General features: G+C 41.8%; 2 protein-coding genes, 2 long non-coding RNA genes and 3 pseudogenes across 7 annotated transcripts; 5 read left to right on the top strand and 2 right to left on the bottom strand.

The window, feature by feature from the left end:
- Positions 1 to 23,247: 23,247 nt before the first annotated feature.
- On the top strand, positions 23,248 to 40,996 carry LOC147354441 (uncharacterized). Its single transcript, XR_015146408.1, has 3 exons — positions 23,248 to 23,643; positions 25,237 to 25,390; positions 40,733 to 40,996. It is a non-coding gene; the product is annotated as an uncharacterized LOC147354441 (long non-coding RNA).
- Positions 36,451 to 37,626, bottom strand: LOC147354442 (glutaredoxin-1 pseudogene; annotated as a pseudogene).
- A 3,221-nt stretch (positions 40,997 to 44,217) lies between the features above and the next one.
- On the top strand, positions 44,218 to 45,532 carry LOC147354443 (zinc finger protein 677-like). The gene is made up of 2 exons (XM_086355142.1): positions 44,218 to 44,237; positions 45,220 to 45,532. Exons 1-2 carry the CDS (start codon positions 44,223 to 44,225, stop codon positions 45,481 to 45,483), a joined length of 279 nt encoding a protein of 92 aa, XP_086211268.1. The 5' UTR covers positions 44,218 to 44,222; the 3' UTR covers positions 45,484 to 45,532.
- Positions 45,533 to 65,544: 20,012 nt separating this feature from the next.
- Positions 65,545 to 65,828, top strand: LOC147354444 (bolA-like protein 3 pseudogene; annotated as a pseudogene).
- Positions 65,829 to 68,810: 2,982 nt separating this feature from the next.
- Positions 68,811 to 69,922, top strand: LOC147354445 (uncharacterized). Its single transcript, XR_015146409.1, has 2 exons — positions 68,811 to 69,100; positions 69,884 to 69,922. It is a non-coding gene; the product is annotated as an uncharacterized LOC147354445 (long non-coding RNA).
- Positions 69,923 to 75,516: 5,594 nt separating this feature from the next.
- On the top strand, positions 75,517 to 112,094 carry LOC147354446 (uncharacterized). Of its 4 annotated transcripts, none has more exons than XM_086354081.1 (7): positions 75,517 to 75,583; positions 76,139 to 76,444; positions 78,056 to 78,114; positions 88,398 to 88,469; positions 89,747 to 89,829; positions 101,202 to 101,328; positions 108,878 to 112,094. In XM_086354081.1, the coding sequence occupies exons 5-7, from the start codon at positions 89,815 to 89,817 to the stop codon at positions 111,457 to 111,459; spliced, it is 2,724 nt and encodes a 907-aa protein (XP_086210207.1). In that variant the 5' UTR covers positions 75,517 to 75,583; positions 76,139 to 76,444; positions 78,056 to 78,114; positions 88,398 to 88,469; positions 89,747 to 89,814; the 3' UTR covers positions 111,460 to 112,094. The 4 variants fall into 4 exon arrangements, with proteins under 4 accessions (XP_086210207.1, XP_086210208.1, XP_086210206.1 ...); XM_086354082.1 differs by lacking the exon at positions 76,139 to 76,444 and adding an exon at positions 79,849 to 79,930; XM_086354080.1 differs by lacking the exon at positions 76,139 to 76,444.
- LOC147354447 (ATP synthase F(0) complex subunit C2, mitochondrial pseudogene) lies at positions 99,969 to 100,366 on the bottom strand (annotated as a pseudogene).
- Positions 112,095 to 144,179: the final 32,085 nt, after the last annotated feature.

The following is a 144,179-nucleotide window of genomic DNA, read 5'->3' on the forward strand; positions in this document are numbered from 1 at the left end:
TTTCTGAGTTACTGGCTTTGCAGTCTCGAATCTCTGAGGCTGATGGATTCTCTGCTTTTCCTGTTTTTGAGAAGCTGAGCGCCGAAGAATTGATGCTTTTGAACTGTGTTGGAGAAGACTTTTGAGAGTCCCTTGGACTGCAAGGAGATCCAACCCATCCATTCTGAAGATCAGCCCTGGGATTTCTTTGGAAGGAATGATGCTGAAGCTGAAACTCCAGTACTTTGGCCACCTCATGCAAAGAGTTGACTCATTGCAAAAGACTCTGATGCTGGGAGGGATTGGGGGCAGGAGGAAAAGGGGATGACAGAGGATGAGATGGCTGGATGGCATCACTGACTCGATGGATGTGAGTCTGGGTGAACTCCGGGAGTTGGTGATGGACAAGGAGCCTGGCGTGCTGCAATTCATGGTGTCGCAAAGAGTCAGACACGACTGAGCGACTTAACTGAACTGAACACCCAAGGGCAAATAATACCTCAATAGGAAGGCATTGATTTTTCTCACATGGAACAAATGAAAAAGTCTGTAACTATGTATGGCCCTCATTCGCCTTTTACTAAGGAACTTTTAAATGCTATGGCATCTTCTATTGGAAAATTTTAAACTTATGATTGGCAACTTTTGATAAGGGCTCCTCCTAAACCAGGAGAATATCTTCAGTCGACAATGGGGCTTCAGAGTGTGGCCCAATATCATGCCAATTCTAATGCTCAAGCAGGTACCCCCTAAAACCAAATTACTTTTGAAATGTTAACCAGTATAGGGCAATGTGATGCTATAGAAGCTCAAATACAAAGCCCTCCTTGCTGGAGAAGGGAATGGAAACCCACTCCAGTACTCTTGCCTGGAAAATCCTATGGACAGAGGAGCCTGGTAGGCTACAGTCCATGGGGTCGCAAAGAGTTGGACACAACTGAGTGACTTCACTTCACTTTGGTGGAAAACCATCTTGACTGTAATAACTGTAGTCATCTGGTTCTTGCTGTTTGCTTTTATATCTGTAACTATATAATGAACTTTGTATCTAAGTGGCTTAGGCATTTAAATTACAAGTGATTGTTCATGCTCCTGCAGTTTCCACTGCCTCCTCTAGCTATTACTCAGGGCCCCTGGATCAGAGATCCTCAATAAGAGGATAAGGAGAATATGTTGCCTCAACAATTTAGGGTCTATGCCCCTTTCCATCAGGAAGAAGTTACAGAACGATATCTCCACCCTTTTCCCTGGCAACAATATTCTCCTAAAAGCAGGAGGAAATGAAAGAGTTAAAGCTTAGGCAGGCAGTCCAAGGCCCTGTAAGGAGGAGACAAACATTCTCATTCATGCTTTCCTTAAACCTTGTGCAACAATGTATCTTGCCAGAGAACTGATCTTTCTTTAGGTCCAGAACTAATGATTACACAACAGAATGTCTTAGTCATGGAAATGCTTTTCTTAGGCTCTATCTTAATGATTATAATTGCAACAAATCTTGCCTGGGAAGCTATATCTCAAGACTTGTACCCCTGCTTACACAGCAACAGTATATCTTGCATAGAGACATTGTCTGGAACCTGTTCTCCCTGGCTAATCTTGTACCAAAGTTATCTCAGCATGTATGTCTTGAGAAAGGGCCTAATAGACTTCTTACAACGTTGAGGTATTATTTTTATCTGTTCTCAGCAACTAGTTGAGAAGTATATAAGGTCCCACTTAAACTAATGAGGTGGATACTCTTTCTACCCCCACAAACCGTCTGCCTTTTACTTAACCTATCTAGTTTGACTTCTAAAGGAATTACTGTTCACCCTGTGAAGAAAGCTGAGTGCTGAAGAATTGATACTTTTGAACTGTGGTGTTGGAGAAGACTCTTGAGAGTCCCTTGGACTGCAAGGAGATCCAACCAGTCCATTCTGAAGGAGATCAGCCCTGGGAGTTGTTTGGAGGGAATGATGCTGAAGCAGAAACTCCAGTACTTTGGCCACCTCATGCGAAGAGCTGACTCATTGCAAAAGACTCTGATGCTGGGAGGGAGTGGGGGCAGGAGGAGAAGGGGACGACAGAGGATGAGATGGCTGGATGGCATCACTGACTCGATGGACCTGAGTCTGAGTGAACTGCGGGAGTTGGTGATGGACAGGGAGGCCTGGTGCGCTGCAATTCATGGGGTTGCAAAGAGTCGGACATGACTGAGCGACTGAACTGAACTGAACTGGTATAATTGATTCAGATGATAAGGGAGAAATTCAAATTATGATGTCATCCCCGATACTATGGCAGTTCAAAAAGGGGGACAAAGTTGCCCAACTACTTCTTTTACCTTACATGTCTATTAACTCCTCTATTGGCATCTGGACAGGTGGATTTGGCAGTACAGATCAAAAACAATCCTTATGGATGTCAATAGTATCTGAATATGCACGACCAAATATAAATATCAAAATTAATGGCAAAAGATTTTCTGATCTTGATACTGGATCCGACTTTACTATTATTTCTAAACATTTATGGCCCAAATCTTGGCCTATACAGAGAATTTCTTGCCCAATTGTAGGAGTTTCTCAAACCAAAGTACAGGAGGTTTATTAAAGTGTCCAAATATATCCATATGAGGGACCAAAAGGCCAGCCTGCAACATTATGACCTTATGTGATAGATACACTCCTCAATTTAATATGAAGAGATTTACTTCTGCAGTGGCAAACTCAAATATATATTCCACATTTTTCTTAGGGGCTACTGCTCACTTAACGATCAATGCAATTATTAAAATTACTTGGAAGAATGATGAGTCTATCTGGACAGAGCAATGGCCCCTCACAAAAGAGAAATTGGAGGCTACTAAAGAGCTTATCAATACACAATTGTTATCAAAGCACATTGAGGAATCTTATTCCCCTTGGCATTCTCCCATTTTTGTAATAAAGAAATCTGGCAAATGGCATCTCTAAACAGATCTTAGAAAAATTAATACACCTATGAAACATGGGTGCATTGCAACCAGGAATTCCATCACCTGCCACTATCCCTCAAAACTGGCATATTGTTATTATAGATTTACAAGATTGCTTTTTTACTATACCTTTACACCCTCTAGACCCAGAGAGATTTGCTTTCTCTCTTCCTTATCCTAATCATATCGGGCCTAATAAACGACATCAGTGGACTGTATTGCCTCAAGGAATGATGAATTCTCCCACCACGTGTCATTTGTAGTCAAAGCCCTTGAACCTGTGAGAAAACAATTTCCTAACTTTCTTGTTATTCATTATATGGATGATATATTGTTTTCAGCTCCATCTGTATTAGAAACTCAACAAATGTTTGGCATAGCTCAACAATGCTTGAAAGACACTGGATTAAGCATTGCTCCTGAAAACATTCAAACCTCTACTGCTTACCATTACTTAGGATCTGTTGTTAATAGACAACGTATTACTCCCCAACTAACACAGATTCATGTTGACAAATTATCAACCTTGAATGATTTTCAAAAACTTTTAGGCGATATAAACTGGATTAGGCCCACTTTAGGCATTGCAAATGATCAACTGACTAATGTATTGAATACTTTGAAAGGAGATCCCTATTTAAATAGCCCTTGTTTAATACAAAATAAATTGCAGAAACAGTTGTGACTCATTAGACTTGAATTACCTCTCGAGTTGTTTATACTCCCTTCTCTCCATTCCCCCACGGGACTTCTTGCCCAACAAGAACACCCGGTAGAATGGATCTATACCCATTTTAGAGGGACAAGGTCACTTACGGCCTATCTTGATTTGATCGCTCTAATAATTATCAATGGGAGAAATAGAACTAAGACTCTAGTTGGCTCCGATCCTCATAAAATTGTAATTAATAAATCTCAATTTGAGAATGCACTACAAATGTCTACCAATTTCCAAATAGCCTTTCTGGAATATTTTAAAGATATTTCGTTTCATTATCCTTCTAACAAACTCTGGAATTTCTTCGAAAATACTGAATTTATTATCTCTTGCATTGTCACATTACAACATATACCTCAAGCTGATGTTTTCTATATAGATGGGACTAAAACACCAAAGCCTCATTCTGGTCTGTCAAAGAATATAAAGTCTTTTATACTAAATTTCATTCTGCTCAACAAAACGAATTATATACTCTTATTTAAGTTATTCACCTACATCCTTACCCTATTAATATAGTCTCTGACTCCTTATATTCAGTTTTTATATTAGGATAACCTCTATTATAAATTCCAATCCACCTATTATTCAACAACTTTTTCTCGAACTACAGTCTCTTATTAGGGACTGGACTTCCCGCATTTATATTACCCATATTCGAACACATTCCTGCCTTCCCGGCCCTATGACTCATGGTAATGAACAAGCCAATAAACTTGTTTCTTTTGCTGCTCCCGAGGAGCAACATTCTCTATTGTACAATAATGCTGGCTCCTTAAACCAAATTTAGAAACTTCCGTACTGCCACGCTAAAGAAATCATTAATAATTGCTCTACTTGTAGACCCCTACATCTTCGACCCATTGCACAGGATGTTAATCCTCGAGGATTACAACCCAATGAATTATGGCAAGTGGATGCAACTCATTGTCCTGAACTTTCTCCATCTTCTTTCCTACATGTCTGTATCGACACAAATTCTTTTATACGGGCCACCACTCTTCGAGGTGAGGCTACATGGCACGTTATAACCCACCCATTAGATTGTTTTGCAATAATGGGAACTTCCAACTCTATAAAAACAGACAGACAATGGCCCTGCCTATACTTCTAGGCAATTCAAACAATTTTTACAACCTTTTTCTATTAAACATATTACAGGCATTCCTTACGATCCACAAGCACAGGGCATAGTTGAACGAGCACATCAAACACTGAAACTGCAAATTAAAAAAGGGGGGGAATACACAGGAACATTTCTATCTTCCTTATCCAGAACAGATTTTACTAGATCTCAACACTATATACTCTCTAATCCTATAACTATTGTTAATACAGCTTTATTTGTTTTAAATTTTTTAAACTTACCACAAGGAGCTATCTTGACACGAGCAGAAAAACATTTCAAGGAATTAAAGGATACCTCTCTTCCTTTGCCCATTTGGTATCAAGACGGGCTAACTAAGCAATGGAAATCTGGGAAATTAATCTTACAGGTAAAGGAGTATGCTTGTATTTCTCCAGATGTATCCAACGAACTCAGTTGGCTTCCTCTTTGGAAGATCCGCCCCAGGGGAGTGTCCAGTGTTCAAAATAAAGACCAAAAAAGAAAACCGCGGGAGGAAAATATTCCAGTACAGGTCATGGCGGCTCTAAAAATCTTCAAGAAGCACTGCCCTCGATGTCATCGACCTCATGATCTCCCTACTTGCGGACAAATAAAAACCCTTACTAATCAAGCTGAGAATCTGGTTTCTCAATAGGGAATGTCTTGGAATCCAGAAAATATTTTTGTTGCTTTGCTTGCTTTTGCTTCCTCTGCTCAAGCTGAATTAATTAATCATACCTACTGGGCCTATTGGAGAAGGCACTGGCGACCCACTCCAGTACTCTTGCCTGGAAAATCCCATGGATGGAGGAGCCTGGTAGGCTGCAGTCCATGGGGTCACACAGAGTCGGACACGACTGACCTGACTTAGTAGCAGCAGCAGCAGCAAATGGGCCTATATACCCAACCCCCCTTTACTGCAGGTTGTAGAATTGACAGATAAAGGACCAATCATATCCACCAATGACTCAGTACATATGCCTCCTCGTTGGAGCTTGGAGGGGCCCTTTCATCCTGAGGAAGAAGGGAGAATAATTAATATTTTTCTAGCGTATGAAGTCCTTTGTGTCTGCATGGGTCCAGCAGAATTATGCATTAACATTAGCCGACAAACATGGGCTTTTGTTCTGCCTCCAAAGAAGAACTTTGGACATTGCTTGGACTGTTTATTGCCCTTTCTTTCTATGAGAACCATATCAACACTACTGAAACTCTAAGCAAAGGTCAAAAATCATTATGCAAAGTGTTTACATAAAAGAACTTTAAATATACTCCTGTTCATATATATGAATATACAGATGTCAAGCTAAATCAGGGAAATTAATGTTTGTGGCCAATTACACCATTGTTGATTGGGGAACCCATGGTATGTGGTTGTCTAACTGTTCAGATGATATTAATAGCACTGTATGTGACTATGCTACTCAAGTAGCATGCTGCTGCTGCTGCTGCTGCTAAGTCGCTTCAGTCGTGTCCGACTCTGTGCGACCCCATAGACGGCAGCCCACCAGGCTCCGCCGTCCCTGGGATTCTCCAGGCAAGAACACTGGAGTGGGTTGCCATTTCCTTCTCCATTTAAGTAGCATAGAAGGTTACTAATACTATGATGGAACATAACCATGACAAAGGACTTCTTGGCTGACTTGATGGTGAAATGGCACCCCTTCACCTCGAATCGTGCTCAATAAACGGATTGGGCCTGAACAATGGGACATCTGGAAAGTTGCCACAAGTACCGAAGAACTTGGAACTTGGACTGGATATTTCATAGGAACCAGCTGTAGTCATAGTAACTATTCCTTTCGTTATAATCATTCATATTTCATACAAACTTCTGTTCTCCTTCCTTTTGTTATAGCTATAGGGAACTTGCAGTTTAATAAGACTTTATGTTCTGTGACTTGTATAGATTGCAAATTGTATACTTGTCTTAATTCCTATGTTTCTTTGAAAAACGAATCCCTTTTGATTCTTCAATCTCGACGTAAACTATGGTTGCCAGTAGATCTCCAATGACCCTGGGAAGAGGGTCCCATGGCAGGACTTGCCTCCTGGTTACTTACTAAATTACTTTGATGATCTAAACGATTCACTGGATGGTTAATTCTTGGAATTTGGGGATTAATAGCCATTTGCACTACTGCCGCTGTCGGAGGCATTGCTTTACAAACCTCAGTTCAAACACACAACTTTATTCAAAATGTGACCAAAGATGCTCACACTATGTGGACCACTCAGGTGCCAGCAGCCGGCATGAGAAGCTCCACCCATGGCAAAGGTCATGAGGAAGGAGGCTTGGCATACGCAAAGGTGGGATCGAGCCTCAGGAGTCCCCCTGGATATTCTCCAGCATCTACCCCCAAAAACCAGAGCCTGCCTACTTTATTGCTTTGTGCTCTCACCTCTGACTTTACGGGGGCTGTCCCCCACCACCATCTCGCTCTCTCTGATAAAGAGTTAACATACAGCTCCAGTTAAGTTCCTGGGCATTAGGAGTGTTTAAATCCAACCCCCTTAGATAGCTCTTTAACTCACCTGACAAGTTTACTGGGACTCCTACAGCTCTGCATACGATTGTTTACAGTCTCCCAGCCTTGAGAGGCACAGGAAGCTGAAGATATTCAAATAGCTTAGAGCCTCTCAGAGAGTTAGAAACTGTCAGAATAAAACTAGTAAAAGATTTCATTGATGAGCCAATGCTTGCTGCCAAGTTTCCACATCCCCTGTATTGTATCCTTGAATGTGTATTAATTAATATAGTTGGTAGGTAGGAAAAATAAGTAGTGGCCTTGGTGTTAGCAACTTTAGACCCTTAAGGTAATAAATTCTTTCCTTTGTTGTAAACCCACTGCACCTCTGCCCTATAGGAATGCAACTTTATCTAACACCTTCGGAGGATGGTGCCAAACCTTAAAATAATTACTCTTAGAGAAAATAAGTCTTACTGTTGACAAACCTTTGTCAAGAGTCATAAAATGTTAATAGGCCTTCTGGCCAGAAGATGATGTAAATCACCTAAACCATTTGTATAAGATAAATTTGCAGGAAAGAAACCCTGGTTTTGATAAGGATCAAAGACTGCTGACTTCGCATGATTTCACGCCCCCTATTATCCTTTATATACAACTTATGGTATAAAAGCCCCTGTTGAATATAAAGCTACAGGCCTTGCTCACTGAAGCTTGTTTTCCCCTTGTCATTCTTTCTTGTTTCCTTTTCCTCCTTTTCTCTTCTGTTCTTCCTTCATGCCAAAATAATTTAGAGTGCGGGGGTCCTCTGCGACCACTTATTTGCCTGGGCTTCTAAGACCCAATCGAAAAAGTGCCTAAGGTGGGGCATCTTCCGCTATTTAAGAGGGCGCCTGCGGCCTCCGTGGTCAGAGCAAGTTTAGTGTCATGAACTTTATTTATTTCCTGTGTAAACCAGTTATTATTGAGCATCTAACAAATCTCTCAGCCTTTGCTATCCCTTAATCGCCGACACCATCATCCTGAGGGAATCCCTGGATCCAACTGGGGCTGGACTCCAGAACTCAGGCTCAGATAAACGAGGAAATTTAAGATGAAATACAGGAAATAAAAACAGCCATCCAATGAGTCAGCGATCAATTAATAGATTTACAAAAACAAGTGATAGTAAAATGTGACTGGAATTCTACTCAATTTTGTATTACCCCTGTTTGGTTCAACTGTAGTGCCTACTATTGGGAACAAATCAAATTTCATTTGCAAGACATACATGATAATGCTTCCTTAATGTACAATTATTACAAAAGGAAATCTTTGAAACCTTCTCTAAGAGTCTACCCTCTTCCAACAATTTGGAAACCTTAGCGAACAGCTAGCTGATCAGTTATGTGGACTAGACCCTCAAGGATGGTTTCAAAGAATTACACGTACTATTGGATCTGGAGCTATAATGCTGATAATTATCCTGGTGATTATATTTGTTGTATACTGATGCTTTTCAACTAAAATTGTTCGAACTAAACAAACTCAATTGGTCAGGGCCTTTTTCACAAAAAGTATCTACAGTCACCCCCAATTATGAAAAAATAAAAAAGGGGGAATTGTCAGGGGACATTCAACTTTAAGGGATCCAATATGTTGCATTTTCTTCCTTTGTGTGCCATTTCTCAAGACTCTCTGTTCCTTACCAGTTTCTGGAAAACATTGGGAAAGTCCCTGATTAGCTTTATTCAATGATTGATGCATTGGGCAGAATTCAACCTGGTAAATGGGTGCACCAAGGAGCCTGACACAGTGGACAGAATCAGGATGTTGAGGGTACTTTCATGTGCATTTTGATTGCGTATCTTTACAGATTTTTGGCCTGTCCTTACTATGAAGTTTTTATTTAGATATGGGCTCTTGGTGTTTCTTAGACTTGGGTGACTGTTTCCTTTCGAAGATTAGAGTGGTTTCAGCTGTTTTCTCCTCCTAAGATCTTTCCTGTCTTCTTCTGGGACCCTACAGGGCAAATATTAGTGGCTTGTTGTCCCAGAGGTCTCTTAAAATGTCCTCCTTTTATTCTTTTTTATTCTGTTCAGTAGTGGTGATTTTCAGTGCTCTTTCTTCTGCTCACTGATGTGTTTTCTGCCTCATTTAGCCTGTTCTGATTCATTTTACTTTCTGTTTTTTTTTTGTTGTTGTTGTTGTTTTTCATTTACTATATTTTCAGTTCTGTTTGGTTGGTTGTTATATTTTCTAAGTCTTCATTAAATCCTTCTCATTTCTCAGGTCATGCATTCTTCTCCCAAGTTCTTTGATCATATTTATTATCATTACTTTGAACTCTTCAGGTAGATTGTCTATCTCCATGTTACTTAGTTCTTCTAGGGTTTTGTCTTGTTCCTCCCTCTGAAACACATTCCTCTGTCACCTCATTTTGTGTAAGTTTCTCTTTGTATTTTAATCTATCTGGTAGCGTAGTTACGTTTCTTGACCTTGGGGAAGTGGCCCTCTACAGAAGATATCCCAGGCATCCTTCTCCTAATCCAAGAGCCAGAGGACATCTGATCCCAGGGTGGTGTCCCACGTGTATTTGTGGACTTGGTTTGCAAGCTGTGGGGCTCGACTTTTCTTGCTTTTGGTGTCTGCCCCCTGATGTGAAGAGCCAACTCATTGGAAAAGACCCTGATGCTGGGAAAGATTGAAACAGGAGAAGAAAGGGGCGACAGAGGACTAGAGGGTTGAATGACATCACCGATTCAATGGATATGAGTTTGAGCAAACTCTGGGAGATGGTGAAGGACAGGGAAGCCTGGCATGCTGCAGGCCATGGGGTTGCAAAGAGTCGGACACGACTAACTGGCTGACCAACAGCCCTGCTGTGTGAGGCTGGTCCGGAGGCTTGTGCCTGCACAGTGGTGGTTAGAACTGGGTCTTGACCCTTTTGTGGGTAGAGTTACATCAAAAGGCATGTGTACAGGAAGCCTTTGGACAGCCTGTCTGCTGATGGTTATGGCTGCATCCTGGGCCTTTCATCCTTTGGCCTTAGGGGCCCCATTGCTGTAGCCTACACGTTCTGAGTGGAGCCAGTGTCAGGCCAAGATGGAGACCTCACACAGAGGAGTGCTCTCTCATAGTTCTGCCCTCAGGATCTGTGTCCCCACAGAGAGCCACAGCCCACCCACTACCCCCCGGAGATCCTTCAAGGCCAGCAGGCAGGTCCCACCATCCAGGATCCTAGAAAACGATTGTGTTTTGCCCTTCATCTCAGCTTCGTCTCAGTGTGCATGAGGCTTCGTCTGCACCTGTTAAGAGTTAAGTCTCTGTTTTCCCCATTTCTGTGGGTCCCCTGTAGTCAGGGCCCACTGGTCTTCAAAAGTAAATAAAGATTTCTATGGCCTTATTCATTGATTCATGGGTTGGTCAGCATCCCACCTGGTAAATAACAGGTGCTCCCAGAAGTTGTTTGTCCTCTTTACACCAAGGTATATATGAACCAGTGGGTTGTTTTCAAGCTTTTGTAACCTGAATATGCTCATAACTGCCATGACATGAACAAAGTAGATGCAGCGAAGAAGGTGAGGTTCTTCAGGGGTGGGTTTACTTCCATGAAAAAACTGAAATGGCAAAATGGTGAAATGAAATGTTTAATTTGGGAGTTAGCTTTGATCAGGTGCTTGAAAGTCAAATGAGTAGAGATGCACAAGCACACAATGAAGGGAATGACTATGGATTCCAACTGTATTTTGTGACAGGAAACTAGTCTCCAGGGCCAAATGCCTGCAAACCATCCTGCCGTTTCTCAGTGTTGTGTTCATATTTAGAGCCCGAAGATCTTGCAGAGAAAGTGAGATGTGTTCTTTGTTCCCAACCGAAAATACTTTCCTTGATAACTGATGTTAAATTGGACTCAAATTCACTTTTATATCATAGTTTGAGAATCCCTGTTTTAATGCTTTATGCATGCTATCTTTTTGAATTTGAACTCCAAAATAAGTACTGATGTTGTTTCTCGTTTCCTATATGAAGGAACTTGAATGGAACAAAAGCACCCCATCCCAGGAAGTGACTAAATCGGAGCTTGAATCCACGTTATCTCACCTCAGATCTCTTCACCATGTTGCTACACTGAGGCCTAGTTTGTTGGCATGGCTACAGTAATTCTTGTTGCAGTTGACAGGGCTGAGGTGCAGGCAGGCACAAAGCGTGGGACAAGTCACCTTGTCCCAGTTGTATTTCTGGGGAAACTGCTAAGGGGAGGCTCCCTGAGGTGGCACCTCAGGCAGCAGACCAAGTGCAGGTGCGCTCTGCATATAGGAATTCTGAGAGAGTAGGGCCATCCAGCAGCTCTGTGCCCACAAAAATCAAATGCTGCTGGTCAGTTAGGATGATCTCAGTGTATTTACAAAGATCTGTTGGAAGAACTTAACAGAAAAACCTGAACAAAACTGTTTGGCCAATCCAATAAATATCTGTGTCCAGTGGGCCACCTCCCATAAGAAAAAGACAAGGCATAAACATTTCATTAACGTATTTAGACTGTTTTTTTAAGACCTAATTATGTTACATAGTATAGTCTGTAGAATAGTGAAAATGTAACTTTTATATGCACCATGTGTGTTTGCTAAGGCGCTTTAGTCATGCCTGACTCTTTGTGACCCTATGGACTGTAGCCCTCCAGGCTCCTCTGTCCATGGGATTCTCCAGGTAAAAATACTGGAGTGGATTGCTATGCTCTCCTCCAGGGTATGTTGCTGACCTAGGGATCAAACTCTTCTTTACCACTACGCCACCATGACCCAGTGATAAGTGCCTTGTTGTGGTAGTCCGGAAACGAACCCACAATATCTCCAGACCATGTCTTTAGTTACGTTTCATCAGTCAGTGTTGCCAATGAATGTTTAAATAAGATGTAGGTACACTGATTACCGTATAATCCTAGAGGAGAGATTATCCAAGGTGAAGTTGTATTTGTTTAGGCAAGAGAGGTTCATTCTGATAGAGAAGACACATTTCCTTTTAGCCAAGAACAAGTCTAAATTGGTGCCAACTACTGAAGTAATTGAACAAGATTGTGGTTGCTGAGGTTTAGAAGAGAATCATGAGGAAGAGATAAAACCCTTTAGAGTAACAATAATTTATTATCTGTTAGAAATCATATCATAATTAATGGAGGACTAAAAGAGAAACTCTTGGCAGAGCTCTATTAGCCTTTGCCCTGCTTCATTCTGTACTCCAAGGCCAAATTTGCCTGTTACTCCAGGTGTTTCTTGACTTCCTACTTTTGCATTCCAGTTCCCTATAATGAAAAGGACATCTTTTTGGGGGTGTTACTTCTAGAAGGTCTTGTAGGTCTTCATAGAACTGTTCGACTTCAGCTTCTTCAGTGTTCCTGGTTGGATTACTGTGATATTGAATGGTTTGCCTTGGAAATGAACAGAGGTCATTCTGTCGTTTTGAGATTGCATCCAAGTACTGCATTTTGGACTCTTGTTGACTATAACGGCTACTCCATTTCTTCTAAGGGATTCCTGCCCACAGTAGTAGATATAATGGTCAAAGTTAAATTCACCCATTCCAGTCCATCTTAGTTCACTGATTCATAAAATGTCAATGTTCACTTTTGCCGTCTCCTGTTTGACCACATTCAATTTGCCTTGATTCATAGACCTGACATTCCAGATTCCTTAGCAATATTGCTCTTTACAGCATTGAACCTTGCTTCTATCACCAGTCGCATCCACAACTGGGTGTTGCTTTCACTTTGGCTCCATCCTTTCATTCTTTCTGGAGTTATTTCTCCACTGATCTCCAGTAGCATATTGGGAACCTACCGACCTGGGGAGTTCATCTTGCAGTGTCCTATCTTTTAGCCTTTTCATACTGTTCATGGGGTTCTCAAGACAAGAATACCGAAGTGTTTTCCCATTCCCTTCTCCAGTGGACCACATTCTGTCTGACCTCTCCACCATGACCCATCCGTCTTGGGTGGCCCCACACAGCATGGCTTAGTTTCACTGAGTTAGACAAGGCTGTGGTCTGTGTGATCAGACTGGTTAGCTGTCTGTGATTGTGGTTTCAGTCTGTCTGCCCTCTGATACCCTCTTTCAGTGTCTACCGTCTTATTTGGGTTTCTTCTACCTTGGACATGGGGTATCTCTTCATGGCTGCTCCAGCAAAGCGCAGCCACTGCTCCTTACCTTGGACATGGGATAGCTCCTCTCGGCCACCACCCCTGACCTTGGACGTGGGGTAGCTCCTCTCCACCGCTGCCCCTGACCTTGGACGAAGGGCAACTCCTCTTGGTCATCCTTGTTAAAGGCCACAAAAAACAAGCTGCATTCTGAGTTAGTGGTACACCGGTGTGGTGCATTTTCAGATCCAGTTAGTGATAAAACTGTTTAGCTTGTGAAATCAACCAGAGAGTTCCAGAAACACATCTATTTCTACTTTATTGACTATGCCAAAGCCTATGACTGTGTGGATCACAATAAACTGGAAAATTCTGAAAGAAATGGGAATACCAGACCACCTGACCTGTCTCCTGAGAAAACTGTATGCAGGTCAGGAAGCAACACTTAGAACTGGACATGGAACAAAAGACTGGTTCCAAATAAGACAAGGAGTATTTCAAGGCTGTATATTGTCACCTTGCTTATTTAACTTATATGCAGAGTACATCATGAGAAACCCTGGGTTGGAAGAAGCACAAGCTGGACTCAAGATTGCTGGGAGAAGTATCAATAACCTCAGATATGCAGATGACACCACCCTTATGGCAGAAAGTGAAAAGGAACTAAAGAGCCTCTTGATGAAAGTGAAAGAGAAGAGTGAAAAAGTTGGCTTAAAGCTCAACATTCAGAAAACGAAGATCATGGCATCCGGTCCCATCACTTCATGGCAAAGATATGGGGAAACAGTGGAAACAGTAGCTGACTTTATTTTTCTGGGCTCCAAATCACTGCAGACAGTGATTGAAGCCATGAAATTAAAAAACACTTACTCCTTGAAAGGAACGTCATGACCAACCTGGACAGAATATTAAGAAGCCGAGACATTACTTTGTCAACAAAGGTCCATCTAGTCAAGGCTATGGTTTTTCCAGTGGTCATGTATGGATGTGAGAGTTGGACTGTGAAGAAGGCTGAGCGCTGAAGAATTGATGCTTTTGAACTGTGGTGTTGGAGAAGACTCTTGAGAGTCCCTTGGACTGCAAGGAGGTCCAACCAGTCCATCCTAACGGAGATCAGTCCTGAGTGTTCATTTGAAGGACTGATGTTGAAGCTGAAAGTCTAATACTTTGGCCACCTGATGCAAAGAGCTGACTCATTGGAAAAGACCCTGATGCTGGGAAAAATTGAGGGCAGGGGGAGAAGGGGACGACAGAGGATGAGATGGTTGGATGGCATCACTGACTCAATAGACATGGATTTTGGTGGACTCTGGCAGTTGGTGATGGACAGGGAGGTGGTTCATGGGGTTGCACAGAGTCAGACATGACTGAGCGACTGAACTGAACTGAACACCTAATTGATATGTAACATAATCTATCTACCATGTTCTCATTCCACATTTTCTATGTCCTTCATTTAATCCCGAAAGAGGAATACTCAAGACATCTGGCTCCTCCCATGGCTGGAATTCCTCAGGGATGTGTGACTGTTTGCTAAACATGAATGCCTGGCTTTGACATATTACCTTTTAATCTTTCTCCAGGCATTGCTTTCCCCGCAAAGTTTAACTACTAGTATAATGAAAGTCATCACAGACTCCTGGTAGGGGAGCACCTGTAAGAAATCTTTCTCTTACCCCCAATGTGAAATATATAATTTATACACCATACCCCACCTAGATAAAATTACACAACAAGTAAATTAGCTTCCATAAGTACATGATCTGATTTGTCAAGGAATAAGGTTTATATTTGAGATGCTCAGTATGAGCTTTGTAGTCCTTATCAAACTCTCTACGTGTTCTGTGTCTGGTATCCTTTAACCCATGGCCCTCCAATCTAAGAGTCATGCCATCCTGGCAGCTGACCAGCCATAAGGCGATTTCTCAAAAGCCAAACAATACATGGCTTTTGTGATTTGTCAGTAACAGGGAAGAATTTCTGTCATCACATGGTATTCTTAAAAATGCTCATTACACATTACTGCACTTAGAACATTATAGTCTCGGTAAATTGAAGTGAAACTATATCAAGAATCTTCTCTGACTGCTATGAAAGGGAGAATCAAACTACAAGGGGGAAAAGTGCAAAGACAAGATATATAAATTTTTAAAGCTACCTAGACAAAAATGAAAGGAAAACACAATTCACATGTGGGAAACTGATACCTACCACCTACCTCAGGAAATAAGGAAAATCTCAAAGAATTTTTCTACCTAGAAAAAGAAGAAAACCCAAAGAGATCAAAACAGACATAAATGAAATTTTAAAAGATAATTTAAAAAATCGATGAAGTCAAGAAAAAAGAGGGCCAAAATCAATACAATCAACACCACAAAATACATAAGAATAAAAAGAACTCTAGGCCAATGAAATGGACAAATGTGAACCACAAAGAAAATACCAGATTGGCTTACAGGGTGATTTCTAAACCAGACTTCACTGATTCTTCTCAAGCTACTCTAAAAAATTAGAGAGAAGGATGCTTCCAAGACTTATTCAACAAGGCCTCCACCAAACACCCTGGTAAAAGAAATGGTTGAATGGAATCCGCACCATGATCAAGTGGATCTCCCATGGGCATAAGGAGACATTCAATAATTGTAAATTCATCCATGTGATACCAGACCATATTAACATTTTGATTGTGGGATTTTCCAGAAACTAAGTAACACCTGTGGCATTCGTAAGAAAAGACTCCAGTCAAGTAAATGTTAGATGCAAAAAGAGACCTTTTCATAAAATTCACATGTTACATCACAGTTGAGAGTGAAAAGCTGAAAACATTCTAAGATCAAAAACTAAGGCAAAGATGCCAAATACCGCTTGCATTCAAGTGAAACTGTCACTGTTTGGGGACATTATAAGTATATATCACCAAAACAAAAATTATAGCCCACCAAATTTATAAAAGTTGCAAGATATTAAACATACAGAAATCTGTTGCATTTTCTATATGTTAAAAGTCAGAAAGAGAAATTAAGGAATGGCAGGCAAATGGGAGTTTTCCCTAACTCCCAGTCTGCCATATCAAAAAGAATAAATACCGCAGGGCCAAAGTCCCTGTTCTTCACTGAGCACACTACATGTGAGCTCAGTTCAAGGCTGGTTTCTAATAATATTCTCTCTACCTAATTCCACTTCCTTCATTTCCGTGCCAGATATGATTATCAATTACTCAGTTAAAACCCCAGGCATGCAAATCTGAGTTTCACCACCCACTGTGGCATCTCACACCAATTCCTTGATCCCGAAACTACCCACAAACTCAGCATCAGGCTTCCAATCAGACCTGAGACATCCAGCAGTTCCACACACTGCTTGATCCCATAATCACCTTCAATGCACACCATTCACTGGGTTCCTCTAGAGCTCCACACTCTCCTCCCTCCAGGCACTGGTGTCACAACAGGAATGCACACAAGCTGCAAATCCAAGGACACTGGTTGTTCACTTGAACTTTGCAGAACAAAGATGGAACCATCCAGAACTGCCCTGATCCCTTGGTCTTTCCTAAGGATTACTCAATCTCAACCCCTACACACATCCCTACACACATCCCCAAAGTGACATGTTGCAGGCATTCAGGGAAGAAAATAAACATTGTGTGCCCGTCAATGAAGAGAAAAGAAGGAAAACTCAATCAAAGGAGATGGGCAGTTCTGATGTATTAGTTGATAGGGAGGCCATCAAACCATGGTAAAAGTACATGATGGATGGGAAGATATCTTTGAGCCTAGACCTGAAGATCTGAGAGACAAAGGAGAGGAACAGGAACCTCAACTTTGAGAAAGAAAAGGTGAAAGTGACCAGAGCAGAGTGAACCATGAGAAAAAGGTCTGTGCCTAGGGTGGGGTTGTGACTACATGTCCAGACAACTAGAAGCCCATGGAGCACATAATTTTTCATGTTTATCCTAATGCAGAGAAAGACATATGACTCCACCAGCCTGCACTCTGGCATTTTTTGTTTTTCATTCTGAAAGGACTGGCATTCCACACAATTTGTGCATCTTAGTTCCTCAAGTCCCTGCCGGAGGCAGTGAAAATACTGAGTCCTAACCACTGGACTGCCAGAGAACTTGTTGGGATCCATTCAAAATTTGAATTACAAGTAGGCTACTAACCCTAACCCTCGTGAACACACAGACACACACCCAACTGAGCCAATCACTTCAGGGGTCTCTCAGTCTCCCTCAAGCCCACCAGGGAGACATTTCTGAAACTGTCTTGAGTTGAGTGAAAGAACCAGGTATAACTGAATTCTGGAGAGGTCACATGATGGGCTAGTCAGTGGGCAGTTTGTCCTTAGTGTTCATCCCACTTTAAAACACTGGGACCATCTTCTGTGTCCATGAGCACAAAGGAAAGCTCTCTTTCAAGATCTGATCACACTGGTGGTGGTTTAATTGCTCAGTGTCCAACTTTGCAACCCCATGGACTATATAGCCCGCCAGGCTCCTCTGTGCATGGAATTCTCCAGGCAAGAACACTGGAGTGAGTTGCCATTTCCTTCTCTAGAGGGTCTTTCCACACCTCCTGCATGACAGGTGGACTCTTTACCACTGAGCAAACAAGGAATCCCTAGTCACACAGATAACAACCATGTAATTCCTCTTTGCCAGAAAAATCTAAATAAAATACTTAAAAAAAATACTGAGTTACAAAAACATAGCTAATCCTCAGGAAAACGCTGAAATGGAGTTAGGTTAGAAATATGCCGAACAGACATGTCTATTTATCTCATCATGAATAGATAGATTCTCATTTACAGAGAATGGACTTAGGTGAATGTCTATTTAGTACCTCACAGCTCACTGTTTTACATTATAAAAAAGGGAAGAAAAGAGACTGTTAAATGATCATCAACTTTCTTTTTTTTTTTTTTTTTTTGAAGGAGAGGGTGGCATAATTATACATTATATACATATAATATATATATTATATATTACCATGTATAAAATAGACAGTCAGTGGGAGTTTGATGTATGACACAGGGAATGCAAAGCTGGTGCTCTGTGACAACCCAGGGGGATGGGGTGGGGAGGGAGGTAGGAGAGGGTTCCAGAGGGAGGGGACACATGTTTCACTATGACCGCTTCATGTTAATGTATGGCAGAGGCCATCACAATATTGCAATTATCCTCCAATTAAAATTTTAAAAAATTTGAGGAAAAAAAAAACCAATGTGGTTTGTGCAGCGTACAGCCCACTCTATACTTTCCCAGATATTACATGCTGATGTTATTTTATTACTTCAGTTGTTTTTGTTATTATAAATATGATAATACTTAACATCATATTTTTAAAATTTGCCTTCCTGTGTGTACAAACTAGATAGATAAGCTTCAAATGGTAAAATTGGCAAGCAGAAACATTAATTGCATTGTTGGCATTGCAGAGTGGCACATAACTTCTGTTTAGCCCTTAGCTTTCTTTCATATTTTGTTCTTTTGAAGTATAAACGTTTCCTTAGCTGAGTAGAGCCCCAGTCCAGAAGTGGCTAGGGGCTACTTACGTTTAAGGAGATAACATTTGAATTTAAAAAATGAAATTAAGTACATGTGAATTCCAGGAAATTTGCTGTATACCATCTGCTGACATCTTACTAGCTGTTGGCAAGCATTTAATCAACGTTTATTGGCATTCTTCTCAGATTTATTTTAATTTAATTTTATTTTTAAACTTTACATAATTGTATTAGTTTTGCCAAATATCAAAATGAATCCACCACAGGTATACATGTGTTCCCCATCCTGAACCCTCCTCCCTCCTCCCTCCCCATACCATCCCTCTGGGTCGTCCCAGTGCACTAGCCCCAAGCATCCAGTATCGTGCATCAAACCTGGACTGGCGACTCGTTTCATACGTGATATTATACATGTTTCAATGCCATTCTCCCAAATCTTCCCACGGTCTCCATTTCCCACAGAGTCCATAAGACTGTTCTATACATCAGTGTCTCTTTTGCTGTCTTGTACACAGGGTTATTGTTACCATCTTTCTAAATTCCATATATATGCATTAGTATACTGTATTGGTGTTTTTCTTTCTGGCTTACTTCACTCTGTATAATAGGCTCCTTTACAGGGTTTTCCTGGTGGCTCAGATGGTAAAGAGTCTGTCTGCAATTCTGAGGCCCCTGTTCTATCCCTGGGTCCAGAAGACCCCCTGGAGGAGGACATGGCAACCCACTCCAGTATTCTTGCCTGGGAAATCCCATGGATGGAGGAGCCTGGCAGACTACAGTCCAAGTACTTGGTAATACTTCTTACCAAGTACTCATCAAAAGTGTAAAATTATTAAGTTATTACCAACGAACTTTTTCAATATGTAACATAAAGAGGAGAAAGCATACAAGTCCTGATCTAAACTTGAAATGAGTGGAAAAAAAAAAAAAACTATAAAGTTTTTTTTAATTAAAAAATATCTGGTGTCACGGTCCTTCTACCCTAGTGGTCCAGTGGCTAAGATCCCACATGCTACAACTAAGACCCAGCATAGCCAAATATTTAAAAAGCTTTTAGAATATAGCATAAGAATATGAGTGGATTATAGGAAGCCAGCAAAGTACATTTCAGAATAATTCTTTATAGAAAACAATTCAATGTAAAGCAAAAAGCAAAACCATCACCAGAAGGAATAAAAGCACCTTTAACATTCCTTCAGACACCGCATGGTGACAGATGTCATTTCTGGCTCCACCAGTCTCCCTGTCCTCTACTCCACACCAGGAAACAGAAGAGGTGACCCACAGCTGTCTGAGTCAAGTCACTGTCCCCTGGGCTGAACAGGATGGCAAACGGAAGCTCTATTGTGATGCAAATAATTAGAAGATGCACACATACAGACAGGAAATTTTCAATTCTCATCCTTATCAGAATAATTTTAAAAGGTATTTTTTGGAGTCCAAAGCCACGAATCAAATACATCACAACTTAATCATGCATAAGCAAACAGCTCAGCACTCATCTGGGTCCAGATCTCCACCCCCTCACTTCTACGTGTTTCCCTTTCATTTGGTTTGTCTCTCTGTTCCCCTCTGCTGTCCTGACTCTCTGCACATTGTTCCCCCTCAACCTTTCTGACCTGTTTCCTTGTGTCCCTCTCTTTCAGTCCTCCAGGTTACCACCATTGAATCTGTGATATGCCCTTCATCCCCACTCTGCCCAGCCTCTGGTGGCTAAACTACCTTTCCACCCTCCCTTCCTCTGCTCACTTTGTCTCCACTCCAGCCCTTCTCTCCCAGCATCAAGTCTCTCCCTAGGTCATGTCTTCCACCCTTTTATACCCTCACTATACTGATCAGCCCTGGAGCAGGAAATGGCAACCCACTCCAGTATTCTCGCCTGGAGAATTTCATGGACAGAGGAGCCTAGTGGACTACAGTCCATGGGAATCACAAAAAGTCAGACACGACTAAGTGACTAACCTTCCCTTTTCATACTGATCAGGGGCTCCTCTCCTATTCTGTCTTTACTCCTTCATGTCCCAAGAGATCCCAACTTTCTTTCACTTTGTTTTTTACCAACTGCTACTTTCACTGTTTATTTGTTCATTCTTACCATCTCTTTGCAAAACACCCATCCTCCACACTGTCCTCTGATCTCACGCACTCTTCTGTTCTCCTCATGTTTCTATTTCTCTCAGTTACTCTGTCTCCTGACCCCTCTTGCCCACACATTCAGAGTAGGTGGGATGAAGTAAGATGTCTGCCTCGTGAGACAGCACTGATGAAATCAAAACTCAACAGTTTAAGGCAAGACAGGAAAATTAAACGCAAACTTTCCCTCTGCCCATTTTAGCCCCCTCCCTCCTCTCCCGTGAGCCCTCTGTTAACCAGACCTCGATGGAAGAACCTGCTCAAACATAAAAATCAATTTTTCTTCCTCTGGCACCAAGCCACATCACTCCTTAGAAGACAACATTCTCAATATTCTAAAGGATCACAATGAGACAGAAGGAAGGGGGCAGGGCACAACCATTCAAAGAAGTGAGGGGAGGGGATGACACAGTCATTGAGAAAAAAAGGACCTGACAAAAAGTAGTTAGAACCCCAACGAGGCCCAAGATGGCGGAAGAGTCTACTTCCAGTTGACCTTAAGCCTCATTACACTCTCACTCTAACACATCACCTAAACGACACACCCACAGGTGTGTGATAGTTCACAGGATAACCATAAAAGGCCAAAAAGCAGGCAGAGGCCCAATTCTCAGAAACCCTGCCCCTTCCTTAAAGAGAATATTCCTCCCATCTATTCCTCCCATTCTGCTTCATTGAATACTCTTTGACTGTGTGGATCACAACAAACTATGAAAAAGTCTTCAAGAGACGGGAATACCAGACCACCTGACATGCCTCCTGAGAAATCTATATGTAAGTCAGGAAACAACAGTTAGAACTGGACATGGAACAACAGACTGGTTCTAAATAGGAAAAGGAGTACGTCAAGGCTGTATATTGTCACCCCGCTTATCTAACTTATATGCAGAGTACATCATTCAAAATGCTGGGCTGGATGAAACACAAGCTGGAATCATGATTGCCAGGAGAATTATCAATAACCTCAGATATGCAGATGACACCACCGTTATGGCATAAAATAAAGAACTAAAGACCCTCTTGATGAAAGTGAAAAAGCTGGCTTAGAACTCAACATTCAGAAAACTAAGATCACGGCATTCTGTCCCATCACTTCATGGCAAATAGTTTGGGAAACAATGGGAACAGTGAGACACTATTTTTTGGGCTCCAAAATCACTGAAGATGGTGACTGCAGCCATGAAATTAAAAGACACTTGCTCCTTGGAAGAAAAGCTTTGACCAACCTAGACAACATATTAAAAATCAGAGACATTACTTTCCCGACAAAGGTCCATCTAGTCAAGGCTATGGTTTTTGCAGTAGTCATGTATGGATGTGAGAGTTGGACTATAAAGAAAGCAGAGTGCCGAAGAATTGATGCTTTTGCAGAGTGGTGTTGGAGAAGACCCTTGAGAGTCCCTTGGGCTGCAAGGAGATCTCAACAGTCCATCCTAAAGGAAATCAGTCCTGGGTATTCATTGGAAGAACTGATGCTGAAGCTGAAACTCCAATACTTTGGCCACCTGATGCAAAGAACTGACTTATTGGAAAAGACCCTGATGCTGGGAAAGATTGAAGGCGGGAGGAGAAGGGGACGACTGAGGATGAGATAGTTGGATGGCATCACTGACTCAATAGACATGAATTTGAGTAAGCTCCTGGAGTTGGTGATGGACCAGGAAGCCTGGCATGCTGCAGTTCATGGGGTCACAGACAGTTGGACATGACTGAGCGACTGAACTGAACTGAGAGCATTACAGTAAGTGTATCTGAGCAGGTCTTTGAAAAGGAGTACCCGGGCAAAAAGCTTAGATAAATTCAAGAGATACACCAAACACCCAATGAGGATCCATCAGAGTTTCTAGAAAGAGTTTATCATACTTATAGGCACTACTCTGATGCAAACTCTGAGGCCTTTGAAAATAATGAGAATGGTAAACATAACCTTTATTGGACAAAGCTCCCCAGACATCAGAAACTCACAAAAGTCAGATGGTCCATTTGGAATGACCCCTTCTCAACTGGCAGATGTTGCTTTAAAAGTGTTCAACAACAGGGAACAGCAAACGAAGCAAGAAGGTGCAGGACTGAAAGCCACATTACCTGGTGGCAGCAGTGGACTCCCAGGGCACGAGTAACCTGAGGAGAGGTGAGCCACCACGGGGGAGGGAACAACACGCTTAGTGTAAGGAGGGCACTGGAAAACAGACTGTCCTTGGCTAAGGACTGAGAAGGAAAACAGTAACAGACAGGAGCCTGTCGTTGCAGTAGAAAGAGATGAACACTCTGATGATGCCCCAGGAGCCCTGGGTACCTGTGACAGTGGGGACAAGCTGACTGACCTTCTGATAGCTACAGTGCCGCATACTTGGTAGATACCAAGATGGCGCAGAGAAAGACTCAGTCCATCCGGGTCACAAGAGTTTCTGGAGAAGTGCAAAGCTGTTCTTTCTTACAACCTCTGCAATGCCAATTAGGGGACCTCAACCTGAAACACAGTTTCTTATATATGCCAATGTGTCCAATCCCTCTTTTGTAAATTAAATGCACAAATGATTTTTTCACCGAAACAGCTTGACCTCAGCATCCTGTCGGGGCACCCGGTAAGCAGGCAGATGACACTTGTGGACACTCTGGAGAAGGCGACTGATTCCCCCTCCCCAAGTATACAAAAAGGTAAGGCAGGAAGTGTGGGCTGACAGCACCCCAGGGAAGGCCGACAAACACGTGGCCAATACAAATCCTGTTATTAGGGACACTGGAGGGATTCCCTGGTGGTTCAGTGGTTACAAGTTGGCACTTTTGCTGCAGTGGTCCAGGTTCAATTCCTGGTGAGGGAACTTAGGGTCCTGCAAACTATGCAGGACAGCCAGAAAAAAATAAAGGACACTGGGACACCTAATTTAAAACAGTACCTTCTGAGGCAAGAGACCCAAAGATCATTCAGACAATTCTTGAAAAGTTGGCTTAACTGGGACTAATTAAACCTTGTAGATTCCTATATAAACTCTTTTCCTCCCAAAGAGCTGAACTCAGCAGTGTACAAATCATTGTCGAAGACATGAGGGCCATTTGTGAGACAGCCCAAGATTTGCACCCTGTAGTAAGTAATCCATATATGTTCTGCGCACAACTACTGTGGGACAATACTGCTGGTTCTCAGTTCTGGGCTTGAAGGACACTTTCCCCTGCATTCCTACTGCAGAAGAACCACTGCAGCTGTCTGCTTTCTGGCGGCAGGACCCAGAAACACAGGGAGTCCAACAGTACTGCTGGACAGTGTTGCCTCAAGGACTGAAGATTTCCCCTACCTTGTTTGGGGAAATGTTGGCTAGGGTCCTTACTCCAATATGTGTGGATGACTTGCTTACAACAAGCAAAGTGTCTAAAAAATGCCATAAGAACCCTGAACTCAGCCAATTGTGGATGGAACAGCTCCCAGAAGAAGGCACAAGTGTGTAAGTAACAAGTCATGTACCTGGGTTTCATCCTCTGCCTGACAGAAAATAGGCAACTGCCGGCTTGGGAACACCCAAGACACACAGAGCTGAGGGGCTTCTGGGAAAGGCAGGATTCTGTCGAATTAGGATCCTGAATAAAGGCTTTAAAAGAACATATGTTGAGCTCTTTACTTCAACAAAAGAGCACCAAACAGGCTGGGAAATGATAAAAACAAGGTTAGTCTTGGCTCCAGCTTTGGAAATAGCAGACTGAAACCTTTCACACTGTAGGTCCATGAGAGACAAGGCATGAGTCTCAGATATTAATTCAAGCTCTGGGGAACATCCCTCGGCCCACTACTTACTTCTCAACTTAAACAGAGTGTTCAGGGTGGCCCCCTAGCCTTCGAGCGGTAGCAACTCCTTGTGCCAGATTTCAGGAAACCGAGCAGTTCACCCTGGGGCAACCCACCACTGTGTATGTCTCTCACCCTGTCCTTTCTTGGGGCTTCCCTGGTAGCTCAGTTGGTAAAGAATTTTCCTGCAATGCAAGAGACCCCAGTTCGATTCCTGGGTCGGGAAGATCCCCTGGAGAAGAGAAAGGCTACCCACTCCAATATTCTGGCCGGGTGAATTCCATGGACTGTATAGTCTATGCGGTTGCAAAGAGTCGGACACGACTGAGCGACTTTCACTTCATTTCATGTGCTTTCTTCACTGAAACAAAAAGGCGGCTATTGGCTGACTTCTGGGAGAATGGGGAAGTACCAAGCCATTCTCTCAGGCAATTCCCCTCTAAAACTTCATGTCATTTTGGCCCTAAATCCAGCATCACTGCTTCCGACGGTTGCTGCACAACCCCCTGAGCACGAGCAGACCGGGCTCAAGCAGACCGGGCTCAACACACAACCCTTGGCTGAGCCAGATGTGGACCTGTTCATGGATGGAAGCAGCTTCATGGACCAAGGCAGGGGACATATTCGGTATGTAGTGAAAACCCTTTGTGTTTTTTTGCCACACAGCCTACAAGGTCTTTGTTCCCCAACCAAGGATCAAACCTGCACTCCCTGCAGTAGAAGTGCAGAGTCTTAACCACTGGACTGCCAGGGAAGTCCTGTGCTGCTAACCCTTGAAAAGGTGGTAGAAGCAAAAGCCCTGCCCCTAGGGAGCTTAGCTCAGGAGGCAGGAGTCACTGCTCTGACAAGAGCCCTACTGCTCACTGAAGGCACGTGAGTGATACGTACAGAGGCTCCTGCTCTGCGTTCTCTGTGGTGGCTGCTCACAGGACCATCACCAGCAGAGAAGGGGGCTCCTCGCTTCAGACAATAAAGACAGAAAACATGCTTTGAGATCCTGTCACTATGAGAAGCCATCCACAAGCCCTCACTGGTGGCCAGAGTGTACTGTCCAGGCCACCAGAAGGGTGAAATTCATATAATCCAAAGCAACCAGTTAGCTGACCAAGCTGCAAAGCCAGGCAGCAAAGGCAGGCGATTCTCAAGCCATGAGAGGGTCACTACAGATCAACTTGTCAAAATACCAGGTGGCGTATCCAGAAAAGGAGTGGGGATTCACTCTGGACCACACCACACCCAGGGGAGATGTGTGCATGTGGAACTGTCCTGACTCCTGTCCTGTCCTCTTGCACACTGTGCCACAGCACACTATAAAAGCACCCACACCAGAAGAGAAGCCACAACAGATTCACAAGTTCATAATTGAGCCTAACCTGCAGAAGACCATCCAGGGAGCCCCTCAAACTTGCATGATCCATGCTAAAAATAAAGACTGCTGTCAGACCTCCCCAGATGGGGACCCAACACAGGAACCTGGGTCGCTCAGGACTGGCAACCAGACTAAAGTAAATCAAGTTGATAAGGATAGAGAAAAGAGACAGAGTAGGTGATTAAGTAGTTAATCCCACTAGGGGATTGTAAGTAAAGAAAAGAGTATGGGAGACTCTGTAAGTTAAAGGATCAGTCAAGAAAGCAGTTTTGCTCAGCCACAAAACCATGTGGCAAAAGCACAGGACGGGCCCCCAAAGAATAAAACAACGGTGGCATGAGCCCCACATCCTGCCCGGTGGGTTCAGTAAATTAATGACCACCTAGGACATGCTTCTTTGTGTGCACTAAACACAAAAATATAAGGAAAAGCTGACATTATGCTGAAACCTGAGATGATTTACCAAATTTTTGTGCATTTCCATTGAGCTGTGAGAGTCCAAGCTTGACCATGTAAGGAGAAGAAAATTCCCCCGCCCGACAAGGAGGAGGAACTGACGATGGAAGCTGACTTCTAATCAAGATGTTTGAACTTAACTTTGCTAGTGGGTGACATGAGTGCAATTGTGTGGTAGTTTGAACATTCTTTGGCATTGCCTTTCTTTGGGATTGGAATGAAAACTCACATTTTCCGGTCTTGTGGCCACTGCTGGGTTTCCCAAATTTGCTGGCATATTGAGTGTAGCACTTTCACAGCATCATCTTTGAGGATTTGAAGTAGCTCAGCTGGAATTCCATCACCTCCACTAGCTTTGTTTACAGTAATGCTTCCTAAAGCCCACTTGACTTCACTTTCCAAGATGTCTGACTCTAGGCGAGTAATCACACCATCATGGTTACCTGGCTCATTAAGATCCTTTTTGTATAGTTCTTCTGTGTATTCTTGCCATCTTTTCTTAATCTCTTCTGCTTCTGTTAGGTCCATGCCATTTCTGTCCTCTATTGTGCCCATTTTTGCATGAAATGCTCCCTTGGTACCTCTAATTTTCTTGAAGAGATCTCTAGTCTTTCCCATTCTGTTGTTTTCCTCTATTTCTTTGCATTTTCCACTTGAGAAGGCTTTCTTATTTCTCCTGGCTATTCTTTGGAACATTTCATTCAAATAGGTTTATCTTTCCTTTTCTCTTTTGCCTTTCGCTTCTCTTTTCTCAGCTATTTGTAAGGCCTCCTCAGACAACCATTATGCCTTTTTGCATTTCTTTTTCCTCATGATGGTCTTGACCACTGCCTCCTGTACAATGTCATGAACCTCGCTCCATAGTTCTTCAGGCATTCTATCAGATCGAATCCCTTGAATCTATTTGTCACTTCCACTGTGTAATCATAAGAGATTTGATTTAGGTCCGACCTGAATGATATCTAGTGGTTTTCCCTACTGTCTTCATTTTCAGTCTGAATTTGGCAGTAAGGAGTTCATGATCTGAGTCACGGTCAGCTCCTGGTCTTGTTTTTGCTGACTATATAGGGCTTTCCCATCTTCAGCTGCAGGGAACATAATCAATCTGATATCGGTTTTGACCATATGGTTATGTCCTTGTAGAGAGTCATCTCGTGTTGTCGGAAGAGGGTGTGTCAACTAAAAAAGATGTACAACTTGAGAGTTGCAAGTTAAGTTTTATTTGGGGAAAATGAGGACTGCAGCCAGGGAGCCAGCATCTCAGATAGCTCTGACAGGTGTCCAGAGATCTTTTGACTATTAAGACCTAGTACAGTAATAGCACATTGAGCGGTATATCAGCAAAAACGTTCTTCAGAACCGGGAATGAGCCTTCACAGCAACGTGGGACCAAATGGTCATGAAATGCCCCCCAAAGTAGGGTCATATTTGCTAAATATTCATATCAGCAGAATAGTCTGAGCAGTCTGAGAGACTGCTCCAAAGCAGCAGTGGGGGAAGTTCAATATATAAGGTTTTGGTGAAGGGGAAGTTCAATACCATGAAGCATTCATTTCACAAAAGGTTTTTTGTTAGTCATGAGGATCTGATGTCACCATGAAGGGATTTAGTGCTTCTCTAGATAGGAGGAGATGCAAGGATTGAAATCATAAAGTCTATTCTTAAAAACATCCAACTATCTACAGACCAGTCCTACCAGAGTCCCTGGAGCAGAGTGCCTCTCTCCACTATCAAGTCCTTCCGGGGCTGTTGAAAGTCAAGAGCTTTAGCAGAATGGGGTTCAATCTCCGTGGAGGCAGAGGGTAAATGCCTTTGCGGTTCACTCACTGGCAATGCCCTTGGTAAATGCCAATTTGTAGTTGACACGGACCTCTTGTGGTCATACAGCCGATCATGTTTTGGGGGGCATTTCATGAACATTTTGTCTCGCGTTGCTGGGAAGACTCCTTCCCACTTCTGAAGAATGCTTTTGCTGACAGGTCACTCAGTGTGCTATAACTGGACTAGGTCTCCATAGTCAAAGATCTCTGCACACCTGTCTTCTAGTTATGGTCCAGTAAAGTATTCCTTCTTGTTGCATCTTCCCATATCTCAGTTCAATTCAGTCACTCAGTCATGTCCAACTCTTTGCAACCCCATGGACTGCAGGATGCTAGGCCTCTCTGTCCATCCCCAACTCCCAGAGCTTACTCAAACTCATGTCTATCGTGTCGGTGACATGATCCAACCGTCTCATCCTCTGTCGTCCCCTTCTCCTCCCGCCTTCAATCTTTCCCAGCATCAGGGTCTTTTCCAATGAGTCAGTTCTTCACATCAGGTGGCCAAAGTATTGGAATTTCAGCTTCAGCATCAGTCCTTCCAATAAATATTCAGGGCTGAATTCTTTTAGGATTGACTGATTTGATCTCCTTGCAACCCAAGGGACTCTCAAGAGTCTTGTCCAACATGACAGTTCAAAAGCATCAATTCTTTGGTGCTCAGCTTTCTTTATAGTCCAACTCTCACATCCATACATGACTACTGGAAAAATCATAGCTTTGACTACATGGACCTTTTTTTAGTAAAGTCAAGTCTCTGCTTTCTAATATGTTGTACAGGTTAGTCACAGCTTTTCTTCCAAGGAGCAAGTGTCTTTTGATTTCATGGCTGCAGTCACCATCTGCAGTGATTTTGGAGCCCCCTACCCTCAAAAAAAAGTCTCTCATTGTTTCCATTGTTTCTCCAACTATTTGTCATGAAGTGATGGGACCAGATGCCATGGTCTTCGTTTTCTGAATGTTGAATTTTAAGCCAGCCTTTTCATGCTCCTCTTTCACTTTCATCAAGAGCCACTTTAGTTCTTCTTCACTTTCTTCCATAAGGCTGGTGTCACCTGCATATCTGAGGGTATTGATATTTCTCCCAGCAATCTTGAGTCCAGCTTGTGCTTCTTTCAGCCCTTCATTTTGCATGATGTACTCTGCATATAAGTTAAATAAGCAGGGTGACAGTACACAGCCTTGATGTACTCCTTTCCCGATTTGAAACCAGTCTGTTGTTCCGTGTCCAGTTCTAACTGTTGCTTCTTGTCCTGCATACAGATTTCTCATGACGCAGGTCAGGTGATCTCATATTCCCATCTCTTTAAGAATTTTCCACAGTCTGTTGTGATCCACACAATCAAAGGCTGTGGCATAGTCAATAAAGCAGATAGATGTTTTTCTGGAATGCTTGCATTTTTGATGATTCAGCAGATGTTGGCATTTTGATCTCTGGTTCCTCTGCCTTTTCTAAATCCAGCTTGAACATCTGAAAGTGGAAGTTACTCCATATATAGAGTAACATTATTACAATCACTGATCACATATCGAGCTCTACACTTGATCTTCTGCTTCAAGTCCAGGCATTATTTTTGTTAGAGGCTATACACTTGTTTCAGAGAAGGCAATTGCAACCCACTCCAGTACCCTTGCCTGGAAAATCCCATGGACGGAGGAGCCTGGTGGGCTGCAGTCCATGGGGTCGCAAAGAGTCAAACACGACTGAGCGACTTCACTTTCACTTTTCACTTTGTTGCATTGGAGAAGGAAATGGCAACCCACTCCAGTGTTCTTGCCTAGAGAATCCCAGGGATGGTGGAGCCTGGTGGGCTGCCGTCTGTGGGGTCACACAAAGTCGGACATGACTGAAGCAACTTAGCAGCAGCAGCAGCATACACTTGGTTATACAGGAAACAATAATCTTGTGAAACAGGAAAAATAAAAATAGTATCAGTTCAGTTCAGTTCAGTCCCTCAGTGGTGTCTGACTCTTTGCGACCCCATGAATCGCAGCACACCAGGCCTCCCTGTCTATCACCAACTCCCAGAGATCACTGAAACTCACGTCCATCGAGTCAGTGATGCCATCCAGCCATCTCATCCTCTGTCATCCCCTTCCCCTCCTGCCCCCAATCCCTCCCAGCATGAGAGTCTTTTCCAATGAGTCAACTCTTCGCATGAGGAGGCCAAAGTACTGGAGTTTCAGCTTTAGCATCATTCCTTCCAAAGAAATCCCAGGGCTGATCTCCTTCGGAATGGACTGGTTGGCTGTCCTTGCAGTCCAAGGGACTCTCAACAGTCTTCTCCAACACCACATTTCAAAAGCATAGCTAATAACATTAGTGGAATTAAAAGTAAATAATTTAGCCATGAGCCTCCCACACCAAACCAGTTTTAAAAGATCGTCAAGACTGGGGAATGGTCACTTAAAGCATAAATCTGATTTTTCATATGCTTCACCAAATGTGTTACATTAAAGGATTTATCAGGTATGAAATTATAGCATTCACTTTGAATTGCAGCACTTGTATCTCCCTGAGATGCTGTAAGGTGTCGAGGGCCTTGGAGTTGTGCAGCATGGCCTTTCTCCTCATAGAGATCTCAGAATACAATAGGTTAATAGCCTAGTTACTATAATTTAAAGCTTATGTAAGTTGTCAAGGCTTTGATATGACAAATTACATCCTCCAATCTCATTGAAGGTACACACACACACAAAGAAAATAGGTGCTACATGGTCATACCAGTAGAATAAAGATATTTTGACCCATTGGGATCATACCAATGGTAGGTTTGGTTGGGGTTACCTCTAATTTGTTAATGTGTATGACCTTAAATTCATGTGAATCCCAGGCTACACCTTTGTATGCATCCCTGTAGATGTCAAGGCCATAAATTAGTGCCACAAATCCACTGAGTTCCACACCAATCACTCTCTCTAAGGGTAATAATAAGCGTAGTTCATAAACACCTGGCTGTGTCTCATAATACTACTAGGTTGATCATTTTTAGTATGATTTAGTTGTTCCTAACATACAGGAGCTTTCAAACTTAAATAACCATAGCCTTGTGTTAACCATACAGATACATGACATAATTGTCAGACTTTTCCTTTTAATAGATGAGAGGTTAATTTTGAGACTTAGCTCGTCACTCTGATTTTGAACGACCTTAAGAGAATTTTGAGTTTGAATGACCTTAAGAGAAAACTTAAATCTATGGCCAACCTCAGAGCAAGTATTATTAACTGGCCAGGTGAGAGGATCCTATCTAGCAATATCATGAATAGGCAGAAGAGGACTGAACTAAATTTCCTAGGTGGTATCCAATCAGAGCCCTGAAGAACAGAACTCCACCAACGTAACCCAGAAGTACTAGACACAGATAATTGGCCACAACCCAACAACTGGATTGAGTTTTAAACTAGCATAGACTTGTACCTATGAAAGAAAACATTTGACTGATATACACAGCTCCAAGGAATCATGAAAGCATTATAAATGATCATACGAGTCAGGTCAGCATCTTGGGCAAGCTGTCTGCTTCTGATGTCGTCGTCCTCTCATCCTAGTGTAGTGCAGTTTCCTCTGTTTGAGCATTGCTTTAAGGTGAGTTTGAGGTCAGCAGGCCTCTCTATAGACTAGTCCAGCTTAGGGGACTTTGGAAGTGAGAATTAATCTAAGAGTCAATTTCCCTTCAATTTCACCGTACATGAACTAGTTAAGAGTACCTATAAAAAGGTCCTTCCATCCAGGTTTGAGATAGTTTCTCAAATTAAGTCTTTTTCCAGTCTTGGTGTGCAGGTCGTGCATGAGGCATCTGATCTTCATCCAAAGAGAGATTACGGAGATAAGCTTCAGAGACAAACCTAGAGTGTCCTTAATAATTTAATTAAAATTTACATTAATATACCCTAACAGCAAAGAACTATCCAGGAAATGAGTCTTACTAGATACAGACCTCCATTAACAAATTGGGATTTAACATTCATTGAAACATCTTTTTCTCCCTAAAATCACCATCATTTTTACCAAATATAACCAAATTAAGACAACTCCCTTGGTAATATAGGTCTGGTCTCAATAAACTTGGCCTGATGATTTATATAACCATAATTGATTATAGACTTTTTTGCTCTTTTGAGACTTTCTAAAAAAAAAATTTATTTTTTAATTGAAGGATAATTGCTTTACATAATTTTCTTGTTTTCTGTCAAACCTCAACATGAATTGATGAGATTTGTCTAGAGTCTCAACTGAACTTTTAAAATAAATCTTTCAGGGCTAGGAAAGTCAAGCCACAGGCTTATCACAGATTTACATGAATTACTCCCATCTCAAGGTTTCCAAAAATTCATTGACAGTTCTGTACCTGTTAGTGAGATAACCTTCCTAACTTATCTGATAAAGTTTTGGAAACTAAGAGTGTCCAATCTCTGAAGGGTTCAGTTCAGTTCAGTCAGTCAGTCATGTCCGACTCTTTCCGACCCCCAAAAACCGCAACATGCCAAGCCTCCCTATCCATCACCAACTCCCAGTGTCCACCCAAACCCATGTCCATTGAGTCAGTGATGCCTTCCAACAATCTCATCCTCTGTCGTCCCCTTCTCCTCCTGCCCTAAATCTTTCCCACCATCAGGGTCTTTTCAAATGAGTCAGCTCTCCACATCAGGTGGCCAAATTATTGGAATTTCAGCTTCAACATCAGTCCCTCCAATGAACACCCAGGACTGATCTCCTTTAGAATGGACTGGTTAGATCTCCTTGCAGTCCAAAGGATTCTCAAGAGTCTTCTCCAACACCACAGTTCAAAAGCATTAATTCTTCATCTCTCAGCTTTCTTAATAGTCCAACTCTCACATCCATACATGACTATTGGAAAAACCATAGGCTTGACTAGACGGACCTTTGTTGGCAAAGTAACGTCTCTGCTTCCTAATATTCTGTCTAGGTTGGTCACAGCTTTCCTTCCAAGGAGCAAGTGTCTTTTAATTTCATGGCTGCAATCAGCATCTGCAGTGATTTTGGAGCCCAGAAAAATAAAGTCAGCCACTGTTTCCACTGTTTCCCCGTCTCTTTGCCATGAAGTGATGGGACCGGATGCCATGATCTTAGTTTTCTGAATGTTGAAATTTAAGCCAACTTTCCCCCTCTCCTCTTTCACTTTCATCAAGAGGATCTGTAGTTCTTCTTCACTTTCTGCCATAAGGGTGGTCTCACCCGCATATCTGAGGTTATTGATATTTCTCCCAGCAATCGTGATTCCAGCTTGTGCTTCTTCCAGCCCAGCATTTCTCATGATGTACTCTGCATAGAAGTTAAATAAGCAGGGTGGCAATATACAGCCTTAACATACTCCTTTTCCTATTTGGAACCAGTCTGTTGTTCCATGTCCAGTTCTAACTGTTGCTTCCTGACCTGCATACAGGTTTCTCAAGAAGCAAGTCAGGTGGTCTGGTATTCCCATCTCTTTCAGAATTTTCCACAGTTTACTGTGATCCACACAGTCAAAGTCTTTTGCATAGTTAATAAAGCAGAAATAGATGTTTTTCTGGAACGCTCTTGGTTTTTGATGATCCAGCGGATGTTGCCTATTTGATATCTGGTTCCTCTGCCTTCTCTAAAACCACTTGAACATCTGGAAGTTCCCGGTTCATGTATTGCTGAAGCCCGGCTTGGAGAATTTTGAGCATTACTTTACTACAGTGTGAGATGAGTGCAATTGTGCCATGGTTTGAGGATTCTTTGGCATTACATTTCTTTGGGATTGGAATGAAAATGGACCTTTTCCAGGCTTGTGGCCACTGCTGAGTTTTCCAAATTTGCTGACATATTGAGTGCAGCACTTTCACAGCATCATCTTTTAGCATTTGAAATAGCTCAACTGGAATTCCATCACCTCCACTAGGTTTGTTCCTAGTAATGCTTCCTAAAGCCCACCTGACTTCACATTCCAGAATGTCTGGCTCTAGCTGAGTGTGAGTGATCACATCTTTGTGATTATCTGGGTCGTGAAGATCTTTTTTGTACAGTTCTTCTATGTATTCTTGCCACGTCTTCTTAATATCTTCTCCTTCTGTTAGGTCCATACGATTTCTGTTTTTTATTGAGCCCATCTTTGCATGAAATGTTCCCTTGGTACCTCCAATTTTCTAGAAGAGATCTCTAGTCTTTCCCATTCTATTGTTTTCCTCTATTTCTTTTCACTGATCACTGAAGAAGTCTTTCTTATTTCTCCTTGCTATTCTTTGGAACTCTGCATTCAAATTGGTATATCTTTCCTTTTCTCCTTTGCTTTTCACTTCTCTTCTTTTCACAGCTATTTTTAAGGCCTCCTCAGACAGCCAGTTTGCTTTTTTGCATTTCTTTTTCTTGGGAATGGTCTTGATTCCTGTCAACTCTACAATGTCACGAACCCCCGTCCATACTTCATCAGGCACTATGTCTGTCAGATCCAGTCCCTTAAATCTATTTCTCACTTCTACTGTATAGTCACAAGGGATTTGATTTAGGTCGTACCTGAATGGTCTAGTGGTTTTCCCTACTTTCTTCAATTTCAGTCTGAATTTGGCAATAAGGAGTTCGTGATCTGATCCATAGTCCACTCCTGATCTTGTTTTTGCTGACTGTATAGATCTTCTCCATCTTTGGCTGCGAAGGATATAATCAATCTGACTTTGCTGTTGACCATCTTGTGATGTCCATGTGGGTTGTTGGAATAGGGTGTTTGCTATGACCAGTGTGTTCTCTTGGCAGAAGCCTTTGCCCTGCTTCATTCTGTATTCCAAGGCCAAATTTGCCTGTTACTCCAGGTGTTTCTTGACTTCCTACTTTTGCATTCCTGAAGGGTTCAGATAGAGAGAAAAGACAAGTGTTTCAACTTGTGTATAAAATATAATTTTCCCAAATTGCTGTCATAATTAGTTTCGGGGAAGGTTTTTTTTTTCCCCCTTACACCTGGAAAACACATATTCTAACCAGCAATTTTTCAGATACAAAGCATAGAAGTTATAAGCACATTCATCAGTCCTTCTGTTAAGCTTTATGAAGTCATCAGGTTTTCCATTAGAATCCTTACCCAGTTCAGAAAATGGTATTTATCCGAAAGTCCCTTCTGTACATCTTTTTGAAGAGCAAGTATTTTTGCGAAACTTGATTAGTGCTATGACAATATTTTGAGATAGTAATTAGAATAATGCCTGATAACATTTTTCCCAAACATATCAGAATTTTAGGAGCGCCGTATGGTTTCTATGATATCTATATTAGTAACATTTACCATACAATATAACCCAAGACTTATTACTCACTTGACAATACTTCCCATGTCATTCTGTATAGAAAATGAGCCTAATGAAGGCAATGGCAACCTACTCCAGTACTCTTGCTTGGAAAATCCCATGGACAGAGGAGCCTGGTAGGCTGCAGTCCATGGGGTCGCTGGGAGTCGGACACGACTGAGTGACTTCACTTTCACGTTTCACTTTCATGCCTTAGAGAGAGAAATGGCAACCCACTCCAGTGTTCTTGCCTGGAGAGTCCCAGGGACGGGGACTCTGGGGACGCCGTCTCTGGGGTCGCACAGAGTCAGACACGACTGAAGCAACTTAGCATCAGCAGCAGTGTAATATCTCTCTTTGGGGTGTTTGCGGGCCCTCTGAAGCATCCCAAAGTTAGCTAGAAATCAAGTTCTTCATTACAATGACTTAGGAAGTTTTGTCAACAAATATCAAAAAGGTTTAGAACACTCAGCCAGATAGGATTATAGGTCATTGTGAAACAATAGCTTTTCATATAGCTAAAGTAACAATAAAAGATTTCAGAACAGATCATTTAAGAGATAAATAAATTTAAATCTGTTATCAAAGGCAGTTCACCATCTGAAAAAACGGTGTCATCTTAACAGACAGAAAAGCTAAATTCAAGTTTTGCAACAGACAGAAAAGCAAAATTCAAAGCTAAATAAGTTTTACTTTATTTAAAAGGCAAACAATTAAATTTATTTTACACTTATTTTAAACCATGTACAAAACTCACTTCTCATGGTTCACTTTTCATGGTTCACTTTCTGTACCCATTACTTTGTCCTTCCATCCTAAAAAGCCACGTGTAAGTCAGGCTTACTTCATTTTCCCTTCACAAAATGCAGTTCCATTCCTCATAGCTTCTTTACTGAAAACACACTTCATAATTTCCTTAAGTAACCAAGAATTCACTTTTTTTTTTTTTTTTGGCAAGTTGGTCCATTTTTAATCGTGAGTCAAAAGAAGCTGTTTTTGGCCTCCCAAAGTGCCCATCCCCTTTTATTGAGGTTAACATATTTCAGAATTTTAAGTAAACAGATGCAGTAACTGGGTAAAGTTTCCCCAGGTGCATCCTCCAGGAACTGCTGTCATTATCAGCAATGCCATCCAGTCTTCAAGGGGGATATCAGCCTGATTCTGCTCTGTAATTATTGCAGAGCTCCAATTTGCTTTATCCGTGTCAACAGTTCCCCTCGCTCATGAATATTTACTAGATCAGTGCATCCACCTATGCAGTCTTTACCGATGAAGACCCAAGGTACCGTTCTGGCTCCTGTGAGCTGTTGCAAGTAATCTTGTATCTCACTGGTGTCACCGTTGGCACCAATTAGATACAAGATTTGGATATCGACAAATTCCAAAAGCCCTTGTTCGAAGGGCAGTTGACTGAGGAGCTCCTGAGTCCTTCTGAAGTAGGGGCAGGTGGGCTTGATGAACATGACCACCTTCGCAGACTGGATCTTGCTGTTCATGAATGCTTGAGCCATGCTGCCTCTCCTGGGAGGACACCTTAACTGCCAAGAACTGACTTTTATATTAGTATTTTATAGATTGGTGAGCATAAATACCAGTGATAATTTCTAAAACCTTTGCTTTCTTAGAGAGAACATTTTAGGATGACACCAAACAAAATGAGGGCAAAATGAGGACTGTAGCCCGGGAGGCAGCATCTCAGATAGCTCTGAGAGACTGCTTCAAAGCGGCAGTGTGGAAGGTCAATATATAAGGTTTTGGTGAATGGGAAGTTCAATACCATGAAGCACTTATTTTACAAAAGGTTTTTTTGTTGGTCATGAGGATATGATGTCACCATAAAAGGTGACATCTCCTTCTCTAGATAGGAGGAAATGCAATGATTGAGACCATAAAATCTGTTCCTAAAAACATTAAAAAAAAAAAAAAATCCAACTGTCTAAAGACACATCTCACTGGATGCCCTGGAGCGTGGAGTGCCTCACTCCACAGCTGTTGAAGGGCAACAGCTATAGGATCATGGGGTTCACTCTCCATAGGGACAGACGGCAAATGCCTTTGTTGTTCAGTCACTGGCAGTGCTCTTGGTCAATGCCACTTTGTAGTTGACAGGCGTTTGCTATGACCAGTGTGTTCTCTTAACAAAATCGTTAGCTTTGCCCTGCTTCATTCTGTACTCCAAGGCCAAACTTGCCTGTTACTCCAGGTATCTCTTGACTTCCTACTTTTGCATTCCAGTCCCCTATAATGAAAAGGACATCCTTTTTTGGTATTAGTTCTATGAAATCTGTAGTTCTTCATAGAACTGTTCAACTTCAGCTTCTTTGGGATTAGTGGCTAGGGTATAGATTTGGGTTACTGTGATATTGAACGGTTTGCCTTGGCAATGAACAGAGATCATTCTGTAGTTTTTGAGATTGCATCCAAGTACTGCATTTTGGACTCTTTTGTTGACTATGATAGCCACTCTATTTCTTCTAAGGGATTCTTGCCCACAGTAGTAAATATAATGGTCATCTGAACTAAATTCACCCATTCTGGTCCATTTTAGGTCACTGATTCCTAGAAAGTTGATGTTCACTCTTGCCATCTCCTGTTTGACCACTTCCAATTTACCTTGATTCATGGACCTAACATTCCAGGTTCCCACACAATACGTTTTTTAAGGCTTTGGACTTTACTTCCACCACCAGAGACATCCATAACTGGGCATTGTTTTCGCTTTGGCTTAGCCTCTTCACACCTTTTGGAGCTATTTGTCTGCTTTCCTCCAGTAGCACACTGGGCATCTACCAACCTGGGGAGTCCATCTTTCAGTGTCGTATCTTTTTGCCTGTTCATAGTGTTGATGCTAGGAAAGTAATGCTCAAAATTCTCCAAGCTAGGCTTCAACAGTACACGAACCAAGAACTTCCAGACGTTCAAGCTGGATTTAGAAAAGGCAGAGGAACAAGAGATCAAATTTCTAATATCCAAAAATCAAGAGAATGTCAGAAAAACATCTGCGTCACTGAGTACGCTACAGCCTTTAACTGTGTGGATCACAACAAATTTTGGAAAATTCTTAAAGAGATGGGAATACCAGACCACCTTACCTGCTTCCCGAGAAACCTGTATGCAGGTCAAGAAGCAACAGTTAGAACCAAACATGGAACAATGGACTGGTTCCAAATTGGGAATGGAGTACAAAGAAGTACGTCAAGGCTGTATATTGTCACTCTGCTTATTTAACTTAGCTTCAGAGTACATCATGCAAAATGCTAGGCTGGATGAAGCACCAGCTGGAATCAAGATTGCTGGGAGAAATATCAATAACCTCAGATATGCAGATGATAGCACCCTTAATGCAGAAAGTGAAGAGGAACTGAAGTGAAAGAAGAGAGTGGAAAAACTGGCTTAAAATTCAACATTCAAAAAACTAAGATCACAACATCTGGTCCCATCACTTCATGGCAAATAGATGGGGAAACAATGGAAACAGTGAGAGACTTTATTTTCTTAGGCTCCAAAATCACTGCAGAAGGTGACTGCAGCCATGAAATTAAAAGACACTTGCTCCTTGGAAGAAAAAGTATGACCAATCTAGACAGCATATTTAGAAGCAGAGACATTACTTTGCCGCCAAAGCTGTGGTTGTTCCAGTAGTCATTTTTCCTGGTAGTCATGTATAGATGTGAGAGTTGGGCCATAAAGAAGGCTGAGTGTTGAAGAATTGATGCTTTTGAATGATGGTGTTGGAGAAGACTCTTGAGAGTCCCTAGGACGGTAAGGAGATCAAACCAGTCAATCCTAAAGCAGATCAACGTGAAATATTCATTGGAAGGACTGAAGATAAAGCTTCAATATTTTGGCCACCTGATGCAAAGAAGTGACTCATTAGAAAAGACCCTGATGCTGGGAAAGATTGAAGGCAGGAGGAGAAGGGGGCAGAGGATGAGATGGTTGGATGGCATTACTGACTCAATGGACATGAGTTTGAGCAAGCTCCAGGAGATGGGAAGGACAGGGGAGCCTGGTGTGCTGCAGTCCATGGGGTCACAAAGAGTTGGACACAACTTGCGCAACTGAACAACAACTCAAGAAGAGGAAGCAGAAAAGAGAGAGAAGGACACTCTCCCCCTCCCCACTTCTCCTTTTATTATAAAACTGTAGCCCACTAATTACTCTGGGCAGCACCCTCTCCCCCTCTGCTTGTAAGACTCACAAGTGTCCTATCTTTTTTTGTTTGTTTCAATCAGCACAGGCTGCCATAGAAATATGATATAGATGTCTAGAGACACAGAAGAGATCTTGTTGCTAGCGCAGGAGACAGGGTAGGTGGTATGTGAGGAGGAAGAAATTTTACTGTCTAAGTGCTGCTCACAGGATCTGAAAATCGACATTCTTCTTAATTTGGGGATTTTTCTCCTATGTTCTAAGTCTAACCCTGTTAAAACTCAAGTCTGTAAATTTAGGTATTCTACCTGCTATTTATGTATTTTAAAAAAATAAATACTCATTTATTATTTATTTGGCTGCAATGACTCATAGTTGTGGCAAGTGGGATTTAGTTTCCCATCCAGGAATGGAACCTGGGCCCACTGCATTGGAAGCATGGAGTCTTAGTTACTGGACCACCAGGGAAGTCCTCAAATATCTCTAAGCTGGTAAGTTTTGCATTGCAATGCCTGTTTTGTGACTAAGTTTTAAAATGAAACTATGAGATCTCTATTGGGATATATGTATTGCTCAGGGTAATATGTAGGTGAGCTCTATTTAACTGTCTTTTTAAAAAGTGTTTACAAATTAAACATTTCTAAATATAATAGAAACTAAGCTAAATGGATTTCGGATTCAGATGACCCAAGAAACATTTAGTATTAAATTAACATCTGGCATTAAAGTTTGTTGTTTGCTTGTTATTTAATAGAGACATGTCATTTAGACACATCACTATTAAGCACAACGTTTTTATGGTACTCAGGTTTACTCAAAGTCAGTAAGTATATTTGTTGTAAAGTTTGTCAGCAACAAAATTAACTCATGGCTTTCCCGGAGGCTCAGCAGTAAAGAATCCCCTTACCAATGCAGGAGACGTGGATTCGATCCCTGATCTGGGAAGATCCCACATGCTGTGGAGCAACTAAGCCCGTGCGACCCAACTACCGAGCCTGTGCTCTAAAGCCTGGAAGCCACAACTACCGAAGCCCATGTGCCCTAGAGCCCGTGCTTTGCAAAAGAGAAGCCAGCGCAGTGAGAAGCCAGTGCACCTCAGCAAACAGTAGCCCCTGCTTGCTGCAAATACAGAAAGTCCGAGCAGCAACACAGACCCAGCACAGCCAAAATTAAATAAATAAGTATTTTTGAAATATGTTTTTCAGTTGGGGTATACTTTGTACAATTTTTAGTGATCAAGACACTCACTTTCCTGGACCAATTTTACAAGCCTATGTTATCAATTTACCAGACTCATTTTACAAACAAATTAATCTTAACTTGGCTACGTTTGGGACAAATGAGGGTGATTTAAGAAGAAAGGAATTATGTTTTAATAGATATTAAATTTTAGTTTGGCTGAGATCAGTATCTACTGTCTAAAACTCACTTTTTAAATAGCGCTTTTGTCATATTATTCTAAAGTTTAATTGAGTTGTTAGGAAGATAGTCTAGGCTTGGGTCTGAAGTTCAGCAGTGTAAGCTATCTTTGGATGCAGACCAGATGCCCATAATCTATAACCAGGGGATTATATGTTCTAGAAAAAAAAAAAAATCACATCATTTGAAGGACTGTGTCCACCCTGGATAAATGCCTCTTATGAGGTATTCTCAACATCCTGCACAAGGATAATGAAGGGAATCAACTTCCAGGATTTACCCTCCTCCCCTGACCCTTTACTTCCAATTTGCAGCCAAACCAGTCCTGAAAGCTCCCTGTCAATGCCACTGGACACACACTCTGTACTATTCCTTTGGGACAGTTTCTCAGCCATTCACACCTGGCTGAGAGACTACTCGGAAGGGATAACATCCAAAGCTGTAAGCACAAGTCCTGATTAAACTGCACACTGAAGTGGGACACAGGAACGTAACTTCTGGATAGCTAACTACTGCTCGAGGGATGGGAATGGCAAGGACTGTCTCAGCCGGGGCTCCAGTCAAGGCCACTAGCCCAGAGTCAAGGGCACCCAAGGGTGAGGAGACTGCCCACTATATTCAGGAGCTCCTTCTCTGTACCCCGAGTTGCCCAAGGGCCAAATCTCAGCCCAGACAGCACCTGCAGCGTGTAAGTTACGGACCAATTGCCCCATGGCTCCGCCTCTGTGAGAAGCGCCTTTCTCCATGTCCATCTTTCTCTGCCTTTCTCCTTGTCCATCTCCTTGTCCATAGTCAGCAGAAGATAAATTGATACATTTTGCTGAGAACCCTGAACTTTTCAGGATGGAATTTACCCAGTTAATGAGATCTTTTGATCTTATCCAGAGGGAAATTTGCAGACTCTCCCACAGGCAGGTAGGGTCCGTGCTGACCCAGTGGCAGCCCAAGCCCAACAGGGCCACGCGGGGGGTGGGGGGCACTGCCACTGTCCCTGAGGCAGATCGGCGGCTACATGACTGTTTAACAGAGGTTGTGAAAACACTTACAGTAAAACCTGTCCATTATGAAAAAGTGCAGGTAGTACAACAGGGGTGAGATGAAAATCGGAAAGCATTTCAAGAGAGGTTGGTAGCAGCTTCAAAAAAAAATATAGCAGGGGCTTTTCTGGTGGCTCACTGGGAAAGAATCCACGTGCCAATGCAGGACACATGGGCTCTATCTCTGATCCAGGGAGATCCCATGTTTGATGGAGCAATTAAGCCCAGAAGCTGAAACTACTGAAGCCCAGGCCCTAGAGCCTGCGCTCTGAAACAAGAGAAGCCACTGCAGTGAGAAGCCCATGCTGAGAAAAGCCCACACAGCAACAAAGACAGAGCATAGACAAAATATATATATAGGAGTGTGGATCCCTTCTCCCTCGAGGGACAGGCCCTTTTGGCTATGCATTTCATAGCCCACCCTGCCACAGACATCAGGAGCGAGATTCAAAAAGCAACTGCTAGTCCTCAGACCCCTCTGAGCGATTTGCTCCAAGTGGCTTATTCAGTTTTTGATAATAAGGACATGGTTGAAAAGGCTGAACATTCCCAGAGAAATACACAAAGGCCTGAAATGACGATTGTAGCTTTGTCCACTTAGAGACCACCAGAGGGGAGGTCAGTCTTTGCAGGCCAAGCTGGCCATGATGGACCACAAAGCCCACAGGTACCCAGACCAACCCAGGGTGCCCTGTGTGGACAGAAGGGCACTGGAGGAGAGACTGTGGCAGACTCGCCCTTTTATAGACAGCTAGGGAACTGGAGGAGGGAATGCCTCAGACACCAGAGATCCATGGGGCCCCTCGGCCTTGGATGGTTTCCCAACACTGAGGGCCCCTGAGGTCACAAGTGGCTCTGCCTACAGCACCGTGTATATGACTAGTGCTGAAGCTCGAGGGGTCACTGAAGCGGGGGCCGAGATGGAATTCCTCGGACACCAGTGCAGAGCTTTCTGTCTTAACCCGAAGGGCTGGAAATTTTAACAACCATAAAAAACACATAATCGGAACATCAGTACCAACACAGGCCCACTTTCCAGAAACCCCCTTCATGCTCCAACAATGGTCAGTGGTTTCTACATCGATTTTTGTGCCTGTCACCTCTCTTTTAACTCAAGGGACTTACTAGTTAAATTAGGCTCCACTCTGATTCTTGAGGGACAAGGAAGCCACCCGTATGACTAAAGGATACTAACAAAACTAAAAAACAGATTAACTCCATAACTGAGATAAAAGACTTAATAGACGCTGCAGTACGAAACACTGAGGTTCTGGGCCTAGCTACAAATAAACAGACTGAGGCCCTACATGATGCTCTTCCAGATTTGGAACCTGTTTTGAGCAATGTAGCCCAGCTGGTAAAGAATCCGCCTGCAATGCTGTTACTGAAAGGTATGTGTTGGGGTCCAGGCATGTTTTGTACCCCTCCCTCATCAGACAGACTCCTCAGGTTCTCTTGGGCCTCGCCCCAGGAATGTGCACAGAGCCGCAGATGATTCTGATCTGGATCCTGCATTGAGCACCAGGGCTCTTAGCCTCCACTTCTGAGACTGAGATCAGGCCCTGGGGGAGAGAAGGGCGCTCTGCTCCGAGTGGGGCTGGACCAGGGCCTGCTGTGTGACCTGAAGGGCATCGTGGGGTGAGTGGAGGTGCCCCCTGCTGCTGTGTGCATGATGCCTCACCAGGAGGGAAGTGTGATCTGAGGGACAGTGTGGGAAAGTCCCATGTTGGACTCTGTGCAGGAGTTGACCATCCTGAGTCCCTCCTGAGACAGTGGCCACAGGGGACTGTGTGTTCCTCATGGTGAGGGCTTCCCTGTGTGTGTGGTTGGGGCTCAGGAAGGGGGTGTGTTGATCCTAAGCATTAAACAGCATGTTTTCCACTTTCATGATAGAACTGTGAAGACTCATGGACGAAGAAGCCCAGAAGAGGAAAAAGCAGGAGTCAGGCATGGCTCTTTCTCAGGTAGGGTCATATTCTCAGTGGATTCTCACACTGCCTTCCTGAAATGCCCTTCTCAAGACTGGCTCATCGTGTCTGACTCTGAAGTGTCCTGTCTGACTACTGTACATGGACACTCACCCAGGGCCTTCCCTCAGGGCCTGTCGTCTCGACTTAGATCCTGTCTCCCCATGACCTGGTGACCTGGACCTTGTGAGGAGGCTCCCCTGGGCACCGTCCTGGGCAGGGCTTCTCACCCATGGGTAGAAGACGGGGTCTCAGTGCTGTTGGGTAGTACGGACTGTTTAGGGCCCATCTGCATGCGATGTCTGCTCTCAGTCAACCAGGGTAAAGAAGCTGTATGTGGACCTCAGGTATTAACATGTACAGTACACGGTAAAATCTGCAAAAGAGGCCAATGAGTGGGAATCAGTTCTGACTTTTTACAGTACATTTAAAACTAAATGAGCATCTCCTTGAAAACTTAAGTGTTTGGGAATGGAATGGAATGTTCAGAAAGAGATCTCAGGACTAGATGGTGTTTCATATCATTGTCTGTTTTATCTTTTTTCTTCATTTTCAGTTTCTTTTTTTTCCTTTTTTAAATTCTTTTCATTTTTTCTAGTCTTTCCATTGTCTATTTAAATCATGAAATCAAGTTTACTAACATTTTTTGTCTTTTCCTCTTGGTTGCAAGTTTCGTCTTGCAGGATCTTAGTTCCTGAGGAGGAATTGAACCTAAAACCCCTTCAGCAGAAATGCAGGGTCTTAAGCACTGGACCACCAGGAAAGTCCCAACTTTACTCATTTTGATTCATTATTTATTTTGGAAACAATATTTAATGTAGGAAATTAGAGACTAAGAATTGGCTCCAAATAGCTTTCCATTGAATTATCAGAATATTATTTCTACTGAAATGATCCTTACCTCTTTTTCTTCTTCTCCTTTTGTGTGAAAATAAAAACTCTGCTCAGGGCCTATTGGTGAAATGTATTTTCATATCAGGGACAGTTGACCTTCAAGGATGTGGCCATCAAATTCACTCCTGAGGCATGGGAATGCCTGAACCCTGTTCAGAGGGCCTTGTACCAGGATGTGATGATAGAGACCCTCAGAAACATGCTCTCTGTGGTTAAGGATAACTTGCCTCTGAAGTTTGGGGTCTGCCCTGGGGGTGGGTCTCTACATTTTCTCTGTATGCCTCTTGGTAGCCCGTTTTTAGTGACTGAGCTCAAAGCCCTGTTGACTCAGACAAGAAAAGCCTCATGATTGGCATTAGGAATTTAAACTTGTCCTTTCTTCAGGTGATCTGTCCACTACATGATACACAAAGAGTTTTTCCAGAGCTTGAGTATTTTTAAAGTTGATTTCAACCTTTTGAAATATCTAATTTCCTATTTTCTACCCCTATGGTCCTGGTTTAGTAGTTCTTTAAAAGTAATAGATATTGGAGAGGAGCCAAGATGGTGGAGGAGTAGGATGGGGAGAACACTTTCTCCCCCACAAATTCATCAAAAGAGCATTTAAACGTCGAATAAATTCCATAAAACAACTTCTGAATGCCGGCAGAGGACATCAGGCACCCAGAAAAGCAACCCAACTCTTTGAAAGGAGGTGGGAAAAAATATAAAAGACAAAAAAAGAGACAAAAGAGGGAGGGACGGAGTTCTGTCCCGGGAAGGGAGTCTTAAAAAGAGAGAACTTTCCAAACACCAGGAAACCTTCTCACCGCCGAATCCGTGCCGAGCTTTGGAAGCACAGAGGGCAACATAACAGGGAGAAAAAATAAATAAACAATTAAAACTCACAGATTGCGAGCCCTACGGTAACTCCCCCAGCGGAGAAGGAGCGCAGACGCCTGCACACGCCATTAGCAGGCGGGGGCTGGGCAGGGAGGCGCGACGTGGGCTGCATCGCTTAGAGTAAGAATCTGGCCTGAATACCCTGAGCGCTATCTGAGCGAAATAATTTGGGCTAGCAAACCAGACTGTGGGATATCTACCACGCAAAAAGCCAGCCCTAACCTAAGACACCACCAGGCCCGCGCACGGAACAAAGGACTGAACAGAGATAGCCGGCTGCAGACCTTCCCCCTCCGGTGACAGGCAGCCAGAGCCGGAAGGGGGCAATCGCAGCCCCAGAGAGACATTATCTATAAAACTATAAGCAGGCTTCTTTGCTAACTAAAAGTTTTTGGGGGTCTGGACGGTCAACATCTGCCTGAGAAGGTGTGCCGGTTTTACACCCAGATAACCGAGTAGTGGGGAGGCGATAAGTGGCAGCATTGGCACTCACCAAACACCTCATCACCTGAGCTGCTTGGACCTGGGAAGAGCACAAAACGCAGGCCCAACTGAGTCTGCGCCTCTGAGGGCTACCCGAGTGCCTGAACCTGAGCGACTTGGACCTGGGAGGTACATGCATCCCAGGGCCGGCCTCGGATTGTTCTCAGTGGAACAACCTAGAGCCCGAGCAGTGTGGGCAGGGAGGCTACATGCGCCGTGAGTGGGGGCAGACCCAGTGTGTCTGAGGCACTGCGAGCGCACGCCAGTGTTATTTGTTTGCAGCATCCCTCCCTCCCTCCCCACAGCGCGACTGAACAAGTGAGCCTAAAAAAAAAAAAAAAGTGTCCTCCACCATCCCCTTTGTGTTAGGGCAGAAACCAGACACTGAAGAGACCAGCAAATAGAAGAAGTTATAACAGAGGGAAACGCCTTGGAAGCTACAGGCAATAGATTAAACCCTGTGGTTACTACGGACTACATAGGAAGGGGCCTATAGATCTTGAGAAATATAAGTCGGACCAAGGAACTAGCCAAAAATGAACTGAACGTGCAATACTCACAACAAAACCAAAGAAAGTCCTAGATATATTTTTACTATTTTTACTATCATTCTTTCTTTCTTTTTTTTTTAATTAAAAAAATTTTTTTTAAGTCCTCTATTGTTCTTTTAATTTTCACTTTTATAACCTATTACTTTGCAAAAAAAAAAAAAAACCCTATTTTTTCCTTCTTCAGCAAACTTCATATATATATATATTATAATTTTTTGACCTTGTTTTTTTTTTCTTCTTTAACATTGTATTTTTGAAATTCCAAACTCTACTCTAGATTTTTAATTTTAGCTTTTTGGTATATGTTATCAATTTTGTACCTATAGTTTTTTTTATAATTTCTGTGACTTTTTCTTTTCTCTGTTTCTCTCTCTTCTTCTTTTATATAACATTGTATATCTGAAATTCCAAACTCTATTCTAGATTTTTAATTTATGCTTTTTGGTATTTGATATCAATTTTGTACCTGTATTTTCTTTATAATTTTTGCGACATTGTTTTTGTTTGTTTGTTTGTTTTCTCTCTTTATTTTTCTTCTTCTTTTTTTTTAACATTGTATTTTTGAAATTCCAAACTCTACTCTAGATTTTTAATTTTTGCTTTTTGGTATTAGTTATCAAATTTGTACCTGTATTTTCGTTATAATTTTCATGACCTTGTTTGTTTTTGTTTGTTCGTTTTTTCTCTCTTTCTTTTCCTTCTTCTTTTCTTTAACATCGTATTTTTGAAATTCCAAACTCTACTCTAGATTTTTAATTTTTGCTTTTATGTATTTGTTACCAATTTTGTACCTTTAAGAACCCAATCTTCAGGACCAATTTTTCACTAGGGAGTGAGATTACTGGCTTGACTGCTCTCTCTCCCTTTGGACTCTCCTTTTTCTCCACCAGGTCGCCTGTGTCTCCTCCCTAACCCCTCTCTACTCTACCCAACTCTGTGAATTTCTGTGTGTTCCAGACGGTGGAGAACACTTAGGGAACTGATTACTGGCTGGATCTGTCTCCCTCCTTTTCAATCCCCCCTTTTATCCTTCTGGCCACCTCTGTCACCTTCCTCCTTCTTCTCTTCTCTGTATAACTCCGTGAACATCTCTGAGTGGTCCAGTTGTGGAGTGCACATAAGGAAGTGACTACTGGCTAGCCCACTCTCTCCACTACTGATTCCACCTCATCTCATTTGGGTCACCTCTAACTCCCTCCTCCCTCTTCTCTTCTCCATGTAACGCTGTGAACCTCTCTGAGTGACCCTCACAGTAGAGAAACTTTTCATCTTTAACGTAGATGTTTTATCAATGGTGCTGTATAGAAGGAGAAGTTTTGAAACTACTGTAAAAATAAGACCAATAACTGGAAGCAGGAGGCTTAAGTCCAAACCCTGACTCCAGGGAACTCCTGACTCCAAGGAACATTAATTGACAGGAGCTCATCAAACGCCTCCATACCGACACTGAAACCAAGCACCACACAAGGGCCAACAAGTTCCAGGGCAAGACATACCAAGCAAATTCTTCAGCAACAAAGGAACACAGCCCTGAGCTTCAAGATACAGGCTGCCCAAAGTCAACCCAAAACCATACACATCTCATAACTCATTACTGGACATTTCATTGCACTCCAGAGGGAAGAAATACAGCTCCACCCACCAGAACACCGACACAAGCTTACCTAACCAGGAAACCTTGACAAGCCACCTGTAAAACCCACACACAGCGAGGAAATGCCACAATAAAGAGAACTCCACAAACTGCCAGAATACAGAATACAGAAAGGACACCCCAAACTCAGCAATTTAAACAAGATGAAGAGACAGAGGAATACCCAGCAGATAAAGGAACAGGATAAATGCACACCAAACCAAACAAAAGAGGAAGAGATAGGGAATCTACCTGATAAAGAATTTCGAATAATGATAGTGAAATTGATCCAAAATCTTGAAATTAAAATGGAATCACAGATAAATAGCTTGGAGACAAGGATTGAGAAGATGCAAGAAAGGTTTAACAAGGACCTAGAAGAAATAAAAAAGAGTCAATATATAATGAATAATGCAATAAATGAAATTAAAAACACTCTGGAGGCAACAAATAGTAAAATAACAGAGGCAGAAGATAGGATTAGTGAATTAGAAGATAGAATCGTAGAAATAAATGAATCAGAGAGGATAAAAGAAAAACGAATTAAAAGAAATGAGGACAATCTCAGAGACCTCCAGGACAATATTAAACGCTACAACATTCGAATCATAGGGGTTCCAGAAGAAGAAGACAAAAAGAAAGACCATGAGAAAATACTTGAGGAGATAATAGTTGAAAACTTCCCTAAAATGGGGAAGGAAATAATCACCCAAGTCCAAGAAACCCAGAGAGTCCCAAACAGGATAAACCCAAGGAGAAACACCCCAAGACACATATTAATCAAATTAACAAAGATCAAACACAAAGAACAAATATTAAAAGCAGCAAGGGAAAAACAACAAATAACACACAAGGGAATACCCATAAGGATAACAGCTGATCTTTCAATAGAAACTCTTCAAGCCAGGAGGGAATGGCAAGACATACTTAAAGTGATGAAAGAAAATAACCTACAGCCCAGATTATTGTACCCAGCAAGGATCTCATTCAAGTATGAAGGAGAAATCAAAAGCTTTACAGACAAGCAAAAGCTGAGAGAATTCAGCACCACCAAACCAGCTCTCCAACAAATACTAAAGGATATTCTCTAGACAGGAAACACAAAAACGGTGTATAAATTCGAACCCAAAACAATAAAGTAAATGGCAACGGGATCATACTTATCAGTAATTACCTTAAACGTAAATGGGTTGAATGCCCCAACCAAAAGACAAAGACTGGCTGAATGGATACAAAAACAAGACCCCTACGAGAGACCCACCTCAAAACAGGGGACACATATGGACTGAAAGTGAAGGGCTGGAAAAAGATTTTCTGTGCAAATAGGGACCAAAAGAAAGCAGGAGTAGTAATACTCATATCAGATAAAATAGACTTTAAAACAAAGGCTGTGAAAAGAGACAAAGAAGGTCACTACATAATGATCAAAGGATCAATCCAAGAAGAAGATATAACAATTATAAATATATATGCACCCAACACGGGAGCACCGCAGTATGTAAGACAAATGCTAACAAGTATGAAAGGAGAAATTAACAATAACACAATAATAGTGGGAGACTTTAATACCCCACTCACACCTATGGATAGATCAACTAAACAGAAAATTAACAAGGAAACACAAACTTTAAATGATACAATAAACCAGTTAGACCTAATTGATATCTATAGGACATTTCATCCCAAAACAATGAATTTCACCTTTTTCTCAAGCGCACATGGAACCTTCTCCAGGATAGATCACATCCTGGGCCATAAAGCTAGCCTTGGTAAATTCAGAAAAATAGAAATCATTCCAAGCATCTTTTCTGATCACAATGCAGTAAGATTAGATCTCAGTTACAGGAGAAAAATTTTAAAAATTCCAACATATGGAGGCTGAACAACACGCTGCTGAATAACCAACAAATCACAGAAGAAATCAAAAAAGAAATCAAAATTTGCATAGAAATGAAAGAAAATGAAAACACAACAACCCAAAGCCTGTGGGACACGGTAAAAGCAGTCCTAAAGGGGAAAGTTCATAGCAATACAGGCACACCTCAAGAAACAAGAAAAAAGTCAAATAAATAACCTAACTCTACACCTAAAGCAACTAGAAAAGGAAGAAATGAAGAACCCCAGGGTTAGTAGAAGGAAAGAAATCTTAAAAATTAGAGCAGAAATAAATGCAAAAGAAACAAAAGAGACCATAGCAAAAATCAACAAAGCCAAAAGCTGGTTCTTTGAAAGGATAAATAAAATTGACAAACCATTAGCCAGACTCATCAAGAAACAAAAGGAGAAAAATCAAATCAATAAAATTAGAAACGAAAATGGAGAGATCACAACAGACAACACAGAAATACAAAGGATCATACGAGACTACTATCAACAATTATATGCCAATAAAATGGACAATGTGGAAGAAATGGACAAATTCTTAGAAAAGTACAACTTTCCAAAACTCGACCAGGAAGAAATAGAAAATCTTAACAGACCCATCACAAACACGGAAATTGAAACTGGAATCAAAAATCTTCCAGCAAACAAAAGCCCAGGTCCAGACGGCTTCACAGCTGAATTCTACCAAAAATTTAGAGAAGAGCTAACACCTATCCTGCTCAAACTCTTCCAAAAAATTGCAGAGGAAGGTAAACTTCCAAATTCATTCTATGAGGCCACCATCACCCTAATACCAAAACCTGACAAAGATGCCACAAAAAAAGAAAACTACAGGCCAATATCACTGATGAACATAGATGCAAAAATCCTTAACAAAATTCTAGCAATCAGAATCCAACAACACATTAAAAAGATCATACACCATGACCAAGTGGGCTTTATCCCAGGGATGCAAGGATTCTTCAATATCCGCAAATCAATCAATGTAATACAACACATTAACAAATTGAAAAACAAAAACCATATGATTATCTCAATAGATGCAGAGAAAGCCTTTGACAAAACTCAACATCCATTTATGATAAAAACTCTCCAGAAAGCAGGAATAGAAGGAACATACCTCAACATAATAAAAGCTATACATGACAAACCCACAGCAAACATTATCCTCAATGGTGAAAAATTGAAAGCATTTCCTCTAAAGTTAGGAACAAGACAAGGGTGCCCACTTTCACCATTACTATTCAACATAGTTTTGGAAGTTTTGGCCACAGAAATCAGAGCAGAAAAAGAAATAAAAGGAAACCAAATTGGAAAAGAAGAAGTAAAACTCTCACTGTTTGCAGATGACATGATCCTCTACATAGAAAACCCTAAAGATTCCACCAGAAAATTACTAGAACTAATCAATGACTATAGTAAAGTTGCAGGATATAAAATCAACACACAGAAATCGCTTGCATTCCTATACACTAATAAGGAGAAAACAGAAAGAGAAATTAAGGAAACAATTCCATTCACCATTACAACGGAAAGAATAAAATACTTAGGAATGTATCTAACTAAAGAAACTAAAGACCTATATATAGAAAACTATAAAACACTGGTGAAAGAAATCAAAGAGGACACTAATAGATGGAGAAATATACCATGTTCATGGATTGGAAGAATCAATATAGTGAAAATGAGTATACTACCCAAAGCAATTTATAGATTCAATGCAATCCCTATCAAGCTACCAACAGTATTCTTCACAGAGCTATTTTGCAATTTGTATGGAAATATAAAAAAACCTCAAATAGCCAAAGCCATCTTGAGAAAGAAGAATGGAACTGGAGGAATCAACCTACCTGACTTCAGGCTCTACTACAAAGCCACAGTTACCAAGACATATGGTACTGGCACAAAGACAGAAATATAGATCAATGGAATAAAATAGAAAGCCCAGAGATAAATCCACACACATATGGACACCTTATCTTTGACAAAGGAGGCAAGAATATACAATGGATTAAAGACAATCTCTTTAACAAGTGGTGCTGGGAAATCTGGTCAACCCCTTGTAAAAGAATGAAACTAGAGCACTTTCTAACACCATACACAAAAATAAATTCAAAATGGATTAAAGATCTCAACATAAGACCGGAAACTATAAAACTCCTAGAGGAGAACATAGGCAAAACACTCTCTGACATACATCACAGCAGGATCCTCTATGACCCACCTCCCAGAATATTGGAAATAAAAGCAAAAATAAACAAATGGGACCTAATTAACCTTAAAAGCTTCTGCACATCAAAGGAAACTATTAGCAAGGTGAAAAGACAGCCTTCAGAATGGGAGAAAATAATAGCAAATGAAGCAACTGACAAACAACTAATCTCAAAAATATACAGGCAACTCCTACAGCTCAACTCCAGAAAAATAAATGACCCAATCAAAAAATGGGCCAAAGAACTAAACAGACATTTCTCCAAAGAAGACATACAGATAGCTAACAAACACATGAAAAGATGCTCAACATCACTCATTATCAGAGAAATGCAAATCAAAACCACTATGAGGTACCATTTCACACCAGTCAGAATGGCTGCGATCCAAAAGTCTATAAATAATAAATGCTGGAGAGGGTGTGGAGAAAAGGGAGCCCTCTTACACTGTTGGTGGGAATGCAAACTAGTACAGCCACTATGGAGAACAGTGTGGAGATTCCTTAAAAAACTGGAAATAGAACTGCCTTATGATCCAGCAATCCCACTGCTGGGCATACACACTGAGGAAACCAGAAGGGAAAGAGACGTGTACCCCAATGTTCATCGCAGCAGTTTATAATAGCCAGGACATGGAAGCAACCTAGATGCCCATCAGCAGATGAATGGATAAGAAAGCTTTGGTACATATACACAATGGAGTATTACTCAGCCATTAAAAAGAATACATTTGAATCAGTTCTAATGAGGTGGATGAAACTGGAGCCTATTGTACAGATTGAAGTAAGCCAGAAGGAAAAACACCAATACAGTACACTAACGCATATATATGGAATTTAGAAAGATGGTAACAATAACCCTGTGTACGAGACAGCAAAAGAGACACTGATGTATAGAACAGTCTTATGGACTCTGTGGGAAATGGAGAGGGTGGGAAGATTTGGGAGAATGGCATTGAAACATGTAAAATATTATGTAAGAAACGAGTTGCCAGTCCAGGTTCGATGCACGATACTGGATGCTTGGGGCTAGTGCACTGGGACGACCCAGAGGGATGGTATGGGGAGGGAGGAGGGAGGAGGGTTCAGGATGGGGAACACATGTATACCTGTGGCGGATTCATTTTGATATTTGGCAAAACTAATACAATTATGTAAAGTTTAAAAATAAAATAAAATTTAAAAAAAAGTAATAGATATTTACATATTGTACTTTTCCTTATGCATTCAGAAGGATGTAGAGAGTGAACGAATTTGTGAAGTATTGTTCTTTCCATCTTTAATGCCTTAATCAATATTCACACCTTGGAATTCATCAGAGAATTCATACTGGAAAGAAACGTTACAAATGTAAGAATGTGGCAAAGTCTTTAGTTGGTGTTGGGGCCTTATAATTCACCAACACGTACATAATGGAGAGAAACCATAGAAATGTAATGAGGGTGGTAAACCTTTAGTGCACGTTTAGTCTTAACTGACCATCAAGCAGTTAAGACATATAGGAGAGAAACTTTTTAAATGTATGTGGCAAAGCCTTTAGTTACAGATCTTATTTTACAGTTCATCAGAGAATTCATACTGGAGAGGAACCATATAAATGTGATGTTTGTGGCCAGTGCTTTACTCAAAATGTGAGCCTTGGAATTCTTCAGAGAATTCATTCTAGAGTGAAAACTTACAAATGTAATGAGTGTGATCAAGATTTCAATGCACGTTCAGCTCTAACCAACCATCAAGCAGTTCATACAGGAAAGAAATCGTATAAATGTAATTTATGTGGCAAAGCCTTCTGTTACAGGTTTTATATTACGGTTCATTGGAGAATTCATACTGGAGAGAAACCATATAAATGTGATGTGTGTGGCCGGTGCTTGACTCAAAATGCACACCTTGGAATTCATCTGGGAGTTCATCCTGGAGTGAAACCATATAAATGTGATATATGTGGCAAAGCCTTTAGTCAAAATGCACACCTTACAGTTCATCACAGAATTCATGCTGGAATTCAGTTCAGTTCAGTTGCTCAGTCGTGTCCAGCTCTTTGTGACCCCATGAACCGCAGCACGCCAGGCCTCCCTGTTCATCACCAACTCCCGGAGTCCACCCAAACCCATGTCCATCGAGTCGGTGATGCCATCCAACCATCTCATCCTCTGTCTTCCCCTTCTCCTCCTGCCCTCAATCTTTCCCCAAATCAGGGTCTTTTCAAATCAGTTAGCCCTTCACATCAGGTGGCCAAAGTATTGGAGTTTCAGCTTCAACATCAGTCCCTCCAATGAACACTCAGGACTGATCTGCTTTAGGATGTACTGATTGGCTCTCCTTGCAGTCCAAGGAACTCTCAAGAGTCTTCTCCAACACCGCAGTTCAAAAGCATCAATTCTTCAGTGCTCAGCTTTCTTTATAGTCGAGCTTTCACATCCATACATGACCACTGGAAAAACCGTAGCGTTGACTAGATGGACCTTTGTTGACAAAGTAATGTCTCTGCTTTTTAATATTCTGTCTAGGTTGGTCATAACTTTCCTTCCAAAGAGTAAGCGTGTTTTAATTTCATGGCTGTAATCAGCATCCACAGTGATTTTGGAGCCGAGAAAAATAAATCAGCCACTGTTTCCACTGGTTCCCCATCTCTTTGAAATGAAGTGATGGAACCAGATGCCATGATGTTAGTTTTCTGAATGTCGAGTTTTAAGCCAACTTTTTCACTCTCCTCTTTCATTTTCATCAAGAGTCTCTTTAATTCCTCTTCACTTTCTGCCTTATGGCACCCTTATGGGTGGTGTCATCTGCATATCTGAGGTTATTGATATTTCTCCCAGCAATCTTGATTTCAGCTTGTGCTTCTCCCAGCCCAGCGTTTCTCATGATGTACTCTGCATAGAAATTAAATAAGCAGGGTGACAATATACAGCCTTGATGTACTCCTTTTCCTATTTGGAACCAGTCTGTTGTTCCATGTCTAGTTCTAACTGTTGCTTCCTGACCTGCGTACAGGTTTCTCAAGAGACAGGTCAGGTGGTCTGGTATTCCCATCTCTTTCAGAATTTTCCACAGTTTATTGTGATCCACACAGTCAAAGCTTTGGCATAGTCAATAAAGCAGAAATAGATGTTTTTCTGGAACTCTCTTGCTTTTTCGATGATCCAGTGGAGGTTGGCAATCTGATCTCTCATTTCTCTGCCTTTTTCTAAATCCAGCTTGAACATCTGGAAGTTCATGGTTCACGTATTTCTGAAGGGTGGCTTGCAGAATTTTAAGCATTACTTTACTAGTTTGTGAGATGAGTGCAATTCTGTGGTAGTTTGAGCATTCTTTGGGATTGGAATGAAAACTGATCTTTTCCAGTCTTGTGGCCATTGCTGAGTATTCCAAATTTGCTGGCATATTGAGTGCAGCACTTTCACAGTGTCATCTTTCAGGATTTGAAATAGCTCAACTGGAATTCCATCACCTCCACTAGCTTTGTTCATAGTGATGCTTCCTAAGCCCACTTAACTTCACATTCCAGGATGTCTGGCTCTAGGTGAGTGATCACACCATCGTGATTATCTGGGCCATGAAGATCTTTTTTGTACACTTCTGTGTATTCTTGCCACCTATTCTTTAATATCTTCTGCTTCTGTTCGGTCCCTACCATTTCTGTCCTTTATTGAGCCCATCTTTGCATGAAATGTTCCCTTGGTATCTCTAGTTTTCTTGAAGAGATCACTAGTCCTTCCCATTCTATTCTTTTCCTCTGTTTCTTTGCATTGATCGCTAACGAAGGCTTTCTTATCTCTCCTTGCTCTTCTTTGGAACTCTGCATTCAAATGCGTATATGTTTCCTTTTCTCCTTTGCTTTTTGCTTCCCTTCTTTTCACAGCTATTTGTAAGGCCTCCTCAGATAGCCATTTTGCTTTTTTGCATTTCTTTTTCCTGGGGATAGTCTTGATTCCTATCTCCTGTACATGTCACGAACCTCCATCCATAGTTCATCAGGCACTCTGTCTATCTACTGGAGAGAAACCATATAAATGTGATATATGTGGCAAACCTTTAGTCAAAGTGCAAATGTAGTTCATTGGAGAATTAATACTGGAGAGAAACCCTATAAATGTGATATTTGTGGCCAGTGCTTTACTCAAAATGGAAACCTTGGAAGTATTCAGAGAATTCATACTGGAGAGAAACCTTACAAATGTAATGTGTGTGACAAAGCCTTTAGTCGGATTTCTGGCTTGTAGTTCATCAGAGAACTCATACTAGAGATAAATCATACAAATATAATTAGTGTGGCAGAGCTTTCATTGCACATTCATCTGTAACTGACCATTAGGGAAAACGATATAAATGTAATTTATATGTCAAAGCCTTCAGTCACAGGAATCGTTTTGCAGATAATCAGTGAATCCATACTGGAGTGAAACCTTACAAATGTAATAAATGCAGTAAAGTATACCATCCTTTTGACCTTCAGAAAAGTCAAACTGTAGGAAAACTGCACAAATCCAGTGGGTGTAGCAAAGCTTTGGATTCTGAGTTCAGAACTAACTAACCATCATGTAATGAATTCTGAGATCTTACCCATGTAGTGATTGTGGCAAATGTTTTAGAAGACATTCAAACCTTACAAATCATGAAAAAAATCATATTGGAAAGAAGCCATACATTTAGAGTGCAGTAAATCTTAAGGGTAACCTGTACATGAGAGAAAGGATGTAAATGTAATATATGTGATCAGTGCTTTCAATACAAGTCTCATTAGTCACATCATCAGGGAATTCATAATCCAGAGAAAGGAAATGTAATAAGTGGGGCAAATGCATCAGGTAACATTCAGGCCTAAAAAGACATCAAGGGATCCATACGCAAGAGACTTTACAAATATATTCATTGTGGTGAGGCTTTTGTCAGATGTTTCCATTTAGCCTTCATGAGAAAACTCATACCCTGATACTAGAAGCTATGTTGATGTGATGAATGTGTCTTGACAACAGTCTTATAGAGAGCTTATAGACAACAGTCTCAATTGAACTGTGGTGTTGGAGAAGACTCTTGAGACTCCCTTGGACTGCAAGGAGAGCCAACCAGTCCATTCTGAAGGAGATCAGCCCTGGGATTCCTTTGGAAGGAATGATGCTAAAGCTGAAACTCCAGTACTTTGGCCACCTCATGCGAAGAGTTGACTCATTGGAAAAGACTCTGATGCTGGGAGGGAGTGGGGGCAGGAGGAGAAGGGGACGACAGAGGATGAGATGGCTGGATGACATCACTGACTCGATGGACATGAGTCTCAGTGAACTCCGGGAGTTGGTGATGGACAGGGAGGCCTGGCATGCTGCGGTTCATGGTGTCGCAAAGAGTCAGACACGACTGAGCGACTGAACTGAACTGAACCAAACTGAAAGAAGTCATTCAAGAAGGCTATGGCACCCCACTCCAGTACTCTTGCCTGGAAAATCCCATGGATGGAAGAGCCTGGTAGGCTGCAGTCTATGGGATTGCGAAGAGTCAGACTCAATTGAGCGACTTCCCTTTCACTTTTCAATTTCATGCATTGGAGAAGGAAATGGCAACCCACTCCAGTGTTCTTGCGTGGAGAAACCAAGGACAGGGGAGCCTAGTGGGCTGACGTATGGGGTCACACAGAGTTGGACACGACTGACGTGACTTAGGCACTTAGCCAAAGAAGTCATTCTGAAGGACAAGCTTACAAGTGATATTGAATGTGTAAAACCTTCACTCGGGGCTCATATTTCACCAATCATCAGATGATTCATACTAGGGAGATCCTTACAAGTGTATGTAATGTGGCAAGGCTTTTAGGTGCTGCCTTAAACTCAGGATTTATCAAATACTTATACTTAGAAATGCAATGACTATGACAGTATTTACAATTACTACTCACTCTTTAGGTATGTAGGAATATATATCCTGGAGACAAGCCACACAAATGTGTTTGTAGGAAGGAATTTTCTGAAACAGCAAAGTTTGGGGATGATACTACAGCAATGCTTTACAGATGCAATCGGAGTGGAATAAGTTCCACCTTGAGTTGAAGTATTATGCAATAAGAGTCCATATTGAAGAGAAGTCATGAACTGTGTAGGCAAGGGCTTTCTCAAGACATCAGAGTGTATTAGACTTAAAAATATATGTCTTTCAAAGAAACCACACAAAAGTTGTGCACGCTATTTCCTCTATCTAACTTCTTCAGGAAGAAGACAAGGGTGCCCACTCTCACCACAACTATTCAACGCAGTTTTGGAAGTCCTAGCAGTCAGAGAAGAAAAAGAAATAAAAGGAATCCAGATTGGAAAAGAAGTAAAATTCTTACTGTTTGCAGATGACACGATCCTCTACATAGAAAACCCTAAAGATACCACCAGAAAATTACTAGAGCTAATCAATGAATATAGTAAAGTTGCAGGATATAAAATTAATACTCAGAAATCTCTTGCATTCCTATATACTAACAATGAAAAAAGAGAAACTAAGAAAAGACCCACATTCACCATTGCAATGAAAAGAATAAAGTACTTATGAATAAATTCACCTAAAGAAACAAAAAGACTTATGTGTACAAAACTATAAAACACTAGTGAAAGAAAGATGACACAAATAGATGGAGCAATATACCATGTTCGTGGATTGGAAGAATCGATATAGCAAAAATGAGTATTCTACCCAAAGCAATCTATAGATGGGAAGATGTTCATGTATGAATTTTGAGTTGTAAAATGAGTAAGTTCTGGGGACCTATGTGCAGCATTCAAACTGCAGTAAATTCTTCTGTGTTACTACATACTTTAAATTTGCCAGCAGAGTAAATCTGAAGTATTCTCACCATACAAACATGGAAACTGGGAGTTCATGAATGTGTTGATGACTGGATTGTCATAATATTTCACAGTGTATACATCTGTCAAATGGTCACATTATGCCTGATAAGTATACACATATCTATTTCATTAGTTTTATCTCAGTAAGGCTGGAAAAGAAGAAAGTAGGAGGTGGGCTGGGTTTGCCACCTTTAATGGTGTTCAACCCATGTTTCCCATGAGATCCGTGAAGCATTTTGCAAAACCATGTATGGTGCCCCCTGCCCTATCAGACGTCCTCAGATACCTGTGTGGGTCCTAGTCCCAGGTATGTTCACAGTGCAGCAAATCTGATCTGGATCCTACATTGAGAACCAAGGCTCTTAGGCTCCACTTCTGAGACTGAGAACAGCCCCAGGGATGAGGAGGCCACTCTGCTCTGAGTCGGGATGGACCAGGGCCTGCTGTGTGACCTGAAGGGGATCGTGGGGTCAGCGGAGGTGCCCCCTGTTGCTGAGTACGTGAGGCCTCACCAGGAGGGGAGTGTGATCCGAGGGAAAGTGTGGGAAAGCTCCTCTGTTGTTCTCTGTGCTGGAATTGACTGTCCTGAGTCCCTCCTGAGATAGTGGGCACAGAGGACTGTCTGTTCCCCATGGAGGGCTTACCTTCATGTGTAATTGGGACTCAGGAAGGGGGAATGTTGATTGTAGGTATTAAACAGCATGTTTTCAACTTTCAGTATCCATCTCTGCAGGATGCCTGAGAAAAAACCTGGAAGAGGGGAGAAAAAGTGTCAGAAATGGCTCTTTCTCAGGTGTCATATTCTGAGTTGATTCTCAGTCTGTCCTTCCTGAAATGCCCATCTCTGGACTCACTAATAGTGTCTGACTCTGGAGTACCCTGTCTGTCTCCTGTACATGCATATTTGCCAGGGTCCTGCCCCGGCTGATCCAGGGTATTCGAAGCGGGGACGGCGTCGGCGACCTATTTATTTAAATATTTTATCAAAGATATAAAGAGTAATAGGATGAGGATAGCTCAGTAGGAAAATTCAGTGGAGAAAAGAGGCTGAGTAGCTTGGTTTACGCGGGAGACCAATAAAACTTCAAGACAAGAAGTTTGCACCACTTACGTAGGCCGCAGGCGTCCTTCCGTTCTCCCGAAGGAGAGGAGACACTGAGGCCTCCCCGGTCGGATCTTAGAAGCCCAGGCATAATTAGTAAGCATGGTGGGTTCCGCGCTCCAGATGGAGACTCAGCCAGAGTGAGAGAGAGAGCGACATGGGGAGACCAGTATTTCGAGAAACTGATCCCAATTCTTTATTTTCCATGGTCTACTTTTATACACTGAGATGTTATGCAAAAGTCACACGGGGTCAGCAGTCCTGACTTTTATCAAAGTCAGGTGCTTCATACAAATGTATACAGAGGTCTTAGGGGTGTTACATCATCTTCTGGCCAGGGGGGCCTGCTGACAATTTATGACCCTCTCCTTGTGACAGCGGTCAGTCAATCAGGACACTTATTTCTCCAGAGCTGATTATTCTCAAAACAGACGCCACCCAAATAAAGTTACATTCCTACAGGGTGAGGGTGTAGTGGGTTTTAGTTAAGGAAAGAATTTACTTAGCCTAATGTCTAACGTGATTAATATCAAAGGTTAATTCTATATATTCATTAATGTGTGTAAGGGCAGGGGATATGGAGACTTAGCAACAAACATTGGCTCAACAAATGAAAAACCCTTCACCAACACAATTTCTAATTAGCCCATTATACTTATACTAATAGTTTTCTAACTTTTCTAAGGAACCTGTTTTTAGAAGGTTTAAAGCATCTTGTGCTGTGAGCGATCACATGTGGCCGGACAAGCCTGTCAGGCAGGCCAGAGAACCTTCAGAGGAGTTTGTAGGTTAAAACACTCTTATCACACCCAAGAGTTTTTATTGACTGGAGCTCTAGGTTAACTCCTTCTCCGAAAGAGGTGGTGGGGGACAGCCCCCTGTAAAGTCAGAGATGTAGGAAAGAGCACAAAGTAGTAAAGTAGGCAGGCTCTGGTTATGGGGGTAGACGCTTGAGGATTTCCAGGGGGACTCCTGAGGCTCGATCCCGCCTTTGCGTATGTCGAGCCTCCTTCCTCATGACCTTTGCCATGGGCGGAGTACCTCACTCTGGCCCCCAACACATATTCACCAGGGGCCCTCTCTGAGGGCCTGTCATCTCCACTTAGATCCCGTCTCCCCATGACCTAGTGACCTGGACCTTGTGAGGAGGCTCCCGTGGGCACCGTCCTGGGCAGGGCTTCTCACCCACGGGTTGGAGACGTGGTCTCAGTGCTGTTGGGCAGCAAGTTTGCTTGGGGCCCATCTGGATGCACTGTCTGCTCTCTGTCAACCAGAGTAAAGAAGCTGCACGTGGACATCAGGTATTAACACTCACAGTACGTGGTAAAATCTGGAAAAGAGGCCAATAAGGGGAAATCAGCCCTGACTATGTAGTACATTTAAGGACCTCCTTGAACATCTTGGTGTTTGAGAATGGAATGGAAAGTTCAGAAAGAGACCTCAGGGCTAGGGGACTTTTCATTCCATCATCTATTTTTCACTATGAAATCCAAGTTTACTGATATTTTTTTGTCTTCTTTGCCACATGGTGCAGCTTGCAGAATCTTAGTTCCCTGAGTATGGATTGAACCTGAAACTCCTGAAATGGAAGTGCGAGGTCTTAATCATGGGACTGCCAGGGAACTCCCCAACTTTACTAACCTTGGTTCATTGTTTTATTATGGAATTAACAAATAGACTTTGGTTTTTGTTAATAACTACAGAACTAAAGTTAACTGCAGATAAAATCATTTTTTTAAGAAAAATTATTTATTTAGGTGTTCTGGGTCTTTGTTGCTGCTTGGTCTTTTCTCTAGTTGCCAGCAGTGGGGGCTGTTGTCTAGTCGTGGTGCATGGGATTCTCGTTGTGCTGTCTTGTTGCAGGGCATGGGCTGTATGATGCTTGGGCTTCAGTAGTTTCAGCACGTTGGCCTAGTAGTTTGGGCTCTTGGGCGTTACAGCACAGGCTCAGTAGTTGTGTCACTTGGTCTTAGTTGCCCCGAGGCATGTGGCATTATCCTGGAGCAGAACCTGTGTCTTTCGCATTTACGGGTGGATTCTTTAGCATTGCACCAGGAGAGATGCCCTCATATTATTTTTGAATATAGGTATTTTATAGAGATAGGACTCAAAGTATTCTATATATGTTTTTTATATGCCTACTACTTTTTCTTTTTTTTTTTTTTTAAACTAATATAGTATTAAAGTTGAGACGTCCCTATTGGTACAGTGGATAAGAATGTGTCTGCGAATGCAGGGGATATGGGTTTGATCTCCCTGGTCCGAGAAGATTCCACATGCCTGGAAGGAACCAAGCCCATCCACCACAACTACTGAGCCCATGCTCGAGAGCCTGTGAGCCAAAACTGCAGACCCCATGTATTGCAACTACAGAAGCCTTGTGCCTGCCGTTCACCTACAACCTGTTCTCTGTAACAAAAGATGCCATTGCAGTGAGAAGCCCACTCACCACAACTACAGAGTATCTCCCACTCAGTGCCACTAGAGAAAGCCACACAAAGAAACAAAGACCAGCACAACCTAAATAAATAAACAAGCTTTTAAAAAAAGTACTATTGACAAACTTAAGTACAGTTGATTCATTTTCATGGCCCCAGAGATGCTGAAATACATATGACTAAAAGTGATAATGAGAAAATGATTTAAAAATGTGTCAAGAGGCAACTCTTCATTTCAGTCAATTGTGTATTTACATGTGCATGCATGTGTGCATGGATATGCAACTCCATGGTTTTATTACAAAACATCATCTCATAAATAAGCTTTGTACTTTTGCTGCTGCTGCTGCTAAGTCGCTTCAGTCATGTCCGACTCTGTGTGACCCCATAGACGGCAGCCCACCAGGCTCCCCCGTCCCTGGGATTCTCCAGGCAAGAACACTGGAGTAGGTTGCCATTTCCTTCTCCAATGCATGAAAGTGAAAAGTGAAAATGAAGTCGCTCAGTCGTGTCCGACTCCTAGCGACCCCATGGACCGCAGCCTACCAGGCTCCTCCGTCCATGGGATTTTCCAGGCAAGAGTACTGGAGTGGGGTGCCATTGCCTTCTCCTTTAACAGTTGAAATTATATCTTAAATATATTATGTAGCCTTAAATTTTTTTCTACCCCAGCACAGGAATGATTTAAATAGTAATAAGATTACTGATATTGTGTGGAGGGGAGGAGTTGAGGAGTGACCCTATACAATGACCTTTTATGGCCTTCCATTGCTCTTCAAATTCCTTGATGTTGTTTGAGGTTTCTCAGGGAACTCTTATTGATGGACTTTTATGCTCTGTTACTTAACTGTTTGATTCCTTAGGTTCAAAGGAATTCAACTTGACTTACTCCCTCCTCTTTTATGTAAAAGGGGACTGAGTTCTAACTCGGATAAGATGGTTTTGGGTGTACAGTCCACCATATTTTCGGTTTGCTGACTTTCTGAATAAAGTCGTTATTCCTGCCCCAGCAACTTGTCTCTCAATTATTGGCCTGTTGTGTGGAGAAAAGTAGAAGCTTAGAATGTGAACTAAAGGAACAATGCGGTTTTCATCAATTTTTAAAGGTGTATTGCTCTTTTTGGCCACATGATGCAAAAAGGAGACCCAGTGGACAAGACCTTGATGCTGGGGAAAATTGTGGGCAGGAGAACAGGGCGACAGAGGATGAGATGGTTGGATGGCATTACCTACTCAATGAGTACAAGTTTGAGAAAACCCTGGGAGATAGTGAAGGACAGTGAAGCCTGGTGTGCTACAGTTCATGGAGTTGCCAAGAGTCAGATTTGACTTAGCAACTGACCAACGAAAATTACTCTTTTTAAAGCAATGGTTAGTAAACTTTGTCAATTTCAAAATTAAAAAAAAAAAAAAAAAAGGTACTGACGGAAGTTCCCATCACATACCTTAGTCCTCCAGTCTCAGACTGTAGGTTTTGACCTTGTGTCTCTGGAACCGAGCCATGTGGAGTTTGGCCATCCAGCTGAATGAAGAACAAAGAGGAAAAGTTGTTATATGGGATGTCACTGTAAAATGGCACATTTTCCCCAGGGATAGTTTTGTACTTCTTATTTTAGTTTGCAGTACAGAGAGAAATCCAGAAAAAAATTTCTTGTTTTCTTAAGATGGTTCAATTATTCTAATGGCAGGAAATGTTCTGCATCCAATTATCGCCCTACAGGAACTCTTTGGAGACCCAGGTTCCCAACCCCTGAATTGCCAGGAGCAGGACAGGCAAGAACTTGCTGACAAAAACATTTATTTATTTATTTATTTATTGCACTTGAAATTATGTGGGTTATTTTCAGGTACCTTTTGGGTTTGATTTCTCACATAGTTTCACAGTAATAACAGAATAGGCCCTGTATGATTTCAATACTCTTTATTTAGGCCATGAAACTTTTGCACCTTGTTTTACGTCATGTTCCAGTTAATGTCTATGGGAACTTGAATAAAATTTGTATCCTGCTCTTGTGTGAAAATTGTATAAGTCTTAATTATGTTGAATTGGTTCACAATTCTTTTCAGGTCTAGTATATCCTACTTTCCTGTCCATTCTATTAATTTTTGAGAGTTTAATATTGAAATTCCAACTAAAATTTTTAATTTGTCTACTCTTAACAAATTGTAATATATAGTGGAACTGTCTGTAACTATTTTCAAAGCCTCATGTAAATGTGTTGTCATACTTTCGTAATTTCAAACAATTTTAAAAAGGAAAATAAAATCTTTATTGAAACTTTTCTACTTGTTAGGAGGACATATCCTAGTTTCCAACATATTGGTCTACAAAGTTAAAAGCTTTTGTCTTAAAAGTGTAATGGGGAGACACAGTGACCTGGGAAGGCCAGCCCCCTCTGCCGGAATGGTGGCGGGGAGCCGCACTGCAGCAGTGCCTCTGGTCCGCGGAACCCACCAGCTTCCTGCTCTCCACTGTGCCCAGTGCATGTTGTCCTCGCATCCCGAAGGGGAGCTCAAAGTGACCCAAATCCTCACAATTTCCAGGAGGCTGTGGGGGAATGTATAAAATTCAAATTAAATGGGAAGAATTTAAGGAGAAGAGAACTGCCTAGCAGCCAACAGGCACTCAAAGAAGAAATCAAAGGTAGGCACGGATTGCAGATTTTTAAGTCTGTCCCCAAACACTGACCATACCATGGCTGCTTAGATATTGTTGCTAAAACACTGGATGAATCTTACTAACAGGGGCTTCCCTTGTGCTCAGCTGGTAAAGAATCTGCCTGCAATGCGGGAGACCTGGGTTAGATCCCTGGCTTGGGAAGATCCCACGCAGAAGGGAAAGACTACCCACTCCAGTATTCTGGCCTGGAGAATTCCATGGACTGTATAGACGATGGGGTCGCAGAGTTGGACATGACTGAACGACTTTCACTACTACCACCGTTCTTTCCTGAACATATGACAAAAAGTTTATTTTGTTCATAGACATTTCCATATTGTAATTATAGAAGAATATGCTATCTATTTAGATATTAAAGGCAACAAATTTTAAAAAACAGGGTGTAATTTATGGGGAATCACAGCACTGTTAAACACCTCCCTGCCCCTTGCCCCGCCTTGCTCTGGTTCTTCAGACGTAGACACTCGTCGCCCCTCCCCTCGCCTGAAGGGATCCTCCCAGTGTCCCTACCTGGAAGCTCCGCCTCAGAATCCGCGCCTGTGCAGTTTCCTGCGGAAGGAATCGGAAGGCCACAAGTGAAGGTCACCGGGCACCCATTGAGTTTTTTACTTCTAGTGTAAACGTCAACAAAAACAAGACTGGGAGCTGACTGTGGCTCAGATCATGAACTCCTTATTACCAAATTCAGACTTAAATTGAAGAAAGTAGGGAAAACCACTAGACCATTCAGGTATGACCTAAATCAAATCCCTTATGATTATACAGTGGAAGTGAGAAATAGATTTAAGGGACTAGATCTGATAGAGTGCCTGGTGAACTATGGACTGAGGTTCATGACATTGTACAGGAGACAGGGATCAAGACCATCCCCATGGAAAAGAAATGCAAAAAAGCAAAATGGCTGTCTGGGGAGGTCTTACAAATAGCTGTGAAAAGAACAGAAGTGAAAAGCAAAGGAGAAAAGGAAAGATATGAGTATCTGAATGCAGAGTTCCAAAGAATAGCAAGAAGAGATAAGAAAGCCTTCCTCAGTGATCAATGCAAGAAATAGAGGCAAACAACAGAATGGGAAAGACTAGAGATCTCTTCAAGAAAATTAGAGATACCAAGGGAACATTTCATGCAAAGATGGGCTTGATAAAGGACAGAAATGGCATGGACCTTACAGAAGCAGAAGATATTAAGAAAAGGTGGCAAGAATACATAGAAGAACTGTACAAAAAAGATCTACATGACCCAGATAATCATGATGGTGTGATCACTCACTTAGAGCCAGACATCCTGGAATGTGAAGTCAAGTGGGCCTTAGAAAGCATCACTACGAACAAAACTAGTGGAGGTGATGGAATTCCAGTTGAGCTATTCCAAATCCTGAGAGATGATGCTGTGAAAGTGCTGAACTCAACGTGCCAGCAAATTTGTAAAACTCAGCAGTGGCCACAGGACAGGAAAAGGTCAGTTTTCATTCCAATCCCAAAGAAAGGCAATACCAAAGAATGCTCAAACTACTGCACAATTGCACTCATCTCACATGCTAGTAAAAGTAATGCTCAAAGTTCTCCAAGCCAGGCTTCAGCAATACATGAACCGGGAACTTCCAGATGTTCAAGCTGGTTTTAGAAAAGGCAGAGGAACCAGAGATCAAATTGCCAACATCCGCTGGATCATGGAAGAAGCAAAAGTTCCAGAAAAACATCTATTTCTGCTTTATTGACTCTGCCAAAGCCTTTGACTGTGTGGATCACAATAAACTGTGGAAAATTCTGAAAGAGATGGGAATACCAGACCACCTGACCTGCCTCTTGAGAAATCCTGTATGCAGGTCAGGAAGCAACAGTTAGATCTGGACATGGAACAACAGACTGGTTCCATAGGAAAAGGAGTACGTCAAGACTGTATATTGTCACCTTGCTTATTTAACTTCTATGCAGAGTACATCATGAGAAACGCTGGGCTGGAGGAAGCACAAGCTGGACTCAAGATTGCTGGGAGAAGTATCAATAACCTCAGATATGCAGATGACACCACCCTTATGGCAGAAAGTGAAGAGGAACTAAAAAGTCTCTTGGTGAAGGTGGAGAGTGAAAAAGTTGGCTTAAAACTCAACATTCAGAAAACGAAGATCATGGCATCTGGTTCCATCACTTCATGGGAAATAGATGGGGAAAGAGTGGAAACAGTGTCAGACTTTATTTTGGGGGGCTCCATAATCACTGTAGATGGTGACTGCAGCCATGAAATTAAAAGACGCTTACTCCTTGGAAGAAAAGTTATGACCAACCTGGATAGCATATTGAAAAGCCGAGACATTACTTTGCCAACTAAGGTCCGTCTAGTCAAGGCTATGGTTTTTCCAGTGGTCATGTATGGATGTGAGAGTTGGACTGTGAAGAAAGCTGAGCGCGGAAGAATTGATGCTTTTGCAGAGTGGTGTTGGAGAAAACTCTTGAGAGGCCCTTGGACTGCAAGGAGATCCAACGAGTCCATTCTGAAGGAGATCAGCCCTAGGATTTCTTTGGAAGGAATGATGCTAAAGCTGAAACTCCAGTACTTTGGCCACCTCATGCGAAGAGTTGACTCATTGGAAAAGACTCTCATGCTGAGAGGGATTGGGGGCAGGAGGAGAAGGGGACGACAGATGAGATGGCTGGATGGCATCACTGACTCGATGGACGTGAGTCTGAGTGAACTCTGGGAGTTGGTGATGGACGGGGAGGTCTGGCGTGCTGTGATTCACGGGGTCGCAAAGAGTCGGACGCGACTGAGCGACTGAACTGAACTGAACTGAGTGTAAACGGGTGCTGCGCGCTTAGCCGTCCAACCAGCCCTAGCCACGCCCATCTTTAGGGTCCCGCTGGTTTTGCGGAAGTAATATCCCAATACCCTTCCTCCGTCCCAAATAAACCCAGAGGCCGCGGTTGCAGGTCGAGTATTAGAAATCGCTCAGAAGCTTGTCCTTGCCGTTTGCTTTTCGGCCTTCGGCCCCAGAGACACAGCCTTTCGGGATATTTTCCTGCTTAAAACTTAACCGTTAGTACCTACGCCTGTGCCTTGTAAAGTCTCCGGGCGCGAGGGGGATTCGGGCCCGCCCACCTCCACCGCCTCACCCTGTCGGCCACTGGAGGTCGCGTCGACAGCCCCGCTCCCGGAGAAGCTGCGTCCTTTCCCCGGTCCTGCGATTCTGGAGAGCCCGCCCTGCCCGAGACCCTCCTCCCTCCCAGCCTCTCTGCCCTCGTGTCTCCTCAGGCCGATCGTTCTGCCCCGCAGGCCTCCCTTCCTGGTCAGTCCCTTTTCCTCACCCCTGGGCTGGACGTGTGACACCCAGTGTTTTTCCGTCTCGAGTCCGGCTGGTTGGAAAATGTGCTCTTTTGATAGGTGGGCGTTTCCTTTACTCATCATTTTTGTAGACACGTGGGCGAGGGGGATCAGAAGAAGCAGTGACTGAGAGTGAAAGGCAAAGTCAGAAGTGGAAAACAATGAGAGAAGCGACGGGGTCGCCCAGGATGGCTGAGGCAGTTGCAAAGGGATGGTAAAATGAAATAGAGTTAGCCCTTAAAGTAGCGGGTGGGTGAAAGAGTAACGGACAAAGGCATGGGATCTCCAGGAGTTGGAGACAAAGAGACAGGGGCCCTGCGTCTGCGGTAGGAGGGCTGACAGGGGTGATCCTAGGAGAGAAACAAGGATAGATGTTGACTAGAAGAGAAGAGAAGGAAGTAAGCCTAGACACCTGGAGTGCCCCAGAGTGGGAGTGTAACAGGGAGAGAAGGCGTGTGACAAGAAGGCAGAGAGGGAGCAGAGTTGGAGAAAGAGACAGATGTGTAGATATTTAGGACAATTAGAAGGGTGGGGGTGGGGAGAAGAGCAGCAAGAGGAGAAACAAGTTGCAGAGGGGAGCAGGACAGGTGTGAGGGAAGAAACAGGAGGGCAGAAACAGCATCCCACCTGAGGCAGTGGACACCAAAGGACTGTTCCACATAGTGAGGTCTTCCTGTTTTTGTGGTTGTGGCAAACGAAGGGGGGATGTTGATTCTAAGCCTTAAGCAGCCTGTTTTCCACTTGCAAGATCAACTTCTAAAAACTTACATTGTCTGAGGAAGAAGCTGGGAAGAGGAGGAAAAAAGGAAAGAAAACAGGAATGGCTCTTTCTCAGGTAAAATCATATTCTCAGTTGATTCTCAGTCTGTCCTTCCTGAAATCCCTTCTTTGGACTTACTAATCATCTCTGACTCTGAAGTATCCTTCCTGACAGCTGTACATGCACACTCACCAGGAAACTTCCCACAGGGCCTGTCGTCTCCACTTAGATCCCATCTCCCCATGACCCAGTGGCCTGGACCTTGTGTGGAGGGCACCATCCTGGGCAGGGCTTTACCCCCACAGGTTTGAGAAGGGGTCTCAGTGCTGTTGGGCAGCAGGGATTGTCTCGGGTCCTTCTGGATGTGCAGTCTGCTCTCTGTCAATCAGGATTAAGAAGCTGTGGGTGGAAGTCAGGTATTAACATGCACTGCTGCTGCTGCTAAGTCGCTTTAGTTGTGTAGGACTCTGTGCGACCCCATAGACGGTAGCCCACCAGGCTCCCCCGTCCCTGGGATTCTCCAGGCAAGAATACTGGAGTGGTTGCGATTTCCTTCTCCAATGCATGTAAGTGAAAAGGGAAAGTGAAGTCACTCAGTTGTGTCCGACTCTTAGCGACCCCATGGACTGCAGCCTACCAGGCTCCTCCATGCATGGGATTTTCCAAGCAAGAGTACTGCAATGGGGTGCCATCACTGCGCAGTACCTGGTAAAATCTGGAAGAAGACCTAAAAAGGGAAATTTGTTCTAAGGTAATTGAAGCTAATGAGTGAGTCAGTGACTTCAAAATCTTGATTGGAAATGGGATGGAAAGTTCAGAATCAGGTATCAGTGATAGAGGGTGTGCTATTCCATCATCTGTTTCAAATTGTGACATGAATCTAAATCTCTGAGAGCTGGAAATTCACTTTCATTGCCTTCATTCTTCAGATTTTGTCTTTTCACGGTGTTCATTTCGTGGTTTGGCACAGAGATGTTTTTACTTTTGATGGAGGTGAGGTTTCCTCTTCATTGTTTAACCCATAGACTCACCATTTGTTATGGCAACTGTCTTTTTTCCACTGGGTTTTCTTAGCATCCTTGTCATTAGATTTTAAATATATGCAAATGGTTGTTTCTGAACATTCTCTTCTGTTCCCTTGGTGTATAAATCCGTGTTTATGCCAGTACTACACCATCTGGATTATATTGTGATATGGCTTGAAATTTTAAAAAGGGTAGCCTTCATCTTGCATCTTTGTACTTATTGAAGAGTATTTTTGCTGTTTGTGGTCCCCTTGAGATTCTTTATGACTTCTGGCAAGTTTTTTCTATTTCTGCAAACATTTCTATTGTAAGTTTCATAATGAATTCATTAAATCTGTGGAGCACTTTGAGTAACTTGGAAATATAGAGTACTGAGATTTCCAGCCCATGACTACTAGATTTATTTGTTTATTTTGGGTTTCTTTTAGAAATGGTTAAGTAGTTTTCAGTGTATATGTTTCACCTCCTTGGTGAATTATTCCTAAATATTTCATCCATTTTTAATACAATAGTAAATAAAATTGTTATGTGATTTTCTTTTAACATTGTTCACTGTGTACAGAAATGCAGCTGATTTGCACGTTCATTTTTGTATCCTGCAAGTTTGCTAAAATTGCTCTTTGATGTGGCAGGGGGTTTTTGTGTCTGTGTGGAATCTACAGTTTATACATAAAACATCTTGTCCTCTAGGGAAGAAGGTAACTTTCTAATTTTTCACTTTAGGAAGCTTTGATTTCTTTTTCTTGTCTAATTGCTCTGGTTAGGGGTTTCAGTCCTTTGTTGAACAGTGATGCAGAGTGCGCGTCCTTGCCTTCTTCCCGATCTCAGAGGAAAAGTTTTCAGTCTTTCACCATTGAGAACAATGTTAGGTGTGCTCTTTTCATACATCATATATTTTAGTTTGAGATACTTGTTTTGAAAACGAAACAAACCCCCGAAATGGACGGGAATGTATCAAAAGTGCGAACAGAGATGAGATTTCAGGGCAGAGAGGAAAGCACAACATTAATAGTGGTTGGAAACCTCTTCTTATGGTACATAGAGGTGATAACTTATGGTGAACAATGTCAGATTCATGATCTCTGAAGAAGAAGATATAGCTTTGGGATCAGAGACCAGGCTTGATCACTCAAGAGCTTTTGTGTAGCAGTTTTATTAAAGTATGAAATGGGACAGAGAAAGCTTCTGACATAGACATCAGAAGGGGGATGGAGAATGCCCTCCCTTGCTAGTCTTAGCAAGGGAGCTATATACTTTCTCAGTTGGTTATTACAGTAAGTCAAAAGAATGTCTCAAGGTTGTAAAGGTCTTACCAGACCCATGCCCAGAATTTACATTTCAAGATGACAGGATTAATCACAAGGTTCTCAAGAAGGAGAAACATGTCCTCAAGCAGGATACATTGTTGTTATATTACTTTCAGTTCAGTTCAGTCGTGTCTGACTCTTTGCGACCCCATGAATTGCGGCACGCCAAGCCTCCCTGTCTGTCACCAATTCCCAGAGTTAACTCAAACTCATGTCCATCGAGTCAGTGATGCCATCCAGCCATCTCATCCTCTGTCATCCCCTTCTCCTCCTGCCCCCAATCCCTCCCAGCATCAGAGTCTTTTCCAATGAGTCAACTTTTCACATGAGGTGGTCAGAGTATTGGAGTTTCAGCTTTAGCATCATTCCTTCCAAAGAACACCCAGGACTGATCTCCTTTAGAATGGACTGGTTGGATCTCCTTGCAGTCCAAGGGACTCTCAAGAGTCTTCTGCAACACCACAGTTCAAAAACATCAATTCTTCGGCACTCAGCTTTCTTCACAGTCCAACTCTCACATCCATACATGACCACTGGAAAAACCATAGCCTTGACTAGACGGACCTTTGTTGGCAAAGTAATGTCTCTGATCAGTACAGAGTTTAAGCTGAGTTGTTTTGTTGCGTAATCATCAGCTCTGGGCTTAAAGAACAAAGGTTGTCCTTTTCTCCTCCTTGAGAATTCCAGACCGCTCTCTATCCTCCTCGAGAGCCCCAGACCCCTTTCTCCTCCTCGGGTACCCCGGACTTATCAACCTACCTAGGAATTGACTCTCTCAGATCTTTGGCCGAAGAGAAGTTTGTTTATTAAATTCCCAGAGGAAGCTTAACCTTTCCCCGAGTTCTCAGCCTGTCCTTCAACATGTATCATGTATTCTTTCACCCACCAGTGGTGCTGCAGCTCCATCAGACACAAAGGCAAGGTTTGTATCCACAATACTCGTCATCTCCCTGCTGTGAGCTGGTTGGTCTTGAGTGTGAGGAGCATGAGGTGGGCTGCCTTACTGGGCTGCCTTGCACCCTCTTCTCATTGTGGGCTTGGATCTATTGGCTACTCAATTCTTAGTCCACATAGATCAGAGCTGATGGCCCAAGCATCTAACCCCTGATCCGGTGCTGCTTTCATCACAGTTACCATATTTCGAAGATATAATCAGAAAATGGGAAAGTACTGGCTGCTCTTTAATTTTATCTGGCACCTCAGAACCTGTATGGAACTGTCTCAGTCCCTGTCTGCCTCTTGAGATCCCTCAGCCATTTCTGCTGTTCTCCTTTTGCTACCATACATGTCAGGGTGTGTGGAATAGGCTGGTGGATTGAATCTTCTGTGCCTGTTACTTAGGAAAACTATAAGGAGAGCAGTCCAACAAAGGGAAAATGTGGCAATCTTTCAGGCCCTTAGCTTGGCATCTCTGGGTGGACCAAATAGTCCCATCTCAAGGTCTTAGGATATGAAACCCCCACATCACATAGTTTTCCGCTCTTGTACTGGTCTGTCTAGTCTGGGACTGTAGACTCTTCCTGACTTTGCTTTCTCCTTAGTTTGTATAATGTTTCCTTTTAAGTTGGATTTTGAAGTATGTGGCTCTAGGGTCTGAAGTCATGTCCAGTTTCTTTGCTGTGGTAATCTGCCTGTGTTTAAGGGGCAGCTCCTCATGGACTCTCTGTGGTGTGGGTTTACTGGGTAAGAGAAAATTTTTAAGGAAGAATACTTTCCCTTATTGGTTGTAATATTTTCGTGCTGCATACAGAATTACCACTTGAAGCTACTTAGTATAGTGGTCAGCATGTTCTGTGATATGAGAAAGTATCTGAAGACCTTGACCTGTACATCTTTTTCTGGCTTTGAGTGATGTCAGAAAAGCCTGCATGAAGGGCACTGTGATAGTGTTGTTCACGTGTACTATCACCATGCCGTCTGAGCCTCAACAAGAGGTGTAGGAACTTCTCCTGACAAGGGTATTGTCCAGGTTCACACCCTCATATTTGTGAGGCTGTTGACTAAACTGTTGCTGATGCTGCATGCTTGTCACCTGGGTGCTATTGATCATTCTGCCTCCACACTTAAGTTTGTAGCAACTGAATGACAGAGCTTATGTCGTGGAGTGATAACTTCAGTGATGAACCATCATTTGTTTTTTTTCAAGGCATAGCTACTTTCCTTTTTTAATATTTTTATGCATTATAAAAGATTGTCTTTTATTTTTGTCATTAAGTTTCTATTTTATGTTACTCTTTGTATTTTATTTGCAACATGTGGGATGGTTGGTTAAGAAAGCTCCCCCACCCCTTTGGTGGAATTGGTGATCAGTACTTTTTAGAGTATTTTATGTATTCTTGATGTTAAACTAGTATTGAATATATGATTGGCAATATTTTTGTATTATAGTGTACATGTTTTTTTCACTGCTGAGGATGGTTTACTGCACAATATTTGATGATTAGGATGTGTACAATTTACCTCTTTTTATTTTGTTGGCGTGAGCTTTTGGTGTTGTATCTGATAAATCATTGGTGAATCCACTGTCAAGAATCATTTTTAGGTTATCTATACGAAATTATGGATGCTAGGCAAACTTATTGTGATAATCGTTTCACAGTATACTATCCGTTAATTTTTCTCTGTAGCTTAAACTTACACAATGATATTTGTCATTGTAAGAGTTGCTTATACAACCCCCTGTATGTCACTGTTTAAAGATTTGGGTTTAGAAAGGGAAATAATTAAAACACGTTGGATAAAAGAAACAATAACGCAGTTTATAATCATTTAAAGTGTCTTGCTCTTAAAAGGCTGTGGTTAATGACCCAAATGATCACATCCCTTAAGTCCTCCATCTCAGACACCCAGGTACTGATCCTGAGTTTATTGAACTCAGCACTATGCTGTTTGCTGTTTTGTAGGGTGTGAGTAGGGAATAGCCCATTTCTCCCCAGGCAGAGTTTTGTATTTGTAATATAGAGACTAGTCCCATTCTTGTTTGTTAAAACTGCCCAAGTTCCCAGATCCCTGAATTGCTTCAGCCTCACTAGCAGGATCTGAGCACAACATGCTGTGAAAAACAGCTTTTTATTGAGAATAAACGCTTTTAGTCTTAAGAGGAAGTATCTTGGCTTCCGACATAACTTGAAGCTTTTACCTGAGCAGTGTTACAGAAGGTAACTTAGTGCTCTCAAGGTAACAGGCCCCGCCCCCCTCCGCGGCCCGCCCCTCCCACGAACTCTGCGCACAGCCGGTGCTCGCCCCGCCCCTGGTCGGGAGCCGCGGCTCTAATACCAAAAGCCCTTTCACCCAGAGCCGGAAGTTGGAGAGCGCGGAGCCGAGATCCCCGAGTGGCGCCTTAGCTTCCTTCTAGAGTAAGTTTCCAGAGCTCGCCAACCCTCCAATCCCCACCTCCGCCCCCCTCACTCGTCCTCATGGTGTGGGAATTGCCAGCGACCTGAAAACCCTGGCACCCAGTACTCGGCCCCGAATAAACGCTGCCGCTGCCGTTGCGGCCCAGTTATATTTTCGTTTAGGGTTTTAAGTGTTGCTGAGGCGGTTTCGGCCCTCGGTCCGCGTAGACACCGCCTCAGGCGACATTTTCCGGCTTAAAACCCTTTTTTACCTCTGGCCTCGCCAAGTAAAGCCCTCTCTCGCGAGTTGGAGTCGCGCCCGCCGCGTCGTCTTCTCGACCGCTAGAGGCAGAGCCCAGATAGGCCGCGCGCCCTCTCCCCGGTCCCGGGATTCCGGAGAGTCCGTCTCGCTCCTTAGCCCCGTCCCTCCCAGCCCGTCTGTCCTCGCGTCTCCTGAGGCCGGTCCTTCTGCCCCGCAGCAGCCCCCTTTCCTGTCAGCCCGTCCCCTCACCCCGTATAGGGTAGGTGACCTGGGCCAGCCATGTGACAGCCAGTGCTGTTCCATGCCCAATTCAGCTCGGTCGGAAAAGGTGATCTTCCGGTCCGGGGGCGTCTCGTTCTGTGGCCCACTCAGTAAATTCAGGAGGCAGGAGGATCAGGAGAAGCAGAGTCAGAAGGACTGAGAGAAATAACTGCAACTGAGGAGAAAAGCATCAGGGAGAACCAATAGGAAAACTGAGAATGGCTGCTGCTCCTGCTCCTGCTCCTGCTCCTGCTGCTGCTCCTGCTCCTGCTCCTGCTAAGTCGCTTTAGTCCTGTCGGACCCTGTGCGACCCGGTAGATGGCAGCCCACCAGGCTCCCCCATCCCTGGGATTCTCCAGGCAAGAACACTGGGAGTGGGTTGCCATTTCCTTCTCCAATGCATGAAAGTGAAAAGGGAAAGTGAAGTCGCTCAGTCGTGTCCGACTCTTAGCGACCCCATGGACTGTGGGCTACCAGGCTCCTCTGTCCATGGGATTTTCCAGGCAAGAGTACTGAAGTGGGTTGCCATTGCGTTCTCCGTGAGAATGGCTGAGGGATTTGCAAAGGGATAGTCAAGTCAAAGAGGTTAAGCCTTGAAAATAGCCAAGTGAGTAAAATAGAGAAGTATTAATAAATTAGAAAGCCAGATCTCCAGGGATTGGAAAACAGCGTAGGGAGAACTGCCCTGTATCAGTGATGGGAGCAGGGAGGCGAAGGGCGATGAGGGACATCAGATGTGGAGAGTCCCTAACTGGGTTTTGGCCGGGTTTGAGTCCAGGCCTCTTGGGTTAGTCCCGAGTTGTGTTTTCACCCGGTTGGAGTCCCGCCTCAAGGGTTCGAGTCTCAATCTGAAGTGGCCGGTTTCATGGTGCTGGCAGAGAAAGAGGTAAGGAGCAGAGGAAGAAAGGGGCTGGAAGGAAGCATAGCCACATGGCCTGCCAGAGAGTGGGGAGGAAGGGAGAGTCACAGCGAGAGAAGAGGAGTAATCTGGAGCGCAGAGAGGGAGCCGAAATGGGGGAAGAAAGAGGCAGACATAGGTATGGATTTTTGAAAGACTCAGGAAGGTTGGAGAGAGAGAGCATTTCGAGGGCGAAGGAATTGCAGCAGCCTGGAACAGGACACGTGTGAGGGAGGAAATAGGACAGGAACAACAGGAGAGCAGAGGGGGAGAAAAAGAGACACCAAGACCCAGATGAAATAGGGAGATTGGTGAACACAGGGATAAGCTCGATCCAGGTGTTTGGATACAGATGATTTTTTTAGTTATACAGAGGAGGCTGAGAATTTCAAAACTCCTGTGTATAAGGCTTGTGTCTTTTTTTATTACTTGTGGCAGAAGATGACTTTCATTTGCAAACCCTGTTGAGCCTGGGGCAGTGGCTTGATTCACTGAGTTGTGAGTGACCCCCTTCCCTTGTCCTCTCATGAGATAGAGGTCAGGGAAGAAGAGACCTGGGGCAAGAAATGACTGACTCTAGAGTGTCACTCTGTGGTAGCTTTTTTTTCTTTAATTAATTTTTTGTCTGTGTTGTCTTCGGTTCTGTGCCCTGGGCTCAGGAGTTGTGGCTCCCAGGTTCCAAAGCACAGGCTCAGTAGTTGTGCACAGGCTTAGTTGCTTGTACTTGTGGGATCTTCCTGAAACAGGAGTAGAACCCATGTCCCCTGCATTGTTAGGCAGATTCTTATCCACTGTATCATTATTGGGTAGCGTTTTTAAGGGGACACTTTTTTTTTTAAACGGATTCACATTTTCTCCTTTATGTATGGTGCTTTTTGTAGCTTGGAATAGGTCTTAATTCATTCAGTTTCTGTAATCATTTTTAACTTCAGAAATAAGCTTTTTTAGTTTCCAGTATTCTACTCGTATCATCCTTTTCTAAATATGATTATTCTCCACATTTTTTTAAACTTTGACACCAGATTTTTAGATTAAAAATAATTCACAGTTTTTTGTTTCAACTATTTTTCAGATTCATTCCTTGCCTGAGTGCTTTCTTCCCTTCATCTCATACATTTGAAATTTTCTTTGGTAAGTAGTAAATCATCTTAGACTATTTTGTGGCATACTTAGCAAAAATGTCACCTCGTTTATCAGTTCTAATGAGGTAGATGAACCTGGAGCCTATTATACAGAGTGAAATAAGTCAGAAAGAGAAAGAGAAATACTGTATATTAATGCATATATATGGAATTTAGAAAGATGGTACCAGTGACCCTACATGCAGGGCAACAAAGGGAGACACAGATGTAAAGAACAGACTTTTGGACTCAGTGGGAGAAGGTGAGGGTGGGATGATTTGAGAGAATAGCATTGAAACATGTAAATTACCATATGTAAAATAGAATGATCAGTGCAAGCTTGATGCACGAAGCAGGGCACCCAAAGCCAGTGCTCTGGAACAACCCAGAGAGATCTGGTAAGGAGGGAGGTGGAAGAGGGTTCAGAATGGGGGGGCTGCTGCTGCTGCTATGTCGTGTCAGTCGTGTCCAACTTTGTGGGACCCCATAGCCCAACAGGCTCCTCTGACCCTGGGATTCTCCAGGCAAGAACACTGGAGTGCGTTGCCGTTTCGTTCTCCAATGCATGAACGTGAAAAGGGAAAGTGAAGTCGCTCAGTCGTGTCTGACTCTTAGACTCTTAGCAACCCCGTGGACTGCAGCCTACCAGGATCCACCATCCATGGGGTTTTCCAGGCAAGAGTACTGAAGTGGGGTGCCATTATAGTCAGTAGCAGTCTGTTAATGAAGGAAAGGAATGTTTTAAAACTCAGAATGGCACCAGGCCCCTCATCCATAAGATGCATTTTGGAATAATCTTGGCACCAGATGATTCATCCCAGGCCATAAAATGATTAACTTGAATCTTGTAGAAGGCCAGATTACCATACAAATAGTTTTGTTTACATAGATTAGGGGAACAGTATCTGAGTACAACATACTGGTTTGTGAAGTAGGTTTTGAGCCATTAGGCAGAACCAACTTGAAGACAGAGTCTGGGGTAAATGCATAGTCTATTAACATAGCTTAAGACAAACGTTTCCATAAGAAAAATGCATTGGTTAACTCAAGGTTTGAGAATAGTTAACTTCAGGTGAAACCAGGTGTCATTATGGCAACACAGTATTTTAAGAGAAACCTCCTTTTAAATTTGTATAGAGAAGGAAAAAAATACCGCTAGTTTGTTTCCTCCTTCCACTTAAGAGAGATAAAAATGTCTGACACTTGCAGCCTATTTCCTGCATTTGGAGACCCCTGGCCTTCCTGCCTGTTATCGTCTCATTGCCCCCTTTTCTTTTAGAAGAATTATGTTGCCTAGGGAAAAGGGGCATCGTTCTCGTTCCATAACTGCTTTCGAGCTGACAAGGGGTGTTGTCCCTAAATTGGTGAGGCAGCATATTCTCCTAACCCTCATACTGAAGATGTCTGATCCAGGGGCCCCAAGTAGTAGTTGGAAGAAGCTGCAGCAGTAGCACGAGTTTGAGCAACTATTGCAGGAAGGGGGACCCCTGCCAGGGCCCGAAACTGGGCTCTTGTCTAACACTCGGAAATGAATTGTCCGAGGAGACACGTGTGCTGACAAAGCAAGAGATTTTATTGGGAAAGGGTGCCCACGTGGAGACCAGTAGGGTAAGGGAACCCAGGAGAACTGCTCTGCCACGTGGCTCCGAGTCTCGGGTTTTATGGTGATGAGATTAGTTTCCGGGTGGTCTTTAGCCAATCATTCTAATTCAGAGTCTTTCCTGGTGGCACATGCATCGCTCAGCCAAGATGGATGCTAGCAAGAGGGATTCTGGGAAGTGGACAGACACTCTGTGTCTCCTTTCGACCTTTCCTGAACTCTTCAGGTTGGTGGTGGCTCATTAGTTCCGTATTCCGTATCAGGATCTCTTGTCATAAAACAACTCATGCAAATGGTTACTATGGTGCCTGGCCAGGGTGGGCGGTTTCAATCAGTGTGCTTCCCCTAACACAACCATTTGTCACTTAAAAGCTTTCATGCAACTAGAAACAAATCCAGTTACACAGTTACAGATGCAGGGAGCAAACAGCAAAAACAAAACAATCAGAATTATTGTAAGTCAGATAGTTTTCCACCATGGGGCACTAGTTACCATCTCCCAAAATGAGGCAATTGAGGCTTCAGGAATATCCATAGCCCCAGTCATCTTGTTCATGTGTTCAGTAAAATGAGTAACATTAGTGCTCCTATCAGGTATATATGTACAGCATTGGGTATGAATAATGGCACAAGTTCCTCCTTGTGCAGCTGTCAGAATATCTAAAGCCAATCTGTTTTGTAAAACCACCTTTCTAATTAGTGCTTATTCAGCATTAAGAGCTGAAATAGCTTTTTGAGAATCTTGTAATGCCTGTTGAGTAAAGTTAGTCAAAGCATCCACTCGTAGCATAACATCTGTAGTTCCCAAAGAGGGAACAAAGACTTCAGCCAAATAATCATACCAGTGAAATACAGACCTTGCCCACCGAGTTTTAAGGTGGTGTAAATTAGCAGGCTTTTCTGGAAGCTCTGAAAATATAAAGCTGTGAGTAAAGGCTAGACCCAGGATGCATCACCCTATCCAACCAAGGGGAAGCCATGCCCATAGGTAAGAGCCACATATCCAATAGGTCCCGTTTGGAGCAAGCCAGCTGACTGAGATATCCAGTCCCAATTAGTGCCTGGCCAGACAAAGGGAGGACCTGAATCAGGGTTGGAAAACATGGGAATGATTACGTTGCATATTTCCTGAGGCAAAAATCCCAATTGTTTCCAATCATTGTAATTAAGTTGTTGGCTAACTTTTGGGGATGGCTCTGTTTGTTCCCAGCATATAGGGGCAGTAGATACTAGATGTCCTTTTTCAGGAGTTAGCCATATAACCTCATCCCATATTTGATAAACATCAGGTAAAAAAAACCATTAGATCCAGACCCATTTGTGTTATGTGTAGCACAATAGTCATTAAACCGAGACAATGTATAATCAAAATTAAAAGTCATGTTATGTCCATAGTTAAAGTACAAAGTGTTGCACCAGTCCATTTTAGGGCTGGTAGATGTCATCTGATGAAGAAGAGGCATCACATATGATTGTTGTCAAAGGTATTTGCAGACTTGGAGAAAGTCTTTTTCTTGAAGTGGAGATGTTCACCACAGGAAGCCTTTCACCGATGAAGAGGGGAGTGCTCCACAGACCCAGCAGTTAGACCAGTTGTGGAATGCAGCGTAGGGGTGAGCCCAGGACAGGAAGGCTTTGTCTTGAGGATCAAACGGCACACTCAGGATTTTTGGAGTCAGCTGAAGTAGGCTCATATAGATTATCAGGCCCATCTGAAAAGTACGAAGTCAGAGCATAGAAAGTAAAGACATAAAATGAAGTCACTTAGTTCTGGTCAGGGTGCCACCTCTTAACTCAAGTGTGATGTACCCACGAATCAATTCCTGGCACTTTGACAGCTGTGGGAGAAGAAAGAATAACCTGGTAAGGGCCTTCCCAGAGGGGCTTGAGGGATGGGCCCCCAGATCCCAATGTTGTTATGAGGACCTCGGTCCCTGGCTCAAATAGAGGCTTGCTTGACTCAGAGGCTGGGTCAGGAGTTGTCTCCCAGAGTTCTGTTAATGCCTGTTGAAGAGCTGAGAGCTGAGTTACATAACTAGTTAATTCCAAGGCTTCAGGGTCTGTAACGATATCTGTGTGTAAGAAAGGCCTTCTATAATTACATTCAAAGGGGGACAGTCCCTCCTTTTTGGGGGCAGTTTGAGCCCTCATTAAAGCTATGGGTAGGACTTTAATCCAATTCTCCTGCATCTTTTGAGTTAATTTGCACAGATATGTTTTGATAATGTCATTAGCTTTTTCAACCTTTCCTGAAGATTGGGGTCTCCCAATCTTTATAAGTGTAAGTGATATTCTATTTCTAGAGCTTTAGATACTCCCTGAGTTACAACAGCTTTAAATGTGGAGGCATTGTCACTCTGAAGGCTCCGTGGCAGCCCAAACCTGGGGATAATTTCATGGATTAAAATCTTTATAACCTTCTTAGCCTGCATACTACAACAGGGAAAAGCTTCAATCCATCCAGTAAAAGTATCTACCCAAACTTGTAAGCAAGAATATCAATTAGCTTTTGGCATATCAGTAAAATCAATTTCCCAGCCCTCTCCAGGATACTTTCCACTTCGTTGTAATCCACCTATTGCTAGGTTCTCAGTCTTTGGGTTATTTTTCTGACAAACCTCACACCTTTTGATAATGTTCTTTAAAGTTTTCATTACGTTTTTACCTTCAAACAAACAAGAAGCCATTTGGTAAGTACTCTCTGCACCCAAATGAAAACTCTGGTGTAAATCCTTAAGAATTTTCCATAGAGCATTTTCAGCAATTATTAATCGTCCATCTTCCGACTGTAACCATCCATTATCTGTAATGTTAGTTCCTCTTTTCTCATATCTTTCTAATTCTTCCTCAGTATATTGTGGTATTTCCTGTTCCACAGGACCTGTCCAGATCAAAGGCGTCTGCAGTGAAGGGGTTTCATAAAGTGCTGCTTTTCTGGCTTGACAGTCAGCCAGCTGATTACCTTCAGCTGCTTTATCCCTGCTGTGCCCTTTGCAATGCATAACAGCTTCTTCTTTAGGACAATATATAGCAGTTAAAAGTCTCTCGACGTCTCTGAAATGCTTAATAGGTTCTCCTGTTGCTGTTTTAAACTGTCTTTCTTTCCATATTGCATCATGAGCATGTAAAGTCAAATAAGCATACTTAGAATCAGTGTAGATATTTATTCGCTGCCCTTTGCTTAACTCTAGAACTCTGGTCAGAGCCACAAGCTCCGCTAACTGAGTACTGGTTGCCTGGGTGAGAGATTTTCTTTCTGAAACCTGTTCAGCAGTCACCATGGCGTAACCTGCTTTATGCTTTCCATCCCGAACAAAAGAACTGCCATCTGTAAATATTTCCATGTCAGGATTGTCTAATGGGTTATCCATTAGATCCTCCCAAGCTGCGTAGTTTAAAGTTGGGAATTGGGAACAATCGTGATCAGGTGTTTCATTTTCCTTCTCAGGAAGGAAAGTGGCAGGATTTAAATTTCCACAAACTTTCAGCTTAGTTACTGGTCCTTCTAACAACAATGACTGATATTTAAGAAGTCTACTGTCTGCCATCCAAATATTAACCTTAGAATTTAAGATTCCACTCACTTTATGAGAAGTCAGTACAGTAAGGTTTTGTCCATTAATTATTTTTAAAGCTTCAGGTGCTAATAAAGCCGCTGCCCCAATTACTCTTAGGCAGTGGGCCCACCCACATGAAATTACATCTAATTTTCTGCTTAGATAAGCGGTAGATTGCTCGTGAAGCCCTCAGGCTTGTGTCAAAATTCCCAAGGCCATACCTTTTCTTTCAGTGACAAATTAAATCCTGACCCTGTAGCAAGCCCAAAGCAGGAGCTTGCAGGAGGGCAGTCTGAAGAAACTTAAAAGCCTTTTGAGTATCTGGAGACCAAACCAGTTTGTCTGTTGGGGCCTGCTGAGTTTCAGCTATAAGTTTATGTAAAGGCTGGGCAAGTTCCCCATAACCCAGAATCCAAATATGACAGTAGCCTGTGATTCCCAGAAATCTTCTCAATTGTCTTAAAGTCATAGGTAGGGGATGATTTAGTATGGATTTAATTTTCTTAGGGCCTATGGTCCTAGTCCCTTCTGATATAATTAGGCCCAGATATCTAACAGATTGTTGACAAATCTGAGCCTTTTCTCTTGATGCCTTATAACTGCAGCCTGCCAGAAAGTTTAAGAAATCTTCTGAGGCTCCTGAACAAGCTTCCTCTGTCTCAGCACAGAGCAAAATATCATCTACATATTGTAACACCACCGCTTCAGAGCTATTAAAGTTTTGTAGATCCCATGACAAACTTTGTCCAAATAAGTGAGGACTGTCACGAAATCCCTGGGGCAAAACTGTCCAGGTTAACTGAGAAGCTGGGTGCATAGGGTCTTCAAAGGCAAATAGAAATTTGCTTTCTTCCGCCAAAGGCACAGAATAGAAAGCATCTTTTAAATCAATTACTGAGAAATATTTGGCTCGTTCAGGAATTTCAGACAATAGAGTATAAGGATTAGGCACCACAGGGTGTAAAGGAACTACAGCCTCGTTTATTATTTGTAAACCTTGAACTAGTCTCCATTTACCATTTGATTTCTTTATATCAAAAATAGGAGTGTTGCATGGACTGTTACATGGAACTAATAGTCCCTGCTCCTTTAAATTTTCGATGATGGGTTTTAACCCTTCCTTAACCTCAGTTTTCAGTGGATACTGCTTCTTATGTGGAAATAAGTGGGTCTTTGAGCTTGACAACTATAGGAATAGCATTTTGTGCTTGACCCACAGATTTTCCATCAGCCCGTACTCTAGGATTTATATTTTGTTCAACTAAAGGGAGAGAAAGGGAGGGCTCCATATTTATGAAAACAGAGGTGTCAACCTTGTTCAGTATATTCCTCCCCAAAAGGGGTGAGGGAGACTCTGGCACAATCAGAAACTCGTGTGAAAATAGCACAGAATCTCAGTTACAACGTAAAGAATAACTGAAATAATACCCTTTGGCTTGTCCAGACAGTCCCATTATGGAAGCGGATTGGGAAGGAAGTGGGCCAGGGGCTTCAGTAAGCACGGAGTAAGTTGCCCAGTATCTAAAAGGAAATCGACGAATTGGCCCCCAACAGTTATTAATACCCGGGGTTCCTCAGCTGTAAACAGGAGCTTGTGTGGGGACCCCTGGGCACCTTCAGTCCTGATTGTCTTGAGTGTCTGACCCCAGGTGTCATTATGACAACACAGTATTTTAAGTGAAACCTCCTTTTAAATTTGTACAGAGAAGGAAAAAAATATCGGTAGTTTGTTTCCTCCTGCTGCTTAAGAGAGTTAAAAATGTCTGACACTTGCAACCTATTTCCTCCCTTTGGAGACCCAGTTTGTTTCCTCCTGCTGCTTAAAGGAGATAAAAATGCCTGACACTTGCAGCCTATTTCCTCCATTTGGAGACCCCCTGGCCTTCCTGCCTGTTACCCTCTCAACATCGTGTAATAAAATAGACATATTTTCAACTGTGGTTTTACCAAGGACATGAATTGTGTGTATGTGTTTATGTGTGCACACACAAATGGATATTTCTGGTCTCAGCTCTTTACCAGAGAATAACAGAGGTATGACATTAGATCTTGTGAAATTAAAAGCATTTCTTTGAGAAAAGGGAAAATAAAAGAACATTTAACATGATAAAACCAACAAAATAAAATGCTTCATTCTTTCCTTTCAAAAAAAGAAAAAAAAACCTACTTTAACTGGTTAGTCCAATGGTCTGTTTTCTCCATTTTCTATGATCAGTGAAAAAAAGTGAGCTGTGTGTTGATATGAAGATGTTTCCCTCAGGTACCTTTTTAACTTTTCTGTGCAACTGAGGAAGGATGGGCTGGATTGACCTGGAACCTCCAACAGAGCCTCTCTATTCATAATGAAACAGATTGCTCAGATCATGTTTCTAAGCTGACTGCTTACACTGTTTTTTGTACCAGTGGATATATATTTGAAATTCTGTATTTTTAAAATATTTTACTGCAGTCTTATAATAAAGAATTACCTGCTTGGTATCACTTTGACCCAATCTTGAAAGAAAAGTTTCTTTTGCTCAGATACATGACAGATGTTTCTGGTGTTAAATGGGATGGGCAATAAGGACAAACTTGGCCCCCTTGCCCTTCAGCCTCCCATTTCATTATTCAGTTATACCCGGTTCTCTTCACTCAGCTCAGACCTTCTCATAAACGGCTTCTCTCTGGGCCTGAGGGAGCCCACTTGTAACATGGAAATGAGAGATTAGACTGAAATTCTGAGTGTGAGCAACACTGACCCCTGAAATGATTAGCCAAATTGGCTGTGTGTCTGTGTGTGGCAGTTCTGGTTTGGAGGGAGTTTCTGGTGGTAATTCGAATTTTAAATAGATCCCAGTCCTCCCTGAATGAAAAATGAAAAGGAAAACTGTAGGATGGGGCAGGATCACAGGCTCAGAATTAGATGACTTCTATGAATAAGGCTAAATCTGAAGGGAGATTTTTTTTTGTTGTTTTACGTCCTGATGTTCAGACCTCCACTGGGCTTTCATTTGTTCTTGGACAAAAGCTTGACTCATTGCTGTGGCTCCACAGCCCTCTGTCAAGCTCAGGGCCCTGTCAGTGTCTCCAGCCTCATCCCCGGAGCTGACCCTTTGCTCATGGTTCAACCTGTCCTGGTCTCATTTACCTTTTTTCTATTTCCAAATACCAAAACCATTTCTGTCTGGTGTTGTAGTTCCTTTTCTCATCTTCAGGTCACCCTGGCTCAGGCCCTTTGTCACTCTTCAAGTCTAGGCTCATAGAGGTCTCCCCATCCCCTCCTAACAGTCTCTCTCATGTTACCCAGGTTTATTGCCTCTGTATCAGTTGCCATCAGCAGAAATTAATGCCCTTCTTCATGGGTTATTTTGAGTCCTTCCTGGTTCCCCTCTTTTTAGGGCTCATAGTGTTCCTCTTCTTCCCAGCGTGGCTGCAGTACCTGATACTGGAAATGTCTTTAGATGACTGGACATGGGTTGAGCTGAATACCGCAGATACCTGTGGGTGCAGGAGGATGGGAGCCTTGGGCTTGAGGGGCTGGTTCTAGCAGGTGCCCCCAGCATCCACTCCACTCCCTGGCTTTTGTTGGCTCTTTTAACAGGCAGGCACCATAGAATAACAGGGAACATCTCAGGTCATTTTTTGCATCAACTTTGGTATCATTGTGTACTTGGGGTTGCCAGTGAAGAAAGCTTCATGTGCATTTGCGAAGATGCCAAGAGAATCTGGATTGTTTCCTTGGAAGATGCTGAGGTCTCAGTGGGCCATGTGCATCATTGGAATGATCCGTCGTTTTCATAGTCTTTGGAGATTTTGATGTTTGACCTGGATCACTCACTGTAAATGAAAATATGGTGTCTTGTGTCTGTGGATCCTTGGGTGTCCTCTTTTGTATTTTGCCTCATGCATGAGTTATCAGGGCTTGGAATGCTTTGTGTTTGTATAAGAGGGTCCGAGGCTCATTGTGGGCTCTGTGGACACTCTGTTGGACACCATGAAAGTTTGTAAGTTTGTTTGAGTCCTGCCGGGAAAATAGGAGTACTAAGGTTAAGATCACAGAATGCTTGTTATAAGGTGGTCCTGCTCGATAGGGATCTCTGGGCCCAACCTGAAAAGAGTCATAAAGTCCTATGACATAGGGGAGGATGGCTCCAAAAAATCAGAGGGCAGCGATGCCACAGTGATCTGCAGCCTGGAGGCTTATCCTCTAGAAGATGTAGCTGCAACTGTCTTGCTGCCAGGCTGCGTTCTCTGTTATCCACTCCTGTCCCTCCCCAAATAAGCACACATACAGGCACAGTACAGAAAACACGGAATCTTAACTGCACTGTTGGTGGTAATGTAAATGGTACTGCTATGTTGGAAAATGGAAGTTCCTTAACAAGTTAATATAGAACAGGCCTACAGTCTATCAAACCCATTTCTGACAGATATCCAAAGGAAAAGCAATCAGTTTTTCAGGGATATGTCCACAGTCCCATGAGTGTGACTGGATTTGCAGTAGCCAAGGCGTAGACACAGCCCAGATGTCTCTTGACAAAAGTATAGGTAACAGAAGTGTGGTATAGAAATATTTATTATATACTGTATATTCATGAACTATTTTTTCTCTATATATAAATATAAAAATCAAGGATCCTGCATTTATGCCAGAATGAATGAACCTAGAGAACATTATGCCAAGTTAAATAAGCCTGACAAAGGAGGACAGACAGTATGTGGAAACTAGAATTGTCAAACTCATAAAGCCATCGAGTAATAAGGCTGTTTCCAGGAGCTGAGTGGAAGAGGAAATTGGGCACTGGTAGTCAAAGAGTAGAGGTTTTCAGTTGTAAAATAAGTAAGTTCTGGGGATCTGAGGTACTTCATGCTGCCCTGTAGTGTTTCTGTATCCTTAAGATTCGCCCAGAGGGATATAATACAGTGTACTCATAGGTGGATGTATAACTTACTCGAGTATATTAATTATTCAGTGTATGAGTCTATCACATGATCACTTTGTACATAGTACATTTATACCATTTTTGTTAGTTACACCTTAGTAAGGCTGGTAAAGGAAAAGAGAATTGGGGGTGCTTTTCTGCTCTGAATGGTGCTCAGTCCAGGCTTCACTTGTCATTGATGATCCATTTTGCGTACACATGTCCCGGAGTCCAGCTCCAGCAGCCAGGGAATCAGCCTGAAGAGATGAGTGGTGTCGGCGGAGAATGATGCAGCCTCTGACTCAAGGTAGGGGACTGCATGTTTATTTCAAGCTTCAGGTTCTCTTTTATACTTTGACAAAAGCATTAGGCCAGAAGTTTGGCATTTTCAGTTTCCCCTCACCCAGATTTATTGTCTCCATAAAACATTGTTGCCCTTCAAACAGAGTTTCTACTTCAGCAATTCTCTCAGAATCCTGTTTAACTTGTGATTACATTGTAACTCATGCTTATGTCTGGGCTGCATACCACATTCCTCAGTTTATTTCTTACCTTTCTAAATCCTGTTTGCCCCTAGCACCCTAAGTTCACTATCTCCTGAAATGGCTTCTAGCTATTAATATCTCTGAAATTCCTAATCTCTATAAGCTATAGTAAAATATGCTAGCACTACAACATTCCTTAAATTTTTAGCTTCTAACTATTCTTAATTATTCCTAAACCCTAAATTCAGCAAACTTCCTTTGCCATAAACATTTCCCTCACAAATAGGTCTCAGATGACAATCCTTCCCATGGCCTCAAGCTGCAGCCTGCGTGCTCATCCTGGAACACTCTTTGTAAAGATCCTTGAACAAATGTCAACTTTATGGATTCTTCTCTGGGCACAACTGCACAAGGCTTTGTGCCTTCTCATGCTCCTCTCAAGGACAATAAGCACCTTAACATTCTTTTCAGTCAACTCAACTGAGGAAAGGAAAAAACAAGTCAGAATCACAAGACCTAACTCCTTCATCCCGGGTCTGTGCCTGTGGGACAAGGAGAGGGGGTTGGGGCCGTGCCTCCCATTTTGTCAGTAATGCCTAACGCGGCTCCCGACACACATGTTTTGTACCCTCTGACCAGAGATTTCCCTTCAGGTAGTTTGTGTTGATCCACAGCTCGAGAGTGTTTAAGATGCCCCAGTTGATTCCAGTCTGGATCCCTCACTGAGCATCAGGACTCTGAGTCCTCCCAGTCCTGAGGGCTCAGATCTGGGCTGAGGAGGGGATGCTCTGTTCTGAGTGGGGATGGATCAGGGCCTGCTGTGTGACCTGAAGGAGATTGCCTGGTCAGCGGAGGTGCCTCCTGCTGCTGTGTACGTGAGGCCTCACCAGGAGGGGAGTGTGATCTGAGGGAAAGTGTGGGAAAGTCCCATGTTGGTCTCTCTGCGGGAGTTGACTGTCCTGAGTCCCTCCTGAGACAGTGGCCACAGGGGGCTGTCTGTTCCTCGTGGTGAGGGCTTTGCTGTGTGTGTGGTTGGGGCTCAGGAAGGGGATGTGTTGACTCTAAGCATTAAACAGTATGTTTTCAACTTTAATGATAGACCTCTGAAGACTTGTGTTGCCTGAGGAAGCCCTGAAGTTAAGAAAGAGGAAAGAAAAGGAGTGAGGCATGGCTGTTTCTCAGGTAAGGTCATATTTAGTCTGTCCTTCCTGAAATGCCCTTCTCTGGACTCACTAATCGTGTCTGACTTTGGAGTGTCCTGTCTGACTCCTGTACACGCACACTCACCTGGGGCCTTCCCTCAGGCCCTGTCGTCTCCACTTAGATCCCATCTCCCCATGACCTGGTGACCTGGCCCTTGTGAGGAGGCTCCCCTGGGCACCATCCTGGGCAGGACTTCTCTCCCACAGGTTGGAAACAGGGTCTCAGTACTCTTGGGCAGCAGGGATTGCTTAGGGCCTATCTGGATGCTCTGTGTGCTGTCAACCAGGGTAAGGAAACTGCATGTGGAAGTCACGTGTTAGTATGCACAATAGCTGGTCAAATCTGGGAATCAGATCAGTTGAGCCTGTCCTTTCCCTTTTGTGTATCTTGACATCCTTGTGAATATACTTTACATATACACAAAGAAGTATGTCTGAGTACTATGTTCTGTTCAGTGGGTTTATTTATCTGTTTTTATACCAGTACCACATCACCTTGATTACCTTGTAATAGTTGTTGAAATAGAAAGACCTCCATCTTCCTTCTTCAAGAGTTTTGCTGTTTGCTCTTTGAATAGTTCTCTGACATTCACCATGTTTTATTCTGCTTCTACAAAGATTGTCATGGCAGTTTTAATGAGTTAATTGGTTGATTGATCCTTTGGTGGTTATTAAAGAACCTTTTTTGATATAGCATGTTTCTTTTGTATTCTTTATGATTTTTACTGATGAAACTTTGTCATGTTGGAAAGAAGATAAGTTTACTTCTTTTTCAATTTGGGTACCTTTGATTTCTTTTTCTCATCTAATTGCTCTAAGGGTTTCAGTGCTTTGTTGAACTGTAGTGCAGAGTGTGCATCCTTGCCTTCTTCTTGACCTCAGAGGAAAAGCTTTCGTTCTTTCCCCATTGTTGTTCTCTTTTCATAATGGCATTTATTATGTTGATGTTGGTATAATGTATTGTTTGTAGTTTGTTGAGTGTTCCATCTTGAAAGGTTGTCAAATTTTTGTTGAATGGTTTTTCCTGCATCGAGATGATCCTGTTTTTTTTCCCCTTTAATCTGTTAATGTAGTGTGTCATATTAATTGATTTTTGTATATGGACTTCTCCTTGCCTTACATGAATAAAATCCGTTTGGTTATGGTGTCAAATCTTTTTATTTATTTATTTAAATTATTTTAATTGATGGATAATTGCTTTACAGAAGTTGTTGTTTTCTGCCAAATACCAACATGAATCAGCCATAGGTATACATATGTCCCCTCTCTCCCATCTTCCTCCCTATCCCACCCCTGTAGGTTGTTAAAGAGCCACTATTTGAGTTCCCTGAGTCAGTCAGCAAATCACATTGGCTCTCTACTTTATATAGGGTAATGTAAGTTTCCGTGTTACTCTCTCCATACATCTCAACCTCTCCTTCCTCCCCTCTCGCTCCGTCTGTTCTCTGTGTCTGTTTCTCCAGATCTTTTAAATATGTGTTGAAGTTGGTTTGTAAGTATTTTAATTTTGCATCAGTATTCGTCAGGGGTATTGGTTTCTAGTTTTCCTTTCTTGTGTCTTTGGAAAATCATCAAACTATTAGAATCGTGCTTGCTGCATAGAATTAGCAGGATTAGTGGTAATTCTTTTGTAAATGTTTGGTAGAATTTGGTCCTGTATTTTTCTTAGAGGTTTCTGACTACTTTTCAAATCTCTCTAGTTATAATGGGCTTCCCTAGTGACTCAAATCATAAAGAATCTGCCTGCAGTGTGGGAGACCCAGGTTTTATCCCTGGGTCGGAAGATTGCCTGGAGAAAGGAGAGGCTCTCTAGTCCAGTATTCTTGTCTGGAGAAATTCCATGGACAGAGGAGCCTTGTGGGCTACAGTCCATGAGGTCACAAAGAGTCAGACATGACTGAGTGGCTAACACTTTCACTTTCAATGCTTCTCACTTTTTTTATTTCTTAATAAGTAAAATAGTTTGTATGTTTCTGAGAATTTGTCAGTATCTCCTATATTCTGTTATTATAGGCATTATTGGTCATAGTACTTTAGAAACTTTCTTTGACCTCAGTTATAATCACTCCTGTTTCATATCTGTTTTTAGTTATTTGAATCTTTTTTTCTCATTCCCTTAGTCTAGGTGGGGGTTTTCCTATACAGTTTTTTCAAAACATCAACTCTTGGTTCGTTGATTTTTATATTTTTCTACTTTCTATTGTATCTCTGGTTTCTTATTTACCTTTTTCCTTCTGCTAAACGAGTTTAGTTTGTTTTCTGTTTTCTGCTTCCTAGAGGTCTAAAAATAGATTTCAGATTTAAGATCTTTTCTCTTTTTTACTGTAAGCATTTAACAGTTCAGACTTTCCTTTTAGTACAGTGTTCTCTGTGTGTTATAAATTTTGTAATATTGTCTTTTCATTTTCATCCATGTATTTAAAAATTTCCATGTGGTTTTTTTCTTAGACCCATTTGTGGTGTAAGAGTGAGCTGTTTAATGTCCACATTTGAGAAATTGTCTTTTTTGTGTGTGTTTACTTTGGCCACCTCATGCGAAGAGTTGACTCATTGGAAAAGACTCTGATGCTGGGAGGGATTGGGGGCAGGAGGAGAAGGGAACGACAGAGAATGAGATGGCTGGATGGCATCACTGTCTTGATGGACGTGAGTCTGAGTGAATTCCAGGAGTTGATGATGGACAGGGTGGCCTGGTGTGCTGCGATTCATGGGGTTGCAAAGAGTTGGACACGATTGAGCAACTGATCTGATCTGATTTCGTTGTTGTTAGGGAAGATACTTTTCTGGTATCAGTCTCTTAAGATAGTTAATTTTGGCCTAATATGTAGTCTCTCATAGAGAATGTTTTATGTGTCCTTGAGATACATGTGTTTTATGCTTTTGTTGGGCCATGTGGTCTGTACATGCGTGTTCAATGTTTGCTTCATTTTTCTGAGATATCTAATGTTAGATGTATATATATTTTTACTTGTTACAGCTTTTTGGTAAATTGACCATTTATCATTATACAATATTTATCTCGTTGCAGTTTTTTTTTTTTCTTCAGTTTATTTTGTCTGATATAACAGTCTCCCCTGCTCTCTTTAGGATGGACTGTCTTTTTCCATCCTTTCACTTTTCACCTTTCCATGTCCTCACAAACGTGAGTACTACCTGTTTCACCTCTCTGACAAACTCTGTGGCTCTTGCCCTGGGATTTTCCTCTTGTTACTTCCTGTGGCCCCTGCTCATGTGCATCGTATGGTGGTGAAAGACAGGCCCCCAGGACAGCTCCTTTCATGCCACTGTAATTTCAGAAGGAATGTATTGAATGTTTCCTTCCTATCATCATGAGATAGTCTTGAGATAGTCTTGCTTAATAACTATATTTTTTTCCATATTCTTTTTTGCCATGATTTTTAATTCTCCAAGAAGTTTTTTTACTTTGCTATTGTGATACTTTTTTTTGTCATAATCTAATGACTCTTCGAATTTCAAATCACTGTTTTATTAATGGAAAAAAAAGCAAAGAAAGTCTTTGGCTTCTGTTAATGCCTTGTTATGTAAATTTAAAAGGATAAAATTGTATTTGTATCTTTGTATATGGTAATTTTATTATGAATTGAATTCAAGTATTCTTTTTTTTTTTAATGTTTTTACAAGTTTTCTTTTGGTAGCGTAGTGTAGAATCCTGTTGACAAACTCAGCTGAGTACAAAGGATACATTTTTATCATCTGAAAGATGTTGAAATACATGTAAATAAAAGGATGATATAAAATTTTCCAAAAAATCTGTCAAAAGACCGATTCTTTCGTGTCAGTTAATTTTTTATAGATAAGCATGCATGCATGTGCAAGTCTGTGGTTTAGATAGAAGACATCATGATTTTTTTTTTCAAATGATACTTTTTTTTAAATTTAACTTTACAATATTTTATTGGTTTTGCCATATATCAAAATAAATCTGCCACAGGTATACATGTGTTCCCCATCCTGAACCCTCCTCCCTCCTCCCTCCCCATACCATCCCTCTGGGTCGTCCCAGTGCACCAGCCCCAAGCATCCAGTATCATGCATCAGACCTGGACTGGCATAATATTATACGTGTTTCCATGCCATTCTCCCAAATCATCCCACCCTCTCCCTCTCCCACAAAGTCCAAAAGACTGTTCTATACATCGGTGTCTCTTTTGCTGTCTCGTATACAGGGTTATTGTTACCATTTTTCTAAATTCCATATATATGCATTAGTGTACTGTATTGGTGTTTTTCTTTATGGCTTACTTCACTCTGTATAATAGGCTCCAGTTTCATCCATCTCATTAGAACGGATTCAAATGTATTCTTTTCAATGGCTGAGTAATACTCCATTGTGTATATGTACCAAAGCTTTCTTATCCATTCATCTGCTGATGGACATCTAGGTTGCTTCCATGTCCTGGCTATTATAAACAGTGCTGCAGTGAACATTGGGTTACACGTGTCTCTTTCAATTCTGGATTCCTCAGTGTGTATGCCTGCTGGGGACCAGCCCCGGCTGATCCAGGGTATTCGAAGGAGAGACGGCGTAGGTGAAGATCAGGAAACAACTGCTTAATTAAATGTTAATTAAAGATATAAAGAGTAATAGAATGAGGATAGCTCAGTAAAATTCAGTGAAGAAAAGAGGCTGAAATAAGGATAGCTCAGTGAGGAAATTCAGTGGAGAAAAGAGGCTGAATAATTCAGCCAGAAGGTAAGAGAAAGAACGACATGGTGAGACCAAGTTTCGGTGAACAAGGCCCGCACTTTATTTTTCAAAGTAGTTTTTATACCTTAAGTTATGCATAGAGGATAAGGGGGGAAGGGGTAGAGTCAGGCAGCAAGCCAGGCTTTCTTCCTGCAAACTTATCATATGCAAAAGCTTAGGTGATTTGCATCATCTTCTGGCCCGGAGGCCTGTTAACATTTTAAGACCCTTTCTTCAGAAAACTTATTTTTCTCTAAAGGTGATTGGTCAGGAGCCACCCTCCAAAAGCATTAGATAAAGTTGCATTTCTACAGAGCAAAGGTGTGGTGGGCTACAACAAGAAAAAGAATTAACTCAAGGGTCCCAGGTTACAAACATTAAAGCTACTACTTACACCAATTATATTAATCAATACACTGCCAGGGACACAGCAGGTAAGGGATATGGAAACTTAGCAGCAAACATTGGCCCAACAAGTGAAAATCCCTTCACCAATACAATTTCTAATCAATCTTTTAACTACTCAAAAGAATCTGTGTTTAGACAGTTTAGAACATCTCCTGCCTCTCACAGTTGGGAGGCTCTGAACAATCACATGTGGCCGGAAAAACCTATTCAGGCAGGCTAGAGGATTTCCAAAGGAGTTTGTAAGTTAAACACTGTCACACCCAGGAATTATTAACTGGAGCTGTAAGCTAACTTTTTTCAGAGAGGTAGTGGGGGACAGCCCCCCGTAAAGTCAGAGGTGTAGGTGAAAGCACAAAGCAGAAAGTAGGCAGACTCTGGTTTTGGGTGTAAATGCTCGAGAATTTCCAGGGAGACTCCTGAGGCTTGATCCCGCCTTTGCGTATGTCAAGCCTCCTTCCTCATGACCTTTGCCACGGGCGGAGCTCGCTCCCCACGTATGCCCAGCAGTGGGATTGCTGGGTCATAAGGCAGTTCTATTTCCAGTTTTTTAAGGAATCTCCACACTGTTCTCCATAGTGGCTGTACTAGTTTGCATTCCCACCAACAGTGTAAGAGGGTTCCCTTTTCTCCACACCCTTTTCAGCATTTATTACTTGTAGACTTTTGGATCACAGCCATTCTGACTGGTGTGAAATGGTACCTCATAGTGGTTTTGATTTGCATTTCTCTGATAATGAGTGATGTTGAACATCTTTTCATGTGTTTGTTAGCCATCTGTATGTCTTCTTTGGAGAAATGTCTGTTTAGTTCTTTGGCCCATTTTTTGATTGGGTCATTTATTTTTCTGGAATTGAGCTGTAGGAGTTGCTTGTATATTTTTGAGATTAGTTGTTTGTCAGTTGCTTCATTTGCTATTATTTTCTCCCACTCTGAAGGCTGTCTTTTCACCTTACTTATAGTTTCCTTTGATGTGCAGAAGCTTTTAAGTTTAATTAGGTCCCATTTGTTTATTTTTGCTTTTATTTCCAATATTCTGGGAGGTGGGTCATAGAGGATCCTGCTGTGATGTATGTCAGAGAGTGTTTTGCCTATGTTCTCCTCTAGGAGTTTTATAGTTTCTGGTCTTATGTTTAGATCTTTAATCCATTTTGAGTTTATTTTTGTGTATGGTGTTAGAAAGTGTTCTAGTTTCATTCTTTTACAAGTGGTTGACCAGTTTTCCCAGCACCACTTGTTAAAGAGATTGTCTTTAATCCATTGTATATTCTTGCCTCCTTTGTCAAAGATAAGGTGTCCATATGTGTGTGGATTTATCTCTGGGCTTTCTATTTTGTTCCATTGATCGATATTTCTGTCTTTGTGCCAGTACCACACTGTCTTGATGACTGTGTCTTTGTAGTAGAGCCTGAAGTCAGGCAGGTTGATTCCTCCAGTTCCATTCTTCTTTCTCAAGATTGCTTTGGCTATTCGAGGTTTTTTGTATTTCCATACAAATTGTGAAATTATTTGTTCTAGCTCTGTGAAGAATACCGTTGGTAGCTTGATAGGGATTGCATTGAATCTATAAATTGCTTTGGGTAGTATACTCATTTTCACTATATTGATTCTTCCAATCCATGAACATGGTATATTTCTCCATCTATTAGTGTCCTCTTTGATTTCTTTCACCAGTGTTTTATAGTTTTCTATATATAGGTCTTTAGTTTCCTTAGGTAGATACATTCCTAAATATTTTATTCTTTTTGTTGCAATGGTGAATGGGATTGTTTCCTTAATTTCTCTTTCTATTTTCTCATTATTAGTGTATAGGAAGTCAAGGGATTTCTGTGTGTTGATTTTATATCCTGCAACTTTACTATATTCATTGATTAGTTCTAGTAATTTTCTGATGGAATCTTTAGGGTTTTCTATGTAGAGGATCATGTCATCTGCAAACAGTGAGAGTTTTACTTCTTTTCCAATTTGGATTCCTTTTATTTCTTTTTCTGCTCTGATTCCTGTGGCCAAAACTTCCAAAACTATGTTGAATAGTAATGGTGAAAGTGGACACCCTTGTCTTGTTCCTAACTTTAGAGGAAATGCTTTCAATTTTTCACCATTGAGGGTAATGTTTGCTGTGGGTTTGTCATATATAGCTTTTATTATGTTGAGGTATGTTCCTTCTATTCCTGCTTTCTGGAGAGTTTTTATCATAAAAGGATGTTGAATTTTGTCAAAGGCTTTCTCTGCATCTATTGAGATAATCATATGGTTTTTATTTTTCAATTTGTTAATGTGTTGTATTACATTGATTGATTTGCGGATATTGAAGAATCCTTGCATCCCTGGGATAAAGCCCACTTGGTCATGGTGTATGATCTTTTTAATGTGTTGTTGGATTCTGATTGCTAGAATTTTGTTAAGGATTTTTGCATCTATGTTCATCAGTGACATTGGCCTGTAGTTTTCTTTTTTTGTGGCATCTTTGTCAGGTTTTGGTATTAGGGTGATGGTGGCCTCATAGAATGAGTTTGGAAGTTTACCTTCCTCTGCAATTTTCTGGAAGAGTTTGAGTAGGATAGGTGTTATCTCTTCTCTAAATTTTTGGTAGAATTCAGCTGTGAAGCCATCTGGACCTGGGCTTTTGTTTGCTGGAAGATTTCTGATTCCAGTTTCAATTTCCGAGCTTGTGATGGGTCTGTTAAGATTTTCTATTTCTTCCTGGTCGAGTTTTGGAAAGTTGTACTTTTCTAAGAATTTGTCCATTTCTTCCACGTTGTCTATTTTATTGGCATATAATTGCTGGTAGTAGTCTCTTGTGATCGTTTGTATTTCTGTATTGTCTGTTGTGGTCTCTCCATTTTCATTTCTAAGTTTATTGATTTGATTTTTCTCCCTTTGTTTCTTGATGAGTCTGGCTAATGGTTTGTCAATTTTATTTATCCTCTCAAAGAGCCAGCTTTTGGCTTTGTTGATTTTTGCTATGGTATCTTTTGTTTATTTTGCATTTATTTCTGCCCTAATTTTTAACATTTCTTTCCTTCTACTAACCCTGGGGTTCTTCATTTCTTCCTTTTCTAGTTGCTTTAAGTGTAGAGTTAAAAGAATTAAAACGAATTAAAAGAAATGAGGACAATCTCAGATACCTCCAGGACAATATTAAACACTACAACATTCGAATCATAGGAGTCCCGGAAGAAGAAGACAAAAGAAAGACCATGAGAAAATACTTGAGGAGATAATAGTTGAAAACTTCCCTAAAATGGAGAAGGAAATAATCACTCAAGTCCAAGAAACCCAGAGAGTCCCAGACAGGATAAACCCAAGGTGAAACACCCCAAGACACATATTAATCAAATTAACAAAGATCAAACACAAAGAACAAATATTAAAAGCAGCAAGGGAAAAACAACAAATAACACACAAGGGAATTCCCATAAGGATAACAGCTGATCTTTCATAGAAACTCTTCAAGCCAGGAGGGAATGGCAAGACATACTTAAAGTGATGAAAGAAAATAACCTACAGCCCAGATTATTGTACCAGCAAGGATCTCATTCAAATATGAAGGAGAAATCAAAAGCTTTACAGACAAGCAAAAGCTGAGAGAATTCAGCACCACTAAACCAGGTCTCCAACAAATACTAAAGGATATTCTCTAGACAGGAAACACAAAAAGGGTGTATAAATTCGAACCCAAAACAATAAAGTAAATGGCAACGGGATCATACTTATCAATAATTACCTTAAACGTAAATGGGTTGAATGCCCCAACCAAAAGACAAAGACTGGCTGAATGGATATAAAAACAAGACCCCTACATATGTTGTCTACAAGAGACCCACCTCAAAACAGGGGACACATACAGACTGAAAGTGAAGAGCTGGAAAAAGATTTTCTGTGCAAATAGGGACCAAAAGAAAGCAGGAGTAGCAATACTCATATCAGATAAAATAGACTTTAAAACAAAGGCTGTGAAAAGAGACAAAGATGGTCACTACATAATGATCAAAGGATCAATCCAAGAAGAAGATATAACAATTATAAATATATATGCATCCAACATAGGAGCACTGCAATATGCAAGACAAATGCTAACAAGTATGAAAGGAGAAATTAACAATAACACAATAATAGTGGGAGACTTTAATACCCCACTCACACCTATGGATAGATCAACTAAACAGAAAATTAACAAGGAAACACAAACTTTAAACGATACAATAGACCAGTTAGACCTAATTGATATCTATAGGACATTTCATCCCAAAACAATGAATTTCACCTTTTTCTCAAGCGCACACGGAACCTTCTCTGGGATAGATCACATCCTGGGCCATAAATCTAGCCTTGTAAATTCAAAAAAATTGAAATCATTCCATGCATCTTTTCTGACCACAATTTAGTAAGATTAGATCTCAATTACAGGAGAAAAACTATTAAGAATTCCAACATATGGAGGCTGAACAACACGCTACTGAATAGCCAACAAATCACAGAAGAAATCAAAAAAGAAATCAAAATTTGCATAGAAACGAATGAAAATGAAAACACAACAACCCAAAACCTGTGGGACACTATAAAAGCAGTCCTAAGGGGAAAGTTCATAGCAATACAGGCATAACTCAAGAAACAAGAAAAAAGTCAAATAAATAACCTGACATCATGATTTTAAAACTACGTATCACCTTTTTTTTTTTTCAGTTGAAATTATGTTATCAGTATAATCTGTGGCCTTGGAATTTTCTAAACGATCCTGTTAGTTTTTTAAGTAGTAAATTACTAACAGTTGTTTCTGTATCCACGTCTATAATGACCTTTCATGCCATTCCAAATTGTTCACTGTGGACTTTTTTTTTTTCATATTAATACAATATTTATTTGTTTTCCTTCTGCCAAACCCTGAGCCCACCACTTTCCCCAGGCTGCCTGAGGAGTTACAGGAAAGGGAACATACAGGGCAGACAAAGGAGAAAGAACTATGGGAGGTGGAAACAGCTCCTTCACATCGTGAAGAAGATGAGCTAGACCACCATCAGGCAAAAGAGCCCCATGGCCTTTGAGGGCCAAGCCCATGACTTAGAAGAGCTATTGTTTGAGAGAAGGGTTCCTGGCATAACAGTGATGAAGCTCCCGAACACAGTCCCACTTCCAGGCCTGGAGCCAGCCACCCTTACTGTGGCAGCTCCAGCTCCAGGGAACTTGGCTGCTGTGTCAAAGTCCTTTGAAATGGCACTGGTTTGGAAGCTGAGGCTAGGAATAAGTGAGATGGCTGGGGGGACCTGGGGCTGCCAAGCTGCTGTGGCTCTCATGGGTCAGTGTCTCCAGTCCTTCACCACCACTGTGGACAGTGATCACTCAACAGGGAGGAGCTTCTCCTGATCAGGGAGGGGGTAGAGACTAATTTGGCACAGGTGTCCATTTTCAAGGGATGAAGGCCCAAGGCCCGAGAGCTGCTCCCCTTGCAGAGAAGACAGAGGGGCAGGGAGGAGGCTCACCTTGGACTTCTTTCAAGTTTTCTTTAGAAGCCCTCTGTCAAAGGACTTTTAATGTTCTCTGTATTACTTAACTGTTAGATGCTTAAGCTTCAGTTGCTGAGCCCAAGCTTCTGAGTTCAGGTGCTTCATGTAACATTTCTTAACCTTCTTGATCTGAGTCGAGTTTCTCAGAGTGTCTGTGACACAGGTTTTCTTCTGTAAGGTGGGAACAGATCATTCTTTAATGAGCTATTACATTGATGACAGGTTCTTGCCTGTAAAGTACTTATTTAATGTTTAGAGTAGTATTACAGTAATTTAGAGCAATAGGAAGCCTTCAGACACTTTTGATCCTTGCTGCTGTTATCAACATCATAACTGAAAATTTTGACCTTTCCATTAAAAGTGCTGTGGATTTCGTCATCTCTGAAGACACCACTCATACTGTACCTCATCTAGATAATGAATTGCACTCACTGGGTAGAACATAATATCTGACACTTCTATATAGCCAAAACAGTGTTGAGCTTTATGTTTATATACTTCATGGATTTTGAACAATGATGAAAAATCCATATTAATTGGAGGATCTCATAAGGTCTTAGGGAAAAGCATAAGAAATTAAAATTAGAGATCCATAATTTCTCCAGATACCCCTGCATGGATCTGTTAGAACACATACTTGAACCAAGTCAATCCTTAGCCCTTACTACCCTTTCTCTTTTGCATGAAAATGAGAACTTTTCATGGCCATTTTGGTGACATGTGGTTTCATTTCAGGAACTGCTGACCTGTGAGGATGTGGCCATCGAATTCACTCAAGAGGAGTGGGAATTCCTGGACCCTGCTCAGAGGGCCTTGTACAGGGAAGTGATGCTGGAGACCTACAGGAACCTGCTATCTGTGGGTGAGGATGACTTCCTTCCCGAGCTGCCCTTGGGTATCTGCATTTTCCCTGCGTGCCCCCTTGGGAGGCCCTGATGTCTTTCATCTGAGAATTCTGGTGACTGGGGTATGACACAGCTTCACAAGGTTAAACTGACCCTCTTCAGATGCTGTGTCTGTTTCATGTCATATCTGAGGTTGTCCCAGAGCTTAATTATGTACAAAGCTCACTGGCAAATGTTAAAAAAATATCCAAAACCCGATTTCCTATTTTCTACCTTTTGACTTTTGGCTCAGTCAAAAAATCCACAGCACTTTAGATCTCTTTCTTCTGATAACGCTGAATACCTATTTGTTTGTTTTTGCTTGCTTGTTTACTTTTTTTTGGCTGCACCATTCTGCATGTGGAATCTCAGTTCCCTGCTGCTGCTAAGTGGTTTCAGTCGTGTCCGACTCTGTGCGACCCCATAGACAGCAGCCCATCAGGCTCTGCCATCCCTGGGATTCTCCAGGCAAGAACACTGGAGTGGGTTGCCATTTCCTTCTCCATTATGTGAAAGTGAAAAGTGAAAGTGAAGTGGCTCAGTTGCATCCGACTGGTAGCAACCCCATGGACTGAAGCCTACCAGGCTCCTCCACCCATGGGATTTTCTAGGCAAGAGTACTGGAGTGGCTTGCCATTGCCTTCTCCATTAGTTCCCTGACTAAGGATCAAACCTGCACCCCCTGCATTGGAAATGCAGAGTCTAAACCACTGGATCACCAGGGGAGTCCCAGAATTTCTGTTTCTGATCTAAATAGTATCTCCACATTGGAGCATGAGAAAAAGCTCTGGACAGTGGGGAGTGATGTAAAAATAGCCAAAAATACAATGTATAAAGAAAAACGAGTATCTCAAAAGGGCTGTTTTTTTCTGTTTAGGAGTGGGACAAGTTGGTGGATTGGATCCTCTGTGGTTGTTACTTAGGAAAATGTAAGGAGAGTTTTGATCCTAGATCCTACAAGGGGAGCATATGTGAATCTCGCAGGCTCTTAGTTGGCCATCTGTAGGTCGAGCGCATGGTCCCATCTGAAGATGCTGTGATGTCTGACCTTCATGTTGTATTAATGTTACTCTTGTGCTGCCCTACCCAGTCTGGGAATGTCAACTGTTCCTGATGTTACATTCTCCTTACTTTGTATCCTTTTACCTCTTAAATTTCTTTGAAATATATTCCTGAGGGTCTGAAATTTTATCTGGTTTCCTTGCTGTGATAATCCACCTATGTTTAATTGGCAGCCTCTGGTGAGTCTCTGTGGAGTGGATTTACTAGGTAACAGAAAACTGTGATGGAGACACTATTCCTAATGTTATTTTCTTGCTCTGCACAAAGTCACCACTTGAAGCTATCCAGTAGAGTGGTCAGCATGTTCTAGGATTATGAGAGAGAAAGTATCACGAGAGCCCGATACATCTTTCCAGGTTATTTTCTGGCTTTGGAGACTCTGTCAAGGGCACCGTGACAGTGTTGTTCATGTGTAACAAGGACCATATATTTTAGCCTCTGTCAATGCTATGGGAATTTATCCCAGGACAACTTTGTCCAAGTTCACATTCTCATATCTATGAGGCTATTGGCTGCACTGTTGTTCTGTGCATTGTAGGCATTTTTTATTTTATCCTTGAGTTCAAATTTCTGTGTTACTCTTAGTGTTTCTGTTTTGTATTTGCAATGCGTTGGATGGTTGATTGGGGAATAGTCCCTATGGTGGAACTGGTGATTGGTCCCTCTTAAAATTCTTTATATATTCTTTGTACTCATTTACTATCAGGTGTATGACTTCCACATATTTTCTCTTTTACTGTTGATTGTCTTTTCAAACTCACTGCACTTTAATGCACAGTAGTTTATAATTTTGATGTAGTTCAATTTTGATATCTGGTTTTATTTTGTGGCCTGTGCTTTTGGTGTTATATCTGGTAAATCATTTGTGGGTCCAATTTCCAGAAACATTTCCTGCACGTTTACTTCTAGTTTTATACATTTGGGACTTAGGTTTAGGTCTTTGAACCATTTTGAGTTCATTTTTGTCTATAGTGTAAGATAATGTTCCAAGTAAATTCTTTTGCTGGTGGATATTCAGTTTTGTCAATATGTCTTGTTTCATAGACTGCTCCCCCCATTTAGTAGTTTTTACACCCTTATGAAACATCTTTTGAACGTCTCCGCAAGAGATGTTTTTGTTTTTGTTTTTACCATTCTTTTTAGGTATGCTGCTGCTGCTAAGTCACATCAGTCGTGTGTGACTCTGTGCGACCGCACAGAGGGCAGCCCACCAGGCTCCTCTGTCCCTGGGATTCTCCAGGCAAAAACACTGGCATGGGTTTCCATTTCCTTCTCCAATGCATGCATGCATGCCAAGTCGCTTCAGCTGTATCCAACTCTGTGAGACCCCATATACAGCAACCCACCAGGCTCCTCTGTCCCTGGGATTCTCCAGGCAAGAATACTGGAGTGGGCTGCCATTTCCTTCTCCACTTTTTAGGTATAGTTAATTTACAATGTTGTGTTTCAGGTATACAGCAGTTTACAAGATACTCAGTATAGTTCCCTGAGCTATATCGTAGGTTCTTGTTGTTTATCTGTTTTGTATAAATATTAGTTTGTATATATTTAGACTCCTAATTTATCTCTCCCTTTTCTGCCCCCATCATCATCCTGTACTATCCCCTTTGGTAACTATAAGTTTGTTTTTTATGCTGGTGAGTTTATTTTGTGAATAAATTCATTTGTATCATTTATTTCAGTTCAACATAAAATATCCTATGATATTTGTCTTTTTCTGTCTGATTTCACTTAGAATAATCCCTAAGTCTGTCTATATTGCTGCAAAAGGCATTACTTCATTGTGTTTTATGCTGTGGAGGTGGCAACCCACTCCAGTGTTGTTGCCTCGAGAATTTCATGGACAGGGGAGTCTGGCAGGCTGCAGGCCATGGGGTCTTAAAGAGTTGGACACGGCTGAGCTACTTTCACTTCACAATATTCCCTTGTATATATGTACCACATATTCTTTATCCCTTTGTCAGTGAACATTTAGGTTGCTGCCATGTTTTGCCTGGTATAAATAGTGCTGCTAAAACATTGGGGTGCGTGTATCATTTTGAATTAGTTTTCATCCTTTCTGGATATATGCCCAGGATTGGAATTGCTAGTTCATGTGATAGCTCTATTTTTAGTTCTTTATGGAACCTTCTCCAAAGTGGCAGTACCAATTTATGTTCCTTCCAACAGTGCAGGAGGGTTCTCTTTTCTTCACACCCTCTCAAGCATTTATTGTTTGTAGACTTTTTGATGGTGGTCATTCTGACCAGTGTGAGGTGATACATTTTTGTGGTTTTGATTTGCATTTCTCTCATAAGTAGAGATGTCAAACATCTTTTCAGGTGACTGTTGGCCATCTGTTTGTCTCCTTTGGAGAAATATCTGTTTTGATCTTCTGCCCAGTTTTTGATTGGGTTGTTTGTTTGTTTTGATATTAAGCTGTGTGAACTGTTTGTATATTTTGGAAATAAATCCCCTATAGGTATCATCATTTGCATATATAGTCTCCTAATCCAAAAGTTGAATTTTTGTTCTTTTTTTGGTTTCCTTTGCTTTGCAAAAAGGTTTTAAATTTAATTAGGTCTCATTTGTTTGATTTTGCTTTTATTACCATGACTGTAAGAGATAGATCCAAAAAAAATTTGCTGACATTTATATCAGTGTTTTGGATTTGTTTTCCACTATGAATTTTATAGTATCTGGCCTTGCATTTAGATGTTTAACACAGTTTGAGTTTATTTTTGTATGTGGTGTTAGAGAATGTTGTAATTTCATTCTTTTTCATATAACTATCCATTTATGCCAGCATCACTTATTGAAGAGATTTCTTCATTCTGTATTCTTTCCTCCTTTGTTATACAATAATTGACTCTAAGTAAACTGGTTTATTTCTGGGTTTTCTCTCCTGTTCTACCAATCTGTGTTTCTGTTTTGTGCCATCTTCATACGACTTCCCTGGTGGCTCAGACGGTAAAGCCATCTGCCTACAATGCAGGAGACCCAGGTCCAGGTTCACTCCCTGGGTCAGGAAGATCTGCTGGAGAAGGAAATGGCAACCCACTTCAGTATTCTTACCTGGAGAATCCCATGGACAGAGGTACCTGGTAGGCTACAGTCGATGGGGTCACAAAGAATTGGACACGACTGAGCAACTTCACTTTCACTTTGTTGACTCTCAGTTTGTAGTGTAGTCTGAACTCAGGGAACATGATTCCTCCAGCTCTGTTCTTTGTCAAGATCATTTTAGATATCAAAGTCTTTTGTATTTTGGTACAAATTAAGTTTTTCTTTGTTTTATGAAATATGTCATTGTTAATTTGATAAGGGTTGCATTGAATATGTCGATTGCCTTGGATAGTATGGTCATTTTGACAGTGTTACTTCTTATGTATATGTTTGTGCCATCTGTTTGTGTCATCTTTGGTATCAGTCATCAGCATCTTATAGTTTTATGAGTACAGTTCTTTTGACTTCTTAGGTAGGTTTATTCCTTAGAATTTTATTCTTTTCTATGAGATGGTGAATGGGATTGTTTCATTAATTTCACTTTGTGATATATCATTATTAGTGTATAGAAATGTAGCAGTTTTTTATATATTTTGTATCCAGTAAGTTGACTCTGTTCATTGATGAGGTCTAGTAGTCATCTGGTGGCATCTTCGGGATTTTCTGTCTGTAGCATCATAGTGACAGTTTTACTTCTTTTTAATTTTTTTTAACTTGAATTCCTTTTGTTTCTTTTTCCTTTCTGATTGTTGTGGCTAGGACTTCCAAAAATATATTCAATAGAAGTGGCAATAGTGAACATTCTTGTCTTATTCATGTTGTTAAGGGGAATGCTTTCAGTGTTTCCCTGTTGAGTATGATGTTAGCTGTGTATTTGACATATACAGTCTTAATTATGTTGAGGTAGGGTCCATCTGTGCTGACTTTCTGAAGGGTTTTTATCATAAATGGCACTTGAATTTTGTCAGAACCTTTTCTGCATCTATTGATGATCATATGGTTTTTAGTCTTCAACTGTTAATGTGGTTGTATCATAGTGATTAACTTGTGGATATTGAGAAATCTTGCATCCCTGCAATAAATCCCACTTGATCATGGTATGATCCTTTTATGTCCTTTTATGTATTAGTAACTGTTTGAATCTGCTCTTTTGAACTCAGGGAAGGTCTAGGAGAATAAAGCCTTTTTTCTACAAAAAAGAGTTGGATGCCTCAGAAAGGCTTTTGTAACTGGGAAGGTCTTCCAGAGTCAGTTTCAATCCCTCCTTTTCTTTGATACTCCTCGATCTTGAGATGAACATGTGTGGAAGAAGAAATGAAATAAATGTCCAATAGAGAGGTTAATCATACTTGACAGAGGAACCCAGGTTTAGATAGCCTTTTCCTGGATTTTCCTTCTGATTTCTGCTGATAAGATTCTTACACAATATCCTGGAATATTGTGTATGTTTTTCTTGAATATAAGCATTCCATTGTAACTTACAAAATTCACAGTTCGATACATTCCATTGTAAATAGTATAACAGGTATTATCCTGCTTTCTCCATATATCACAGTCACTTTTAAAATCTCTCTTGTTTCTGTCCCATACCCATAGTATAATGCCCATAAGCTTACTGAACCAGTTCTTTTCTTTTAATGTCAGTATATTAGTTTGTGCTCTCAGTTATTTTCACAAAGACATGCAGTCACAAGCTGATATCTGATATAAACCTGTGTACCCTATGCTTCATGCAGGCCCTTTCTTCATCCTGACCATTCCTCACATAGTACCTTGATATGGATGGAAACATTGTTCGTACCTATCACATCCCTCCACGTTCTACATACTCTCACTGTAAAGATAATGTCTGGTCATCTATTGAACAAGTTTCTCAGGACATGACCTAAATCACTCTGTGCATCCATGATGACTCACAACCCATTTCAAGATGGGATGGTTGAATAATAGTTAAACAGACTACTTCTGACTTGTATCTTCCTTGACATTTTCTTTCTAAGTTCCTTGTATTTTTTTTTTCTTTTTTTCTTTTTTTAATATTTTCTAGTCTATTCATTTGGTGGGTGGTCATGTTTACAAATAAGTTTTCTCAGTCTGTAGGTTCAGATTCATATCCTGGTTCTCTTACCACTTTGTGCACCAATTGGATGTGTCTCCTGCTCTGATTAGAGAAAAGCATGTTAATTTACCTCAAGCCTTTTAAAGCAAATTAGTGCTGTGAGTAGTACATGTTTTATAGTAAATACTCAAAATGTATTTTTGTTTAAAAAAGGTGATATCTATATTCTGTCATGTTTTTTATGATATGACTTTATCTACATTTTATCTTTTTAAATTTTTATTTATATTTTAATTGAAGGATAATGGCTTTACAGAATTTTGTTTTCTGTCAAACCTCAACTACATTATATCTTGTATGCTTTTCACTTGCAACATTTTTCAGCAATATTGTGTCTGACCCTAGTCAATAAATACACAAAGAGCGCTCTTTATTTATTTTATTTTGGTGCCATTAAACTAGGTAATTAAGAATAGTACATGGGTAGAGATTAGCCTTCCTTGATGGCTCGGTGGTAAAGAATTCACCTGCTAATGCAGAAGATGCAGGTTTGATCCCTGAGTCAGGAAGATCCCATGGAGAAGGAAATGGCAACATACTCCACTATTCTTGCTTGGGAAATCCCATGGACAGAGGAGTCCGGTGAGCTACAGTCCACAGGTCGCAAAGAGTCAAACACGACTGAGCGACTGAACAACAACAACATAGGTAGGGATTGCTTTGTTTATTGGCTGTAAGAAAACTGGTGAATATTTTACGTCTCAATTTATGTATCATTTACAGATGATGGTCTTTTAGCATGTATTCTGCAATACAGCTGACACATACTACTTGTTAACGTTGTAAAATGCCTTTTCTTTTTGGGTACGTAGTTCTATAGCAGATTTAGAAAACTACGTTGTTTCCAAAAGATTGTTTTAGTCATATTCTTCACTTTCTCATTTGTTTTCAATTGTAAACAACCAATTATGAATAGTTATTAACTGGGTAAGCTTGGTTTTGGATTATTTACTGTTACAATATACAATATTTTGTTTAGAATTTATTTATGTATAGTAAGTATGCAGAATACAGTGATAGTGTAATATTTTTCTTTTCAATTTGAGACAACTGTTGATTGATACCTTCCTAAGGGTCCTGATAGAAAAATATTCTGTTTTTGAGAGTTGGCGTAAGATTGTCCAATGTGAGTGTGTTTGGCATATGGTTTTTAAAACTAGGCTACCTTAACGGTGAATTTATGTTATGCTTTCTTAAGTTAAGAATTCTATTCCTTTAGTGTTTCTAAAAACTTAAGGTCATCATTGTGGTGTTTCATAACTTGGCATAAGTATTACTTTTGGTATAACATATATTCAACATGAAACATTTATTTTTGAATTATTGTGAGCAGGATACCTATGATTCTTTTTATTTTGTAGATATTTCTCCTACACATGTGATCAAGCATTTACAACTGGAAGTGAACAGTGATAAACTAGAAACATTCCAAACATTGATGCTGGGAAGACCTGAAAGCTGTGAAATCAAACATTTTCATCTTTGGGAAAGTGAGGAAAATATGTGTGGCTTTGAGTGTCAGGGGAGAGATGACCAAAAAAATTACAAAGGAACACCTGTAAGCCTTAATGGAAATGTGCCTAATGGAAGAGGTTCGCGTGAGATAAAGGATGCAGGAATCAAGCCCTTTGGAAATAGGTTTGGATTTAACTTTCAGGATAAACTGCAGATATTTCAAACTGGCAGGATAATTTCTGAATATTATGAAGTTGAAAGGTCTGTCAACAACAGTTTCTCATTTTCACCACTTCAAAGAATTCCTCCTTGTGTCCAAACCAGTGTTTCTAATATATATGGGAATGGTTATATGAATCCTTCAGTAATAATGCAAGAACTCAAAATACACAAGAAAAAACTTTACAAATGTGATGGGTGTGACAAGGCCTTTCATGGAAAGTCAATCCTTTTAAGTCATCAGACAGTTCATACTGGAGAGAAACTTTACAAATGTGATGAGTGTGGCAAGGCCTTTACTCACAGTTCACAACTCAGGAGACATAAGAAAATTCATACAGGAAAGAAATTATTTAAATGTGATATATGTGAGAAAGTCTTCAAGCGAAATGCAAAGTTTGCTGGTCATCAGAGGGTTCATACTGGAGACAAACCTTACAAATGTGATGAGTGTGGCAAGGCCTTTCGTGTAAAGTCATACCTTTTAAATCATCAGACAGTTCATATTGGAGAGAAACCTTACAAATGTGATAAGTGTGGCAAGGCCTTTACTCACAGCTCAGACCTCAGGAGACATAAGAAAATTCATACAGGAAAGAAATTATTTAAATGTGATATATGTGACAAAGTCTTTGGCAGAAATTCAAACTTTGCTGGTCATCAGATAGTTCATACTGGAGAGAAGCCTTACAAATGTGATGAGTGTGGCAAGGCCTTTTGTGTAAAGTCAAAGCTTTTAAGTCATCAGACACTTCATACTGGAGAGAAACCTTACAAATGTCATGAGTGTGGTGAGGCCTTTCGTGTAAAGTCAACCCTTTTAAGTCATCAGACAGTTCATACTGGACAGAAACTTTACAAATGTGATGAGTGTCACGAGGCCTTTCGTGTAAAGTCAACACTTGTAAGGCATCAGACAGTTCATACTGGAGAGAAATTTTACAAATGTGAGTGTGGCAAGGCCTTTCGTGTAAAATCAACCCTTTTAAGTCATCAGACACTTCATACTGGAGAGAAACCTTACAAATGTGATGAGTGTGGCGAGGCTTTTCGTGTAAAGTCAACCCTTTTAAGTCATCAGACAGTTCATACTGGAGAGAAACCTTACAAATGTGATGAGTGTGGCGAGGCTTTTCGTGTAAAGTCAACCCTTTTAAGTCATCAGACAGTTCATACTGGAGAGAAACCTTACAAATGTGATGAGTGTGGCGAGGCTTTTCGTGTAAAGTCAACCCTTTTAAGTCATCAGACAGTTCATACTGGAGAGAAACCTTACAAATGTGATGAGTGTGGCGAGGCTTTTCGTGTAAAGTCAACCCTTTTAAGTCATCAGACAGTTCATACTGGAGAGAAACCTTACAAATGTGATGAGTGTGGCGAGGCTTTTCGTGTAAAGTCAACCCTTTTAAGTCATCAGACAGTTCATACTGGAGAGAAACCTTACAAATGTGATGAGTGTGGCAAGGCCTTTCGTGTAAAATCAAAGCTTTTAAGTCATCAAACAGTTCATACTGGTGAGAAACCTTACAAATGTGATGAGTGTGGCAAGGCGTTTTCTGTAAAGTCAAACCTTTTAAATCATCAGACAGTTCATACTGGAGAGAAACCTTACAAATGTGATGAGTGTGGCAAGGCCTTTCCTGTAAAGTCAACCCTTTTAAGGCATCAGACAATTCATACTGGAGAGAAACCTTACAAATGTGATGAGTGTGGCAAGGCCTTTCGTTTAAAGTCATACCTTTTAAATCATCAGACAGTTCATACTGGAGAGAAACCTTACAAATGTGATGAGTGTGGCAAGGCCTTTCGTGTAAAGTCAATCCTTTTAAAGCATCAGACAATTCATACTGGAGAGAAACCTTACAAATGTGATGAGTGTGGCAAGGCCTTTCGTGTCAAGTCAACCCTTTTAAGTCATCAGACAATTCATAGTGGTGAGAAACCTTACAAATGTGATGAGTGTGGCAAGGCCTTTCGTGTAAAGTCAATCCTTTTAAAGCATCAGACAATTCATACTGGTGAGAACCGTTACAAATGTGATGCGTGTGGAAAAGTCTTCCGTAAAAAACCACATCTTCTACTTCACTGGAGAATTCATACTGGAGAGAGACCTTTCAGATGTAATGAGTGTGGCAAGTTCTTCAGTCGAAATTCACACCTTAAAAGACATCGGAGAATACATATAGAGAAACCTTTCAAATGTTTCGAGTGTGGAAAATCCTTTACTCACGTCTCAGCGCTCACTAAACATCAGAAAAATCATACATAAGAGAAACTTATGTGAATGTGGTATATGGTAGAAGTCTTCAAAATTCAAAGTTCAAAATTCACACCCTACTGTTGGTCAGATAATTCATACTACTGAGAAACCATACAAATATCGTGAGTGTGGCAACATCTTAGGTTTCATGAGAAAATTCATACTGGGTAGAAGCCAGATACATATGTATTTATTAGTCAGGTGTTTAGAACATGAATTCATTCTATAAAGACTCCTCACCAATTTCACAAATGTTAAAAAAAGAAAAGAAAACCCTATCCTCACATCTCACATCTCACCAGTAATATCAAAGTATTTATCCTGGAGAAAACACAAAGCAGTGTAATGTGTGTGGCAAGGATCTTACCCAAAAGTCACAAGATAAGAACATAGTGGAGCCATACTTACCAGACTCAGTGGTTGTGGCAAATCCTTTACGTTTTTCACTCTATGTATTCTCTGATGACTTTAGTTCAGGTTCTCAGCAGCTGCAGTAAGTCCGTATTTGAAGAGAAGCTATAGAGATCTTTTCGTGTAAAAGAAACCTGAATTCTAACTCAGCAAAGATGATTCTTTGGGACAGTAGTCCACCATTTTTTGGTCTCCTAGCTTTCTGAATAAAGTCAATATTCCTTGCCCAACAAGTAGTCTCTCAGTTTATTGGCCTGTTGTGTGGTGAGCTCTAAGAGCTTGGCTCTGGTAATACATTGATCAAATGCATTTCCTACATGTGTTTCATGATGGTGTCTGGGAAGGAATCAATGAGATGAAGGGGCTGACTTCATTAGATACAATTCATTCACATCCATGTTTCCTGGAAAAACACACAGCCTGAATTACAAAATTTAATAGTGTGTGTGATTTCGCAATAGGGAGGGCAGAAAATAATGTAAAACTAGGACATGACTCATCATGGTCAGTAGGATCCGGAAGCCCTTCTGTACATAGTCCAGCCTGTTATAAAACATAATGTTCTACCAACTGACGTTGAACAGAGTAGGCAAGATGTTAAAAGGACTGGGCTTTTTGTAGGAGAGGGACAGTTACCAGGGACTGATGGTGTGCTAGGAACAATGCATAGGAAAAGGGTCATGTTCTCCATTGGGTAGAAATAACTCTTGTATGTATGATTAAAGAAGAGTTACTCTTATTTGTGGAAATTGAAGACAGAGCTGTCACGATCTTTGTAGACTGGGACCTGGGCACTGGAGTCGACGAGAAGAAGGAAGCAGGGGACCCAAGTCTCGAGTGAAACAAGGGTGCTTTATTTGCAGAAACGCATGTTTATGTATCTTTATACAAGGCAGCTTCAGGCAGTAAAAAAATTGAGCAAAAACAAAGCCGAGTGAAGTAAGCCAGAAGGAAAAACACCAATACAGTATAATAATGCCTATATATGGAATTTAGAAAGATGGTAACAATAACCCTGTGTACAAGACAGCAAAAGAGACACTGATGTATGGAACAGTCTTATGGACTCTATGGGAGAGGAAGAGGGTGGGGAGATTTGGGAGAATGGCATTGAAACATGTAAAATATCATGTATGAAACGAGATGCCAGTCCAGGTTCGATGCACGATACTGGATGCTTGGGGCTAGTGCACTGGGACGACCCAGAAGGATGGTATGGGGAGGGAGGAGGGAGGAGGGTTCAGGATGGGGAACACATGTATACCTGTGGCGGATTCATTTTGATATTTGGCAAAACTAATACAATTATGTAAAGTTTAAAAAAAAAAAAAAAGCCAAGCAAATAATAATCTTGAAAGGGCCAGAGAGCATTCCATATCCTGAAGAAGAGGGGCATAACTGAATATATTACCTTTAAGTAAAAGATCACTGAAGGGAATCCAAGCAGATGCTCTTTCTCATGACCTCAATCCTGAGAACTGTGTGCAGCTCTGCTCGTTCCTATTCTCTAGGAACTGGTAAGGAATAGAGTCCTTGAGAAATGGCACACGAAAGAAGAAAATATCATGTTGGATCCTTTAAAGTTGAATGTCCCCTGACAGTTCCCACTTTTTTATTTTTTCATAATTGGGGATGACTGTATGACGGCACACAGAGCGCCGGCGGCTGCAATAGCGCACAGAGTGCGGCCAAGATGAGCTACCCCATGTCCTGAGATCAAGGGCAGAGGCCGGGAGGACCCCATGCCCAAGGGGCGGCAGCCAAGAGGAGTTACCCCATGTCCGAGGTCAGGGGCAGTGGCCAAGAGTGCCAGGCTGCGACAGCACAGGAATGGCCGAGAGGACCTACCCCACAACCAAGGTCAGGGGCGGCGGCCAGGAGGAGCTACCCCACATCCGAGGTCAGGGTAGGAAGCCGAGAGGACCTACCCTGCGTTCGAGGTCAGAGGCAGCGGCCGGGAGGACAAACCCCATGTCCAAGGAGCGGTGGGTGCGTGGTCGCAGGAGGGCCTAAGGAGCTTTTCCACGTTCAAGGTCAGAAGGGGCGGTGGTGAGGAGATACCCCTCGTCTGAGGTAAGGAGCAGCAGCTGCGTTTTGCTGGAGCAGCCGTAAAGAGATACCCCACGCCCAAGGTAAGACAAACCCAAGTGAGACGATAGGTGTTGCAAGAGGGCATCGGAGGGCAGACACACTGAAACCATAATCACAGAAAACTAGTTAGTCTAATCACGCTAGGACCATAGCCTTGTCTAACTCAGTGAAACTAAGCCATACCCGTGGGGCCACCCAAGACAGGCGGGTCATTGTGGAGAGGTCTGACAGAATGTGGTCCACTGGAGAAGGAAATGGCAAACCACTTCAGTATTCTTGCCTTGAAAACCCCAAGAACAGTATGAAAAGGCAAAATGATAGGATACTGAAAGAGGAACTCCCCAGGTCAGTAGGTGGCCAAAATGCTACTGGAGATCAGTGGGGAAATAACTCCAGAAAGAATGAAGGGATGTAGCCAAAGTAAAAACACTATCCAGTTATGGATGTGACTGGTGATAGAAGCAAGGTCCGATGCTGTAAAGAGCAATATTGCATAGGAACCTGGAATGTCAGGTGCATGAATCAAGGCAAATTGGAAGTGGTCAAACAGGAGATGGCAAGAGTGAATGTCAACATTCTAGGAATCAGCGAACTAAAATGGACTGGAATGGGTGAATTTAACTCAGATGACCATTATATCTACCACTGCGGGCAGGAATCCCTTAGAAGAAATGGAGTAGCCATCATGGTCAACAAAAGAGTCTGAAATGCAGTACTTGGATGCAATCTCAAAAACGGCAGAATGATCTCTCTTCGTTTCCAAGGCAAAACATTCAATATGAAAGTAAATCAAGTCTATGCCCCAACCAGTAACGCTGAAGAAGCTGAATTTGAGTGTTTCTATGAAGACCTACAATACCTTTTAGAACTAACACCCAAAAAGATATCCTTTTCATTATAGGGGACTGGAATGCAAAACTAGGAAGTTAAGAAACACCTGGGGTAACAGGCAAATTTGGCCTTGGAATACGGAATGAAGCAGGGCAAAGGCTAATAGAGTTTTGCCAAGAGAACGCACTGGTCATAGCAAACACCCTCTTCCAACAAGAAGAGAAGACTCTACACATGGACATCACCAGATGGTCAACACAGAAATCAGATTGATTATATTCTTTACAGCTAAAGATGGAAAAGCTCCTTACAGTCAACAAAAACAACACCAGGAGCTGTCTCTGGCCCAGATCATGAACTCCTCATTGCCAAATTCAGACTTAAATTGAAGAAAGTAGGGAAAACCACTAGACCATTCAGGTATGACCTAAATCAAATCCCTTATGATAATACAGTGGAAGTGGGAAATACATTGAAGGGACTAGATCTGATAGATAGAGTGCCTGATGAATTATGGACAGAGGTTCATGATATTGTACAGGAGACAGGGATCAGGACCATACCCATGGAAAAGAAATGCAAAAAAGCAAAATGACTGTCTGAGGAGGCCTTACAAATAGCTGTGAAAAGGAGAGGAGAAAAGGAAAGATACAAGCATCTGAATGCAGAATTCCAAAGAATAGCAAGAAGAAATAAGAAAGCCTTCCTCAGGGATCAATGCAAAGAAATAGAGGCAAAGAACAGAATGGGAAAGACTAGAGCTCTCTTCAAGAAAATTAGAGATACCAAGGGAACATTTCATGCAAAGATGGGCTTGATAAAGGACAGAAATGGTATGGACCTAACAGAAGCAGAAGATATTAAGAAGAGATGGCAAGAATACACAGAAGAACTGTACAAAAAAGATCTACACGACCCAGGTAATCATGATGGTGTGATCACTCACCTAGAGCCAGACATCGTGGAATGTGAAGTCAAGTGGGCCTTAGAAAGCATCACTACAAACAAAGCTAGTGGAGGTGATGGAATTCCAGTTGAGCTGTTTCAAATCCTGAAAGATGATGCTGTGAAAGTGCTGCACTCAATATGCCAGCAAATTTGGAAAACTCAGCAGTGGCCACAGGACTGGAAAAGGTCAGTTTTCATTCCAATCCCAAAGAAAGGCAATGCCAAAGAATGCTCAAACTACCGCACAATTGCACTCATCTCACATGCTAGTAAAGTAATGCTCAAAATTCTCCAAGCCAGGCTTCAGCAATACATGAACCGGGAACTTCCAAATGTTCAAGCTGGTTTTAGAAAAGGCAGAGGAACCAGAGATGAAATTGCCAACATCTGCTGGATCATGGAAAAAGCAAGATTCCAGAAAAACATCTATTTCTGCTTTATTGACTATGCCAAAGCCTTTGACTTTGTGGATCACAATAAACTGTGGAAAATTCTAAAGGAAATTGCAATACCAGACCACCTGACCTGCCTCTTGAGAACCTGTATGCAGGTCAGGAGGCAGCAGTTAGAACTGGACATAGAACAACAGACTGATATCTTATAGGAAAAAGAGTAAGTCAAGGCTGTATATTGTCACCCTGCTTATTTAACTTCTATGCAGAGTACATCAGGAGAAACACTGGGCTGGAAGAAGCACAAGCTTTAATCAAGACTGCTGGGAGAAATATCAATAACCTCAGATATGCAGATGACACCACCCTTATGGCAGAAAGTGAAGAGGAACTCAAAAGCCTCTTGATGAAAGTGAAAGTGGAGAATGAAAAAGTTGGCTTAAAGCTCAACTTTCAGAAAACAAAGATCATGGCATGTGGTCCCATCACTCCATGGGAAATAGATGGGGAAACAGTGGCAACATTGTCAGACTTTATTTTGGGGGGTTCCAAAATCACTGCAGACGGTGACTGCAGCCATGAAATTAAAAGACGCTTACCCCTTGGAAGAGAAGTTATGACCAACATAGATAGCATATTGAAAAGCAGAGACATTAGTTTGCCAACTAAGGTCCGTCTAGTCAAGGCTACGGTTTTTCCAGTGGTCATGTATGGATGTGAGAGTTAGACTGTGAATAAAGCTGAGCACTGAAGAATTGATGCTTTTGAACTGTGGTGTTGGAGAAGACTCTGAGAGTCCCTTGGACTGTAAGGAGATCCAACGAGTCCATTCTGAAGAAGATCAGCCCTGGGTGTTCTTTGGAAGGACTGAATGCGAAAGCTGAAACGCCAGTACTTTGGCCACCTCATGCGAAGAGTTAACTCATTGGAAAAGACTCTGATGCTGGGAGGGATTGGGGGCAGGAGGAGAAGGGGACGACAGAGGATGAGATGGCTGAATGGCGTCACTGACTCGATGGACGTGAGTCTGAGTGAACTCTGGGTGTTGGTGATGGACAGGGAGGCCTGGAGTGCTGCGATTCATGGAGTCCAAAGTCTCGGACATGACTAACTGAACTGAACTGTAGATACTTTTGTGAAAAAGGCCCTGACAAAGTGAGTTTGTTTAGTTTGAACAATTTTAGTTGTAAAGCATTGGTATTTTGCAAGTATAATCACCAGGATAATTATCAGCGTTATAGTTCCAGATCCAATACTATGTGTAATGCCTTGAAACCATCTTCGAGGGTCTAGCCCAGATAACTGATCAGCCTGCTGTTCAGGTAAGGTTTCCAAATTGTTGGAAGAGGGTAGACTCCTTTAGAAGGTTTCAAAGGTTTCCTTTTGCAACAATTAATTGTACATTTAAGGAAACATTATTATGCATATCTTGCAAATGAAATTTTTTTCCCCAATTGTAAGCACTATGGTTGAACCAAAGAGGAGTGATACAAAATTGAGTAGAATTCCAATCACAATTTAGTAATACTTGTTTTTGTAAATCTATTAATTGTTCGCAAACCCATTGGATGGCTGTTTTTAATTCCTGAATTTTATCTTGAACTTTTTCATCTTTCTGAACCTGAGTGACCCATAGAGTATGAGCATCTTTAGTCCAATTTTGAATAGTTTTGTGTTTGAATTCAAGTTTGTAAAGCAGTGTCTGCGATAGCAGCAGTGGTGCAAATGGCTGTTAACCCCAAAATACCAAGAATCAACCATCTAATTAATCACTTAGATCGTCAGAGTAATTTAGTGAGTAACTGGGAGGTCAGTCCTGCCATGGGACCCTCTTTCCAGGGTCGTTGGAGATCTACTGGCAACCACAGACTATGTTGAGATTGAAGAATCAAAAGGATTCGTTTTTTTAGAGAAATAGAGGAATTAAGACATGTATACAATTTGCAGTCTATACAAGTCACAGAATGTAAAGTCTTATTAAATTGTAAGTTTCCTATGGTGATAACCAAAGGAAGGGGAATGCAAGCTTGTATAAAATATGAATGAGTGTAATGGAAGGAATAGTTACTATGACTATGACTGGTCCCTGTGAAATATCCAGTCCAAGTTCCAAGTTTTTCAGTATTTGGAGCAAGTTTCCAAATGTATTACTGTTCAGGCCCAATTTGTTTATTGAGGACAATTTGAGGGTGAGGAGGTGCCATTCAACCATCAAGCCAGCCAAGGAGTCCTTTGTCATGGAAGTGTTCCATTGAACTGTTTGTAATCTTCCATGTTACTTGAGTAACATAATCCCACATAGTACTGTTAATATCATCTGAGCAGTTAGATAACCACATACCATAGGGTCCCCAATCAACAAGGTTGTAATTGGCCACAAACATTAATTTCCATGATTTAGCTGGACATCTATCTCAATAAACAGGAGTATATTTAAAACCCTTATAAGTAAACCCCTTACATTCCATTTTTTGTCCTTTTCCTAGAGTTTTGGTAGTATTGACATCGTTCTCATGAAAGGACAGGGCAGTAAACAGTCTAAACAATGTGTGGAAGTTCTTTTTTGGAGGCAGGATGAAAGCCCACGTTTGTCGACCAACATTAATACATAATTCTGCTGGGCCCATGCATAAAGGAAGGATTTTATAGCCTAGAGGAATGTTAACTAATCTTCCTTCTTCCTCAGGATGAGAAGTCCCCTCCAAGCTCCAAGGAGCAGGCATATGTACTGAACCATTAGTGGATACAACCGGTCCTATATGTGTCCATTCTACAACCTGCAATAAAGGGGGGTTAGGTATATAAGGCTAATAAGTGTGATTAATCAAGTCAGCCTGAGCGGGGGAAGCAAAAGCAAGCAAAGCAAGCATAGCAACAAAAATATTTTCAGGATTCCAAGGCATCCTCTGTTGAGAAACCAGATTTTCAGCTTGATTAGTAAGGGTTTTTATCTGTCCCCAAGTGGGGAGATCATAAGGTTGATGACCTCGAGTGCGGCGTTTCTTGGAAAGTTTTAAAGTCGCCATGGCTTCTACTGGAAACTCCTCCTCCTGGGGATTTTGCCATTTCTTCTCTATCTTGAATGCCAGTGGCTCCCCTGGGGTGGATCTTCCGAAGAGGGAGCCACCTGATTTCGTTTGGTCCATCTGGAGAAATACAAGCATACCCCTTTTCCTGTAATACTAATTTTCCAGATTTCCATTGTTTAGTCAACCCATCTTGATACCAAATGGGCAGAGGAAGAGAAATATCCTTCAATGCCTCAAAATGTTTTTCTGCTTTGTCAATATATCCTCTTGTGGCAAGTTTAAAATTTTTAAACAAATAAAGCTGTATTAACAATAGTTATAGGATTATAAGAATATATTGCGTTGAAATCTGTTGGGGTCCTTTAATGGACCGGAACCTGTCGGTCTGGAGTCGATGATAAGAAAGTGAAAGAGAGAGAGAGAAAGAAAGACACGGGGACTCAAGCTCTGATGGAGCAAATGTGCTTTAATGATCTTTCTGTGAGTATACATAGGCTGTTGTACAAGAAATTTCTTTTGATAATGATAAAGATCAGAAAACCAAACGTACAGCAACCGTTACCAAGGGAACAAGGGATTAATAATGGTCACAAGGTCAGGAGACAATCCGTATCTCAAGAAAGAGGATTGAGACTAAGCAGTTTTGTTGTAAGGAGAATGTTTACTGAAGGCTTTCAAGCCTGTCTCATCCTATGACCTCAGTCCTGGGAGTGGTGTGCTGTTCCACTGGTTTCTGACAACAGAAACTGATAAGGAACAGAGGATTTATGAGGAACAGCACGTTGGAATCCTCCTGTTAAACCTTCCCTGACAATTCCCCCTTATTTATATTATTTGTAAAAAGGGTTCTGACCATTTGAGTTTGTTTAGTTTTAACAATTTTTTGCATGAAGGCAATGGTGAACGACAAATATAATTGTCAAGACAATCACCAAAATTACAGTTCCAGACCCAGGGCTTTGAGTAATGCTTTGAAACCATCCACGTGGGTCTAACTCAGATAATTGATCAGCTAGTTGTTCATCTAAAGTTTCCAAATTCGTGAAAGGGGCCAATTTTTAGAAAAGGTTTCAAAGATTTCTTTTTGTAATAATTGTACATTCAGAGAGGCATTATCATGTGTGTTTTGTAAATGAAATTTGATTTGTTCCCAGTTGTAGGTACTATTATTGAATGGAACAGGTGTAACACAAAATTGAGTAGAATTCCAATCCCATTTTAGCATCACCTGTTTTTGTACATCTATTAATTGATCTCCAACCCATTTGATGACTGTTTTTAGTTCCTGTATTTCATCTTGAATATCCTCATCTATCTGAGCCTGAGTGGCCCACATAGTATGAGCATCTTTAGTCCAATTTTGGATAAAATTATGTGTTTGAATTGAGGTTTGTAAAGCAATGCCAGTGATGGCAGCAGTGGTGCAAATAGCTATTAATCCCAAAATGCCAAGAACCAGCCATCCAATGAATCGTTTAGATCACTGGAGCACTTTAGTAAGTAACTGGGAAGCAAGTCCAGCCATGGGGCTTTCTTCCCAGGGCCGCTGGAGATTTATTGGTAGCCACAGACTACATCGAGATCGAAGAATCAAAAGGGATTCATTTCTTAAGGAAACAGAAGAGTTAAGACAAGTATACAATTTGCAATTTATACAAGTTACAGAACGTAAAGTCTTATTGAATTGTAAACTTCCTATAGCTAGAACAAAAGGAAGGGGAACACAAGCTTGTATGAAATATGATTGATTATAACGAAAGAAATAGTTTCTATGACTACGATTGGTCCCTGTGAAATGTCCAGTCCAAGTCCCAAGTTCTTCCGTGCTCGCAGCAAGTTTCCAGGTGTCCCATTGTTCAGGCCCAATCTGTTTATCGAGGAAGATTGGAGGATGAGGGGGGTGCCATTCCACCGTCAAGCCACCCTAGAAGTCCTTTGTCATGGTAATGTTCCATTGTAGTGTTACTAACCTGTGCTTCTTGAGTAGCATAATCACACATAGTGCTGTTAATATCATCTGAGCAGTTAGATAACCACATACCATGGGGTCCCCAATTGGCAATTGTATGATTAGCCACAAACATTAATTTTCCTGATTTGGCCTGACGTTTGTCCCAACGAGCCAGAGTGTATTTAAAGTTCTTATTAGTAAACCCTTTGCATAGTGTTCTTTGTTCTTTCCCTAACGTTTCAGTAGTATAAAACATGGTTCACGGACAAAGAAAGGGCAGTAAATGCTCTAAGGAACGTCCGAAAGTCCTCTTTTGGAGGCAGGGCAAAAGCTCAAGTTTGTCTGCTAATGTTTATGCATAATTTTGCTGGGCCCATACACAAAGGAAGGACTTCATAACCTAGAGAGCTATTAATTAATTTCCCTTCTTCTTCAGGGTGTGAGGGCCCTTTAAGGGCCTTAAGAAGGCATATGTATGAAGTCATTGGTTAATACGATTGGTCCTTTCTCCGTCCATTCTACAACCTGAAGTAAAGGGGGATTGGGTATGTAAGCCTGGTAAATGTGATTGATTAGTTCAGCTTGAGCGGGGAGGGGTGGGGTGGGGGGGAGGTGGGGGGAGGCGCAAGCAAGCAAAGCAAGCAGGGCAAGAAAAATATTTTCAGGACTCCGAGGCATTCTCTATTGAGAAACCTGATTTTCAGCTTGATTAGTAAGGGTTTTAATTTGTCCCCAAGAGGGGAGATCATAAGGTTGATGCCACCGAGGGTGGTGCTTTCTGGAGATCATTAGAGCCACCATAGCCTGTATTGGAATTTCTTCCTCCTGGGATTTTTGTTGTCTCGCCTCTATGTTGAGGCCGGGGGGGCCCTCTTGGGTCGGATTTTCCAAAGAGAAGCCCTGTGAGTTCGTTGGATCCATCTGGGGAAACACAGGCCTACCCCTTTCCCTATAAGATTAATTTCCGAGATTTCCATGGTTTATTCAACCTGTCTTGGTACCAAGTAGGCAGAGGAAGAGAAGAGTCCTTCAATTCCTCAAAATGTTTTTCTGCTCATGTCAAGATATCTCCTTGCAGTAAGTTTAAAAAAATTAAAGCAATATTAAAAATAGTTATAAGCTTAAAGAATGTATTGCGTTAGAATCTAGTAAAGTCTGCTCTGGATAAGGAAGGTAAAAGTGTTCCTGTGTATTCCCCCTTATTTAATTATTTATTTGTAGTTTCAGTCGGTAATGTGTTTGGTTAACTATGTCCTGTGCTTGTGGTTTATAAGAAATATCTGTAATCTGTTTAATAGAGAATGAATGTAAAAATTGTTTGAACTGCTTAGAAATATAGGCAGGGCCATTGTCTGTTTTTATAGAATTAGGTGCTCTCATTATTGCAAAGTAAGCTAACAGGTGGGTTATAACATGTCATGTAGTTTCATCTCGAAGAGGTGTGGCCCATATAAAAGAATTTGTATCAATCAAGACATGTAGAAAGAAAGAGGGAGAAGGTTCAGAGCAATGAGTTACATCCATTTGCCATAAAATTCTCTTTCATTTGTCAGAAACCTTTTTTATATGTTTGTGTTCATCATTTTGGAGTTCCCTGGTGGCTCAGGTGGTAAATCGTCTGTCTACAATGCGGGAGACCCGGATTCGATCCCTGGGTCCGGAAGATCCTCTGGAGAAGGAAATGGCAATCCACTCCAGTACTATTGCCTGGAAAATCCATGGGCAGAGGAGCCTGGTAGGCTACAGTCCATGGGGTCGCAAAGAGTCGGACACAACTGAGCGACTTCACTTCACTTTGGTGGAAAACTATCTTGACTGTAATAACTGTAGTCATCTGGTTCTTGCTGTTTGCTTTTATATCTGTAACTATATAATGAACTTTGTATCTAAGTGGCTTAGGCATTTAAGTTACAAGTGATTGTTCATGCTCCTGCAGTTTCCACTGCCTCCTCTAGCTATTACTCAGGACCCCTGGATCAGAGACCCTCAATATGAGGATAAGGAGAATATGTTGCCTCAACAATTTAGGGTCTACGCCCCTTCCCAGCGGGAAGAAGTTACAGAACGGTTTCTCCACCCCTTTCCCTGGCAACAATATTCTCCTAAAAGCAGGAGGAAATGAAAGAGTTAAAGCTTAGGCAGGCAGTCCAAGGCCCTGTAAGGAGGAGACAAACATTCTCATTCATGCTTTCCTTAAACCTTGTGCAACAATGTATCTTGCCAGAGAACTGATCTTTCTTTAGGTCCAGAACTAATGATCACACAGCAGAATGTCTTAGTCATGGAAATGCTTTTCTTAGGCTCTATCATAATGATTATAATTGCAACAAATCTTGCCTGGGAAGCTATATCTCAAGACTTGTACCCCTGCTTACACAGCAACAGTATATCTTGCATAGAGACATTGTCTGGAACCTGTTCTCCCTGGCTAATCTTGTACCAAAGTTATCTCAGCATGTATGTCTTGAGAAAGGGCCTAATAGACTTCTTACAACGTTGAGGTATTATTTTTATCTGTTCTCAGCACAAGTTGAGAGGTATATAAGGTCCCACTTAAACTAATGAGGTGGATACTCTTTCTACCCCCATAAACCTTCTGCCTTTTACTTGACTGATCTAGTTTGACTTCTAAAGGAATTACTGTTCACCCTGTGAAGAAAGCTGAATGCCGAAGAATTGATGCTTTTGAACTGTGGTGTTGGAGAAGACTCTTGAGAGTCCCTTGGACTGCAAGGAGATCCAACCAGTCCATTCTGAAGGAGATCAGCCCTGGGACTGCTTTGAAGGGAATGATGCTGAAGATGAAACTCCAGTACTTTGACCACCTCATGTGAAGAGTTGACTCACTGGAAAAGACTCCGATGCTGGGAGGGATTGGGGGCAGGAGGAGAAGGGGACGACAGAGGATGAGACGGCTGGATGGCATCACTGACTCGATGGACTTAAGTCTGAGTGAACTGCAGGAGTTGGTGATGGACAGGGAGGCCTGGTGTGCTGCGATTCATGGGGTCACAAAGAGTCAGACACGACTGAGCGACTGAACTGATTTGTTCTCCAGATGCACTTATATTTTCTCTCTTGCTCCCTCTGACTGTTCTTCCCCTTCATTCCGTATTCCAAGGCCAAAATTTCCAAGGCCAAATTTTGGCCTTGGAATACAGAATGAAGCAGGGCAAAGACTCGTAGAGTTTTGCCAAAAAAAATGGACTGGTCATAACAAACACCCTCTTCCAACAACACAAGTGAAGACTCTATACATGGACATCACCAGATGGTCAACACCCTAATCAGATTGATTATGTTCTTTGCAGCCAAAGATGGAGAAGCTCTATACAGGCAGCAAAAACAAGACCAGGAGCTGACTGTGGCTCAGACCATGAACTCCTTATTGCCAAATTCAGACTTAAATTGAAGAAAGTAGGGACAACCACTAGACCATTCAGGTATGACCTAAATCAAATCCCTTATGATTATACAGTGGAAGTGAGAAATAGATTTAAGGGCCTAGATCTGATAGAGTGCCTGATGAACTATGGAATGAGGTTCGTGACATTGTACAGGAGACAGGGATCAAGACCATCCCCATGGAAAAGAAATGCAAAAAGGCAAAATGGCTGTCTGGGGAGGCCTTACGAATAGCTGTGAAAAGAAGAAAAGCAAAAAGCAAAGGAAAAAAGGGAAGATATAAACATCTGAATGCAGAGTTCCAAAGAATAGCAAGAAGAGATAAGAAAGCCTTCTTCAGTGATCAATGCAAAGAAATAGAGGCAAACAACAGAATGGGGAAGACTAGAGATCTCTTCAAGAAAATCAGAGATACCAAAGGAATATTTCATGCAAAGATGGACTTGATAAAGGACAGAAGTGGTATGGACCTAACAGCAGAAGATATTAAGAAAAGAATACAAAGAAGAACTGTACAAAAAAGATGTTCACGACTCAGATAATCATGATGCTGTGATCACTGATCTAGAGCCAGACATCCTGGAATGTGAAGTCAAGTGGGCCTTAGAAAGCATCACTACGAACAAAGCTAGTGGAGCTGATAGAATTCCAGTTGAGCTATTCCAAATCCTGAAAGATGATGCTTTGAAAGTGCTGCACTCAATATGCCAGAAAACTTGGAAAACTCAGCAGTGGCCACAGGACTGGAAAAGGTCAGTTTTCATTCCAATCCCAAAGAAAGGCAATGCCAAAGAATGCTCAAACTACCGCACAATTGCACTCATCTCACACGCTAGTAAAGTAATGCTCAAAATTCTCCAAGCCAGGCTTCAGCAATATGTGAACCGTGAACTTCCTGATGTTCAAGCTGGTTTTAGAAAAGGCAGAGAAACAAACCAGAGATCAAATTGTCAACATCTGCTGGATCATGGAAAAAGCAAGAGAGTTCCAGAAAAATATCTATTTCTGCTTTATCAACTATGCCAAAGCCTTTGACTGTGTGGATCACAATAAACTGTGGAAAATTCTGAAAGAGATGGGAATACCAGACCACCTTATCTGCCTCTTGAGAAATTTGTATGCAGGTCAGGAAGCAACAGTTAGAACTGGACATGGAACAACAGACTGGTTCCAAATAGGAAAAGGAGTATTTCAAGGCTGTATATTGTTACCCTGTTTATTTAACTTATATGCAGAGAACATCATGAGAAACGCTGGACTGGAAGATACCAAGCTGGAATCAAGATTGCCGGGAGAAATATCAATAACCTCAGATATGCAGGTGACACCACCCATATGGCAGAAAGTGAAGAGGAACTCAAAAGCCTCTTGATGAAAGTGAAAGTGGAAAGTGAAAAAGTTGGCTTAAAGCTCAACATTCAGAAAACTAAGATCATGGCATCCAGTCCCATCACTTCATGGGAAATAGATGGGGAAACAGTGGAAACAGTGTCAGACTTTATTTTTCTGGGCTCCAAAATCACTACAGATGGTGACTGCAGCCATGAAATTAAAAGACGCTTACTCCTTGGAAGGAAAGTTATGACAACCTAGACAGCATATTCAAAAGCAGAGACATTACTTTGCCAACAAAGGTCCGTCTAGTCAAGGCTATGGTTTTTCCAGTGGTCATGTATGGATGTGAGAGTTGGACTGTGAAGAAGGCTGAGCACTGAAGAATGGACGCTTTTGAACTGTGGTGTTGGAGAAGACTCTTGAGAGTCCCTTGGACTGCAAGGAGATCCAACCAGTCCATTCTGAAGGAGATCAGCCCTGGGATTTCTTTGGAAGGAATGATGCTAAAGCTGAAACTCCAGTACTTTGGCCACCTCATGTGAAGTGTTGACTCATTGGAAAAGACTCTGATGCTGGGAGAGATTGGGGCAAAAGGAGAAGGGGACGACAGAGGATGAGATGGCTGGATGGCATCACTGACTCGATAGACATGAGTCTGAGTGAACTCTGGGAGTTGGTGATGGACAGGGAGGCCTGGCGTGCTGTGATTCATGGGGTCACAAAGAGTCGGACATGACTGAGCGACTGATCTGATCTCTTCCTCTGCCCATTTAGTATCAAGAAAGGCTAACTAAGCAATGGAAATCTGGGAAATTAATCTTACAGGTAAAGGGGTATGCTTGTATTTCTCCAGATGGATCCAACGAACTCAGTTGGCTTCCTCCTCGGAAGATCCGCCCCAGGGGAGTGTCCAGTGTTCAAAATAAAGACCAAAAAACAAAACCGCGGGAGGAAAATATTCCAATACAGGTCATGGCAGCTCTAAAAATCTTCAAGAAGCACTGCCCTCGATGTCATCGACCTCATGATCTCCCTACTTGGGGACAAATAAAAACCCTTACTAATCAAGCTGAAAATCTGGTTTCTTAACAGGGAATGCCTTGGAATCCAGAAAATATTTTTGTTGCTATGCTTGCTTTGCTTGCTTTTGCTTCCCCTGCTCAAGCTGAATTAATTAACCATACTTACTGGGCCTATATACCCAACCCCCCTTTACTGCAGGTTATAGAATTGACAGATAAAGGACCAATCATATCCACCAATGACTCAGTACATATGCCTCCTCGTTGGAGCTTGGAGGGGCCTTTTCATCCTGAGGAAGAAGGGAGAATAATTAATATTTCTCTAGGGTATGAAGTCCTTCCTCTCTGCATGGGTCCAGCAGAATTATGCATTAACATTAGCTGACAAACATGGGCTTTCATTCTGCCTCCAAAAGAAGAACTTTCAGACATTGCTTGGACTGTTTACTGCCCTTTCCTTCTAAGAGAACCATGTCAACACTACTGAAACTCTAAGAAAAGGACAAAAATCATTATGCAAAGGGTTTACATATAAGAACTTTAAATATACTGTTGTTCATATATATATATATATATGTATATATATGAATATACAGATGTCAAGCTAAATCAGGGAAATTAATGTTTGTGGCCAATTACACTATTGTTGATTAGGGACCCTATGGTATGTGGCTGTCTAACTGTTCAGATGATATTAATAGCACTGTATGTGATTATGCCACTCAAGTAGCATAGAAGGTTAATAATACTATGATGGAACATTACCATGACAAAGGACTTCTTGGCTGGCTTGATGGTGAAATGGCACCCCTTCACCCTCGAATCATGCTCAATAAACGGATTGGGCCTGAACAATGGGACATCTGGAAAGTTGCCACAAGTACCGAAGAACTTGGAACTTGGACTGGATATTTCATGGAGACCAGCTGTGGTCATAGTAACTATTCCTTTCATTATAATCATTCATATTTTATACAAGCTTCTGTTCCCCTTCCTTTTGTTATAGCTATAGGGAACTTGCAGTTTAATAAGACTTATGTTCTGTGACACGTATAGATTGCAAATTGTATACTTGTCGTAATTCCTATGTTTCTTTGAAAAACGAATCCCTTTTGATTCTTCAATCTCGATGTAATCTATGGTTGCCAGTAGATCTCCAACGACCCTGGGAAGAGGGTCCCAATGCAGGACTTGCCTCCCAGTTACTTACTAAATTACTTTGATGATCCAAACGATTCACTGGATGGTTAATTCTTGGAATTTGGAGATTAATAGCCATTTGCACTACTGCCGCTGTCGGAGGCATTGCTTTACAAACCTCAATTCAAACACACAACTTTATGCAAAATGGGACCAAAGATGCTCATACTATGTGGATCACTCAGGCTCAGATAAATGAGGAAGTTCAAGATGAAATACAGGAAATAAAAACAGCCATCCAATGGGTCGGCGATCAATTAATAGATTTACAAAAACAAGTTGTACTAAAATGTGACTGGAATTCTACTCAATTTTTTATTACCCCTGTTTAGTTCAACTATAGTGCCTACTACTGGGAAAAAATCAAATTTCACTTGCAAGACATACATGATAATGCTTCCTTAAATGTACAAATATTACAAAAGGAAATCTTTGAAACCTTCTCTAAGAGTCTACCCTCTTCCAACAATTTGGAAACCTTAGTGGAACAGCTAGCTGATCAATTATCTGGGCTAGACCCTCAGGATGGTTTCAAAGAATTACACATACTATTGGATCTGGAGCTATAATGCTGATAATTATCCTGGTGATTATATTTGTAGTATACTGATGCTTTTCAACTAAAATTGTTCAAACTAAACAAACTCAATTGGTCAGGGCCTTTTTCACAAAAAAGCATCTACAGTCACCCCCGATTATGAAAAAATAAAAAAGTGGGAATTGTCAGGGGGCATTCAACTTTAAGGGATCCAATATATTGCATTTTCTTCCTTTGTGTCCCATTTCTCAAGACTCTCTGTTCCTTATCAGTTTCTGGAAAACATTGGAAAAGTCCCTGATTAGCTTTATTCAATGATTGATGCATTGGGCAGAATTCAACCTGGTAAATGGGTGCGCCAATGAGCCTGATACAGTGGACAGAATTAGGATGTTGAGGGTATTTTCATGTACATTTTGATTGTGTATTACAGATTTTTGGCTTATCCTTACTATGAAGTTTTTATTTAGATATGGGCTCCTGGTGTTTCTTGGGCTTGGGTGAGTGTTTCCTTTCAAGGATTAGAGTGATTTCAGCTGTTTTCTCCTCCTAAGATCTTTTCTGTCTTCTTCTGAGACCCTACAGGGCAAATATTAGTGGCTTGTTGTCCCAGAGGCCTCGTAAAATGTCCTCCTTTTATTCTTTTTTATCCTGTTCAGTAGTGGTGATTTTCAGTGCTCTTTCTTCTGCTCACTGATGTGTTTTCTGCCTCATTTAGCCTGTTCTGATTCATTTTACTTTCTGGTTTTGTTTTGTTTTTCATTTCATTTACTATGTTCTTCAGTTCTGTTTGGTTGGTTGTTATATTTTCCAAGTCTTCATTAAATCCTTCTCATTTCTCAGGTCATGCATTCTTCTCCCAAGTTCTTTGATCATGTTTACTATCATTACTTTGAACTCTTTCAGGTAGATTGTCTATCTCCACGTTACTTATTTCTTCTAGGGTTTTGTCTTGTTCCTCCCTCTGAAACATATTCCTCTGTCACCTCGTTTTGTGTAAATTTCTATTTGTACTTTAATCTATCTGGTAGCGTAGTTACGTTTCTTGACCTTGGAGAAGTGGCCCTCTGCAGAAGATATCCCAAGCATCCTTCTCCTAATCCAAGAGCCATAGGACATCTGATCCCAGGGTGGTGTCCCACGTGTATTTGTGGACTTGGTTTGCAAGCTGTGGGGCTCGACTTTTCTTGCTTTTTGTATATGCCCCCTGATGTGAAGAGCCAACTCATTGGAAAAGACCCTGATGCTGGGAAAGATTGAGAACAGGAGGAGAAAGGGGCAACAGAGGACTAGAGGGTTGGATGACATCACTGATTCAATGGATATGAGTTTGAGCAAACTCCAGGAGATGGTGAAGGACAAGGAAGCCTGGCATGTGAGGTCACAAAGAGTTGGATACGACTGATCGGCTGACCAACAACCCTGCTGTGTGAGGCTGGTCCGGAGGCTTATGCCTGCACAGTGGTGGTTAAAACTGGGTCTTGACCCTTTTGTGGATAGAGTTACATCAAAAGGCATGTGTACAGGAAGCCTTTGGACAGCCTGTCTGCTGATGGTTAGGGCTACATCCTGGCCCTTTCATCCTTTGGCCTTAGGGGCCCCATTGCTGTAGCCTACAGGTTCTGAGTGGAGCCAGTGTCAGGCCAAGATGGAGATCTCACGCAGATGAGTGCTCTCTGATAGTTCTGCCCTCAGGATCTGTGTCGCCTCAGTGAGCCACAGCCCACCCCCTACCCCCCGGAGATCCTTCAAGATCAGCAGGCAGGTCCCACCATCCAGGATCCTAGAAAACGATTGTGTTTTGCCCTTCATCTCAGCTTCGTCTCAGTGTGCATGAGGCTTCGTCTGCACCTGTTAAGAGTTAAGTCTCTGTTTTCCCCATTCCTGTGGGTCTGCTGTAGTCAGGGCCCACTGGTCTTCAAAAGTAAATATTAAAGATCTCTATGGCCTTATTCATTGATTCATGGGTTGGTCAGCATCCCACCTGGTAAATAAACATGTGCTCCCAGAAGCTGTCTGTCCTCTTTACACCAAGGTATATATGAATCAGTGGGTTGTTTTCAAGCTTTTGTAACCTGAATATGCTCATAACTGCCATGATGTGTACAAAGTAGGTGCAGCATAAACACGAAGAAGCTGAGTTTCTTTAGGGATGGGGTTCACTTCCATGAAAAAACTGAAATGGCAAAATGGTGAAATGAAATGTTTAATTTGGGAGTTGGCTGTGATCAGGTGCTTGAAAGTCAAGTGAGTAGAGTTGCACAAGCACACAGTGAAGGGAATGACTATGGATTCCAACTGTATTTTGTGACAGGAAACTAGTCTCCAGTGCCAAATGCCTGCAAGCCATCCTGCCATTTCTCACTGCTGTGTTCACATTTAGAGCGTGAAGATATTGCAGAGAAAGTGAGATGTGTTCTTTGTTCCCAACCGAAAATACTTTCCTTGATAACTGATGTTAAATTGGACTCAAATTCACTTTTATATCATAGTTTGAGAATCCCTGTCTTAATGCTTTATGCATGCTATCTTTTTGAATTTGAACTCCAAAATAAGTACTGATGTTGTTTCTCGTTTCCTATATGAAGGAACTTGAATGGAACAAAAGCACCCCATCCCAGGAAGTGACTGAATCGGAGCCTGAATCCACGTTGTCTCACCTCAAAGATCTCTTCACCATGTTGCTACACTGAGGCCTAGGTTGTTGGCATGGCTACAGTAATTCTTGTTGCAGTTGACAGGGCCGAGGTGCAGGCAGGCACAAAGCGTGGGACAAGTCACCTTGTCCCAGTTGTATTTCTGGGGGAACAGCTGAGGGGAGGCTCCCTGAGGTGGCACCTCAGGCAGCAGACCAAGTGCAGGTGCGCTCTTCATATAGGAATTCTGAGAGTAGGGCCATCCACCAGCCTTGTGCTCACAAAAATCAAATGCTGCTGGTCAGTTAGGATGATCTCAGTGTATTTACAAAGATCTGTTGGAAGAACTTAACAGAAAAACCTGAACAAAACTGTTTGGCCAATCCAATAAATATCTGTGTCCAGTGGGCCACCTCCGAGAAGAAAAAGACAAGGAATAAACATTTCATTGATGTATTTAGATTGTTTTTTTAAGACCTAATTCTTTTGCATAGTTTAGTCTGTAGAATAGTGAAAATGTAACTTTTTTTTTTTAGTTTTTTTTTAAATTTAATTTTATTTTTAAACTTTACAATATTGTATTAGTTTTGCCAAATATCGAAATGAATCCGCCATAGGTATACCTGCGTTCCCCATCCTGAACCCTCCTCCCTCCTTCCTCCCCTATCCTCCCTCTGGGTCGTCCCAGTGCACCAGCCCCAAGCATCCAGTACCGTGCATCGAACCTGGACTGGCGACTCGTTTCATACATGATATTATACATGTTTCAATGCTATTCTCCCAAATCTCCCCACCCTCTCCCTCTCCCACAGAGTCCATAAGACTGATCTATACATCGGTGTCTCTTGTGCAGTCTCGTACACAGGGTTATTGTTACCATCTTTCTAAATTCCATATATATGCGTTAGTATACTGTATTGGTGTTTTTCTTTCTGGCTTACTTCACTCTGTATAATAGGTTCCAGTTTCATCCATCTCATTAGAACTGATCCAAATGTATTCTTTTTAATGGCTGAGTAATACTCCATTGTGTATATGTACCACAGCTTTCAAGCAATAAATGCTGGAGAGGGTGTGGAGAAAAGGGAACTCTCTTACACTGTTGGTGGGAATGCAAACTAGTACAGCCACTATGGAGAACAGTGTGGAGATTCCTTAAAAAACTGGAAATAGAACTGCCTTATGATCCAGCAATCCCACTGCTGGGCATACACACTGAGGAAACCAGAAGGGAAAGAGACACGTGTACCCCAATGTTCATCGCAGCACTGTTTATAATAGCCAGGACATGGAAGCAACCTAGATGCCCATCAGCAGATGAATGGATAAGAAAATGTAACTTTTATATGCACCATGTGTGTGTGCTAAGGCGCTTTAGTCATGCCTGACTCTTTGTGACCCTATGGACTGTAGCCCCCCAGCCTCCTCTGTCCATGGGATTCTCCAGGCAAAAATACTGGAGTGGATTGCCATGCTCTCCTCCAGGGTATGTTGCTGACCTAGGGATCAAACTCTTCTTTACCACTAGCGCCACCATGACCCAGTGATAAGTGCCTTGTTGTGGTAGTCCGGAAACAAACCCACAATATCTCCAGACCATGTCTTTAGTTACATTTCATCAGTCAGTGTTGCCAATGAATGTTTAAATAAAATGTAGGTACACTGATTACCGTATAATCCTAGAAGAGAGATTATCCAAGGTGAAGTCGTATTTGTTTAGGCAAGAGTGGTTCATTCTAATTGATATAGGAGACACATTTCCTTTTAGCCAAGAACAAGTGTAAATTGGTGCCAACTACTGAAATAATTGGACAAGATTGTGGTTGCTGATGTTTAGAAGAGAATCATGAGGAAGAGATAAAACCCTTTAGAGTAACAATAATTTATTATCTGTTAGAAATCATATCATAATTAATGGAGGACTAAAAGAGAAACTCTTGGCAGAGCTCTATTAGCGTTTGCCCTGCTTCATTCTGTACTCCAAGGCCAAATTTGCCTGTTACTCCAGGTGTTTCTTGACTTCCTACTTTTGCATTCCAGTTCCCTATAATGAAAAGGACATCTTTTTTGGGTGTTAGTTCTAGAAGGTCTTGTGGGTCTTCATAGAACTGTTCGACTTCAGCTTCTTCAGTGTTACTGGTTGGGGCATAGGCTTGGATTACTGTGATATTGAATAGTTTGCCTTGGAAATGAAGAGAGATCATTCTGTCGTTTTTGAGATTGCATCCAAGTACTGCATTTTGGACTCTTTTGTTGACTATGATGGCTACTCCATTTCTTCTAAGGGATTCCTGCCCACAGTAGTAGATATAATGGTCAAAGTTAAATTCACCCATTCCGGTCCATCTTAGTTCGCTGATTCCTAAAATGTCGATGTTCACTCTTGCCATCTCTTGTTTGACCACTTTCAATTTGCCTTGATTCATGGACCTAACATTCCAGGTTCCTGTGCAATATTGCTCTTTACAGCATTGAACTTTGCTTCTATCACCAGTCCCATTCCACAACTGGGTGTTGTTTTTTCTTTGGCTCAATCCCTTCATTCTTTCTGGAGTTATTTCTCCACTAATCTCCAGTAGCATATTGGGTACCTACCGACTTGGGGAGTTCATCTTTCAGTGTCCTATCTTTTTGCTTTTTCATACTGTTCATGGGGTTCTCAAGGCAAGAATACTGGAGTGGTTTGCCATTCCCTTCTCCAGTGGGCCACATTCTGTCTGACCTCTCCACCATGACCCATCCATCTTGGGTGGCCCCATACAGTATGGCTTAGTTTCACTGAGATAGACAAGGCTGTTGTCTGTGTGATCAGACTGGTTAGCTGTCTGTGATTGTTCAGTCTGTCCATCCTCTGATACCCTCTCTCAGTGCCTACCATCTTAATTGTGTTTCTCTTACCTTGGACATGGGGTATCTCTTCATGGCTGCTACAGCAAAGCGCAGCTGCTTCTCCTTACCTTGGACATGGGGTAGATCCTCTCGGCTACCACCCCTGACCTTGGACATGGGGTAGCTCCTCTCCGCCGCTGCCCCTGACCTTGGATGTTGGGTAGGTCCTCTCAGCTGCTGCCCCTGGCCTTGGACGAGGGGCAACTCCTCTTGGTCATGCTTGTTAAAGGCCACAAATAAACAAGCTGAATTCTCAGTTAGTGGTACACCGGTGTGGCGCATTTTCAGATCCAGTAAGTGATAAAACTGTTTAGCTTGTGAAATCAACCAGAGAGTTCCAGAAACACATCTATTTCTGCTTTATTGACTATGCCAAAGCCTTTGACTGTATGGATCACAATAAACTGTGGAAAATTCTGAAAGACATGGGAATACCAGACCACCTTATCTGCCTCTTGAGAAATCTGTATGCAGGTCAGGAAGCAACAGTTAGATCTGGACATGGAACAACAGACTGGATCCAAATAGGAAAAAGAGTATTTCAAGGCTGTATATTGTCACCCTGCTTATTTAACTTCTAAGCAGAGTACATCATGAGAAACGCTGGGCTGGAAGCAGCACAAGCTGGAATTAAGATTGCTGGGAGAAATATCAATAACCTCAGATATGCAGATGACACCGCCCTTATGGCAGAAAGTGAAGAGGAACTAAAGAGCCTCTTGATGAAAGTGAAAGAGGAGAGTGAAAGTTGGCTTAAAGCTCAACATTCAGAAAACGAAGATCATGGCATCCGGTCCCATCACTTCATGGCAAAGAGATGGGGAAACTGTGGAAACAGTGGCTGACTTTATTTTTCTGGGCTCCAAAATCACTGCAGACGGTGATTGCACCCATGAAATTAAAAAACGCTTACTCCCTGAAAGGAAAGTTATCGCCATCCTGGACAGAATATTAAGAAACTGAGACATTACTTTGTCAACAAAGGGCAGTCTAGTCAAGGCTATGGTTTTTCCAGTGGTCACGTATGGATGTGAGGGTTGTTCTGTGAAGAAAGCTGAGCATGGAAGAATTGATGCTTTTGAACTGTGGTGTTGGAGAAGACTCTTGAGAGTCCCTTGGACTGCAAGGAGATCCAACCAGTCCATCCTAAAGGAGATCAGTCCTGAGTGTTCATTTGAAGGACTGATGTTGAAGCTGAAAGTCTAATACTTTGGCCACCTGATGCAAAGGGCTGACTCATTGGAAAAGACCCTGATGCTGGGAAAGATTGAGGGCAGGGGAGAAGGGGACTGCAGAGGATGAGATGGTTGGATGGCATCACTGTCTCAATCGACATGGGTTTTGGTGGACTCCGGGAGTTGGTGATGGACAGGGAGGTGGTCATGGGGTCGCACAGAGTCAGACATAACTGAGCGACTGAACTGAACTGAACACCTAATTGATATGTAACATAATCTATCTACCATGTTCTCATTCCACATTTTCTATGTCCTTCATTTAATCCCAAAAGAGGAATACTCAAGACATCTGGCTCCTCCCATGGCTGGAATTCCTCAGGGAAGTGTGACCTTTTTGCTAAACATGAATGCCTGGCTTTGACATATTACCTTTTAATCTTTCTCCAGGCATTGCTTTCCCTGCAAAGTTTAACTACTAGTATAATGAAAGTCACAGCAGACTCCTGATAGGGGAGCACCTGTAAGAAATCTTTCTCTTACCCCCAATGTGAAATATATAATTTATACACCACACCCACCTAGATAAAATTGCACAACAAGTAAATTAGCTTCCATAAGTACATGATCTGATTTGTCAAGGAATAAAGTTTATATTTGAGATGCTCAGTATGAGGTTTGTAGTCCTTATCAAACTCTGTACCTGTTCTGTGTCTGGTATCCTTTAACCCATGGCCCTTCAATCTAAGAGTCATGCCATCCTGGCAGCTGACCAGCCATAAGGCGATTTCTCAAAAGCCAAACAATACATGACTTTTGTGATTTGTCAGTAACAGGGAAGAATTTCTGTCATCACATGGTGTTCTTAAAAATGCTCATTACATATTATTGCACTTAGAACATTATAGTCTCGGTAAATTGAAGCGAAACCATATCAAGAATCTTCTCTGACTGCTATGAAAGGGAGAATCAAACTACAAGGGGGAAAAGTGCAAAGACAAGATATATAAATTTTTAAAGCTACCTAGACAAAAATGAAAGGAAAACACAATTCACATGTGGGAAACTGATACCTACCACCTACCTCAGGAAATAAGGAAAATCTCAAAGAATTTTTCTACCTAGAAAAAGAAGAAAACCCAAAGAGAGCAGAACAGACATAAATGAAATTTTAAAAGATAATAAAAAAGATCGATGAAGTCAAGAAAAAAGAGGGCCAAAATCAATAAAATGAAAAAGAAATTACAATCAACACCACAAAATACATAAGAATAAAAAAACTCTGGCCAATAAAATGGACAAATATGAACCACAAAGAAAATACCGGATCGGCTTACAGGATAATCTCTAAATCAGACTTCACTGATTCTTCTGAAGCTACTCCAAAAAATTAAAGAGAAGGATGCTTCCAAGACTTATTCAACAAGGCCTCCACCAAACGCCCTGGTATAAGAAATGGTTAAAATGAATCAGCACCATGATCAAGTGGATCTCCCATGGGCACAAGGAGACATTCAATAATTGTAAATTCATCCATATGATACCAGATCATATTAACATTTTGATTGTGGGATTTTTGCAGAAACTAAGTAACACCTGTGGCATTCATAAGAAAAGACTCCAGTCAAGTAAATGTTAGATGCAAAAAAAGACCTTTTCATAAAATTCACATGTTACATCACAGTTGAGAGTGAAAAGCTGAAAACATTCTAAGATCAAAAACTAAGGCAAAGATGCCAAATACTGCTTGTATTCAAGTGAAACTGTCACTGTTTGGGGACATTATAAATATATATCACCAAAACAAAAATTATAGCCCACATCAGTGAACTTGATAAAAGTTGCAGGATATTAAACATACAGAAATCTGTTGCATTTTCTATATGCTAAGGGTCAGAAAGAGAAATTAAGGCATGGCAGGCAAATGGGAGTTTTCCTTAACTCCCAGTCTGCCATATCAGAAAGAATAGATACTGCAGGGCCAAAGTCCCTGTTCTTCACTGAGCACACTACATGTGAGCTCAGTTTAAGGCTGGTTTCTAATAATATTCTCTCTGCCTAATTCCGCTTCCTTCATTTCCGTGCCAGATATGATTATCAATTACCCAGTTAAAACCCCAGGCATGCAAATCTGAGTTTCACCACCCACTGTGGCACCTCACACCAATTCCTTGATCCTGAAACTACCCATAAACTAGCCTCAGGCTTCCAATCAGACCTGAGACGTCCAGCAGTTCCACACACTGCTTGATCCCACAATCACCTGCGGTGCACACCATTCACTGGGTTCCTCTAGAGCTCCACACTTTCCTCCCTCCAGGCACTGGTGTCACAACAGGAATGCACACAAGCTGCAAATCCAAGGACACTGGTTGTTCACTTGAACTTTGCAGAACAAAGATGGAATCATCCAGACCTGCACTGATCCCTTGGTCTTTCCTAAGGATTACTCAATCTCAACCCCTACACACATCCCTACACACATCCCCAGAGTGACATGTTGCAGGCATTCAGGGAAGAAAATAAACATTGTGTGCCCATCAATGAAGAGAAAAGAAGGAAAACTCAATCAAAGGAGATGGGCAGTTCTGATGTGTTTGTTGATAGGTTGTTGATAGGGAGGCCATAAAACCATGGTAAAAGTACATGAGGGACGGGAAGATATCTTTGAGCCTAGACCTGAAGATCTGAGAGACAAAGGAGAGGCACAGGAACCTCAACTTTGAAAAAGAAAAGGTGAAAGTGATCAGAGCAGAGTGAACCATGAGAAAACGGTCCATGCCTAGGGTGGGGTTGTGACTACATATCCAGAGGACAGACAACTAGAAGCCCATGGAGCACATAATTTTTCATGTTTATCCTAATGCAGAGAGACATATGACTCCACCAGCCTGCACTCTGGCATTTTTTGTTTTTCATTCTGAAAGGACTGGCATTCCACATGACTTGTGCATCTTAGTTCCTCAAGTCCCCGCCGGAGACAGTGAAAATACTGAGTCCTAACCACTGGACCACCAGAGAATTTGTTGGGAACCATTCAAAATTTGAATTACAAGTAGGCACTACCCACGTGAACACACAGACGCACACCCAACTGAGCCAATCACTTCAGGGTTCTCTCAATCTCCCTCAAGCCCACCAGGGAGACATTTCTGAAATTGTCTTGAGTTGAGTGAAAGAACCAGGTATAACTGAATTCTGGAGAGGTCACGTGATAGGCTAGTCAGTGGGCAATTTGTCCTTAGTGTTCATCCCACTTTAAAACACTGGGACCATCTTCTGTGTCCATGAGCACAAAGGAAAGCTCTCTTTCAAGATCTGGTCACACTGGTGGTGATTTAGTTGCTCAGTGTCCAACTTTGCAACCCCATGGACTATATAGCCTGCCAGGCTCCTCTGTGCATGGAATTCTCCAGGCAAGAACACTGGAGTGGGTTGCCATTTCCTTCTCTAGAAGATCTTTCCACACCTCCTGCATGGCAGGTGGAATCTTTACCACTGAGCAAACAAGGAATCCCTAGTCACATAGATAACAACCATGTAATTCCTCTTTGCCAGAAAAATATAAATAAAATAATTTTAAAAAAATACTGAGTTGCAAAAACATAGCTACTCCTCAGGAAAACACTGAAATGGAGTTAGGTTAGAAATATGCTGAACAGACATGTCTATTTATCTCATCATGATTAGACAGATTCTCATTTACAGAGAACGGACTTAGGTGAATGTCTATTTAGTACCTCACAGCTCACTGTTTTACATTATAAAAAAGGGAAGAAAAGAGACTGTTAAATGATCATCAACTTTCTTTACTGGGCTTTCCTGGTGGCTCAGATGGTAAAGAGTCTGTCTGCAATTCAAAGACCCCAGTTCTATCGCTGGGTCCAGAAGATCCTCTGGAGGAGGGCATGGCAACCCACTCCAGTATTCTTGCTTGGGAAATCCCATGGATGGAGGAGCCTGGCAGACTACAGTCCAAGTACTTGGTAATACTTGGTAATACTTCTTACCAAGTACTCATCAAAACTGTAAAATTATTGAGTTATTACCAACGAAATTTTTCAACATGTAACATAAAGAGGAGAAAGCATACAAGTCCTGATCTAAACTTGAATGAAAAAAAAAAAAAAACTATAAAGCTTTTTTAATTAAAAAACAATCTGGTGTCGAGGTCTTTCTACCCTAGTGGTCCTGTGGCTAAGACCCCACATGGTACAACTAAGACCCAGCATAGCTAAATATTTTAAAAGCTTTTAGAATATAGCATAAGAATATGAGTGGATTATAGGAAGCCAGCAAAATACATTTCAGAATAATTCTTTATAGAAAACAATTCAATGTAAAGCAAAAAGCAAAACCATCACCAGAAGGAATAAAAGCACCTTTAACATTCCTTCAGAGAGGTACTGCATGGTGACAGATGTCATTTCTGGCTCCACCAGTCTCCCGGTCCTCTACTCCACACCAGGAAACAGAAGAGGTGACCCACAGCTGTCTGAGTCAAGTCACTGTCCCCTGGGCTGAACAGGATGGCAAATGGAAGCTCTATTATGATGCAAATAATTAGAAGATGCACACATACAGACAGGAAATTTTCAATTCTCATCCTTATCAGAATAATTTTAAAGGGTATTTTTTGGAGTCCAAAGCTACGAATCAAATACATCACAACTTAATCATGCATAAGCAAACAGCTCAGCACTCATCTGGGTCCAGATCTCCACCCCCTCACTTCCACGTGTTTCCCTTTCATTTGGTTTGTCTCTCTGTTCCCCTCTGTTGTCCTGCCTCTGCACGTTGTTTCCCCTCAACCTTTCTGACCTGTTTCCTTGTGTCCCTCTATTTCAGTCCTCCAGGTTACCACCATTGAATCCGTTACATGCCCTTCATCCTCACTCTGCCCCGCCTCTGGTGGCCGAACTACCTTTCCATCCTCTCTTCCTCTGCTCACTTTGTCCCCACTCCAGCCCTTCTCTCCCAGCATCAAGTCTCTCCCTAGGTCATGTCTTCCACCCTTTTATACCCTCACTATACTGATCAGCCCTGGAGCAGGAAATGGCAACCCACTCCAGTATTCTCGCCTGGAGAATTCCATGGACAGAGGAGCCTAGTGGACTACAGTCCATGGGAATCACAAAACGTCAGACACGACTAAGTGACTAACCTTCCCTTTTCATACTGATCAGGGGCTCCTCTCCTATTCTGTCTTTACTCCTTCATGTCCCAAGAGATCCCAACTTTCTTTCACTTTGTTTTTTACCATCTGCTACTTTCACTGTTTATTCTTTCATTCTTACCATCTCTTTGCAAAACACTCATCCTCCACACTGTCCTCTGATCTCACCCATTCTTCTGTTCTCCTCACGTTTCTATTTCTCTCAGTCACTCTGTCTCCTGACCCCTCTTGCCCACACATTCAGAGTAGGTGGGATGAAGTAAGATGTCTGCCTCGTGAGACAGCACTGATGGAATCAAAACTCAACAGTTTAAGGCAAGACAGGAAAATTAAACGCAAACGTTCCCTCTGCCCATTTTGGCCCCCTCCCTCCTCTCCCATGAGCCCTCTGTTACCCAGACCTCGATGGAAGAACCTGCTCAAACATAAAGATCAATTTTTCTTCCTCTGGCACCAAGCCACATCACTCCTTAGAAGACAACATTCTAAAGGATCACAATGAGACAAAAGGAAGGGGGCAGGGCACAACCATTCAAAGAAGTGGGGTGGGGGGAGGGGATGACACAGTCATTGAGAAAAAAAGGATATGACAAAAAGTAGAACCGCAACGAGGCCCAAGATGGCGGAAGAGTCTACTTCCAGTTGACCTTAAGCCTCATTACACTCTCACTCTACCACATCACCTAAACGACACACCCACAGGCACAATGATAGTTCACAGGATAACCATAAAAGATCAAAAAGCAGGCAGAGGCCCAATTCCCAGAAACCCTGCCCCTTCCTTAAATAGAATATTCCTCCCATCTACTTCTGCTTCATTGAATAGTCTTTGACTGTGTGGATCACAACAGACTATGAAAAATTCTTCAAGAGACAGGAATACCAGACCACCTGACATGCCTCTTGAGAAATCTATATGTAGGTCAGGAAACAAGTTAGAACTGGACATGGAACAACAGCCTGGTTCCAAATAGGAAAAGGAGTACATCAAGGCTGTATATTGTCACTCTGCTTATCTAACTTATATGCAGAGTACATCATTCGAAATGCTGGGCTGGATGAAACACAAGCTGGAATCAAGATTGCCAGGAGAATTATCAATAACCTCAGATATGCAGATGACACCACCCTTATGGCATAAAGTGAAGAACTAAAGAGCCTCTTGTTGAAAGTGAAAGAGGAGAGTGAAAAAGCTGGCTTAAAACTCAACATTCAGAAAACTAAGATCACGGCATTCTGTCCCATCACTTCATGGCAAATAGTTGGGGAAACAATGGAAACAGTGAGACACTATTTTGGGGGCTCCAAAATCACTGAAGATTGTGACTGCAGCCATGAAATTAAAAGAGACTTTCTCCTTGAAAGATAAGCTATGAGCAACCTAGACAACATATTAAAAAGCAGAGACATTACTTTGCCAACAAAGGTCCATCTAGTCAAGGCTATGGTTGTTCCAGTAGTCATGTATGGGTGTAAGAGTTGGACTATAAAGAAAGCTGAGTACTGAAGAATTGATGCTTTTGAACTGTGATTTTGGAGATAACTCTTGAGAGTTCCTTGGGATGCAAGGAGATCCAACCAGTCCATCTTAAAGGAAATCAGTCCTGGGTGTTCATTGGAAGGACTAATGCTGAAGCTGAAACTCCAATACTTTGGCCACCTGAGGCAAAGAACCGACTCATTGGAAAAGACCCTGATGCTGGGAAAGATTGAAGGCGAGAGGAGAAGGGGATGACAGAGGATGAGATGGTTGGATGGCATCACTGACTCAGTGAGCATGAGTTTATGTAAGCTCCTGGAGTTGGTGATGGACTGGGAAGCCTGGCATGCTGCAGTGCATGGGGTCACAGACATTCGGACATGACTGAGTGACTGAACTGAACTGAGAGCATTACAGTAAGTGTATCTTAGCAGGTCTTTGACAAGGAGTACCCAGGCAAAAGAGCTTAGATAAATTCAAGAGATACACCAAAAACCCAATGAGGATCCATCAGAGTTTCTAGAAAGAGTTTATCATACTTATAGGCACTACTCTGATGCAAACCCTGAGGCCTCTAAAAATAATGAGAATGGTAAACATAACCTTTATTGGACAAAGCTCCCCAGACATAAGAAACTCACAAAAGTCAGATGGTCCATTTGGAATGACCCCTTCTCAACTGGCAGATGTTGCTTTAAAAGTGTTCAACAACAGGGAACAGCAAAAGAAGCAAGAAGATGCAGGACTGAAAGCCACATTACCTGGTGGCAGCAGTGGACTCCCAGGGCACGAGTAACCTGAGGAGAGGTGAGCCACCTCGGGGGAGGGAACAACACGCTTAGTGTAAGGAGGGCACTGGAAAACAGACTGTCCTTGGCTAAGGAGTGAGAAGGAAAACAGTAACAGTCAGGAGCCTGTCATTGCAGTAGAAAGAGATGAACACTCTAATGATGCCCCAGGAGCCCCGGGTACCTGTGACAGTGGGGACAAGCTGACTGACCTTCTGATAGCTACAGTGCCGCATACTCTGGTAGATACCAAGATGGCGCAGAGAACGACTCAGTCCATCCTGGTCACAGGAGTTTCTGGAGAAGTGCAAAGCTGTTCTTTCTTACAACCTTTGCAATGCCGATTAGGGGACCTCAGACTGAAACACAGTTTCTTATATATGCCAACATGTCCAATGCCTCTTTTGTAAATTAAATGCACAAATAATTTTTTCACCAGAACAGCTTGACCTCAGCATCCTGTCAGGGCACCCGGTAAGCAGGCAGATGACATTTGTGGACACTCTGGAGAAGGAGACTGATTCCCCCTCCACAAGTACTCAAAAAGGTAAGGCAGGAAGTGTGGGCTGACAGCACCCCAGGGAAGGCCGACCAACACATGGCCAATACAAATACTGTTACTAGGGACACTGGAGGGATTCCCTGGTGATTCATTGGTTACAAGTTGGCACTTTTGCTGCAGTGGCCCTCACCAATTCCTGGTGAGGGAACTTAGGATCCTGCAAACTGTGCAGGACAGTAAAAAAAATAAAATAAAGGACACTGGGACACCTAATTTAAAACAGTACCTTCTGAGGCAAGAGACCCAAAGATAATTCAGACAATTCTTGAAAAGTTGGCTTAACTGGGACTAATTAAACCTTGTAGATTCCTATATAAACTCCTATCCTCCCAAAGAGCCAAACTCAGCAGTGTACAAATCATTGTCGAAGACGTGAGGGCCATTAGTGAGACAGCCCAAGATTTGCAGCCTGTAACAGTAATCCATATATGTTCTGCGCACAACTACTGTGGGACAATACTGCTGGTTCTCAGTTCTGGGCTTGAAGGACACTTTCCCCTGCATTCCTACTGCAGAAGAACCACTGCAGCTGTCTGCTTTCTGGCGGCAGGACCCAGAAGCACAGGGAGTCCAACCGTACTGCTGGACAGTGTTGCCTCAAGGACTGAAGATTTCCCCTACCTTGTTTGGGGAAATGTTGGCTCGGGCTCTTACTCCAATGTGTGTGGATGACTTACTCACAACAAGCAAAGTGTCTAAAAAATACCATCAGATCAGATGAGATCAGATCAGTCACTCAGTCGTGTCTGACTCTTTGCAACCCCATGAATCGAAGCACGCCAGGCCTCCCTGTCCATCACCAACTCCCGGAGTTCACTCAGACTCATGTCCATCAGAGTCAGTGATGCCATCCAGCCGTCTCATCCTCTG

The sequence above is a fragment of the Bos grunniens genome, chromosome 18 (assembly GCF_055505025.1).
Source record: "Bos grunniens cultivar Pamir isolate PY7600 chromosome 18, Bosgru_T2T1.0, whole genome shotgun sequence".
NCBI classification, from domain to species: Eukaryota; Metazoa; Chordata; class Mammalia; order Artiodactyla; family Bovidae; genus Bos; species Bos grunniens.

Excerpts from the sequence above, each read along its gene's own strand:
- LOC147354446 (XM_086354081.1), top strand. Across the intron at positions 101,329-108,877 it reads CAGGAACCTGCTATCTGTGG|ATATTTCTCCTACACATGTG; the intron begins GTGAGGATGACT and ends TTTATTTTGTAG.